Below are 142,238 nucleotides of genomic sequence, written 5' to 3' on the forward strand. Positions count from 1 at the left end.
TAAAACTATGTGTTGGCTCATGTGTTATATAAAATCCCCCTCAAATACAATTCCATTCAGCATCTGTTCAGCTTTCACTGAGGAAACAACAGGTAATTTAATTTGAAAGAAACTGGTCAGCATTTTTGTTGTTGCCAATTATATTACTAAATCAAAAACATCCTGCTTAACTTATTAAACTGTGATTGCAAACTTTGGTAAGACAAGGATAGAATATCTATTGAGCTTCAGCAGAAAATTGGCTTTAAATTCTATGATCGTCTGTCTACAGGAGACTGGAACAACACCATGATCAGAAATCCTGTTCTGTCCAGCATACAGCCACAAGGAACTACTCTGGAGGACATGCGAGTCCAAGATTTAATGTTTTCCATTATGGCAGTAAAAGGAAAAAATGCTGCCATGCGAATAATTTGTTTAAATTAATTGTCTCGTAGTTTGTACATAGCCCGGAGGTCCCCCGCCCTGCTTCCTGCTCTGTGTAGCCAGTCCTGAGCAGTCACTTTAAAACTGTACATGCTGCTGATTAACCTTCTTCTCTCACGTGCTCCGTTAAAAACAACTCACCTCAGACGTGACCTTCAGGAATAATTTTAAAGAGCCAGTGCCCTCTGGGTCAAGCTGATTGACCTCTGACCCTCCCCCTCTGCCCTCTATGTTTACAGATGCCTAAAGATCATTTTCAGGTCATGGTCTTTTCTCAGCGTTTTTCAGAAATCATCTGTGTTTCCCCCCCCCCCGGAAAGCTGGAGACAATCATTTTCAAATTAGCGGACATAAACAAAACAACCACTGAACAGGATTGTAACCTTCAGAGATGACGAGTCACTTTAAACTCAAAAAGCAGCACGTACAGTATTTGAGCCGTTTCCCAACTCACACTATAGTAAGAAAACATATCTTGACAGCATGTGTTGATAAAAACACGGGTGAGGGGATGTTTGCATGAGGACCTGTAAAGAAATGACTCATGGTTTTTAAAGAGCGCAGAAACAATATGGTTGCAAGATGTTTGGGGGCATTGGAGCTGCAAACACGTTGCCTGTATGTTCTCCCCTTGTTTTTCTCACAGTGCAAGAGGCCGGTGTGACATCTGGAAGCGCTCAGGAGGCAGGACTGGAACCCCGCCCCCCCCTTGTTGTTTCTCAGGGCACACACACATCAAAGCGGCTGATAACGTCTTCTCTCTCTCTTCTCTCGTAAAGGTGCCTCAGCATCGAGCCACCAGCCTCAAACCGTTTAGTCTGGTGGGGCTGGCTTGTTGCTTTGGGACACATGTGGGACCAAGTGCGGAAAGAGGCTGTGAAGCACAGGCAATGTGCTGGAGCAACTAGATCAATAACATCATAATAATGATATCCAGATAATTGGGACTGGACTATCATCCTCTGCAGTTGTTAACTGGTTTTTAAGAACTTTTTTTCCTTTTTCCTGATCTGCCTGTAGTTTTATACTCTTGAACTTGCTGAACCTGATTCTGGCAATTTAAGCGCCGACATCTGAAAGCAGCTTCAGTCTCTCTTTTGGCTTCTATCATAGTTGAAGGTGGTGTTGAACAGGACTATGTTTGGTCAGTCTAGAATATTAGAAATAATATAATGTAGGTCAGAACTACATCATCCTCCGCTCTAACCCTAACCCATCGGGCATCTTAAAAGTGGAACCTCGTTGGAGAACATTTAAATTGATTAGGATCGGGGAACCTTTTTCCTTTCAAGCACCATTTGGGTATATATAAGTATCATACTTAGAAATATAACATTTATCACACTAACCTCTTTATATGATGGCTGGAACGGCTTCTCTCTGAGGAGATGTCAGATGGTAGCAGTGATGATGGTAGCATCATCCCTGCTACCAGCCGGTTCTCCAGGTCAGGATAGATTGATAGATGATGTTGTTTATTCATCCCAACCGGTTCCTCTTGGGTGGAGCCGAGTCTTTGCCAGAGGCAGATCTGAAGAGAGATGTTTAAGGTTGGGGATCATCAGCTACCTCAGATAAATCCACATATTAATCTACTTTTGTTTACCTTTCATGCCCTGATTATTTTTGCCAATACCTGAAGGAGCTTTGTATAGACGTCATAGCAGGTTGAACTCCAGCTCATCAACCGGTTCCATCTCCTGAACGAGCGGGACTTCCAGCCCCACTGCTCCAGAGGCGCTGTCCGGCTGTTACGGGTCAATCCCGCCGATCACCGCTGGAGGGCCCCTGCTGTCAGTCCACCGGGATCCGCTGGCGACCGCGTGACTCCCGAGGCCCGCGGGCACGCCCCCTCGGCCGTAGGTACCATCATGGTACTACCATGTGAACTCCAGAAGAGCAGCCCCGCCCCCCCTGCACACCACGTGCTAAAGTTCATCACGTTCTCCAGCAGATTGCGTCCCTGCTAAACAAACACACTCATGTCCACAGGGTTCGTCTCCATGTTGGTGCCAGCGACCTCCTCGATGCAGATGGACGTCACACCGGGGACTGATTGACGTTCTTCTTCCGTGTAGTAGTGGCAGAGTCTCACCAGCTGCATACTCAAAGAGCGCCCTCTACCAGTACAGTCAATGCTATGACTTCATGTTCTCAGTTTAATCATGTCTCTAGGGTTGGTAATACCAATAGAAAGAGGCGTTCAGTTCCTGTGACTCATTCGTTGACCATTGGCTGGCTTAAGGCTGTTTTAACGTCTTAAACCGCAAAGGCCTTGGATTTATACACATGGACATGAGAAGCCTGGTACCAAAAATGGACTCCATAAGAATCTAGGTCCAACAAAAAACATTAGAGCCTTGTTTTTATTTACAAAGCTATGCTTAATAAGCTACTATTAGAAATATGGATCACCAGTTCTCAACAACTCATCACCCTTGACAAACCCTGCATGAATAGGAGCTGGGTAAAACTGCATTCCAGATACCATGCTCCTCATAGTTGGAATAAACTTCAGGACTCAACTAGGCTCGATCGTTTTTTACCGTTGGATCAGTTTAAGTTTCTGTTAAAAATAAGTTTTAGTTGGTGAATGCTCCTGTTTTTCTTGATGTGGCTATCTCATCCCTTTTTTCAAACATTTTCACTCGAGGTATTTTAGCTTCCCTTTTAGAAAGTGGAGCAACCTCGGACGTTTACGGTCCCGACCTGTAAGATCCCCAGTTAAACCTCTCCCCTCGCTTCCTGTCTAATTAACGCATACAATGGAAACGTATATCTTTAAAAGTCAAAGGCTCAGTGCGCTTGAAGTAAAGTGTCGGTTAGCATTAGAGACTTTCTCACAGTCCTGCAGTGGAGTCGGAATGAAAAGGCGAGAGCGCGGAACACCTGCTGCCGCTCTCAGGCCTTTTATTTGGTGGAGAGGTGTGTTTTCTTTTTGTCTGTGAAGCCGCCAGCACCTGATATTTACTCCACACAGCGGAGGCCAACCTTCTCTGTTTCAGCTCGGCAGGTTCTCGCTGCCCCCCTCACCCCCCACGGTGAAATCATCTCAGTCACAGGCTGTTTTCAGTCAAGAGGAGATAATGAACCGAGAGAACAGATTAGACCTTTTAACTGCTCGGTGGTTAGACAGGCTTTTCATCTTTAGGCAACAGAAAGGAGGTCATTAGCTGTGATTTTCTCAAGTCACATTTTGGGGAATTGAAGCATCAGAATCTTATGTAGCATCATGTGGGTTAGGATTCATTTAGTTTAGGATTAAGTCCCGATTAAGTTCATCCTTTCTACCGTAAACGTGTAAATGGTGGTTTATAAGACATAAGACGATAAAACATGACACAACTGTTAAAAACAGAAGAGCTTTAGGTTCATTGTTCTGTGAAATAAAGCCTGACTGGTGCTCCCATGTTCGATAGTTGTTGACATGCATAGGTAAGTGGTTTGATCCCTGTCTCCCCCTGTCACACATGTGCCGAAGTGTCCTTGAGCAAGATGCTGACCCCCAAATTGCCTATATTTCCCCCTCGAACATGGATACACTGAAGGGGTGGATGGCAAAACTGTATTGAAAAGTGCTTTGAGTGATCCTCAACGCCATGGAAGTACAGGCCATCTATAAGTACAGACCATTTCCAAATACAGACCATTTACAACATGCTCTGAAGGCAAGTGTACAGAGAACACACAGCTGCTGCAGGGTTCGTGTCCATGTCATGTAGTTGCATGTGTATCTCTTTCTCACGTTGGGGACTCCGTGCAGTGAATCCTTTAATTTGCAGAAGAATGCGTTTGAAACGTGTCATTTTGGCTGAAGACAAGGAGGCTGCGTGTGGAAAACAACACGCGTGTGTGACTCTCGTGCTTTGAGTTTGACACGTTACAGGTTATTTTTGTTATCAGTTTTGTGGGGGGATCAAAGAGGACCCACCTACAGCCTGCACCCCTTCCCCTCCCCCTGACCTCCCCTCCCCTCTCTCCCACCTCCTGTCTCTGTCCTCTTGTGCGCTGCGCAAAGGAGAATCCGCGCTCCGCAGCCAGCAGTGCGCAAATTCTAACTCTTTTCTCCAATTGCCAAACGCGAGCGAGGGGATAAATAGAGGTTTGCGCGACTTTCCTCACTTTTTTCTTTCCTCCGTCAACTCTCAATGGGACCAGACGACTGAGGCGAGCCAGCTGCATCACTTCGCCATGGACTGTTGCGCACATGGTTCCGTGCGCCTCTCGTTCCCTGGATATTTACGCATCGCGCTGCTGTGGCTCGTGCAATTACAAGCGTTCGCCCAACACGGTAGGTGGACGTTAAACTTTATAGTGGCTTAATTTACGACAGGTTTGCGCGCAAAAAGACAAACCCAACATCCCCCTGTGTCCGCAGAGTTTTGCAAAAATGTCCAAATGGTCCCCAGCTGCTTTGAAGGATAAAAAGAATACCTTTTCATCTCCAATATCCGGGGTGTTAAAGCAATAGCAGATGTCTAATGCAAGCCAGAGCTGCCCGTACAAAGTCTCTAAAGCCTATTCTCGACATATAATGCAGATTTGAGAACATCTTGCCTGATAGAAGCAGCAGACTGTGCAGAGTTGGCCTGAGCCGCTGCATTCCCATCACTCAGCGGCTCCAGAGGTTACACGGACCTTCACCAGACACAAGAGGACAAGACAGACAAGGACAAAGACAGTTACACACACAGGAAGCAACAAGAGGCGAAGATCACACGGGTAGTTCATTTAAATGGAACAAAATTAAGGGTAATTGTCAAGTGAAGACATTCAAATTTGTGTTACATTTCTTTAATTGATAATCAAGAGTTTATTTGTCAATTATCACTTCAACAACAAGCAGGAGAAAAAGTCCTGGATGTGTTTCATTCTCCACTATGCAACTTCATTTCAATAGAAAACAGTTGGCTTGATCTTGATCCAGGAAACTATTGTCCTGTTAACTCATGTCCCATCTTGCCCTCATCTTCCTGCCACTGCCGCGCACACGCGGCCATACATTTAAAAATAGAGGACTGTAAAAGTTGTGCAACACTTTTATGATTAAAGCACGAAAAGCTTTACTCGAGTTTCACAGCCGAAAAGTTTCATCCCTCGGTTTTTATCTCAGCATGAATCCTGTCATTATTCAGCTGCAGTAACAGGCTGTAGCTGGCCTGGTCGATCCAACATGCTGGCGACTATCCCACACACATCTTTGTCTCCAGGGCCCAACAGCAACTGATCAAAGCAGACAATCGTAAACTTTAAGGCCGGCCCTCGTAAAGCTGAGTTCTCCCTGCAGCTTTTCAACAAGAATACCAGGGATTTCTCTGCCACAGCAGAGTCTGACACAGGAGGGGGAAACACTGGGAGAGATATGATGATTAAAAAAAAGCTAAAAGGCACCAACAACAGTTTCATTTATCCACCTTTGCCAGTTTACTTTGTTTTACTGGGTGGTATATAAATTCCTGCAGATGAACATGAGTGCTAACTTGGGCTCGACAGTTGTATCGTGCACGGCCCCTGTTAAATAAACAAATAAACTAAACCTGTCTTCTACATTCTTCCTCCGGTATTAAAATACCTTTGACGCTGCTGAGCTTTCAGCGGGGCAGTAAATAAAGAGTACCACCGTCTACTATGAAGCCAGATATCTCAAGTGTAAAAGTGGTTAAAAACAATTCACAGGATATTTGGATTATCACGTGAAAACATATGATTTACGCCACAGAATTTCTATGTCCCCTCCTGTCGCCTGCATTCTCTACTCTGGCTCCCGCCCTCACCTGAATGTTCCGGACATCTTCTTGTCGTTGACCCTTGAAAGAAAAATTCCAGACAATGTCTCGACCCACTTCTCCAGACATTTTCTACAAATCTTGGCAACAGCTTCAAAGTATTAAGACACATCATTCAAACAATGCTCTTAAAAGCAGATAATTACGCCTGTTTAGTGTGAATCATAATGACTCTTAAATCATGTAAACGCTTTGTGATCCTTAACCCTCTGTGTGCCGGTCGGACGCTGTCGTTTCTGTTTGGCGTTCGGTGAGTGACAGGCCCTCTGGGAAAAAAGACCTGTAACCTCCGTTATGTTAACACCACACGCTCCCAAATTAATCTTCTTTCCTGAGAAACTGGAGAATTCCCTGTGGAGTCCCTGCACATCTGGACCGCTGAGGGGCCTCCCTCCCAGTGGGATCTCCTCCACCCAGGAGCCGCTTCATTAGCTCACCTCCTCCCACCCCCCCCCCCCTTCCCTTCCCTTCCCCTGCGGCTCTGTAAACTCATTAAGCCGCCAATTGGAACAGTTTAGCCGGTAGCCAAAGTCACGCCGATTGTCCTCCTCCTCCGAGAAAGCCCGGTTGTTTGGACAACCTGTGACCTCGGATCTCGTCAGGGGAGCCGCCAGACGAGGTGAACCCGCAGACAGGCGACCGTGTCAACAAAAGCATTTGCTTTCAAGGGGCTGTCAACATGGAGACCGGCCTGTAAGACCGTGTCTAGGCTCGGGATCACCGGCAGTTACTTTGCCCCATGCATTCAAGGCTTTGACGTCCTAAATACCCTGAATGTTTGTTTTTCCTTGCCACAGCAGCCAAACTCAAACAGAGGAAAGGGAACAAGGTTTGTCCTCAGGAAGTGACATGACAATTTGCTCTTTTTGTCATGGGGTAGTTAAGAAAGTTCTCTGTTGACAACGTCCAGCCATTTCGCCTCACAGATGCAGAGCTGTGAGGAAAACGGCACGTTCTGTTCAAGTAACTCCCCCGGTGGTTTCAGCCACCAGCTGCAGGCGGTGTTTTAGAGGCCTCTCAAGCGCCATTGGTGTTAACGTGCCTTCGGGCGCGCTGAGAGGCGAGTGGCTCTCAGGAATGTCTGTTGTTCTTAGCAATTTAGATCCGTGCAAGTCACCTCTTGAACGATGCCTGACACTTTAGAGTCACCTTTTGATGCTATTTCTTCTTTTCCGCTTTAATTTGGAAGCTTGTCAGCGATTCACGACTGGAGGGTCACAGACGTATAAACACCCTCCTGAAGATGCTTGACTTGTTTTTTTATCTTAATCTGTATCCAACTATAGTGTTAACTTATTTAAAGTTTGGTGAAAAAACTGTCAATTCATGAGCTTTAATTCAGAGCTTTCAACCACAGATGGACTTTTCCTGGATGACAGAGGTTATGGTAGTTCCTAAAATGTCGATTCCGACGGCCAAGAACAAAAATTCATACTCAAGTCTTTTACCTGCAGCGTCCAGAGAGAGAAAACTTCTCTTTCCACTAAGACTCGTCTAAACACAGCCAAGAACAGCTCCACTCGATCAGAGATAAAGACATGATACGATCACAGCCTGAGATGGTTTCCTTTCCTCGTTGTTAAACTGTCTTCTTGTGTTTCAGATCAGTAAACGCAAAGGAAACTGATTATTCAGATTAACAGGGTCAAACTAAAAACACAGAATAAGAGCCTCTTCTTCTTCTCCTCGTAAAATTGTAGAAAAGTCAAGTCTTTTTCCACATTTGGACAAATGGAAAATGCTGTTTTTGTCTTCCTCTTCTTTTGGTTTAATGCTCTATCGCTTTCAAATGCACCACAGTTCAGTTTGGAATTCAGTTTATTGATGTCGTCCTTGTCGTCCTCGTATTCAGCTCAAGAGTGTTACCCAGGAGGCCACCGGATTTTGCGTGACGCCTACCGGAGCATTGACTTTGACTCCACAGAGATCCAGAACACTGCCATCCAGGACCTGATCTGTGACCACTCCCTGTCGCAGGGCTGGTACAGATTCAAGATCAACAACAAGCCGGCGGAGATGCCGACCACCTGCGTCGAGGTAGGACTCCAGAAATAGCAGATGAGCTCTGCCAAAATAAAGCGATTTGTCTCACTTGTTTGTTTCACTTTGTCTTGACTTAAATTGAGTAAAAAAAAACTCTCATCTCTGCCAAAACAAGCCTCAGAGGTCCTCTGCAAACAACAGATTGTTATAATAAGCACCTTCAGCACAGCTGGAGTGTATAATAACCCATCACAGCAGATAATGACTATTTCTATCCACCCCACTGCAGATGAACCGCTGCGGTACACAGGCCCCGGTGTGGCTGTCACTGAAGGACACCTCCCTGCCGCGGCCCGGCGAGGTCCGCCAGCTCTCCGCCTGCGCCACCTGGCAGTTCTTCCACGGCAGCACCAAAGACTGCTGCCTCTTCCGCATTCCCATCACGGTGCGGAACTGCGGCGAGTTCCTGGTCTACTACCTCCAGCCCACGCAGGGGTGCATGGGATACTGCGCTAAAGGTACACACAATTTGTTGTTGGGTATTGTAATATCTCTTTTCAAGTGAAGCTGATGGGTTTTCTCAGTCGTTTCTTCCACAGAACTTCTCTTCCGTGGTTTCCAACAAGTTACAACCCCTCATTCTTGATCTTAGATAAAAAGAAGTTTGACATACGACTGATGAGCGATTCGGTCAAATGCTCCAGAAAAAACGAGTAAAGGAAACTTGTTGCGATTGTTTTGTGACTTTCTTGTTTCAGTTTCTCCCAATTTGGGGCCGAGACTCTGCCCGACAGGCGAGGTGGAAGTCAACGGCCAATGCAAAGGTAAGGTTTCAAAAGGTCCACTCTTTTCACTCAAAGTACAACGTTGTCTATCTTTGTATGAACGAAGAGAAACAAACTCTGTTTCCAGCTGCTGTCCCATCCCTCCAATATCGGCCGGTGATCGCCCCGGAGCTGGTCGGCCACAGCGTCCACTTGAGGTGCTCCTTCATCCCGCCGCCGTGGAGCCAACCGCTGGTCTTCCAGGTGGTTTGGGCCAGACACGTCGGCCACAACATGAAGGCTGAGATCCGGCAGGAGACCACTCTGAAGGCCTACTCTCTGGTGGAGATGGATGGGGTTCACTTCAGGCTCGGGGAAACGGTAATTTTGCTGCTGAGAGCTTCACAGTAGCCCGTAGATCACGCTGTCATCCTTTTGCCAGTATGGAAGATGGAGAAGTTAAATCAGTTGCAGGTTGGAAAACCCAACCTCCACATGCTTCTCATTGAAACCTCCCCATTCAACTCGTCACGTTAAATTCAAGTGAAGGTTTTTTACATGGAGGGAAGCACAGATTCACAATGAAGCCATTTCTTGTGACGCTTTGCACCGTTTTATCGACGCACAGCTCTCGCACAGTAGGACCTTCTGCTCCTGCTCAAGGACACTTCTGCACTCGGCTTACAACTGCATCCAGCTGGAGATAAGTCATGCAGAGTACGTGCATGACAGCAGTCAGGTGGGCTTCAGCTGTCTTTTAAAAGAAGACACGAGGTGATACAAAGCATTCAGTCAGAGTTTGTAAGCACGTGATATTTGACACCGGTTTGTTGTTGATGACGCTTCTAACATGAGACAGACGCATAAGACAGAAAACAAATATATCCGGTGACACATACACAGAAGACACCGATGAAGATGTCAAGAGAGTTTGTGGTGATGAAGCTGACGATGGTGTCGGAGTGGAGCTGCAGCAGAGTTTATATAAGTTAGGAAAGTAAAAATCCCTTCTGCAGGAAATGAGGAAGACAACTGAAGAAACCACACAAATCAGATTTTCAATGGGATGCTGTTAGAAAATGAGGTGATGTCACTCTCACGGCTCGCCCCAGAGCAGCTGTGCACCACTGCGCGGCCATATTTGGACACCAGGCTTGTATTAGTTGTGTCTGCAACGTGTTGCGGAGGGCTGGGCTCGCTCACGGGGCCCATCTTTAACACATGTTGATACTGCAGCTGAGTAGGGTCAAAGGTCATCTCCACTTTTCCTCTCTACCCTGTGAGTGAGTTAAACGTTAGTGCTCTTCGAGCCGGGGGATCAGAGGGGCGCTGCACTGTGGGCTGCACGGGGAAATTTTGGGATATATCACAAATACAGTGTCAGACGTACATTGTTCGTCTTTTTTCATGCATAACAATCACACATGCTGGGAATTTGAAGTAATTGTTCACTTGGAAATGTTCTAGAGAGCTTAATAAGGAGAAGACATTAAGGAGCTCAGAGAAAGAACATTGTTCCATTTGAAATATGGCCCCCTAAGTCCCGACAAACCTTTCTGCTTTTATCTCTCCTTGCAGTTCTCCTGCAGCGTGTCGACTTTCAGAGCCAACTCCAGCCGCAGCAGATCTACTCCGAAAGAAAGCGAGAGTTTCTATGCCGGACTGAAGGTAAACATTCTCGTGTTATGTTTAAACTCCAGTCTACGCCCGGATGAAAGGAGGCGTTCCCATTATCCACTGGCAGAACGTGAGAGGAAACCTCAGTGAGCTGGAACACGCGCAGCCAAACTCACCGAACGCTTGTTTTCTCTTCTTCTCGCCCTTCAGTTTTCTCCCGAGTCGCTCCACATAGCAGAGAACGGGAAGGAGCACGAGGTGACCGTCCACAGCACGGTGCCCATCCCCTGCTACAACACCAACCAGGGCCACCAATGTGGAGTCCCTCTGGCTCTGAGCGTCCACGACCCAGGTCAGACCTACAAGAAAACAGAGGATACCGGCTGTGTTAACCATCTTAGCAAGTGGTAGAGAGAGAGAATACTTGTGTGGCAATGAAATGGATCAATCTTTAAACCTTAATATTGATAGTTATATCAAATTCTGACTAAAACAAAAATGAGAGGTTAAATTAATTGAATTCTCATTAATTCATGTATAATAATTTCACAGGACGCTTTAAGATACATTAAACAACTTAAGTATAGAGAAGTTAGGAACTTAAATATGTCAGTAACTCAAACCCCCATTAAACTTTGGCTTCTAATCGACGGCCTGTTTGGTTTTTAAGTATTTTTAACATTTACAGAACCAGAGGCAACTGAGCCCAAATATACATTTTTATTAATGTATTTAGTCAAAACAAAGATGCCCTGAAAAGGAGCCTGTTAGCTTATTAAAGATGATTAGAGGGTCATGTCTCCGTCCTCAACAGTGCTGCTGTTGACACTAAACGTCCTCCCTCCTGCTCTGGCTTTTCCGTCTGTTGTGCTCCAACTTGTCCTGTACATCATCACATCAAAGACGGCCCGGGGGGCTTTTTATTATAGTTCTGCAGGCAGCTGTGTGCCGTCCGTTAACACTAACCTACCGCTGTGTTAACACCCACAGACAGTCTCGGACACGAGGCCTCCGATGTGGCGCTGTCCGCCTGCCAGGTGGAGGTCCAAACTACCGCCTGCAGCAATGGCAGCTGCGGTCGGTCGTTTTTCGTCACCGCTGTCACCGATTTCGCACGAGATGGGAACCGTCCCAGTCTGATAGGTGCTCTGCCGGGACCCAGCGCACCACGACTCTGGAGGAACTACATCCCAGTGTCGTTAAAAGTGAGTTGAGTCCACGCAGAGGTTCCAGGGATTGAAAGACAAAAAACTCCTTAAGAGGAGTCGAGACATCGAGGATCCTTGTTTTCTGACAGGTTCATGAAAAAGTTCATACTCCTCTTGAGGGTTTATAAGGGAACTTTACAAGGGTTTAAGACGAGGAAAGACGAGTGGTCCCATCAAACTCCAGAGAGGCTTCCTGTGCTCCTGGAAGTCTCGGAAATTGGAATTCGTGGCATCAAAGTTGCTTGGGACTTAAGGAGCTTTTTAGGGCTTTATGTCGTTTTTTCCAAAATTGTAACAGAAGATGCTAAAGGGGAAGCTTAGGAAGCCACTGTAGATTTTACAGGCTCTTTGAGGAGATAAAACTACTTTATGTTGTTAGAAAAGTAATTTTCCTGCATGGATTCTAGGGTTTTGTGTTGAAGACGGCCAAGGGGTCTTCAACGGCCCCTGGCTGTTTTGCGATCTCTGTTGAGGAATCCTCTTAAGAGGGCACTAGGGTCCAAAACTGAATGACGAAGCAGCGGACTGATATAATTATTGAAGTGTAACTTTAATTAAAGAGTATAAGAAAGGCTGATCTAATTACAGGTCTCTCTGTCATACTGTGTACATATACACCAAGTTATACCGTGCTTTATTAAGTTTGAGGGGGGGAGTGTGACTGACATGAAGTTTGAGGAGCGCTGCTCTAAGTGGTCGTTAGTTATGTCCACACAAGCCATTACGTTATGTAAGACATGTCAGCCCTGCAGACACTGTGTCTCAGAGGGGTCCTCAGAACAGATGGGAGTCTGTGTGCACGGTGAAACATCAAAAGCTCAAGGTTAGAGGGTCGCAGGGTGCTCCCCCCCGTTAATCTTTGTTCTCCTGACCTCTGCTCCCAGGTCACGGTCCAGGACGTTCCCACTTCCATCTGCTACTCTCTGACTGACCCACATGTCATTACCCTGGACGGCAGGTAAATTTACTCTGTTATCAGTCGTCAAGTTTAATTAAATAAATAGTAGGTCTGCTCCCCAATTTAAACCATGACGTACTCGCATGTCATTCTGTGTGCAGGCGTTATGAAAACCACCAGACCGGCACCTTTGTCCTCTACCGGAGCCTCGCCAGGACGTTCGAGGTCCATTCCCGTCAGTGGGACTGCGGCAGCCGACACTACGCCGTTGCGTGCAACTGTGGCATCGCGGTGCGGGAGGGGAACGAGGTGGCCATCTTTGACATGTGCAACGGGCAGCCGCAGGAGACCAGACCGCAGCTATCCCTGAAGAGCCTCGGCGATGAGGAGGGCACTCGGGTCAGGGTGCTGGAGTCCCACCAGGGGAAGAAGGTCACCGTAGGTACCCGAACATTTGGACACTGGTGCAGATTTTCGTCATAACGCGCAGTTTGCTTCTGTGTCTGAACCACGTCACATTGAATTCATGTTGCTGCATGAGGAGATTCTGTTAATTAGCTGCCGGATGTGACTCTCCTCTTGTAGTTGATCTTTCCCTCCGGGGCCTTTGTTAGGGCCGATGTTGGCGATTGGGGGATGAGCCTGTCCGTCCGGGCGCCCAGCGTCGACTACGGCAACACGAAAGGCCTCTGTGGCACCTTCGACCACAATGTCAACAATGATTTCCACAGCTCTGACGGTGTCTTCTATGGACCTGATGAGCTGCATCGCTTCATACAGGACTGGAGGTCGGTAAAACTACCCGGTTTACTACTTTGAACTAATTTGTCAGAAATTAGCCTCTTCAAAGCTTTTTGTTTCTTCTGTGTGCGGTAGGATAGCCCCAGGTGAGAGTTTATTTGACAAGACACCTCCAGGGATGACACCGGAGGTCAGGAGGCCTTTCTGTCAGTGCCGGAACGAGTACAGCGCTTCTCATCATGCCGGCAGAGGGATGAGGAACCTGTACGGTCCCTCTGCTCATGCCGACTGCATAGCTCACGATAATGTGGATTACACATCAGTCTTCCCCTCCATGGACACGACGGTGGAATACATCAAGAGTCCAGGGAGAGAGGAGAGCATCCTGGATATGACTGACTTTAATAGTCATCCTCTGGAGAGGAGGCACCTTCAGTTTCCCGGTGAAAACGGAGACAGTGATGCTGAACTGGACAGCGAGTTCAGGGAGGATCATCTGCTTTCCGTTGACAGGGAGAGGAGACAGGCATCATTTGAATTCCAGCCTGTGTTTGCGGCTCAAAGCCTCAGTCCGGCTGATCTGGAGAACTTGGCTTATTTTTTCCCTGAGGATCACCTGGCAGAGGCCCGACCGCAGGTCCAACCCCAGTGGCCCACCCCGAGTGGCCTCACCTCGGCCAAGGCTCTGGAGGTGTGTCAGATGGCTTTGTCCAACTCCACTGTCGGCACGGTATGTCGGGGGCTGCTGGGACGCCGACTGGACGAGGCGGTGGATCTCTGCATCCTGGACCTGCAGCTCAAAGACGATTTGGGCTGGGAGGAGGCCCTGCTGCCGCACCTGGAGAACGAGTGCGAGAGGAGGCTGCTGGAGAACCGGACCCAGAGAGCTTTGGCGGAGGCAGGTCCACCGGGAGTGTCTGGGGAAGTGGTCACGGCACTGCGCTGCCCCAACTTTTGCAATGGGAATGGAGAGTGTACGGAATGGGGCTGCCAGTGCTATCCCAGCCACAGCTTCTATGACTGCAGTCTGGCCATCAGTGAGTTCTTTTAAATAGATCTTTAGGTCTGAGGTCATCACCTAAAATAACAAATATTCTCCCATTTTAATGACTTGTTATTTGCTCAGGCCAGCCAGTAGAGTTAACTGATCTGGAGAACAGTGGATTATGTGACATCCGAGCGTTTGACTGTCGCAACGTCCGAGTCTTTGGCCTCGGCTTCATCGACTCTCCTGACCTCAGCTGTCACGCCACTAGACTGAAGGTGAGGAAAGTCCAATACATGGCTGTGAACCTTATAGATAAAATTATATATATTATTTAATTGAATTCCTTCTGAATTTCTGCCTCCGCAGTACATGAATGGAGTTTGGGTCGCAGGAGAAAAACAGAGAACCAAAGCCACCTTCCTCAGCTCCAAAGCTTTGGACTGTGTCGTCCCGTCTTTGAGCAACACCGCCGTCAACACAGAAGATTTCATGATGGATGACAAGCCATACGCACGCTGGGAGATAAAGGTAATGCTGCGGTAGAAATGTATTTTCTCGGGCGGTAGCTCTTTTGTCGGAAGCTGGTCACAAATATATCTCATTTCTGTCAGGTGACCAACGACGGCTCCCAGTACAGCCAGGCCAAGGTGCTGACCATCTACGATGGCGTCTGCCAGGTCTGCGCGGCATCGCGCTCAGGACTCTGTAAGTTAAAGGTAACTTGCATATGAAAAGTGAAATGTTTTTTCTACACTGAAGTTGTTTATCTCCTCCACAGTGAATAACAGTTAACTATATGGAACTTTAAAGGTTTAGCAATTAGGTTTACGATTAACCTGTAACTGCAATTCTGTGAGTGGGGCAACCCGTCTGCACTGACTGCAGCTTTACCCCGTTTTTTTACTTAGGTTTCCAGATTGAAAGAAATGTGCAACAGGTTTAATTGGTGTGTCAGAGGTGCTGCCTTACAGCAACACTTATATAAACCCTGGCATATTAAAAATACAGCACACTCACAATGGATTCTAATGTTCTATAAGAATGTGGCAGCTGCTTGCATCAATTGAAGGTGTTGGAAGCACACAAAAGCTGAAACTGTTACATTAAGCTTATTTTAGTATTTAAACACATTTCATGTACCTCCGAGATTTCTTTAATAAGAACCCCAAGCTCCAACACATTACAGAACTTTCACGTTCACAAAAAACGATATGACACACTGGAGGAAAGAAAAACACTAACACATAGTTACCCTTAAATAATACAAATATGTTTGTATATGAGTTTCCATAGGGGTGTTTTTCTGAGCGGGCAAAGAGACTTTTTCTTGTACATTTAGTCCAATGATGATATTGATACTCGAGGAAGAAAATCCTCTTCATGATTAAGAGAAACAAGAAAAGACACTACAAGCGACTTTTCACCTCCCTGACATCTTTGCTTTCTTCTTGTTAGTTCAGCCATAATTCACGTGAAAACTTAGACTCTCCAGTGTTTGTTTATTTGAATATAAACAGAGCCAGTGGGTGTTTAGTGGAAAAGCGTGGTGAAGTGTTTTATACGCTCTGTGAGGCGTGCACGACTCCAATGACTAAACCAGAGACAGAGTGATTTCCCATCCTCGTAACCTGCAGCAGCTGATTAAGAACTTTACATTCGTCAAACAAATCAACAGGGGGGGTCCTGTTGTTACTGGAACAGCTTTTTACGGGAGAGCAGACAGAAAAACGTGTCATCTCACCAACAACCAGGAACAGTGAACACACACAGCTGCAGCCACACAGTCATTTGCATGTGTTTGCCAAAACCTGGAGCAAATTGAATTCACTTAAGGGGAGATGGAGCAGATGATTTCCTGTTTCTTACCTGGCAGAGAACCCCCCCTCGCAGGGAAAACAAACAGCTCGGAAAAAATGTGTTTTATAATGTTGTTAACATGACAACCCTTCCAAAGCAGCATTGTGAACATGAGTACGCAAACAAACCTCGTCTCTGTCTCGCTCTGTTTCCGTTGGCCAGGAGCGAACGTGTAACATCGATGGGATGTGTTTTGCAGAGGGAGGCTCCAATCCCAGCAGCCCTTGCCTCCTGTGTGACCCGGCCACCTCCAAATTCACCTGGTCTGTGAACCAAGGTACCGGCATGTTAGCATGTTCATCTCATCGCATGAAGAACCTCCAAGTGAAGCATGAAGTGTGTTGACATTCGGATATCAGCACCACTAACTTGTTTGTAGTTATAATGCAGTGTGTTAATAACATGCTGCCAAAATGCATCAGAAGTAGCATTAAATGAATGTTAACATTATTAAGACCTACCTAGAAATATTGAAAACCTAGTATGTAATACTTTTTAAGGTCTAAAAATTTAGGTTATTGATATTTGATTCGATTATTATTATTATATTGATAATTCATAGCATACAAATAGAATGAAGTGACATTTCCTTTCCGGGATCTGCCCCCTGATCCGTAAATGTAATGGATTCTTCCTTGGGTCATGTCCCACCTCTCCACAAAATCTAGTAGGTAATATTTAGTTTGCTTTGCTGTTTCAAGATGTCAAGGCACCTAGGAATAAAAGATAGGTGTGGAAGTAGTGAAGCAGTGAATCTTTGCCCTCACTATTTCTGTGCTGATGTAATATTTTATGTGAGAGAAAGAGATTCCGAGTGTTTTCTCTTCCCCCTGTCGCCGGCTAATGACGACCAACAACAGGGGAGAAGCAGCCTTTCTCTTACTGTGTTGGTGCGGTGTCACTGTGGCAGCCGTCCAACCGCGCTCCTGTTTGTCTCCATTAGCAGATCAAAGCGGCGGAGGTTTAGGTTTCCCAGCATGCCGTGGCCTGTCGCTTAACCACCAGGGGAGAGGGGAGGGGAGACAAGGGGGGGGGATCACTAGGTGGATTTTCACAGCGACACAGGCTGACTATTGTCCTTCCTTACCCCCAAACAAAGCACCAATCAGCTGCAAAATAATGAAACAGTTCACGTCAGGTTCAGCCTTAAAGGAGACATATGATGCTTTTTTTTTCCAGTTTCTTCCTCTGGTGCATTCTGGTGCATTTTTGCAGGATGGAAGAGGAATCTTCAAAAAGCATGATCTGAGAAGTGGGTAGGGGGTGGGGGGGGGCTTCATGATCTTGCTGAAAGGGCCGTTGAGAGCAGCAGCTGGAAAGAAATGCTGGAAAACCCTCCTGCCGGGGAGAGAAGGAGTGTTTACAACGGTTCTTCCAGGAACAGCCTGGACGGATGTTTTTGCCGAGCAGGGACTGTGTTTAAAGAGTTTACTTCAGGACAGGAAGCAGATCCTGACATCTAAACACAAACATGTGTAGGTGGAGGCGTAATAATACAGGCAGCTTCTGTTTTTGAGTGGAGGTTTGCATGGATTGCATAACGAATGGATTTCAGCTGTAGCTTCTTCACCTTTTTCCCGTCTGGCAGTCAATGAGCCGCCGGCCTTCCACCGACCTCAAAGTGACCTGCGGACTTTTGCCGGGGAGAACTTCGTCTTCCAGTTCGCGGCCTCTGACCCCGAGGGCTCGGCGCTCCTCTTCCAACTGGAGGAGGGTCCGGCGGGGGCCGTTCTCTCCCCAGCAGGCCTCCTTATCTGGAGGGTCCCGCTGCTTCCAGGGGAGAGGGGCCATCAGTCCAGGCGCTCGTTCCGCTTCACGCTGTCCGACGAGTGCAACGCCCAGAGCACCTTCACTGTGGAGGTAGAGTTGGAGGAAGAGAAAGGGAAACAGATGGAACTAAGGGGAAGGAAGGAGGGAAGAAGGTTTAATATCTGGTAGAATTATTGTAAATTAGAATGCATGGTTGGAAATTAAGTGAGAAACATTTTAACTTTATGAAATATCAGTTGGACTGATGCAGGAAGCAACAGGAATTATGGGAAATGTGGTCTTAACTTTAAAGGACATTAAAACTCTCAGTTTTGCTGGATATGTGGGAGCCTGTCTCAAGCAGAGGACACAGTTATTGTTGAATATTAAAATGCAGCATTGAAAAAAACCTCTGTCTCCTTTTCTATCCCTCCTCCAGGTTGACGTGGTGCCGTGTGGTTGTCAGAATGACGGCACGTGCGTGACCGACGTCAACTTCCCCGCCGGCAGTGGGAGACACCTGTGCATGTGTCCTGAGGGTAAGCAGGGGGACCTCTGCGACGAGGACAGGGACGAGTGTCTGTCGGCTCCGTGCACGGCCGGAAAGTGTGTCAACACGGCCGGGGGGTACAGATGCGAGTGTCCTGCAGGGTTGAGAGGTAAGATTTAATGAAACTGAAATGGATCTGTGCCCCCGAACTTCATGTTGGCATCCCAGTTACAGTTTCCTGTTTGTTTGGCAGGCATCACGTGTCTGGAAGATATCAATGAGTGTGAGAGAAATCCCTGTTTCCCTCGAGTCCAGTGCCTCAACAGCTTTGGCTCCTACGGCTGCGGTCCCTGCCCTAAAGGCATGCTGGGAAATGGGACAAAATGTGTGGGTAAGTGATGTGGGCATTTTTTGTAAGGTGTGTTGAGCCAAGACAGCTGCTCCATTGAATCTGGAGCTCACACGTTTCACATCAGCAGATACAGTACGTCATTGAGCAAGGCACTAAGAAAACCAAACCGGCTCACTTACCATATGTTTCTGTGGAGAGTCTTTCATTTACGAGTCATTCAGTTGTAGGTTCGCTAAATCTGGAGTCCAGTCGTAAGATCTGGTGGAAAAAGATCATAAAACAAAGTCTGATCGTGTCGTCACGAGAATAGAATGAATAAAGAATAAAACTGTTTCATTGAAAAAGTAAATAAGGGACTTAACTCCAGATACAAGTTCGTATTGAGTGATCAGTGGAGTTTATTAACCTCCGGCGAGGATGTGATATTTTTGTTTTGTTTTTTTCGGTATTGTCAGAAAATCTAAAATCAGTTTTGGTGAACATAAACCTGGATCCCATTAGCAGTCATGACAAGAGCTTATCAGATCCTTGTCTACTTTGTTCTCACATTCTGATCTCACATAAAACAAAACAAAAATCTGTATTCTTTCATTTGAAAACAGCCATAATGTCAGTTCCAAATTTATTTCAGATTATTTACGTGCAACCCTCCCCCGAAAAATGCTGCTTCTGTTGTTGCAAATCAGAGATAGGATCCATTATGGAGACGAGCATCAGCTAAACTCCTGGAATATGATTGCTCGCTGAAGCAGTGCTGCTCTGAGCAACATTCAGCAAGACCCACAGAGGTTATGCAGAATGGGAACCAGATGGCTGATGGCACCTGATACGGCTGCCTCCCTCCATGTGCTCACTTTGCATCACAGCGACTGATAACTGGAGTTAATACGTTAGAAGAATATCTGCCGCTGTTGAAGAAGGAGGTTGTTTTTTCTATTCCCCTTTGCTCCTAGCTAAGCCTTTATGGGAATTCAAAAAGAGTTATCCTGTGATACATAAAGTTTGTAGCTCGAGGTGGTCCACGGCTGTCGGATGTCGCTGGAGCTGCAATGGTGCTAAAAAGTAAAGTAACTATGTGATGGTCAGTCACAAAAAACATCCGAAGAAACCCAGTACTTAAAGCTTGTTATAAATAAGCTTTCTCGAAGTCTGAGATCTTTTGAGTAATCAAACGATTTCAAACCCGGGTATCTAAGCAGGGCAACAATCAAAATGACAGTGTGCATTGCGAGACATGATGTTCCTAATGGAAAAGTTGGCCCTAAGCAGAACACCAAGCACAAATCACTGTCAGCAACATATTGTTTGTCATTTTTATGGACTCGTGAGGACGGATCCTCGGATTTCCTCTTTCCTTTGTTTTATTGCTTACTCCTCAGTCGTCTGATCTACTTGAGCCAAAGGACTTTGGTTCACCTCTTTTTTCAATTCAGTGTAAAAAAAGAGCAGACTTTCCATGTCAGGGGCCATTGGAAGGGTTTTTACCATGAAGATCCTAAATCTTAAATGTCTTTGAGTGTAAGACAAGCTGGGATGAGGGTTTCTGTCACTGTCAGAACCACACGAGTGAAGAGTAAATCAATTCTAAGTTTAGGACCAGACACAGATTCATAGAATTTAGATGATTACACACGACTGAAAACATCCCAAGGATTATTTTATATTCATTTTCTGCCAATAGATCCCTTTAACCTAAATCGTACACACTGAACCTGTCTAGATTCAATTTTTTTTTGTTTTTTTCTGCCATGTCTGCGGTCAGAAATGTGTCCTGCTCGGCTTGTGGCTTGAAAACCTGTTTATAGGCTGTGAGTGGCGATCACGCCTCGTTGCCATCTTTACACAAACACGTTCATAAGTTCCAACTCTTGCTGGGCGTCTCATTAAAAGCAACATGTTGACCTAACAGGGTTTTTTCCCTTTACTGTACCGTGAGCACAGAGTGTAATCCTTCACTTCTTTGCTATTGGATCACGCAAAGTGAGAGATCTTGAAATTGAATAGGATGTTATTCCAGATAAGAGCATCTGATAGATGTATTACATGACAAACAAAAATATGTGTTTCCCTTTATACAGCAGTCGCCAGGCCGGCCTCCATCACTCCCACATCTGCTCCTCGGACGACTGTCTCCAACACGCCAGATGTTCTGCTGCAACTCCCCAAAAAGACAGACACTTTCCGGAAGACGATTCCAGGAATTGATCTTAGTCGATCACAAGCCAAGACCACCTGGAAAGAGACTCCAGGAATTAGCCTGAATCCAAGCCTAGCTAAGGCGGCAGCCAACAAGAGCATCACAGCGACAACATCAAGCGTCTCCCACACAACGACTGAAGCTTTGGAAAGACACCAAGGACTTGACTTCCAGCTTCCCGGGACAAACACAGATACCATAAAGAACATCTCAGGAATTACACCGGACCAAGTCGAGGCGGATCAGCCCAAAATCAGCAACACAATAGTCAAGACAGCCACTGCAGCCCAACCAACAGGAAGTGGTAGATCACCTCCAGGTAAGCACAACATCACACTTGATTTTTCATAAATAAAAACAACTGTAGCTATGGGTGGTGGTCAGAGGTGTTTTAGGAACAAGCAAAGGAGTATTTACCCATCATTTATCCTCCTGTAATAGGAAAACAATAATTTACTGGGAGAATTGGAATAATAAAACCCACAACAATCTGATAAACTATGATAAAGGTTCAACTCATGTAGAGCATTGACCGCTATTTCTTTCCCCCCAGGATCAGCTCCATTGCCGCCCGTCAACGTGTCGGCGACATGTGCCAGCAGGCCCTGCTTTCCCGGGGTCCAGTGCATCAACCGCAGGCCGCCGCATGTCGGCTTCGTCTGTGGCCGCTGCCCCCCCGGCCTTTACGGCAACGGACGCGTCTGCATGAAGAACGCCAGGGCAGGTACGGGAATCACCTCATTTGACAATCTTAAAGCATGCTGAGGATCGAGTGACTTTACCATTGTGTTCACAAAATCCTGTGACATGTGCATCATTTTGTAATTGAAACCTTTTCTTATTCTTCCGGCCTTTGTTTCTAACCCTGAAGACACACACAAAACAAATCAGGCAGTAAATATCTGCATCACATTATTTATAGTTCATGTTTTGGTATTTTCATTTTCACTGTCCTTTGTGTGTGTTTCTTTTGGTTAGAAAGAATGTGTTTTTTTTTATAGCAGCACATAAATCAGCATGAGTGGTTAGAGCCTGCCTGGTTGTAATAACCACCTCGGGTACTTTTTGAATCTGCATCCGGCCGCAAAGCTTCAAAAAGAAGACCGCTCAGGGTTTTCTGTCTCACAAGGGGACTTAAGTAACAGCTCAGAAGAGAAGGAGAAGATGTCACTCTGACTTAAATTCCTTCACTTCGTCTGTCTGGAAAGTCGCAAAGAAGAATAGTGTGTTTGTGCAGATGAGACTCAAGACACAAATCGCATAAATCACTGCATTTCGAAGAGTTCTACTCAAGTACTGAAATCAGTGATTTGTCAAAATGTGCCCGTAACAGAAAAGATTGCGTGAAAAGTGAAGCCCAAGTATCTTTATTGCCCCCTGGTGGCTTACTGCGGTACAAATCCTAAACCCTGTCTCTTCCATGTGAGCATATGGGACATGGTCACAGTCCTTTTGTTCCTACAGTTATGATTTGCTAAGTTATGACTATAGACAAACGCTGCTCTAACGCTGTTTGTCTTTCCTCAGCATCCAATCACCTCCCTCAGCAGCAGACAGACGGCAAGACCAGCCGATCCTCGCATGGAAGCATCAGCAAAGTCTCGCAGCTCCACCTGCCCAACCTGCCGTCCAGACACGGCATCAAACACCTGTCCTCCTTGACCGCCACGAGGCAAAACCAAGATGACACGCCGCGCCAGGTTCCCTTGTCCGGGAGGGGGGGCGGCACTGGGAGGAGAGAGGCAGTCCCTGCTTCCAGAGGTGTGACAAGAACATCAGCGAGCGCCCTCCATGTCACGGCAAACACTCCCAACAGCCGCCAAAGTGCCAACCCCAGGTCAGAGGTCAAGACATACGCGACAACTCGCAACGCTGCCTCGAGAGAGGTTGTGGTTCCTCGTGTGACCGTCTCCCAGGTGAGTCCAACTTGTCTACACCGTCCTTCATAAAAGAAGATGTGCGTGAGGACATCCTATAACCTTCCTGTCTTCTGTCATATCTCTTTGAATCTTCTCTCTGCAGGCTGCAGCAGCACTGACTGCTGTCACACCTTTAAGGGTAACTCCTCCCGCTCCTCACCTCTCCACTCGGGAAGTGACGCAATCAAAACAGGCAACTAAGCCTCAGCTCAACCACGTGGTGTCAACCCATGCCAAACCCTGGACCCGTCCGAGACCGGTGCTCCCACTGACAGCGGCCCTGACCGCTCTGTCCTACTCCCTGTCTGAGACCGAGTTCTCTGCCGACGGGGACGAGGATGAGTCTGGACTTGAGGGCTCAGAGATCACGCAGATGGTCCCGGCATTGACCTTCCCAACGCCGGGCAAGATAGGCTTCCCCATACAGAGAGCGACCTCGGTACAGCCAGGAGTTCGTAGCGAACAAACGACTCACAAACACGTGACGACATGCGCCAGTATGCCGTGCTTTCCTGGCGTCCAGTGTGACCCAGCCGTGGATGGTGGCTTCAGCTGTGGGAGGTGTCCAGTGGGATACACCGGTGATGGACGAGCCTGTCGAGGTACAATGTCCAAATTACACCCCATCGTCTCAATGAGATCAGTATAAGCAGCAATATCAATCTGGAATTTTGTCATTACACTCTAAATATTACGTTAATAGATCTTCTGAAAAGACAAACACAAGCATAACCTCTCCACGGCGCCCCCTGTGTGTGTTTTAAGCTGTCTGCAGGCATACGTGTGGTAGGAACATGGTGTGTGCCGCGCCAAATACCTGCCGCTGCAAACCAGGCTTCACTGGATCTGACTGTCAGACAGGTAAACAGAGAAAAGTCTTGTATTCTATTGTACTTATTATTATTTCAACCATTTGCATGTATCATTCTTTATGCAACGATATTAAATTTGGGGTTTTCTTAGCAATCTGTGATCCAGAGTGTACCAACGGGGGCGTCTGCATTGCTCCGGGTGTTTGTCAATGTCTGAGAGGTTTTCATGGAGAAACTTGCCAGGATGGTGAGTTTTATGTTACTCTGATTTCATGTCACTAAAACTATCCATAAACACATCTACATCTACTATTTACATTATAAATACACTTTGGAAAGCAGTTATTTCCTAACAGTTTTAGCATGGTAGAAACTGCATTAATATAATATATATATATAATCGATAATTATCACTAGGCTTAGAACTGAACTGTTATAAAGGATACAACTAACTGGTCCATCTGTGCAGCTCTGTGCAGGTCACCCTGTGAGAACGGAGGCACCTGTGTGAGTCTGCAGACTTGTTCCTGTCCCTATGGGTTTGTTGGACCTCGATGTGAAACCAGTGAGTTTACAACCTAAAGAAAGATGATGTTTGCAAAGGCTTGTGGGAGTTGTAGATGCTAAATAAGTATTTATTAAGTTTTGTGCTTGAGAAATGAGGACATTTTTATTTTTCTGTTTATTATAGTGGTGTGTAGCCGCCACTGTCACAATGGAGGTCAGTGTAAGTCTCCGGATGAGTGTATGTGTCTGCAAGGCTGGACTGGAACATCCTGTGAAACTGGTGAGTGTGTCTTCTCTTTGTGTGTCTTCTTCTTCTGTGTCTTTTCTTTGTGTGTGTGTGTGTGTGTGTGTACCAACCTCTAGGTGCTAATTCTGTCTCTCTCTCCTCTAGCTCTCTGCTCTCCGGTTTGCCTGAACGGAGGTTTGTGTGTTCAGCCCAGCATCTGCGAGTGTCCTCATGGTTTCTACGGAGCACAGTGTCAGAACGGTGAGTCTGCAACTTCGGTCAGCCAATCAGATTGTTACTTTTAACTTTGTCGAAATTATAGTTCTTTTTTGTGTTTTGGCCCATTTTGTTTTCCTTTTCTTCCTCCAGCCATTTGCAGTCCTCCCTGTAAAAATGGTGGCACGTGCATGAGGAACAGCGTGTGCTCCTGTCTGCAGGGATACACCGGGAGGCGCTGCGAGAAAAGTACGACCTCATCATCCCTCTCCTTTTTTTTTATCCTGCACTACTTCCCACACCTCCTTTGATTCTTCCTCTCTTAATATCTTATACCTATCTCGCTGTGGCACTGCAATGTCCTTTCTCATCCTACTCTTCCCCCTTAAGTTACTTCCATTAGATGAAACCAAAAACTGTTCCTTTGCTCGATATGATCTTCAACTCTTCTGTTTAGGCTCTTGATTCTTTCTCTCTTTCTCCCTCTGCAGGTGTGTGTGAGTCCATGTGTATGAACGGCGGCAGGTGCGTGGGTCCGGACGTTTGCGATTGTCCGTCCGGTTGGCGAGGGAAGAGATGCGATAAACGTAAGCGCAGCGATACAAGAATCGTATAAATATTCTTCACATTAACAACGATATCAAACTCCAGGCCAATCTGCTGAGCGACACAGTGACAACTTCGGGCTTGTCCTCCGTATGCAGACATTCTCACCAATTTGTCAGTGAATAATTGATCACCATGTGGCATTAACATGAATTTGAGATCATATACATCCGGATCATAATCTGGATCAGCACCAAATTTCACCTGTAGATAGATAGATTACTTTATTCATCCCGAAGGGAAATTAAGTCGTCATAGCAGCAGGTATATTTGAATACAATAAAATACAATACAATAGAATAAAATAAAAAATATTGAGGTAGAAAGAATAAAAAAACAGGAACACAAGATAAATAGGTAGATAAGGTGCAGTGGCAAGATGATGGTAATAGTACTGATGATATGATGGTAATGTTATTGTTAGACAGTATATACAAATAGTACAGTATATATAGTATATAATATAACATAATATATATATTTATATATGATAGTAATTCTACCAGTATAATAGCAGTATGTAGTAATAATGGCAGCAACAGTATATATAATAATAGTAAATATAATAATAATAACATGTACACATGTATAAATATTATATACAAAGAATATACAAAGAGTATGATATAATATGATATATAGTAGAGGTATAAATATAAGTATTATACTATGAGTGTAAATATGTAGATAGTGTGCAAAAGACAATATTATTGTATAAAATTATATATAGTATCAATATGGTTTATATTAACACATAGCGGAGTGTTTTACAGGGTACACAGTGCGAGGAGACAGGTACATTTAGTGCAGTTCTGTGATGGTGGCTCTGACAGAGGTAGATGAATTGTACAGTCTTATTGCAGTTGGGAGGAACGATTTCCTGTATCGCCAATCTACTCATGTTAGATTTTTTTTCTCTGCATTGTTTCTTGAGAAATTAACAAAAAGGCAGAAGAAGTCCCTATCTCGCAATGTTAAAGACAAATTTTAATCAATTCCTGGATGCGGCCCCTTACTCGGATCAATTCAGAAAGAGTTTTTTTTGGCCCATACCCCACTTTTTATACCAAGTTGAAAGAATATCGGCTTGGTAGTTTTTGGAAAACATTACCTCCCTGACGGAGGTCAAACAGGTGATAAGCAACAAATCCTGACATTTAAGAATGCACAAATCATCTGTCATTTATTCCAGAAGACTCAACAAATATACACCACATCTGTGAATGGATTCCATTTCAGAAATTGATCAGGGTTCTGGATTTTGAGCATCAAACCTTGTTATCATGTCTCAGTCACACTCACCAAACTGAGGCAGAGGCAGGTGAGGTGAGTGTCTGAACCCTCCGGGCTCGGCTGACAGATGCTTCCACAAAGGGGCTGCACACATGGAAGCAATCAGTTCTCATGTCTGCAGTCTTTTATGGGTCTGACCCCTTGATATTCTACTGAGGCTGGAAAGAGACACATCTAAATATCAGGAGGGGGAAAGAGAGTTGACCACAGATGATCTGTCAAAGCTCAAACCTGCAGCTTTTGTTTTGAAGGAGGTTTGTTGTTAGTCTCCACTTCCTTGTTCCTCGGATCACATCTGTCACTCATTAGGATTGCCTGTTCACGGTCACGAGTGGCCACACCCACTCTGATGCAACATTTGGTTTGACTGACATATTTTTCCTTTTATTTCCTCCAACACAAATAAACAGCATCTCAGGCCCAAACCCGAGCAAGTGGGCTGATGATAACACAGAATTTGAGGATGTTAATTAAGAAAATAGAGGATTATATAAATATATACATTAACAAGTAGCAGGACAATTCGCATTACCTCTGCCAAGGCCTAACAGTCGCCTTCTGAAACCACATTTAAATTCACATTTTCATTTGGCCCCAAACAAAATCCATAAATTTCTCTAAGAGAAATAAACAAAAACATTTAAAGAAATTGCTGATCTGGATCTGCCAGATTGGGCAAGTCCTGGCTTCACGTCCTCAAGCATCCGCGCAGCTCTAAGGTTAATAGCTCTTGTGTCGCCTCCCAGCCAGCTGTCTGCAGAGGTGTTTGAACGGAGGAGAGTGTGTGGGTTCCAACACGTGCCACTGCACCCCCGGTTGGCAAGGCATGCTGTGCCAGATCCGTGAGTATGAGAACACAAGCACAAACATCTGAAATGGGTCATACCAAAAATTAAGAGGACCAGTACGACAAATAGAGGGATTGGAACAAGTTTTGTTGCTCTTGTGTCGTCCAGAGACTGAAAGATGTGCAGGTTCCCTGTGTTCTCATCCTGATTTTTTTTTTTTTTATTTGCGATTTCCCAGCTCAGTGTCAACAGAAGTGTCTGTACGGGAGTCGATGTGTGCGACCAAACGTCTGCGCCTGCCGGAGCGGATCCTCTGGCTCTCTCTGCTCCAGGAGGGTAAGAAGAAGAACCTGAGCTTCCAGTATGTTTTAAACTACACGTACAAAGTCGTTTTTTTTAGAAAGGGGAATATTGTGACTGCGGTATTTTCCCCAGCTGGTCTGAGATTCACACATGTGAGAGTCAGAAGAACGGCACATGAGGGAAAAATGAAAACATGTGAATATGCAACCAATTCCGTCACAGATGATGAGGGCCAGCAGAGAAATCTGGGCGGGAAGAATGCAACCACCATTTCATCTGTGCAAACAAACAGACAAATATCTAAAATGGGTATTCATATAAAGTGTATTTCTGTGTCATGGGGCTTTTCAAACTTACCATTACCACCAGAAATCGGTAGGAAGAGCAGTTTAATGTACAATTTCCTGAGGAGAAAAAGAAACAGAAGTTATGTATAACATCTTCAGGTGGAGTCATTTTTTAGTTCTTTAACTTTAACATTTTGTATGTCTTTCATATTCCGTCCTCCTTTTCTGTGTTTTAACCTCATAAAATCCTGGGTTTTGTTTTTTCAGCTCCAGATTGCCCACGGTTGAGATCAACTTTCAGGCCTCAAAGACCGAACGGCTGGAGTCCCATTAGCACCCAGTAGGTGATCCGGAGCCGTCAGCACAGTGCGTCCTCAAAAGAGAAAACCTCAGAGTGTGTAAATTGTCCTCGCTGGATTACTTTGCAAAGTTCAAACTCCAGGCTATCACCCGAATACTGTTCAACCCAAGCAGAGTCCCACTTCTCTGGCTTAGCTCTTAAACTGGATGCAGGGGAAACAAGGTTTTTACATCTTGCACTAGCACCCAAAATAACACAAATCAAGTCCTAAAACAGGCCAGTGACCAAAATGCATTTGTCATCATCCTGGATTGATCAGCTGATATTTTATTCATCCATAATCGCCTGCAGTGGAGATCCTTATCATCTTGGAAACTTTATTTGTTTACTGTAACTTCCATCAGGTTCACGGTCTACTCTCCAAACCTCTGTATGAGTATTTATTTATTTGGTTGTTTTATACCGTCGCATATTTCTTGTTGTATATATCCTAATATCTGTATAATCGGTGTTATTTCTTATTAAAGCAGTGTTTATTGATTGGTTTGTAAGAAAACAAATAAAGATCCGGATATGGGATCTGTTTCTGGAAATGTCTTATTATAGATATTGAGGGTATAGCTTCCTGCAAAGGGTAATCAGCAGATTCACCAGTTTGTGTTCTCCCTAATCTTAACCGACCCCAACTCGGTCAGGTATGGTCCGATCTGTGCTGTGACGTAAAGCGGCGCCACTGGGAGACACGTGCAACACGGACAGACCAGTATAGATGCTCATCAATCAGGACGCCCAGCTTAGGGGATGAAGGGAAGTGTCAAAGGGATTTTGACATTGTGATGGAGAGTTTTTCCGACTGAGACAACCAAAACACATCGGCTGTGCTTCAGGAGCTAAAGCGGGTCGTCCGCTAACCATTTACAGTCGGCGGTTCGATTCCTCCCTGTGCCAGCGGTGTATGATTGATGTATGATAGACAAGTGCTGCACATGTGTGCAGGTGAATGCTCTAGGTGTTCATCAAGACTATGTAATAAAAGTACTATATAAATTCAGACCATATATACGTAGCAGTGATAGAAGAATGTAGTACCTTACCTTTTGTTTCTACACATGGTTGGAAGAACTGCATCCGCCTCCTTATACCCATAATCCCTTGTTAATGGCGGTTCATAGAGCTAACGACCTCCAGCAGGGTCACATCAGGGACGGCGTGTTAGATCAGCTGAAAAGCATAGATTTCACAAAAGATTACAAGGCAATAGCACAATGTTCAAAAGCGCTGATAACATCTGTCTTTTCTGATATCAGACAGCTGTTTCTAATCTTTTCGCGACACCATAACATGTTTTGAGTTTGCTCGAGCCTCCTTTTGTTTTATTCTGGGACTTGCTGTTTATCGGCAGCTGCTGCAGCGGCGGCGGCGGAGGGGCATTTGACTTTGCTGCAGGAGCCGGACAAGTTCACGGCCAGAGGGTCAAGGCAACAGGGGCTGCGAGGAAATGAGGATTAAGGGATTAACTGAGGCCGCATTAGCTCCGCGCCAATTAGGGTCCCACTCTGCCTCCCACTGGCTCCTGCCGCCGCTCGGCCGAGAACTAAAGAGCCATTTGACTTTTTTTTGTAACAGATTAGGATGAAGCTGGATGCTTTGTTAACGCCGCAGCAGCAACAAGCTCGGTCCTATCTCAACTTTTGTTTGTCACTTGTATCACCTTCTTGTCCTAAATTATATTTTAAAAACTTATCTGTAACATTTCTGCTAAAAAAATCATTTTTGGCCCTTTGATTAAGAATACTCCTGCAGGTAGGTGACCTTTGACCTCATCTTTAGTTTGGGTTGTTGGATGAAGACATGATTCTCCCACAGTTCGATATTTTGCAGGAAAGAAATAACACAAACCTAAGAAATAATCATTATGGTTTTACTGCCCTCTGGTGGCGCTAATTATAATATCAAGTACATACAAATACTGGACTTAAAGTATGAAATGTTGATATAGTACCAAACGTATTTATAAGACAAAGTCAACAAATTTGAATTAAAACCATGTTTCTATCGTGATTTGAATGAAACTGACAACATGACATGAAGGTTGCCGTGAGCAGCTCACACACACACAAGGCATCGTCCCCTCGCAGATATTTATATCCACTCCCAAAGATGGCACTGGGCAAGGTAGAGGAGGGGGTGGGGGACAGGGATTGTATGTGTCCATCCTGATGGGCACAGACAGAGACGGGACGGGACGGGAGGGTCCACCTGGACTGCTCACTCAATGGAAGCTCACAGCGGGCAGCAAAGGCCACGGGGTGACCCTCAGTCTGGAGGTCAACAAGTAAACACCGGTCACCACTGACCCACAGTGTGTCCATCAAGTTCATCAGCAGATAATCAAAGTGGTTTTGAATGAGGAAGATGTCACACTCTTCTAAAACTTGGTCCAGTTTAGATTAGGTCCAGCAAATGGAATTGTGTCCTTGAAGACAAGTAGAAGACAACAAAAGTCTGGTATCCTGATCCTAAAATAATGATGTATGTGCCGTCAATCAGGGCCTTAATAAATAAAACTCTTATTCTTCTCCAGTTGTTTTATTTTCTTTAAAGGAACACTATGCAACTTTCACTGAGCAACAGCGCCCTCTGCAGCCAGTTATGAATAGTTCCGCTGGGCTCCATGACCAAGCTATTAAGGGATTTTCATATCAGTGGATATTACCCATGATCCCCCAGTTTTCTGAACCAGCAGGGCTGCGGCTAAAATAATTCAGCCAAACTGGAATTGTTCATATTTTAAATATTTTTTGTTATCCGAGTTGAATATTGAAGATAAACGCTGGCTTGTAATGGATTCTAAATCTTTTTAACTGATCTCAGTTCAGCATTACCCTTGACCTGAATGGACCTGATTCCTATGACCTATCACAAGTCAGGGACATATCAAATCCATCTTAATCAAACTGCTGTATTTCAATTTGAGTTCAGGAGAACATACTACTTATAGGCCTAAATAATTATTTGTTTTCTTAATAAATGGAATAGTTTTGGCTTTTATTGAATTTTATTCTCTTTTCTGTATTTTATATCTACTTTCTTACAGGCTCTTTGCCACCATCACAAAACGTTACAAGTTTACATCTTTCATTAACAAATATGATTGATTTTGATGTGAAATGATTGATATCGACCCCACGGGGAGCCCCACGTCGGTCGAGCCTAATTCTGTGTCCTCCAGGCAACAACAGGTGCCCCCTCAGGCTCCACCTGTCTTCCCTCTTCTGCAGTGGCCTGGCGACCTAGAAAGCAGCCGTCATTCATTACTGCTGGTATGTCGATCCACCGGGGGCCGGCCGGCTCAAGCCCCCTCGGTCACCGGATCGGCGGCACCTGCTCGGCCCCGGGTGCTATTTTCACCCTCAGGATAAAGTGATGTGCAGCCGCCGCCCGCACGACCCCAGCAGCTCCAGTCCGACCAGAGCAGCGCCAGGATGAAGTCCACCGGCAGCGAGCCCAGCGCGCAGCCCGACGGCTTCACCTCCGACCTGGACGACCTAGACAGCAGCAGTGACAGCTCCGACGGGAAGTCCACCGGCGGCTGCAGCCCGCGCAGGGAACCGGGGGAGGCTGAGGGGAACGCGGGAGCGGCCGGTGGAGGTTCACCGAGGTGGAGGAGGAGGCGGAGGCGTAGCAGTGGAGGTGGAGCAGGCGACGGGGAAACGAGTCTGCCCGGAGCGAGCAAGCAAAGGCAGGCGGCCAACGCGCGGGAGCGGGACAGGACACACAGCGTGAACACGGCCTTCTCCGCGCTGCGCACGCTCATCCCCACCGAGCCATCCGACAGGAAGCTCTCCAAGATCGAGACGCTACGCCTGGCCTCCAGCTACATATCCCACATGGCTAACGTGCTGCTGCTGGGGGAGGACTGTTTGGACGGACAGCCCTGCCTCCGCTACCAGAGCATCCTGCACGGCACCGCGGCGCTCAGTGCGTCCTCCCTGCGCCCTATCTGCACTTTTTGCCTCAGCAACCAGAGGAAACTGGTGAGTGAACATTCAGCACAAACTCTCCTGCGCCACAGAACCACCTCGGGGGTTGATTCCTACGCATTAACAGAATCGAAATGTCGTGCGTAAAAGTTGTTTTACGCATGAACAGAAATGTCGTGCGTAAAAGTTGTTTTACGCATGAACAGAAGTAGAGTAAAACGAGGCGTTCCAAAGTCACACATCCATGAAAAGTGTGCCAATAGTAAACCCAGTTTTGTTACATTGTCTTAATATTGGAAATACGATTTTAAATGTTTGAGAAGATGTGGTTCAAACACGACTTGGATTAATTGGGGTGCCACCTGTTGCTCCAGTGATTGACAACACAAAATGAAAATACGCTGTGGTGCGTTCAGGGGTTTGTGTTTTGCAACCTGGGTCACCGGTTTAACCTAAACTCAATGTTTCTTTTAAGGATATAATTTTTGATCACTCCTCAAAATAAAATATATGGTTAGAAATAGTGATCATTTTTGTTGTTTGTTTTCTATATAGAGTTAAATTATTTAGGATTAAGCTCAAGAGGGGTCCTTAGATCAGTAAAATATAACACTAAATCAATACACATTTATACTTATGAAAGTGTTTGCTAAGTGATGTTATAGAAGTGTAACCATGTAAAAATATTGATAAATATAAGAAAATTAAAAACAATACTGGGTGAAGGATCATTTCATACCCTAAATATGTCCCTTTGCATGTTAAACTGTATTTTCACTGTCACATCAGCAACAATTTGAATTGTTCCTCACACGCTGGACAAATTCGTTCATCTAATGAAGTTTGCAACGTCTAATTTCTTGTAAATATCAATTTGATAATCGGATGAGGTATAATTTCATGTTTTTCTTACACAAGTCAAACAGACATTTGTTAAAAATTAAGTGCTGTAGTTTTTTTAACTGCCTCGTTCTCCAAGGTTCAAATCTTAACTTTAGTGTAACTGTGTTGATTCCTAAAACATTGAAATCTGAAATTGACAAATATTAAATGTAGGCGATATTGTCATTGGGAGGTAGGTTTCATTTCACAATGCTTTAAAGTGTTGTTTCTTTGCTTCCACAGCTCAGAGATGGAGGGAAGCACTCGGCAGCTGTGTGAAGCGAAGCGGCTCCGGACAGACGAGGAGCAGCTCATCGTGATGTTTGTTTACATGTAGTCACGTGGCGTAGAAACGCACCTGTAGGACTCTGTACATATATAAATAATGTTTATTTTTGGATTAGACTAGAAAACCACAGACACGACTAACACTGAAAAAGCACTTTCTGCTCACGTTGGTCTGCTTCTGGAACCTTTATGTTTTGGTTGAGCTGTAACTTGAACCAGTGTGTAAAGCTGCACCTGATGGAGAGTGGGGGAGGGGGGAGGGTACTTTGGCCCCAAAATAGTACCGACCCCCCCCACTCTCCATGTCCGACTCCTAAAAAAAACTACCTTGTCGCCTACAGTCACATGAAGGACAGTAAAAAACCTGCTACTGCAGCGGTCGCTGTCAGTTGAGTTGACGCTGCCTTCAAGTGCTGTCCGAAATATCGCAATTACGCAGAGGGGGTCTTAAAGAAGCACCAACTCATCTATCGCCACTAGTGGTGAAGAGTTGGAACTTCAGGCTATCTCTGCACGATAACATGTAACATATGAACCTCTCAGGAATCAGAAAAGTGCTACCTCTGCAGATGTGTTTACTGCCCGCTCAGGCCGTAACTATGACGCAGAGATTCTTACAACACACCAAAATAAAAAGAGGTGTCTCCATCGGGAGGTTGTTTTCATGTGTAGGAATAAGACGGATCAGTTTTCCCTTTCACCTGCAGAGGGCAAACAAAACTGGAAATAAGACTGAAGGAAAGTCAGTTTAATGATGTGCCAAAAAGTTAAAAAACTTCTTGGATTTTTAGGGGAAAAGTTGAACCTCAGAATCTGTATAAAGTATCAATAGAACTTCATCTAACTCCATCTAAAAATTTTCTTTTGGCCTGAATTCAAGATGAAATATTGAGCTCAATATATTTGCAGTGTCGTAAAATGTTTACTTTTGCATTGTTGCACATTTTCTGTATCACATTGAAAACACAAAACTGGAGGTTTTTGTGCGCACATGAATGTGTGATGTCCTGGCATGCAAAGTACATTTGGGTGCCTTTTGCACTTTTTGGGGAAAATATATCAACACAATCCTTTTTACAATTAACTAGATCCCGACAGTATACAGCAAATGTGGATAAAACCATCCCAGGGAAATGTTGCACGCTACCTCAGACCTTTTTTTGAATATGAAGGCCTACCTCTAAATCTAATGTGTAACACGACTGTATAAAGATGTACTTGAATACCTGACGATTGTGTCCTTTGCACATCACAAATACTGATAAGCTGCTTGAAGAGAAATGTATTTTTGTACAATAAACATGAATAAATAGCGTTCTGCCTCATTCAGTGGAAACAAACGCTTTATAAGTGAGGTGTATGTGCACTAACAAGTGTATTGGGAAAAGATCTAATGCAATCCAGGTCAACAGCCAGAAAACCTATTTTTATGAGCAAGTGTGGCATCAGATTTTAAGCGATTTCTAGTCACTACTTAGAGGCTACAAACACTTCAAATCTAAAATGTACCTAATATCTTATATAGTTGTATAGTATAGTAGTCCCCAATTTTCTATATGAACACAATTTCATAACACAATAAGCATTTCAATAATCTTTATTTCATAAAAAAGTCAAATTGGTTTTATATCAGATTAAAGAAAGTAGAAACCAATAATGATCAGTTATCTGGCGTCTCACAGGGGTTCACGTCATCTGACAGACGGACCAGGATGACCTCGACAAGCGTTACAGGTGAAGTTTCAGACCAAACAGGAGAGCCAAAAACTTGTTTGGGGCAAAATAAAGCGTAAAAATAAAAAGGGGGGAGGATTTTTTGGCTGAGTCACATCAACACCTTCTCTGCCTCGTAGTTGTCGCATGGCAAAAAGGCAAACTTGAATCTTTACCAAATTCTAGTTTAGTACGAGCTGCGGCCAGCGAGATCCCGTGGAATGTTTTGTATCCAAATTACAGAAGGCATTACAACAATAATACCGCGATAATAATAAAGAGGGGAGAATCCTTAGTTTTCCACTTCCACCGTCAGCCACGACACCAGGTTACAAGTAAGGACAGAGCTCTTTATATTTTGTTTAAATAACCTTTAGATGGCATCGAGTGGTGGAAGGGTGCACGAGTGTGTTTGGGGATAAAGAAGTAACAGGAGGTAGAAGAGAGAGAGAAGGGAAAAGACAATCTACTGCTCCTTCTGCTACTTGGGGGGGAAGAAAAGAAGGAGGTCATCTGGTGACGGTCTTAGTCGGCGGCCTCCTCTTCCTCCGATTGAGACTCTGGAGAGAAAACAGGAGAAAAATACAGTTTATCGAAATTTCCAAACATTTAACAAAGTTTTGATTCGATAGAAAATTTGCTGCTGTTTTCATTAACAAATAATTTACCATTTTTCCTCAGACAACGGTGTGAACAGCAATATCCTGACTATTGACCTTTCCCTGTTTGTTACGTGATTTTAGATGCACGACAGTTTAAATGTTTTCTACTTTTCAGCACAAGGTGTCGAGTGCTAAACCGGCTGCCTGTCACCCTTGGCCCAGGCAGCCGATCAAATCAAGCAAAAGCAGGCTTTACCACTTCCTGTTTTGACGCCTGGTAGACCAGACAGTGGCAAATATAGAACAAACAATAAAAACTACATATATAAACAATGTTAGTTGTACTTAATGAGGAACTGTATAATTCAAGGTCACCCCATTATTCAAAAAGCCAGTGGCTAATGCATGCATGGTGTTGCGTGATCAGCCAAATGAATTGCTTCTGAGTGTTGCACAGTTTACTAGGCCGATGAACAGGCAAACATTAGCTAGCTACCGCATCACGTGTCAAATTATAAAACAAGCAAAAAGGTAGTCAGAAAATGCTGTTTACATGATGGTCTCAGATTATTGTCTTGCTCGGGTTAAAACCGGAATACTGGGATCGATGGAAACGTGCCCATGGTCAGAAAAATGTCAATATAACCACGACAGGACCTTTCGCTTAAAGCCACATGTTCAGTTTGCTCTTTTGAGACGAACTGCATAAATAATTTCTCTTGACAGCCACGTCAGATAAATCAGACGGACACAAAATGATCTGGTTTCAGCTCCATGTGACTGCCGGTCAATTATCTTCATCTTAAATCAAAGATTACATGATAATGAATACTACTCATAGTCCTGCAGCGCTACACAGATCTAACACCAAGATTAAGAATGCCATCATCTTGTGTGCACTTGCTCACTGATATTTAAGTCATGAGACAAATAAAAGCTCTACCTGGTTTATTCTTGCTGTGACAAGTCAAAATATGTGTTGGTGTAAAAAAGAAAAGGAGTCTGTTATTTACCTTCCTCTGCGTTCTTCAGCCAGTCGACAAATTTTTTCATCTGCTCGAGGAAAAAGCCCTTCCCCTTGACAAGGTGGGCTTCGGTGTACCATTTCAGAATGGCCTCTTCGTTTAATACGTCGGCTGTGAGGGGAAGAAGTGACATGTGTCAAACTGTGCACACATTAACTGCAGCATAAGCACAATATGAGAGAGATATGCAGTTGCCTGTAGCCAATTCTTCATTTTCAGGTTTAAAGTTTGTATATACAAGTTAGTTTGGACGTCTGAGTTTAATGACGAGTTAACAGAACGACTTTCAAAGTTGTCAGATCGCTGTCCAGGTCACACTATATGACTAACTGGCATCAGGGGTAGATACACTATCCGATGGTTCACTGGGAGAAGCCTCCGACTAGTTCATCTGGTACCTTTACCCTAAACTGCGCTCTGATGGGCTGTAGTGGTTTTATCTAGATGTGAAGCCTGCTAGAAATTTAGTCCGAGGACTCAGAGACGAGGCAAGGATCGCATCAACAAGCCAGACTTTAGGTGTTTTGCTAAACGACAAAGTTTGAAAGATTTAAGAAACTGAAAAAGTCCTCATACTCCTCAGTGTTAAAAATGAACAGACTTCTCATAATCCTAAAAATACTAAATTAGAAAGTAGATAATCATATTAGGTTATTGTGAACATCGCTCTGTGGGTGTGACACAAACCTTTGTAGAGGAGCATCACAATCTTTTCAAAGGCCTTCATGAAGTGGATGTTGTCGTAACAGTACTCCTGAATCTTCAGCAGCAAGGTGACCTCAGACAGACCCTGGGAGGTGAAGGCTTTCAGCAGAGGACTGTATTGCTGTGAGAATGCGAGACATGGATAAGAATTAGGAAAGTAAATCGATTTACGGCAGGATTACGTTCTACAGGTTTGAAACTAATGCAGAGCTTCTTCTTATTCCTTCCTCTGGCAGATTTCAACAATTTGAATATCACAAACAGTACACAGTCTACCAGAGCAGCAAGACAGGTTTGGACAGCTTCCAGATTTTGCTCAGTTTTCTATCAATGACTTGCTTTATTATAGACTCATCCAGTAGTCAGAGACTTGTTGCAATCATTCTTTCTCCTGTCAAATTGTATTAGACAGATATTGAACAGTTCAAATGCAGTAAAAAGAGCAAACAAGAGACCTTTATATCGATATTTCGAAGTATCGCATTTCCATATTTCTACAGAAGCCTAGAACGGACAAACCAAACACTAGCTCCAGAGAGGGCCTTGCATATGGTCACGTTACCTAAAGGTCACCTTAGGTTTTCCTACACGCTTGAAGGGGGCGTGATACTAGGGGTATCAAGTTTGTTGTAATATGCAACTTCAACACTAGATGCCACCAAGTCATCTAGTGTACAAAGTGAACCTTTGTACAATAGATTTTCAGGTTGTATGTTTAAACTCATGTCGTACCTTCAAGTGTTTGATGGCTTGTTCGGTCACCAGCTCTTCCTTCTTGTTCCACTCCACACCGCTCATCACAGCGGTCCAGATCATGCTGATCATCGCCTGCTCAGAGAGGCCAGCCTTCTTCATCTCATCCTTGGTGTAGACGATTATCTAAACCAACAGGGACACAAACGGGTCAGCGCGGCAACAAGACTCTTCTCATACTTATCTGAACAGTTAGCTCCCCCTTCATTTAAAAACATACTTTCTGTGACCTTACACCCACAAGGTCTGAATGAATGCAGGTCTGATTATTGCAGGAAGCCTCAGTTATACACAAAACACAGGATTCGACACGATTTGTTTTATCCATGGTCCCTTACAGCTCGAAGTTGCTCAGTAATAGGGATTTGTTCAGACAGCGACTATTTGGCAGCTGTGTTCTTGTTGCTCAACTTGAACAAAGCACTAAACGTATTACTGTTGAGCCTCTATCAACACTGAAACCGCAAACTTGTTGTCAACTTCATGACTCATTGTGCAAACACTGCCATCGTTCTGTTCACTAGTTAATGCCCGAGCTGCTGGACTGTCAATCAAACACAGAACTATGCTACGTGGCCGAGTCGGAAAAGTCTGTTAATAAAGAGAAACAACTTTCAAACAGCAAAATATCTTTGCTGTCTAAGTAGGAATACAAATAGGACATGATGTATAATTTGAAGACAAAACACAAATCAGGATGTTTAAAACAAACTTCCTATTGTCCACATCAGCACTTTATATTACACCCAACCCGTCTGCCGCCTCACCTCTTTCTGAGGTTCACCGTGTGCCATCAACTCCTCAAGCTCCTTCTGCAGCTCCTTGCGGTAACCAATGGATTGCTGGTTTCGGGCGTAGTCGGATAACTCCTTCAGCCCGGCGTCGGTGAAGTACTTAGAAAAATGCTCACAGCTCCGTTTGTTGGCAGGAAAGAGTTCCTGTGGGCCAGATATATTTTTTAAGTTAAGTTAATTAATACAAATAAAATGAGTCAACCTTGGTTTTCTTCAAAGGAATTGATTCCACACTCTAACATACAGCAGACAATTTTACCAGCCATTTTGGATATGTAACAGTTAACCTACCATCAGTCTGTTGTCCATGCCAACTTTGCGGAGACTGCCAGCAACAGAGTTGATGTCCTTCTCATTGATCCATGCCTTGAACATCTTGACAGCAAAGGCTGCAGATACTCCTAAGAAGAGAGAAAAGGTTGGTTTCCACAATCCTTTTAACTGAATATACACGAGTGCCAGGAAAGAAGAAAAACCCAAAAAATTACGAGACAAACACTCACCCTCCTTGACGAGGTTCTCGTTGAAGAGGCTGTTCAGGATGGAGGATGATACGTTGCCGTTAGCCAGCAGGATACCAGTCAGCATGGCCAGTTTGTTCCGCTCAGACTCAGTAAACCCCTTCAGAAACAGCAGCAACTACAGGCACAGAAAAAGATACACGTTTGATATGTGTGCAAGTTACAGAAGTTGTTAAAGTTCAGATGGTTTATGTCCCTACAGGTGAGGCGATACTTTCCCCATAGAGAAGTATGTCTTGCAGACTCTTCAATATTTATAACAAGTCATTATTATCTCAAAGCACTAGAAGACAAACACCTAAATAGTCGAACATGAAAATTGTCAATTGACATCTGATTGAATGAAAGTAAGAAACTTTAAAAAAGGCAATAACTTTACCGTATTATACAATTTAGAATTAACGGGTTAAACTATAATCAATGGTGACAACAACAAACACCTGGAAAATCTGTCCAGATCTAAAGCCAGGTAAAGAGAATAAATGGAGGGGCCTAGATCTAACTCCAGAAACTGGAGCTAGGGTTTTCAGAATTTTGAAGCGGGCGTCTGAATTCCTCCAGGTAAAAAAACCTTAGTACACATCACCTGAAAGATATGTTCACTGAGCAAAGAACAGGCATGAGTTGTGTTCCTATAACCCACTGCCCCCTCCCATTGGGTATCTTATTAACCTCTGAGGTTTTATTAGGGTAGGCGGCATCCTCTCTTCACGTCGGGACCAGACCCCTAGAGTGACCCCAAATGATAGATCCAAACCATTTGCTCAGAGAAACATTTAAACCTCAGGCTTCAAGAGGCCATAAAAACCAAGTCCCTGAGCAATAATCGTAATTGATCAATCTTAAAACACAAGTCTGTTCATCAAGTCATTATTACACAAATGCAAGATTCCCATTACACAGCTGGACGGACCTCAGTTCACCCGCCTGTTTACTGCGTGGTAAAAGCACCGCATACTGCCTTTGGTGGAGATTGAGATCTCTTATAACTTCTTTCTTCTCCCTCTCTTGTTATTCTCCCTGATACCAGGATCGTGCCCCGTTATTTTTTATTAAATATAATATTTTATGATTAGAGAATTGGCCAATGACTCAATCTGCTCCTTCATGTGCACAAATGCACTGTCAACATGATGAAGGTGCAAACATACACTGAACTACACATTATGAGCTTAGTTTAAAGATGATGTTTCGAAGCAGTCTGAAAACCTCACCTTCTTGACCTCCTCCTCGAAACCCTTCTCCAGGTACTTGTAACGCCTGATCAGCTTGTTAAAAACCTATTTTTGACAAAGAAAATGAACATTAATCAAAAGCTCTTACCCACGCAAGTCATGTCCTGTTATAATCAACGGATTTGTACAAACAGGAGCAAATTTTTACCTGAGCATAAGCTTGCATGGTCGGCAGGTCTTCTTGTGCCGTGAAGAGGCAGAACTCTGTGCGGGTCATGTCATCAGCCAAAGTCCCGCCTGGGGCTGTAGGGACGAAAATAACAATCTCAAGTAAAAAAAAAAGCTAATGCGTGGACTCAAACTCCTGCACACAACACATTTATATGAATGTTTTTATTGTGCTTCCAGGAACTTTTTAATATTCAAATATGTGTCTAATCTAAAGAGGCAAAAAAGTAAAACTTTGATAGTTCCTGACCAATATGGATTTTATTGGGAAAGATATCAAAATTATGGAGTGAAGAATCTCCAAAACACTTATCAGCTGATATACATTTAATTTCTTGCACTTTTTTCTGTAGGCTCAAATGCATAGTCCACCCAGCAGTGATGGTGAACTACTCTATAAACTAACCATCCATCTAACTTAGAAACATAATCGTCTGCTTATTCAAACCATTTACAGACATCAGTTATCGTATGCACACATGAGAGTAACTGGTATATTATGGAAACTCACCCAGCATTCCACCAGCCACCAGGATGTCAAAGAGTGTCTCTGCATAGCGGCGGTAGTCAAGCTTGGCGCCAGAGGCATCAAGGAACTTCGCAACCGCTTCCAAATCAGTGCCAGTTTGATTCAAGCCTTGTACGATACTTTCTTGAAACTGAGTAGGGTCAAATCTCTCCTTTTCATCTGTGGAGAGTGCACATGTTAGAAAAAACAGCCCCCAGGGACAAGGCAAGATGTATACATACAAAAGCAGAGGAACACAAAATGCAGCGACAATGAACACTGACCTCTTTTCCGCGTTTTGAAACGCTGGCCGGTAAGCGTTGGCTTTTGCTGCTTTTGATTATTCATAAAAGACACTCTGAGAAGAAAAGAGAAAGTTAATGTTTACTCAAGCCGTGCATATAATTCATTAAGACACAACTTCAACAGAAGGAGTTGCTCCCTTTAATTATATCTCCTGCGTTTGGGTGTAACGTTGGCACGTCTCAAATCAGTATCGAAGTTTGACAGCCTAAATTATTTGTGCACAGTTTCAGTTTGACGAAGTTGAATGCATGTATCCAATGGTGAAAAACAAAGAAAGAAACCAGACCAACAACTGCCCAAACCTGTGCCGCCTCCATATTTATCGTAAAACAATCACTAGGCAAATGTCTCTTCACAAGAACAAACTTGACCACGTTTTTTTGTTAGATTCAATCTGCAGTAACATTGGATCTTAACATTATTTCCCTTAATAAAAATGTATCGATTCTATAAAACATTTTTGTATTTTTAAATGGCACAAACATTTATGAGAAACCCAAATATATACTGTTTGCAATGAGATAAAATGTAGAAAAACCAGAAAGTAATCTTAATTGGAACAAGAAAAACACACTGGAGGGTTCTGGTCGTGTCTTTTTGTACAATCGATATTGTTAAGTTGATTTTTCACTATGCTAAAATCACATTTCATTCAACTGCATACAAATTGTAAATGTAAGGTCATATGTTGCCTGCAACCACACAAACTTATTCAAATAATGTCCACGTGAACAACAGACAACACGTCTCTGGCAATTCAATGCAAAACTCGCATCAAATCTTAACCTTTAAAACCGCAGAAACCATCACGCTCCAAATTTAAATTAAAAGCCAAAGCCGAGCTGTTGTGATTCCTACTGTGGTTTCATAATGGCAAAAATTAGCTTGAGAGCTGTTTTAATGAATGCTAACACAAAAGTAATGCGAGTCAAAACAAACAAAAGACAATGGCAGGAGGCCCCTTGAGCCGGGCTAACTAGTCCGTAGCTGCAAGTTTCAACTGCGTCGGCACGTGCGACTGTGGAGCACGACATTGTTTTATTATAGGTTTAAAATGTGAGGATACATATTGGCTGCAATGCGATAAGGGGTCTTTCATATACAGTTAGCTAATTGCGGGTTAGCACCGGCTAACTGCGGGCCTCGCCATGCGCCGAACTAGCCCTTGTTAGCATGGGCCCGCTAGCCACATAGCTACTCGGGTTTGGGTAATGCCATCACTGATCACACCACGACAACCACCGTATTGACACATTATGTGGTGAAAACCTGCATGGTGTCGAAATGCCAAGTGACAAAACCGGGATTAACACCGGGAAACCGTGCACGTGAGGGTAAAAGGAGGCTAATGCTAAGCTAGCTGGCCGAACCGGAGGAAAACCCACAGTTCGCCCTCGAGCCGCGTCCGTGACTGCAACAATCCGTGGGGGGTGATACAACCCCTCGTTTTAAACTTCCCCGCGTGGAACGTGATCGTGTGACGGTGACGAACGAGAGAACTCACCGAAATTAATGCAGATATAAAACGGTTGTGAACTAGGAGGGAATCCAAGCAAGTGTCGAGTGTCTCAGCGGCCCAAACAAAAAGAGCTTCCGTCAGGGTCTCTGTAAGCGCCTCCCACTGCGCATGCGCACTTTAAAGGGGCTTTCCAGTTAAAAAAAAAAAAAAAATGTACATGCCCGAGCACGCATACACGCATCCGCACGCACACATACAACCCCTTCTCTCTCTATAACATTTATATCTCCAGAGCTGCAGTTTAACAATTATTATTATTAACAATATTAAATATTACTAATGATTTATTATGCGATCTGTTGCTGCTTTCGTTAATAATCAATATTATCTTCACACAGTTATTAGGGCCCGAACACTGACAGGCACTGACAGACAGTGAGGCCCTATTGAAATTGTAAGGATTATTATTATTTTTCAGGCAAATTAATTGGCTTTTTAACATGCTCAAAGTGGTGAAAATGTTTGTGTCCTGGAGAAATTTTCAATGGGTGTGGCAAAAGTAAAAAGTAAAGTGCATATATATATATAAATATATATATACGATAAGTAGTCACAATTCATCATGATATTATGTGTACAATACCTGCTGACTTTTTCAATTTCTCGGGGATTTAGCACGCTCCAGGGTCAGAGAGGGCAGGTCAAATATATATCTGTCCCTGGAGCATGCTAAATCCCCGAGAACAGATTGGCCATCATCCGGCCACGTCAAAATTCCATGGATAGTTCAAACAATCAATCAATCAATGAGTTGATCACCAGGAAATCTATTGGCCACCATTCCCATGCTCTAGTGCATTCCCATGCGAGGTCTCATGCTTTTCTCTGTTGTATAACATACATGCAATATAATTGGGAGATTAAGCAAAACAAGATGATTAAGATGTGACCTTTACTTCAAGAAAACAGTAAATAATAACAATTAACAAACAAAAGAAGTAATTGGAGCAACTATGCTGCTTTATGGCTATGGGAACTGGAACCATTTTAATTGTCAGCCAAAGGGACGACATGTGACATGAGCGGGGGGATTCAGTGCATAAAGACCTGAGAACCCGGAGCTTGACATTCAACCACATCAGCATGTCTTCACCAAGTGAGCTGATCTTCTTTGTCAATGGAAAAAAGGTGAGAGCATCAACATTCAACTGTTTATTCCAGTATACTATTTAATTGTTTATTTGTACCTTTTGGATTGCTGTTCACTAATCCCTGCGTGCTTCAACTCTTTCTAACAATGTCATTTGTGTATATTTTTGATTTTTATTCACGTGTGATTTTATTGTCTATGTGCGCTCTAGTTTACAGTCTCACTTGTCTCAAATTGTTTGGAGTTTAACTTGGTTTGAGTGCTGTGCAGAAAAAGGACGCTTAAAGCTGAAGTTACAAATACCTCAAAAACCCTCCAATGCTTGTTTGTGTATAGTTCTAAGAATTGTTTCAATATTCTGAGATTCATTTATGATTTGAGGCTGCATGATTAACACGGACTGGCTTACTAGTAAAACTGTGCGACAATGTATTTTTAACAAAAGAAAGGTTATTCGGCCACAAGTCCTTCCGATTATATGTACATGAATGTGTATGCATGAAGTCACCTGATGGAGGGCGGTTGTTTACACAGCTCCTCTGTAATGCTACGGTTATGCTATCTTATTTCAATTATTCTTCTCAGTTTTAGACTTTGCTTTACTCCTCACACTGTGATATGGTAACTTTGATTTACCTCCTTTCTTTCCTTTCCTCCAGGTGGTGGAGAAGAATGCGGATCCAGAGGAGGTGCTGCTCAGTTTTCTGAGGAGAAGAGGTTGATTCTATTCTTCACTCATTTCAAATTAAAGTCCTAAACCACCTCCTCTTAAAACCACACTGTTAAACAAGATTAGGAATGAAATTAAATTAAATTTTATTAAAAACGAGAGTTGTATGGCTCTGTGGGTCAGTGCAGTTTTAGTCTACATACCTATTTCAATCAATCAATCAATCAAATTGTATTTGTTTAGACCATATTCACAAATCACAATTTGTCTCACAGGGCTATGGTGCCCTAATATTAATATTTCCGTGAGTCCAATTGAACGTACTCTCGAGGCATTCCTAGTATATCGTTGAACAGAAGTTCAACCTGGAAACAGCAGTCACTGGAGTGGGGGAATAAAAAAACAAAATTGTAATATCACATGTTAAATGTCATTGTACTTATATCATGCTACTCTATTTGCCACAAATGTAAAGTGAATCTCAAACTGTAATAACTGTTTTTTTTATTTTTTTTATGATTGTCTTTTCCACCAGCTGGTCTGACGGGGACCAAGTATGGCTGTGGGAGCGGTGGGTGTGGAGCCTGCACTGTCATGGTGTCCAGATACAGCCACCACCAGGCAAGAGTCGTGTATCCTTTTTTGGGATCTTTCATAACAACTCAAACCTGCTGATTTCAAACCTCAGATGTTCCCTCCTTTTGAAGTGTCCTCAAAACGGGTTTAGGTCACATGTAAATATGCTTTTACCTATACTTTATTTGAGACCCTTGAAAAGCAGTTTAAAAAAAAAAAAAAGAGTTCTGCATCCGTGACCTTTAAACCATGCAGACACTACACTGTGAACGCCTGCCTGCAGCAGATCGTCACCCTGCACTGTGCTGCTGTGGTGACAGTCGAAGGCATCGGCAGCACCAAGACCAAACTGCACCCGGTCCAGGTAACAGGTCTCTCTAATCCACCACTCTTTTTACTGTATCCTATCAGCCGTGAAGAGTCTCACCGGATATATGTTCCTTTTTCTGACCTGCAGGAGCGAATCGCCAAGGCTCATGGGTCTCAGTGTGGCTTCTGCACTCCGGGGATGGTGATGTCCATGTACACCTTGCTGAGGAACAAACCTCGGCCCTCCATGGAGGACATCAGGGAAGCTCTTGGAGGTAAAAACAATTTATTAAATAAAAATGTATATGACAAGACCGGACCAAGCTTTAATTTGCATTAAATAAAAGATTTTACAGATTGACAGGATTCAGCAGTGGAGATTTGAATAAATACTTTTACTTAAGTACTTAGCAAAGTACAGGATTTAACCTAATGCTACTTTTTACATCTACTCCACAAATTAAGTTATATACGTTTTATAAAGTGAAATTATAGTAAATATATAGTGATTTTTGGCATCTTTTCTTTAAATAAATGTAATTTTTGGCTTTGGGAACATCTCAAGTTCATTTTTAAGATTTTTTTTGCTATAACCCAATTTGTGGTTCCTAAAGAGATTTTATTGACCTTCTGTTTTTTATTTTCCAGGGAACATTTGCCGCTGCACAGGCTACAGGCCAATTATTGATGGATTTAAGACTTTTTGTGATAGTGAGGTAGGTTCATCGCTTATGACCAATTTTCCATGTGGTGCCAGAAACATCGCCGCACTGAAACATGAACTATTTTTCTCCAGACCTCTGCCTGCTGCCAAAGTGGAGGAGGAGGAAAATGCTGTATGGAAAATGGAATGGACGGCAGTAAAAGCATTAACAGCGAGGAGAGTGATGTATGTCCAAACGTTGAAAACACTTTTTGTGAACTGTAAACTTGATTTTTATATGTAATGTGACTGTTATCTTTTCTTGCCTTTGTCAGATTTCTGAAGAACTTTTCCCAATGGACGATCTTTTACCTCTAGATCCTTCTCAGGATCTGATCTTCCCTCCAGAGCTGCTGGTGAGTCTTTTGTATTTGAACACAAAAAAGACAATCACACTGAAATTGTGACCCCATGAACAGAATAAAAGACTTGTCAACTGGTTTTCCTTCTGTTGTAGATAATGGAGAAGAAACTCAGTGGGGAGGCTCTTTATTTCCAAGGACAGAGAGTGAATTTGGTGGCTCCCTCTGAGCTATCCCACCTCCTGGAGTTGAAAGCCGAACATCCCTCAGCTCCACTGGTTGTTGGAAACACAACCATTGGTAAAGATAAACCTCCCACTTCCCTTCACTTGTATGCTTGTATTTCCCCCAAATAACGTTAAATGATACCCATATGATTATAGGGTGGAAGAGATTCAGTGTGGTCTGCTTTGTATTTACTTTGTCAGCTGATTACATACATTACTATCATTATATTGTTTTCTTACCAGGGCCAGAGATGCTTCTGAAAGGAGTCCACCATCCTCTGCTCGTCTACGTCGGAAGAATTCCTGAGCTCAGTGCTGTGACATGGGGGGAAAATGGTGGGTTGACGTTTATTTTATTTTTTTATTCTATTTAATGCAAATATCTACGTCATATATTCCTGATGGAGAATACCAACCACCTTCAAGTTATTAATGACTTCCCCTCATTATATCAGAATATTTTATCATTTTTAGTCGGAGCTATAGCTTCAGAAACAATGCATAGAGAAAACAACAAATACAAAATATATAAAACTATGGCCCTAATACGCAGTTTACGCAAATAACCAGCAGACTTGCTCAAAATCAATATAGATAGATGACTGTTGCCCCCCCCCACACATCTGCGTCTCCCTCACCTGTCTGGTAGGTGTGACAGTTGGAGCCGCCTGCAGCCTCAGCACATTGAAGGAGGAACTGGAGAGGGCCGTGTCTGAGATGGAGGAGTCGAGGACCAGAGGATACCGGGCGCTGCTGCAGACTCTCCAGTGTCTGGCAGCGAAACAGATACGCAACATGGCGGTAGGTCCCTGATAGAATTCGAATTTGTTTACTTGTGAAGGCCAATGACTTCACTTTATCACCAAAATTATCCTTTTAATAATACATCATGCTACTGTAGAGAACTTTCAAATGTGTGAGAAGTATCAAAGCTGATGTATAAGTCAGATATAGCACATTAAAAACAACAGGAGTTCGGCCAATGTTCTTTAACCATAGCAAGGACCGCAGTAGTGTCAAGAGAGAGATGCAATAAAAGATAAACTATATAAGAATGAATTAGATAAGTGATAAACGTAACACAGTCATAAGACAGAGTCAGGCTTTATTATGGATGTTAAATTAGGTTTTAAATAATCAGTAGTAGGGCCAGGACCTTATATGGAACAGGCGGTTATTCCAGAGCTTAAGGCAGCCAAAGAGAAGAGGTCAGCCTCTCATTCACAGGAAACACAAGGAGATTGAAAAGAGTTCTTGTGGGGTGGAAAGGAAAACCTATTGACCCGGGGCCAGAATATTGGATCAGGAGATCAGTAAAGTAGTGACAGGAAAGGCCATTGATAGGTTTGCAGACCAATAGTAAAAGTATTTTAAATTCAATTCTAAATTTAACTGGGAGCCAGTGCAGGTTTGCCAAGACGGGAGGAATTTGTTGCCTTGTGCTGGTAAGAGGTAGAAATAGAAACAGCTGCAGTTTGAACAGCCCATGTACACTGAGTTCCTGTAATCTGACCAAACAGAGAAAAAAACGTGAAAGACTGTTTCGTGGCCTTTTTCAGATCAATATGATTTGAATTTAAATATAATGCTTGGCTGCTAAATAGAAGTTAGGGTCTCCAATATTTTTTACCAGAGAATGTGAGTTGTCGGAAGATGAGTTGAGTGTATTGTTCAAGCTTCTGACAGAGGGAGCAGGTACAAATATAATTTCTTGCCTCTGCAGACAATTGGTGGGAATCTCCTCAGTGCGAATCCCAAATACGACCTGAGCAGTGTTTCGGCTGCTGTGGGGTGCACACTGCATGTCGCCTCCAAAGGTAAAGTGACTTATAAATGTCTTTGCACTTTAGGACCAGAGCCCGTAAATAAAGAAGGACATCTCCCCGAAAGGTGAAGCCAAATCCTTTTATGTGTTTCTATTCAGATGGGACGAGGGACATTCCCTTCAATGAAAAGCTCTTCACTGCCTTTGGGAAAACGGCCCTGAGGCCCAATGAAGTCCTGCTGTCCATCAACATCCCCTGCTCCAAACCTGTGAGACGTGCTGCTTTAACATTCCTTCCTCACATGTTCCCTCTTCTGAGAAAACTTCTGACAATCTGACCTAAAAAGAACCGATTTATTGTGACCTATGACCTTCACAGACAATTGTGACCATCAATTACCCTGGAGCAAACCATAACTTATGGATTGACTTACTACTAGTTGGAAACAAACATTACAATGTGACCGGAGGAGATTATTTATCACGTTCATTCCTGGCTCTAACTAACAGGATAACTTAAAAAGAAGATAACTGATTAGTCACAGGGATGGAGTCTTCCTGAGTTCAATTGAAACCAGTATTTCCTTGGATATATCAAATTGAAAAGTGTAAAACATACAAAAAAAACACATTTCTAGGATTTGTAAAAACTCAATTAGCAGAATCGCATCTGGTGCATTTTAGCAGAAGTTTGCAGCACAAAGAAATGATACATAGATCTACAGCAAGAATCAAACATTCGCCTTGTGACACTGTGACTCTCCTCAGTGGGAGTTTGTGGCAGCTTACCGACAGGCCCAGAGAAGAGAGTTCGCCTTTTCCATCGTGAACGCTGGAATGAAGGTGGTCATTAGGGAGGGAACCGACATCGTGGAGTCCCTCAACATCTACTACGGCGGCGTTGGACCAACTCTAGTCAGACCGGGACGGACGTGCCAGCAGCTCGTTGGACGGTATGTTTGCATTTTTATATTTTGCTGCAAATGCTAATCAGGGTCGTAACTGAACAAACTCTGGTGTCCTCCAGGCCGTGGGGCGAAAATCTGCTCACTGAGGCCTGTCACTTCCTGAAGGAAGACGTGGACGTGTCTCCGTCAATCCACGGAGGGAAGGGGGAGTATCGCAAGAGCCTCGTCTTCAGCTTCTTCTTCAAGTTTTACATGCAAGTTGTCCTGGAGATGGGAGAGAGGGTGAGGAAACTGCAAATTAAAAACCAAATACTCGTATGTCAAAAAAACAAAACGTAATAACTGATCATTTTAATACTTCTTTTTAGGGTGTCTCAGACATTGATCTTCCCCTGGAGTATCTCAGCGCACTCAAGCCCTTCAAGAACGAAGCTCCACAGGGTCAACAGTCCTACCAGGTCGGATTGCAGCGCTCAAACCTTGTGCTGCATGAGAGCGAATGATACTGGGCCTGTGTTGCCAAAAGCTATTGGTTTATCAAATGCCATAATTTCACCAGAGAAAACTGTGAATTGATTTTCCAGTGGGTGTGAATTTTCCAGTTACCAAATAATTCTTCTGTATTTCGTAAGAAAAGTTTGTCAGCAAACCAGAGTGAATTCTTCTGGTGTTTTTTACGGTCACATATTATGCAACATCTTAATATTTCCTCTCCCTCTAGTTTAAAACCTATTTTGCCAAATTTTCTATTAAGTTCATAATTTAGAGGATTGCCCTGCACTTACATTGTGTCCCACTCCTGTCTCCGTGGCATCCGTTTATCAGATCAAACAATTTCCCCGTTCTGTCCCCCCCCTCCTCGTCCACAGCTTGTGTCGGAGGCCCAGCCCTCCGTTGACCCCGTTGGGCGACCCAGCATGCATCAGTCTGCTTTCCAGCAAGCCACGGGTGAAGCCAAGTACTACGACGACCTGCCACCGGTCGAAGGAGAGCTCTTTATCTTCATGGTGACAAGCACGAGAGCGCACGCCAAAATAACGTCAGTATCATTTTCTTGGGAGTCACAGCTTTAGGCTTTAAACCATCAGACAATATGTAAACACTCACAACAATGACTCTCTTCATGAACCAGTAACGTGGACCCGTCGGAGGCCCTGGACATGCCCGGTGTGGTCACTGTGGTCTCAGCCGGAGACGTTCCTGGGGCGAACGTCCGACTCTGGTTCAACAACCCAGAGGAACTGTTCGCCACAGAGGAGGTGCTGAAAACGAATCATCACACACACGTGCAGAGAAAATATATGATTTAAAACATATCCTCGTTGGGGGAGATAAACCAATTTCATTTGACATTTTGGACTGATTATTCTAAGTCATGCCAAAGACAAATAGGAAAAATTAAGAGTAATAGTCATGCATGCCTGTTGTATGTTTGTATTTGTAAAAACAGATTTGTGTATTCAAAAATGCCGGCAGGTGTTTTGTGTGGGTCAGATCGTCTGTGCCGTGGTGGCAGAGAGCAGGGAACAGGCCAGGAGAGCAGCCCAGAAGGTTCAGGTCACCTACCAGGACCTGCTGCCTGTCTTCTTCACCATTGAGGTCGGGCATTTTAATATTTGCTCAATGTTTGGGAAGGCAATAAAAGGGGATTCATTTCTAACTCCCTTTCTCTTGTTTCATCCTCCAGGACGCCATAAAGCACGAGTCTTACTTTGAACCCAAGAGGAAGGTGGAGAGAGGGGATGTGGACGAAGCGTTAAAGACAGCTGAACGTATTCTGGAGGGTAAAACACCTGCACAGGAACATCCTCCCATCTCTAAACACGTCTTCTTGCTGTTTGAAGTTGAATATGTGGTGTTATGTGCAGATGAGATCTATATGGGCGGGCAGGAGCACTTCTACATGGAGACTCAGGGGCTGATCGCTGTTCCCAGGGGAGAGAATGAAGAGATGGATTTGTTTGTGTCCACTCAGCACGGTGCCTTCACTCAGGTCAAAGGAAAAAACAATATCTCCTTTTCCTTTGTAAAAACGACGCTCTTTAACTTACCGAGCTGGTTTTGTGTCTTCGCACCAGGAGCTGGTTGGCATGGCGCTGGGCATCGAGTCCAACAAGATCACCTGCCACGTGAAGAGGCTGGGCGGAGGGTTCGGAGGAAAGGTGATGAAGATCGCGTCCCTCTCGGCCATCACTGCAGTCGCAGCACACAAGTGAGAAAATCAAAACAGCCTGACTGGGCTTATGAATGAGCAGCAGAAACCACCTCAAGGTACAAAGACCTACAGGCCACAGCAGCCAGGAGATTTCTATAACATGTGAAATGGGTTTTTAATCTCTCCAGGACTGGGAAGGCCGTGCGCTGCTGCCTGGACCGAGGGGACGACATGCTGATCACTGGCGGCAGACACCCATTCCTCGGAAAGTACAAGGTAAAAAATCACCATTTTAAAATCTCCACTTATGTCATATGTAGTGTTTGACGGGGTGCTTAAACAATAGCTGTTGACTGTCCTGTTCCATCTCCAGGTTGGGTACAACAGCGACGGCACCATCGTAGCCGCCGACATCATTTACTACAGCAATGGAGGATGCACACTGGATGAGTCCTCATTCGTGAGTGAACAGAAACATGGACAGTGTGCGAACAACTTTAAATACAGAGTCAAAAGACACTGTCTGTCCACAACCATCAATATAACTTTAACTGAACTGAAACTCAAAACTTTGGGGTTCTCCTCCTCTGTTTCAGATTATGGACAAAGCGATCCTCCACATGGACAACGGCTACAAAATCCCCAACCTGCGAGGTCGGGGCGTTGTGTGCAAGACCTTCCTGCCGTCGAACACGGCGTTCCGGGGCTTCGGTGGGCCTCAGGGCCTCATGGTGATCGAGAGCGTCCTGCACGAGGTGGCGGTCCGCTGCGGCCTGCCCCCAGAAAAGGTCAGAGGTCCCCGGGATGTAGCCGTGGAATGTTTCCGTCCTAAAGTAGTTTCCAAAAATTCTAATTTTTGAATAGTAGATCAAAACCTCTATGACAAATGAGTACATGATTTACTGCTCCAGGTCAGAGACGTCAACATGTACAGGGAGGAGCTGAGCTACACCCACTACAAGCAGCCGTTCTGCCCCACCAGCATGGTGCGCTGCTGGGACGAGTGTCTGGACAGGGCCGACTATGAGGATCGGCTCCGAGCCGTCCAGCTCTTCAACTCCTCCAACCGCTGGAAGAAGAGAGGCATCGCTGCCGTGCCGCAGAAGTTTGGCGTCGGCTTCTCCAAAGGTTTCTATAATCAGGTGAGTCTTAAAAAGTGTTGATTTTATGTTGTCGAGTTTTTCACACATTTGCTTTTAAAGCCTGTTGGTGTATGTCGCAGCTTTGAGGGTACGATACTAATCGAAGGATATTCTTTTACTTTTTTAAATTGCTATTGTCTGTGCACATTAACTCAGGCTTTCATCCACTTGTGTTTCCCAGGGTGCATCTCTGGTGAACATCTTCAAAGACGGCTCAGTGCTGGTGACACACGGAGGGACAGAGATGGGTCAGGGCATCCACACCAAGGCCATACAGGTGAGATTTAAGCTTCTTCTAGTCCTCTGTGTTCTCCAAGATGATGGTAAAGCAAAGGAACAATATTAAAATTGTTCCACTGCATTCTTCCCTCGTGTTCCAGATAGCGAGCCGTGTCCTCAAGGTCCCCATGTCTTCCATCTTCATCAAAGAGACGTGTACAGGAAACGTCCCCAACGCGGCACCGTCCGCGGCCTCGTTTGGCACCGACGCTGTGGGCATGGCCGTCAAGGTACCTGCTAATGTTTAAGAAACGGTGTCAGTGAGAGAGCAGTGGACTGTGGACATTTCCTCTGAGATTTATCTTCCAAGTTCTTTTCATTCTCAGTCGTATCGTCTTAGACACATATTCTTAGATTGGTAGGGAGGAAGGTCGGTAAGTCGGAATTGTTGATGACATGTTTATTTTTTTTCAGGATGCTTGTGAGAAGCTAATGAGACGCCTGAAACCACTCATGGAGGCGAATCCCAAAAACACATGGAAGCAATGGGTAACTGATCAAATACCACAACTGCTTTCATAACCGTATTTGAAAATGATAATGTGCGACAAAGAAAGCTGAAATCTAATTTACCTTCTCCCAGGCCAGTGACGCTTTCTTCCAGAAGATCAGTTTATCTGCAACTGGATTTTTTATGTAAGTAAATTATTCATTAAGATCTGATCTGGGCACTGTAATGGAAATTTACTTAAGAACTTCTTAGTTTATGCTTACAACAGACATGTCCATCTAGGATTCAGCTCGACATAAACTTTACGGTGCTCCCACTGTCTATCTATCATGTGAGCCCATCGTCTAGAGGAGTTGATCCTGAGGTCACCTGAATTCTAAAGGGACCTTTGTTGTACTCTGTGGTGGGACTGTTTGTCCTTTGTTCCAACAACTCAGCTGACTGACACAACACCCTCAACACACATGATAATATTTCCTCTTCAACAACATGTAGGATGCAGCCTATGAGTCACACCTCTACAGACACAGAAGAATGCATTCACAACCCCCCCGCCCCCGCCCCCCCCCCCTCCCGCGCGTGTGTGTTTTGGGTCAGGAGGTAACCCACTCAGAAACACTTTTCATCTGATTTGCAAATTCCACCTTGCCTGTGTGGATCCGTTTACAAATAAACTTATAAACTACATATTTCCACCACAGCACATCAAATCCAACTGGTTTATAAAAAGTGAGGGGTACTAGAGTGTGTGTGTGTGTGTGTGTGTGTGTGTTTGTGTAACAGGGGACCAGCCACCAACGTGGACTGGGAGAAAGGTGAAGGTCAAGCGTACTATTACTTCACCTACGGTGCCTGTTGCTCTGAAGTGGAGATCGACTGTCTCACTGGGGATCACAAGGTATTTCCACTTTTTACTATTACTGATAATTACTCTTAACAATACTTCATTCTGAATTTTCTAATTCCTATTTTTCATTTTGAATCATTCATCACACATAGTATAAATGCAATAAATTGTGAATATATTCGTAGTAAAATTTTTTCACTGTTTTGTTTGTTGCAGAACATTCGGACTGACATTGTAATGGATGTTGGGAAAAGCATCAATCCTGCTTTGGACATTGGACAGGTATTCCTCCTCCTTCATCATGCTCCTCCTCTTCCTCAGCCTCCTCCTTTTTCATCAGAATATATTTATTATTAACTGGGAAATTAGCAAAAATGTCCTATCTAACAATTTTAAAGAAAATCGGTCCAAAACGCCAAGAGTTCATTCTTGGCCAATGTCCCATACTTTCACCAAGTTTCCTGGAAATCTGTTCAGTTGCTTTTGCTCATAACAAATATGTATCACTCCAAGGACACATGCCACCACAGAATAGAACTGTATTAATGTGTTTCCTGGACAAATCACATCAGTGTCCGTGACGTTTACCAGGTGGAGGGAGGCTTCGTCCAGGGCGTCGGCTTGTACACCATCGAGGAGCTGCAGTTCTCCCCGGATGGAGTCCTGATGACCAGAGGGCCGTCTCAGTACAAGGTGCCATCGCTCTGCGACGTCCCAGCTGAGTTCAACGTGCATCTGCTCGCCAACTCCGAAAATCCTCACGCCATCTACCTGTCCAAGGTAACACAGGCGACCAGCCTTAAAAAGACTTCAACCAAAAGGAAAAGTCTTTCTGAATACATTGATAAATCTCTCCTGAATGTGATCCAGGGTATTTCTCTGTGAACCTTCAGTGCTCTGTTGTGTGTCTTGTGGTTCCAGGGTATAGGTGAGCCTCCAGTCTTCTTCGCCTCCACTCTTTTCTTTGCCATCAAAGCAGCCATCGCAGAGGCTCACAAAGAGAAAGGACTGGGCGACACGTTCCCCCTGAGCTCCCCGGCTACAGCTGAGAAGATCCGCATGGCCTGTCAGGACCAGTTCACTGAGATGGTACGAGCATGATTTGGACTGGCAGCATATTGTTAAACCGAGTCAGACTTGGGATGTTTGAAAAGGCGAACTGATGCTTAAGCTGAACACTAAATTAACCAGCAGAACCCAAACTGTATTACACCTGTTCAAACATGGCGGTCTTCACAATTCACTGTCACAACTCAAATGTGAAAATTGCTGGGGCACAACCACTGCTTACCTCAGTTCCATTATACAATCAGTCAATTCTGTGTACATATCTAATAAGTTGACCAAATAAATACACTTTACCACAGTCCATTCTGAAAAAGAAATGAATCATAAACTAACCAAATACCACAAATTCTTATATTCATCAGGCCATAGGAGGTTATCACCATGTGAGGCGGGAGGGGGCGCTGTTGCTCAGTAGAAGTTCCAAAGTGTTTAAAAGCTTTACCACCCACCATACGTTTTCACCCAGTGCTTTCTCCTTACTGGTATCTCTGCCAACCCCTGATTAACAACCCTTCCTGTCGCTCTTGCAGGCCTCATCTCAGACGGACGGGACGGCGACTCCGTGGTGCATTCAGGTGTGAGCGTCCTCGGTCCACAAGGAGACAAGTCAGGGTTAGTTTACAGACGATGATGGACTCTCCACTGCGGCACCTCTAAAAGATCTTCTCATCAGTTAGAGCCTGTTTTCTGTGGTTGTGTCCCGGTGCTGAATGACTACAGTTCAAATGATGGTTTTATTTACTATAGTCAAACATGTGTTGAATATATAATTATTTATTCTGTTGCAGATGAGCAAAAACATTCATATGTACTGTAAAATCTACTGCTTATCATGGGTTCATTTCACATTGAGCTTGGTGTGATTTTGATTAGTAGAAAATGTAAAATATCTTATTAAGTATTAAAAATATAACCTTATCAGGTGATTATTATGAGTTACATTCAGTCTTGCTTTACTTTGATTTTCGAAAAGAATCACAGTTCCAGTTTTAGATGTTCAAGGCCCACGGTTTGAAAGATCCGGGTTTGTTGGCTGCAATCTGGAAACAAAATAAAACAACAAACAACTATACGTTAACAGTCATTTTTAAATGCTAAAGTTTTTGTGCGGCACTAAGTTTACTTTTCTTTTTAATGGAATAGAAAGAACTATGAAGTGATTTCATGTATTCGTTTAACTGATTTTCTTTTTTTGAAGTTGACTAGCTTTATCTGAATTAAATTGATTTTGTCTGCCTCTCAACGGTTGTTTCATCTGGATTCCTCTTAGAAATAGAAAACAACATAAACAAGTAATAAAGTAATAAATTCAGGATCAATAGGGATCAAGAAAGTACAATCTAACAGACATAAATGTGCTTATTTGATCCAACTATACTTTCATTTTTAGTGTGTTTACATCTAAGTTTGGTGCTAAATAATATCTGTTAAAACCCACGTCTGGTGTCAGAGTAAATGTCACTGACCAGAGTGATAGTATTTTACTATCACTACCTTCTGAGTGAACGGCGAGGCACAGGCTAGACAGGCCCTCTCTGCTGTCGCTGGGCTGTCCAGGGAAAATGGGCCAGTGAGACCGGACTGGGAGCGAGCGGCGGCGACGGCGTCCTTGATGGCGAAGAACACCGAGCTGCCCAGGAAGAGGACAGGCTCTCCTATACCCTGCAGGGACAGAGCACCGCCGAGGAAAGTTACTACTGAGAATTTGCAAACACAGTATTTAACGTACAGAATTACGGGAAAAGGGTTAACGAAATAAACAGAAGAAACCTTTGAGGAGTAGATGGCATTGGGATTGTGGGAGTCTGACAGCAGGTAGACGTTGAAGCGAAGCGGCAGGTCACACATCGCAGGGATCTTGTACTGGGAAGGGCCGCGAGTGTACAGGAGCCCGGAGGGAGAGAACTTCAGCTCCTCCAGAGTGTAGAGACCCAAACCCTGCATGAAGGCTCCTTCAATCTGAGACAGGGAGGAAAGAAAGGGGGAAATGCAGGAACGTCAATAAGATTCCAATCAATATTTACAATATTAAACTGGTCTCACCTGTCCGATGTCCACAGAGGGGTTCACACTCCTGCCGATGTCGACCACAATGTCTGTCCTCAAAGTCTACAAAATGCAAAAAGTTAAATTCTTTCAACCTCGTCTTCAAACCTACAATTCCCATTACGTTGTTTGAAGGATGAAATCTGTGCGTTCTGACCCTGAAGTCTCCGGTGAGGCAGTCCAGCTCCACCTCACAGCAACACACCCCGAATGTGTAGTAAGAGTAGGGCTGCCCCTCCATCTTGTCCCAGTCCATGTAAAGGTCTGGACCTCTGAGGACAAACAGGAATCCATCATTGACCCTCTTCATACCTGGCATCAACTAGCGTCTCCCCAAGGACGTGCGGTAACGCCAGGTATGAAGAGAGTCACTTTTTATTGGTTCATCCAGTAATTATTTCAGTTATTTCTCACTTGTAGAATCCAGTGGCTGACAAACTGATTTTCTCAACAAAAGCTGCCTGGACCTGAAAGACAAATATTGATAAATTCATGTCTCTGTGGCCGATGTTTGATTAAATGCACCATTTGTCAGTGTGACCCTTCAGGATTAACCTTACCCAACTCTCCCATGATCCTTTGGGGTTCTTCTGCCTGACTGGCTCCAGTCGCCTGTACAGAGTCTGGCAGGCATCCTGAACCAAAGAATAGGAATAAGATTCGTACACATATTTTCTTTTTTCATTGCCAATGTGTGTGATACAGAAGATCTCCCTGCGGGACCTGGACGTTACCTTGACCGCCATGCCGTTGGCGTCCGTGCCAAAGGAAGCAGCGGAGGGGGAGGTGTTGGGAACGGTGTCGGTGCTGGTTTCACTGATGTGAATCTGAGAGAGCGGGATGTGAAGCTCTCGGCTGGCAACCTAACAGCACACAGGAAACAGATTGTGAGCTTATAAGAGAATAAAGTGTTTGGTAATGTGAAATTTAGTGAAATAAAACGAAAACTAATCTCGGTTGTCATTTCTCTTTGGTTCTCAGCAGTGGATTAAAAATGTCTGTACAGTGAACCAGGTGATTTTAAGATACATTTTTCAATCATTACATTAAGCTGCCGCACTGCTTTGAAGGTATGAAGACAGAACACTTGGAAAGTTACAGATGGATATTGTGCCTGTGATACTTTTAACTGCACACTCAAGTACCTGCTGCATTTTAGTGTGGATTCCCTGACCCAGCTCTGCCCCACCATGAGTCACCAGAACAGAGCCGTCTTTATAGATGTGGACCAGAGCCGCTGCCTTTCACACAAACACACAGGAAACATGCTGTATAAGTTGAAATGTTTTTGTAAAGTACAAGTAAACCAGGTTGATGCATCTCAGATAAAAACATTTAAAGCTGAATCCCAGAGACCTGATTTAAGAAGCCCTCAGAAAACGCGATGCCATATTTGATGGGGATAATGGACATGCCCCTCTTCTTCCAGCGGCTCTGTTGGTTAAACTGGTCGACGGCTCGGCGCCGGGCGCTGTAGTCAGACTTGGTCTTACATTCCTCCCAGCAGCGCAGCAAGTTCTCTGGGTTGAACTCAAACTTGTAGTGGGTGAGTGACACCCCCTTGTACATGTTGGTCTCCCGAATCTGGTGGAATAAAAGCCGATCTAAAAGCAAGATTTCAACCTAAGGACTGGATGTAGGGGTGCTCTTGGTCTACAACATCACCTACTGGCTATTGGCTGTAACTGCAAGGCCCAAAAAATTATTGTATTTCTTAAAAATAGCATTTTGAGAGAAGCATTTTCTAATTCAGTGAAGATAAAATTGCATCATGTCTGCAGAATATGACCTGGTCAGCAGGGCGTCCCAGCACCGCAGCCACGTCGTTCACCATGTTCTCCACCACCATGAGGCTCTGGGGCACGCCGAAGCCCCTGAAGGCCGTGTTGGAGGGCAGGTTGGTCCTGCAGGCAGCGCCGCGGCCTCGCAGGTTGGGGATGTTGTATGCGTTGTCCATGTGGAGCAGGATCTTCTCAACTACCTGCAGCAGGAAGAAGAAATCAATGAGAGCATTTTTACATATTTGTGGTTTGAGAACTCCGAGAGACCTGAAAGCAAAGAATGACTTTCACCAACCAGAACAGATTCATCCACAGTGTTCCCAGCATTGGCGTAGTACTGGATGTCTGCCGCCAGGATCCTTCCATCGTTCATGAAACCAACCTGAAAGAAGCAGCAAGCGACTATCAGGGATTCTTTGAATCTTTGCTGACTTTAAACCACAACTGCCCAATAGCCAGAGCAACCTTGACCTTTGACCTCCCACACCGAATTAGTTAATCTAACTGAACATTTGTGGCAAACTTAATCCAAGATAGTTGATTCAAACATTCATTAAATCATCTTGTTAGTCTTTGAATAAATGTTTATCCTCTCAGAACCATCTTTGAATCACTTTCAGGGAATCTGCCTCAAATGGATTCGAACACTAACCTCATGAACCTCCCTGAAATGAAAGAGTGTCGTGGTACCTTGTACTTTCCCAGGACAGGATGACGAGCTCCCGTGATCAGCATGTCCTCACCTCGCTCCAAAACACACCGGACTGCACGATTGGTCCTGGACAAAAGATGTAAAACACCAACCATCACAACTTTCTAGCTTTTTATGATTTCATTTCATTTCAATTCTGTCCACCTACTTCCACGCAGCCACAGAGGTGATACAAGCCAAGATGGAGGTTTTAGTGACCTTTCCTCCGAATGCTCCGCCGACCCTTTTGACGTGACAGGTGACTCGGTTTGACGGGATGCCCAGTGTCTCCGCTATCGCATCCTGCAGTCAGGAAATAAGACACAAAGAAATCCTCTTCAGCTGCGACCTCACTTTTAGTCATACTATTAAGCTTTCAACTTTCATCACACAATCTCTAAAAAGAGGAAATAATTGTTAAATGTTTTAAACTTTGGTGAAATCAATGAATTCCAGTTCAGAACATTCCAATCGATCTCGTGTCTCCAAAACTGGGAAACAATTCTGAGAAAGACAACTCCCAGTGTCCAGGCGTCTCGGTGCACCTGAACTAAAGTCGGCCACTGAGTGGAGACGTAAGCGTTGAACTCCGTCTCCTCGCCCACAGGAACAACCAGCATGCTCTGAGTCTCCATGTAGAAATGCTCCTGGCCGCCCAGTCGAACCTCTCCTGAGGAAAACAGTTACAAAGACAGTCAGTCGTAGAATGTCCTCACGATTTATGTACAGATACAGATAAAAGATATTTACCTTCATAAACATTATCGACACTTTTAAAGGCCTCGGTTACATTTCCAATCTGTATCATCCTCTGTGGCTCGAAGAAAGAGGATTTCTCAATGGCTTCCTGTCGCAGCGGAAGAGGATAAACACCATGAGGATATTAAATCTTAAATACTGAGATCAGAAACATGAAGATTAAAGGGTGAATTTATTCTGAAAAGACAAAAGGCAGACACTTTTGTCATCTTGACCATAAAACCACACTGTGCAGCCAAGCAGTGTTCAAACTGAAAACTTATTTCAAATTCCAAAGTAATGAAAGGCACAAATATATCAGGCTGATACAGAAGGAAATAAATATAAAGATTTGGACGTGATCACAGACCTCTGTGGTGAACACGGGATCCGGCAAGTCCTCGTAGCTGATCTTCACGGCTGCTGCGCCTCGCCTGGCATGCACCCGTGTATCAGCGACCACGGCGCACAACATCTGACCGATGCACGACACCTGAAGACACACATCAGTGGAGGTAAAACCACTGTTGGCAGATATTAAACAAGATAATCACAAGTGTCAGTTTCTTCTCTGAAACTGCTTCTCCCCCCAGGTGTTGAAAAACAAAAACACACAAACATATATGCTCCACCTCTGTCTCGGCGAGGAGCTCCTCGTCATATCCAGACATCGCACGGACTTTCTTCCCAGGAATATCTTTGGCTGTGATGACATCGAAGACACCTGGAAGCAGCAGAGCCTCGCTCACATCCATCCCCCTGGTGGACAAAGGACACAAAATAAGATGAGGAGATTTAAATGAGACGGTGAGTCAAACAACCCGAATCGACACTTACGTGATTTTAGCGTGTGCTCGAGAGCTGGTGACCAGAGCCAGGAAGAGTTCTCCGTCTGTTCTGGGGATGTCGTCGCAATACACGGCTTCACCTGTGGCCTGGCTGATGGCAGAGCGATGCATTATGGGATGGCCCACTGGGTCCTGGTTGTTCTGGTCCTTCGACACATTCTGGAGGAGGAGAAGAGGAAGCTGTCAGCTGTATTTCACAATCTAACTCTTGTTCTTTTAAGATGTAGAGATACATTAACTTTGGACCTGGAACTCCTGCAGGCTGGACTGGATCTCTCTGGGTAAAGGCTGCATCTTCTCAGGAAGCTGATCTGTGATCACATTCTGTAAAAAGAGAAAACTCTTCTCAGTCGCTTGTGTCAGCAGTACTTACAATGTGGCATTGAAGATTTACCATTTCTCTGAGCTTGTGCAGGATCTCCAGGTTAAACTTGAAGAGGAAGCTGAGAGTCAGTGAGCGCCGGAACTCCACTTTCCCTCCTGGAGTCGAGGGAGGAAGGAACAACTCGTCCAGGAGGACGTCATAGGCCTGGCTGAGGACTTCATCGTCCCATGGCCTGAGGGAAAGACAAGGGGAACCCTGAAAGTGTGTTTTTCATTGTTGCTTTTTTAAATGTTTTGCTGTGTTGAAACAAATTTCAAATTTTCATTTTTCATTAATCCACTTCTAAAAATGCAGATTATCCCCCGCTGAGCAATACATGTCCCACTGACCTCGTGATGAGAGCTGCGCAGGTTTTGGCAGCACTCACTGTGGTCGATCCCATTCCTCCAAAATAAATGCTGACGTCCTGGACCACTCGAGATCCCTCCGAGAAAAACACCCTCATTCCTGTTGTCACGGTGGCGAAGGAGCTCTCCTTTCTCGGAGCCTGACGGAAAGCTCGAACAAACTCCCCCTGCAGGACAAACAGGATATTATATCCCACTTTTAATTTCGTTTAAGAGCATCGGAGCAAAGATATGTGAAGACAGAAGAGTTTTTGTACCTTTCTGGAAAAGGGAATGAAAACCGAGAGAACAATGTCTTCAGGTTTCAGGGCGGTTTTCCCAAAGCTAACAAAGAAATCCTGATGCAGAGGGACCTCCTGTCTTCCTCCTGGTGGATTAAGAAACTGCTTGTAAATCAGGATTTAAAAAAAACCTAGAAGCCGTCACAGGTTTTCAAATTTCTCAAGAAGACCTCACCACTGGAAATGATGCTCAGTTTGCAGTTCCCTGCAGCCAAAACTGGGTTCAGGTCGGAATTGGGGTACGCACTCATGATGTTGCCTCCAAGAGTCTTAATAATGAAAAAAGGTATTAATTCAAACCTGTTAAAACCACAGGAGAAGAAGGAAATTAACAAAGATAGGAAAGATGGAGGAAGGAGGGGAGGTTTAACAGGAAAACAGAGAAAAGCACAGGAGCATCTCTGACTGAATATACATCGGCAGTGAAGTAGACCTACAGCGACGTTACGGATCTGCTGGCTTCCCAGGTTCCCCAGCTGCTGGATCAGGGCTGTGAAGAGTTCGGTCTTCTCCTCTGGAAACTGAGGACGCAGCTTCTCTAGAAGAGAGCGGACCTCGGACAGACTGCAACCCGCTCCCAACCAAACACCTGTAGGAAAAAGTCGTGTTCGCTGGTAAACACTAAAAAGACTGAAATCTTTTGCATATAGGCAAAGTTAGAGTCGGTGTACCTTGTGGCGTCTGAGTGACCTCATACAGCTCCATCACGCTGGTCGGGGATATGATCAGCGGATGCACGACGCCCTTGAACTTTATATCGGGACCTTCGACACAAAGCAGAGAAAACACAGTTTAATTAAATGGGTCAAACTTTTCTGATCGTTATCACTGGTCCAACATACGGGGGAAAAATAACCACTCACGCTCACATTCACCAATTAACCATCTTTAATCATTTTGGTAAGGGGTTAGGCCAGGTAATGTCTCAGGAGCTAAAGTAAGGAAAGAGGAGCCAAAAATCCATAATGCTTGGGCTCTAGAAAAAGGAATTATCCTTTTTTAAATGTTTCAGCTCAGTTTTATAGTATAAAATGTTTAGAAAAAAGCAATAAATATCATCAATCAATCAATTGATTAGAGAGTATATCTTCAAACTAGGCCCATATTCACAGTGTTCAGCCTGTGGTGGATCAGAATAGGCTCTATCGGGTGTATGAGTATATCTCATCTCTGACAAAAAGACACTAAAAAAATCTCGTAAATTGATGCAACAGACAGAGGGCCAACATCAAATTGAAAAAGATGAAGTGTTTTTTTTCCAATGTTCACCTATGTTGGTGTTTCCCATGAGCAGCGGAGCTTTGGGGTTGCTGCTCTTCAGCTGCACCAGCTCCTCCAGAGAGGCGGGGAACACGCAGGTCATCCTCTCCCCGTGAAAGGTGAGTGTCCGAGGGTTCGTTGACTCCGCCATCAGCTTTCGAGAGAGAGGGACGTTCTTATACAGCGATTATTACATTCAGTGTAAAGTGTGATTTTGCAATAATTTACTTAAAACTGAAAGCAATGAAAATAAGTCTAAATAAGAGCTTTGGTTGAGACTAAAATGAATATTATTTTCAAAGGTTTTGATATAAATTAGCCTCTTGTCTAAAAGTGCTGACAACACAGAGCTTGTGTGTGAAACTATTTCTGGAAAACTTACGATGAGTTCAGGAGGGAAAATCAGCTCCTGTGTCTGGTCCAGTGGCACAAACTCATCCTTGTCAAACAGCCGGGGCTTCTCCTGGAAATAAGGAGGCAGAATTAAATAAATGTTGAAGTGAAAAAAAGTGACAGAAAGACAAAAAAGGCAAAGAAGAGAAAGAGTTGGGTTGAATCTCATGTTTTTCTTTATATCTTAAATATAAAGAAAAACATGACCTCACCTGCTCTGGTTCATCAGTATCTTTCTCTGAACAGTCTCCGGCTCCATTGGCTTGACAGCAGTTGGTTTCCTGTTCATACATTCATTCATTCAATTAAACTTTATTAAAATAAGACAAAAGCATAACAAATACAATATCATTTTAAAAGCATTACAAATTATGATAAAAAGATAGATGGAAAAAACGTCAATAAAAGGGGATAAAGACATAAATATATATAAATAAGTGAATCAAATGGACCTAAAAGACCTTAAATGACATTAGGACACAAACAGGTCATACCAACAGAGTAAGATAAGAATCTGTGATATGATTATTATGATTATTATGATTATTATGCGTCTGATGTGGCGCTGCACTTTGTACCTGACAGAAGGTCCTGCAGCCATCAACAATGGGGCGATATCCAGTGCACCGGCACAAATTACCTGAATAGCACAGACACACAGTGATGAGGTGTTTAAGATGTATGTGTTTGTTTACCTTGTTTTGGCATAGACAACAATTAGATAGCTGTGTTTTTCTCATTTCTATGGCGCCATCTAGTGTTCATCAAATGTTACGGTTTGATTAATGGGACAAAAAGCAAACGAACCAGCCAGAGCCTGGGTGATGTCGTCCATGCAGGGCTGAGGCTGGTTCCTCAGCAGAGTGTACATGGACATCACCATCCCCGGAGTGCAGAAGCCACACTGGGACCCATGAGCCTTCGCTATTCGCTCCTGTAAACACAACAACAGCCATTTTTCAAACCTATTAAAAGAGTTATTCACATTACGCGGCAAACAAACAGCGAATGATCGTGATCCAGCTCTGACCTGCACGGGGTGGATCCTGGTCTTGGTGCTGCCAACGCCCTCCACCGTGGTGACTGCGGCTCCATGGAGCTGACACAGCGGCAGGAGGCAGGCGTTCGCCGAGTAGTGTCTGACGGTAACGTGAGGGAGAACTGTGCTGATCTGACATGTGATGCATGTGCCTTAAATTCTAGTGGAGGGCTGAGTATTCAGATTTAACTATGGGCTCAGTTTTCTTGAGCTTTATTCAATGAGGAGTTTTAAACCATATTATTTTACTTACAAATGTGGCTTGGATTCCAGTGGGGTCCCCATTTTTTTCATAGCTGTTTATTTTATTTGTAGTATAATTAGTGTATATGTATTTGTACGACATAGTATAGAGAACAAAGTGGTAATTTTACGAGAATAAAGTTGTCAAGCTGTAAAAATGGGTGGTTAGCTCTGTAAACAAGAAGTTACCAGTTCAGATGGGGTCTTTTCTGTGTGTGGTTTGCATATTCTCCCTGTGTTTACAGCAAATAACAGATAAACAGATAACAAAATATGTAAGAGTAGAATATGATATTTGAAATTTAGGTGAAATAATGTTATCTGTCCACTGCAAATGGAGATTTAAGGCCCAAAAAGGAGTACTTGGCCTGAGTTCATGAGACTTGAGAGTTTGCATGGTCTCCCTCTGTCTATGTGGGGTTTTCACCAGGTCCATGTGGTTTGGGATAAAGGATACATGATGGTTTTGGTGGCAGGTTGATAGCGAGACACCATGACAGTGCAGGCGCCGCAGCCTCCGCCCCCGCAGCCATACTTGGTTCCAGTCAACCTCACTGGAGTCGCAGTCAAGGGAATGATCGACAGGTGGTGTAAACAGCAACAGGTCATGTGATTGTTAGGGATTTATGAAACGGAATCATGCAGCTCATGTATAGGACTTTATTTATGGTGGTGGATTGAAAAGAGTTAAAGTTGGGAAGGATACATTTCTCTCTGAGGAAGGACAAAAGCATCGTCTCTGGGTCGGCATGGTTCTCCGTTACCTGTTTGGATAGAAAGCACAAAGGCACAGGAGATTTTATATTCTACAGAGAGACGACAAGAAAAGCTAACACCGGAGAAATACTGTAATACTTCTAAATTTAATTATATTGAACAGGTGGAAAGAAGTTATCATGTAGACTTGTTTAAATTGGGGTTTTAAGGGGTTAAAGGTCACATCCTGCTCAAAACTACCACCATGGTTCCTTACAGTAGAACTGGAGGCAGATGTGGTGCAGCCCAGAGTAACTTTATGATCCAATTACCTCATAAGAGGGCAAAACTGTTTATTTTCATACAACATAATACTCATTTAATAGTGAGTTTTGGCATGTACAGTATTACATAAAGTATTAAAGATTGGCAACTGTAGTATTTGAACTAATCAATTTCTATCCTCTTATTACTACTTGCTAATTAATTGGTTGAACCTGGAAATACTCAGAATGCTTTACTTCAGAAAAATAAAAATAATAAAAAAAAGTACTGCATTTCAATGTGATCTGGGTAAAATCCGCCCCTATATTATTTTTAGAGGATTTTTTTATATATATTATATCAGTTAGAAATATAATTTTACCCCCAAAACATTATCCAGCATTATTCTAAATTAAAAGCAGAATATCAGTGGAAATAAAGACATTTAACAACTTCAGCTTTTGTTCTTTCAGACCTATTTAAACAATTGAATATTAAATTCAGTGGATGTCACATCATATATAACTGAGCTACACCTTGTTAATTAAACAATGCTGTCTAACAAGTTGTTTTTTTTGGGGTGGGGGTGGGGGGGGGCTGCTACTATTCCTTCAGCCCGTTCCCGTTACTCAGTCTGACGAAGTCACACAAACAGACACGTTCACCAGATAAACAAGCAACGCACCTTTTTCCCGTTGATGAAGAAGCACAACGCGTCACCTCGGTTCACTGAAGACATGTTTGATGTCACCTGCGGTTCACCTGAGTTCAACACCCGTGCAGAGGATGGGGGGAGACCAGCCGCCACACCTCCGTCTGCACGCACTTTCAAAATAAAAGACTCACACGTGGTTACAATTTAATTTCTTTTTTTTTAATAAATTGAATGTTATTATATAGCTTTTCGCTCTTTGCTCTTGTTCCTCCCTTTCTTTCCATCTCCTTCTTATCTTCTCCTGGAACTCAGGTTGCCTCTTATGATGCTTTCTCATCCCCTCTATTTTTCCACTTAGTATATTTGTTTAAGGTAAATCCTTATATATGGAAAACTGAGTTGGCAATAAATTTGGTTCAGATTTTATTTTATTAACATACAATGTCTCTTTATTTCCTGTCCCACACTTTTCCTCTAACTTTGACTTGATGTCTTACCTCCAACCTTTTGTGTCCTGTGCAACATCAGCAAAACCAACATTTCAAATGGAATCAGTGGCAAAAAAGTAATATCTAAAGAGTCTCAGTCTCTAGTTCTATTGGTGGAAGCAGCTTCTTACATTAACTGTAGTTCTAGTTCAGCACCTGTGTCCACATATGTGTTTTTCTCATAGTCTCCTTCTTGTCAAACTATTTGTTCTCTGTCTTTTTCTCTCTGGTGTTGATCTTTCCGAAGTAAACATGTCTACATCTGCCCCACTTTTCCTTTTCCACTTTTACCTTTGCAGCAGTTTTATAATGTTTTAATAATTAACCTGACCTCTGAGTAAAAGTGTATCATGGTTAAAGATAAATCATTCACTGGCTTACTGATTTATTTTTTCCCTCGAAGGCCGGATCAGTCATTTGATGATATAATTCGCTCATTTGCCAGGAAATAGCTGATAAAAAAAGAACCTGTACAGTCAGAGAGTGCAGGGGTGGAGTTGTGCCATAAGATGGCGCTAGAGGCAAAGACAATTTAGGAAATGTCAGTTCAGGAAGAAATAAATCTGAGTAAAGTAGGAAGAAATAAGAAAATGGGTTAAAAATTTGTTCCACCTTTCTGTCGATTTAGTTCATTTGTTTGCATCATAAATTATTATTTCATTTTTACATTAAGTTTTATGTTTTCCATAGTTGTCCATTTATTTTTTGAACTGTTGCTTTGTGATCTGCTGAGGTGTTTTTCTTATTTGTCATTGTTTTTTCTTATTTGTTGTTTTATGATTTGACATTGTGATTTGCACATCGGGGCCCCCGTACAGTGCTGATATTAAACCTGATAGCACAGCCCATACAACAGAGTGTGGGAAACAGCGTTGCAGGCCCTCAGTCATCCCTGTCCCTGTTTGATCTGCCCTGACTTTATTTACTCAGCCTCTAACGCAGGTTAAACATAAAACATCGCCCCCTTTTCACAGAGGATTGAGTTTCTTTCACTTATTGCACCAGGTTTCATTCCTGAGGATAAAGAAATCCCCTCGAAGACAAAGAAAGCATATCTTATTTTACAGTCCGGCTTCTGCTTTCACCTTTCAGCTTCCCATTAAATCACTTTTGGGGCAGTGTTGGGTGTTTTCTAACACGCATGGTAACAGGCGAGCACATTCCTGCTCTGTGCACGGACAGATTTGGTTTATTTACACAATTCACAGCATGTTTGGTTTAGATTTACAGCTTAAGATGTCGGTCGAAAGAGCCACAGCCCCACAACACACACAAACACACACCTCAGGCTACTGAAGCTCACAGTTTCCAGATTGCAGGGTTGTGCAGGGAAAACGAGCAAAGTGCTGTTTTGGCCCTAATATATTATGTTAAGTTAAATTCTCAAGTTTTTTCCCCCAGTTAAGTTTGATATTTACAGTTCAAAGTGTTTTATTTGTCATACATATAGTCCTGTACAATTAAATTAGAACTTTGCTTTCTTCTACAAATACCGTGCTTTAAGAGTTCTTTTAACGGTCTGATGGCGGCTGGATAAAAGCAGTTCCTCAGGCTGGACTTTGATGTAAGTGCAATGTTCTCTGGGTCAAAAACAGAGTGCTCACGTGCACTGCTGTGTATCCGAACAGGCCCCGACCTGCTGTGCAGAACATGTGGGACTTTGTTTTTTCCATCATCCTGACGTGAAGTTATTCTGGGCCGAGTGTCGTCAACTATCTCCTGTCATCTAGTGAAAACAAATAAATCTTAAATGTAGATGCTTCTCCCTCCTCCTCCTCCTTGTTTATGATGTGATTCCTCTTGTTGATCAGTGGTCTGTCTCCTGGTTAATCTCTTGCTGAGGAAATGGGGCTTTAAACCCATGGAACCTTTTCTCTTTGGATTTTGGCCATGATTGGGATTTAGAAGTATTAAACACTAAATGTCTAAACATAAAGTTAATCTTTAGGTGGCACTTTTCTTGGGAAACTCTGTAACCCAGAGGAGCACGTAGAGCTGAGCAGCTCTGCCAGCTTTCAGCCACAGTGGACGGGCAGTGGGAGATACTTTCCCTCCATAAGTACAGCGTACGTGAGCCAAGTGAGGGAACTATCACTTTTATTGACTTATTTGGAAATTAAACGTTCGGAGCACGAGGGGGATGTGAGGAGAAAATGTCCTGAGTGATTGGAAAAAGTTTGTGGCTTTGACCCCAGTTGATGATCTAAGTTTGAGGAATTATGTCAACAGTCCAGTGAAGTCTTCTCTCTTCTCCTCTTAAAGCAACAATTTAAAAGTTTTCACCCCAAATCAGCAACTTGATTAAAATCAGTTTAATGGAGAAAGAGAATGTTTCCTCTTTCATTTCCACTCCTCCCCTTGAAAACTGTGTGACTTTGGTGAGTGGGTCTGATTGATAGTCACATCTTTAACTGTCGGAATCAGGTCCAGCAAGTTCAACAGTAATGCTGAACTATAGATCAGTTAAAAACACTAAGATCTCCAATATTCACTGAGGAAACCTTTAAAATGTGAAGAATTCTAAACACAGTTTGGTGGATTTGTTAAAGCGGCAGCTATTCTGGTCCAGGAAGCAAGGAATCATGGGTAATCTTAGACTTCACTTCAATAAACGACAAACAAAAAATGTTAATTGAAAATAATGTGAAAACCCTGGCAGGGATACGAGGGTTCCAGCGTGTTCCAGTCTAATTTGGTTCTCCCAGGATCCTCTGGGAGGTTGTTGGGAGAGAGGGAGACCCACCCTCTGGATTACAGAGGTGAGCTGTGTAATTTAACATGTTAATGACACGCTCCACCAAACAGCTGCCATTAAAGTTTTAAATCTGTCCCCACGTCGCTCTGTATTTAAATCTACTCCTCACATTTCCTGGGTCATACAAACCGTTGGCTTCAGATGCCCCCTTAAGTTAATTTATAATTATTTTGTTTATTTAATTTGATGCTTTAGCTACTGAATTGTTTAAAAATCTAGATTTAAATTTGTGCCTCAAAATCTTAAAATCTTTCCTTTGTCCCTAGAATTAAGTTTTATTTTGCTCTGTCCGAGACCTCGATGCATCTTTACTGTTTTTCCTGTTCTTGCTCTGAAGGATTTGACTTCAGCCCTGAGTTTAAATTCCGTATTCCACGTTTAAACCCTCAATTTGACACAAAATAACTTGTTGATGACTCTCATTTAGTTCCTCTTTCCCAGACGCCCGGCCTGTAATTAAAATGATAATGAGCCACGTTTCAAAGAGGCCTTGGCTATGACGTCAGCCGTGACTCTGGTTTCACCCCGACACACTTCTGGCAGGAGCAAACGCAGCCGGATTAGCCCCGGTCTGAACTGGCTCACAGTGGGAGGGATGATTCAGAAGCAACTGGAACAGCAGCACGTCGGTGGAATTTGCATTTTAATGGGACGAGTTCATTTCCAAAGAGTTATTGATCCATTGCAAACCACAGAATAGGAATGATGGTGTACTTGGAGAGGATTTAAAAAGTCAGAGAGCTGAACGAGGGACATTCTCTCAACCAACACTGTTTGATTTCTACAGTGATGCTTATCTCAGGTCTCACGCTGGGATGATAGTACAGAGTTTAGCTGTAAAAAATTATAGTTAAGATGGAACAAGATTGAGACCAGAGTGTAGAGATAAAAATCCACGTATCTGACTTTCTTATATATTATATATATGAGAAAATAAACTGGATCTTTCATTCCTGAAAACTGATCTCTGTGGCTCAAATTTACATCTTTCCATTATCTACACCGCTGATCATTTAAGGGGCTTAGAGAGAGCTGGAGCCAATACCAGCTGACATTGGGCGAGAGGCCATCACAGGAGAACACACTTAAGCTGCTTTAAGACATGCAGTGAACTCCAGAGAACATCTGGAAATCCAAATGAGGATTCAAACCAAGCACCTTCCAGCTTAAAGGCAACAGTGCAAACATTAGAGACTCAAAGAACAAGAACCTAGTAAAACTGGGGACATTTAAATAAAAGCAGAAAAATCTGAACCATCCGTTTGTGCCGTCGACTAAAAGCTGGATCTGATATTGTGCTGGAAAATGTTCAAAAAGAGATGTTTGGCTCCTGCAGTGCCCCTTCAAACGCCACCGGATGTTTTGAGCGCGTTAACGTTGGCATTCAAAGCTTCTGTACGCTCAGCAGAAATGCAACACTCATCCTGGACGGCGAGGGCGGACATGTGAGGGATTATCACGCAGGAGAAACAGATCAAACGGAAGATCCCATTCGCAGCCACCCACAGAAACATAGAAGTGGAAGGAGGAAGGAGAGGAAACAAAGGAAACAGCTGAAACATCTCCGCTCTGTCAGTGGTTTGAAAAGGAGAAGCCTGAGCGACTGAGTACGGATATATTTATCTTTACATATATGGATGTACAGTGCATGAATGAAAGGAAAAAACAAGGCTCTGGGTTAGAATAAAGATTTAAAAATGCATTAAAACTATAATAGCAACAATTCTTCCTTAAAAAATGTCAAATGGACCAGAGCTACTTTATATTTTTGTGTTCTTTTATATGCATTACATTTTAACATGTTTTTATTTCCATCTACATTGTATGTAAAGCACTTTAAGTTGCATTTTCTGTATGAAATGTGCTATACAAATAATGTTTATCATCATTATTATTATAATGACTGCTATGGTCCTCGTGGGTCTCGTTATTCAACCGTGTGTCAGATCCAATCAAAACTTAAAATATTTATTTCCGGGTACAATGTCGTGCAAGACTTGAACTAGTGACCTTTCTGTCTGTAAACCAACTCCCTGCTCGGGCTTGGTTTGATAATCCACATAAATCAAGACGCAAGCACATTCTTCTTCTTCCAGACCTTGAAATCCCAGAGGAGAGATACATTTTTTTCAGGAGCACATTGTTTGTAGAGTGCAATTACACTAAACTGTCCCAGTGGAACAAGTAAATAATCAGTGGTTACACTTTGACACGACATCGACTCCCCTCTCGTGATTCTATGTTGTTATACAAACCATAATAATACGGCTGTTTGGCTGTAAACAGGGATGGCACGAAGGTAAATTTGGCACAAGGAAAAAAAGAGTAAACAACCAGGAAGAAAACATGTAATTTGGACTGTGGAGACAATAGCCTCGATAAAACACTTGTGTGATTCTTTAAATATATTCATGAGAGATAATGGAGAAAGAAAATCCAATAAGTTAAATTAATTTGTATTTGTCGACAATAACAATTTGGGAGGGTTTTAACCTTCTTTTTTATGTTGATATGCTTTCACGACAGCGACACCCACTGGTCGGAGGGCGTTATGTTTTTAGGTTGTCCGTAAGGCCCATCCCATTTTTGTGAACACGATATTTCAAGAGCCCCTTGGTGGAATTTCCTAAAATTTTGTACCAATGTTCACTTGGGCGCTAAGATGAATTGAGTAGAATGTAGTGGTCGAAGGTCAAATGTCAAGGTCAGGGTGGCTTGACAAACCTTTTTTTTTAATCCCGTGAACATGATATCTCAAGTCTGCCTTAAGGGAATTTCTTCATATAATGGCAAGTCTTCACTTGGACTTAAAGATAAACTGATTTGATCTCGGTGGTCAAAGGTTAATAAAAATGTAAACATATTTCTTAAATTAGCAAATAAGCGAAGATAGATGGTTTATACTGGAATAATTTCCCGACCTGAATAAATCTTTGGAAAAAGAACACAAAACAGACAACGAACAAGCTCAATTACAAAGAGTTTAATCCCAAAAATACTTTTTTTTCCTCCCCCTTTTGGCATGTAACACATTGTTTGGTCTTGCTGTATCTTGGCTGTAACACTACACTGTATAATTTACATTGTCTGAAATTGTGGCTGTCATGCAATGTCGGATCACAGCTCGACAGGAGGATTTGCCACGTCCACGTCGCATTTGTGCCGCAAACATTACATAGTGACTGCAAAGAAAACCCATTCATGACTGCCCCCTGGTGGCAGGTATAGGTACGATGTCGGAAGTTCAGCAATACACAAATCATCTGAGTGAAAATCGAGCAACATGCTGCAGTGTGTGGCTTAGAATTATTTGTTGTATTATTTATGGACATGAAGCTGCAGCATTTGTCTTGTTTTATGTTTTGTTTGAGACATTCAACAATCCTTAAGACTACAGACACCAACTGCTGTTGTCAGTGACTTCATACAAACTTTTCTGCAAGCAGTCACTTACGCCTTAAACACTTCCTTAAATCAGTTACGGCTGGATGCTAACACTGTTGTGGTCAGGGGATAAATTTGAACCTCACGTACATACACTAGGTTTCGGTTCATCATTTAACTGGAGGACAAGTTGAGGATAAGGTTTTGTCCATAAGAGAAACGGTCATTGTCTAGAAGCAGCTGAACAGGTTCCAGCCTGTTGGTTGGTTTCACTACATCTTCATTACTGGAAGACACTTTTCCCCCCTTGTCGCCGTCATGTCACCGCCAGCAGGTCGACACAGTGCGGGGGTGCACGCACAACACGTTCTCGACAACTCTGACAAACAGCTGACTCACAATTTAAATTCTGACCTTTTCATTTTATCTAAATTTATATTTGAAATAATTTCCTTTTTGAGATGGCGGATGATATAAACAGTGAAATCAGACACGTGGGGGAAAAGGGAGAAGAAACTAGGACTGAAACAATCAGTCGATTAATCGTTAATCTTAATGATCAACTGGTCAGAAGAGCGTAGGGACTTCCCCTTAAATTTAAATAAAGAGTATTACAGCCTCAACTTGAAACATTCACGCTACATTTAGATTTACTCTTTAAACTAAAGAACCTGTTCTATAAAACAAGACAAGCTATTGTTCACATGTTATCTTTGTTCTGGCCATGAAAGTGGTTTATGTGCAAGTATTTGACATCAAATTGGTGCCGTCGGAGATTATTTGTAGGACTTTCTGTAGCAAATATACCCCACTGGAAACTAACAAATGGCAACTGCTTATTTTTCATGGAAGAAAAGCAGCATCACCACACGAACAGCCGGACAATCTCGCTGTAAATCAGGAGGAGAACCATGAGAAAGTGCAAAGAATCAGAGGAAGCAGGGATAAAATGGTCAAGATAGTCCGAGGCAGACATCTGCTGTGTTGTGTAAAGACAGAATCAGCTGTTCACAGAGCTGAAGAGCTCAAGGAGGGGGGGGGGGGGGGGGGGGGGGATCAAAGAGGGCCTCTCTGGGATAAGACACACAGCCTGAAAAGTCACGAGGTAAGATTCAAAACCCTGCCATTTTGCTAATCACTTTCAAGAAGATTTACGGCTACAGTCTTATTCGTTCACATCTTGATTTATATTTTCACCTCAAAGTGGCAGGGAGGGGCAGTAAACTACCAAACCCTGGAGGACGGAGGAGACAGAGCAGTTTGTGTGTCTTCCCAGGGGAGTCGTCTTCGGCGTAACACCATCCCACGGCTCTGAACACCAGCCTGTGCACCAGTGCGTCCCTAATCCCATTAACAACACATCTGTGCACGGCTCACACCAGCACCAGCAGCAGCAACAGGGAGCCCTGCCAGTAGGTCTGCACTCTGTGTACCACATCTCTGCTCTAATGCAGGCCCCCCCCTAATGAAGCAATCATATTACTATCCCCCATGTCAGGGACTTACCACAGTTCATAGAGACACCACCTCCCTCTACAGGAGCTCCAAACAGTCGTCAATCAAGGCAAACATCACTATCTTCCCATGGATTTGTTCTGATAATTTTGAGAGTTTACATCATAAGATCATCTGCTTGCTTACTGCAAATAAAGTCAAAGATGTCAGGCGTTTTATCTGAGCTGTGTCCCTCTCTAACGTTCCTACAGGAGCATATGGATGTGGATGAGTTTATACTGCGTGTGGCATCACTGTATATATATATATTGCCATCATTCATGGAGACTTGCAATGTTTCTGCAAGTCATAACAATGATATTTATGCTTCATGTTTTTTTTTATTATCTGCTACGTATTCTATCACTTTAAAAATATCATTAGAATCCATCCTAGAATATTTCTATAGTAAAGATTAATCTGGTATTTTTTTGCCACCCAATCAATCATCCGTTATCACTGCCTCTTCTTCTTCTGCTTCAGTGACTTCCTCCTCTTCACTATCATCTCATACAGTTTGTCCATGCCCTCGTCCAGACCCTCTCCTATGATGGCGCAGGCCGGCTGGACGTGGTACGGGGTGGAGGGACTCAGCTCGCCCAGGGCCAGCTGCCTCTCGATCTCCCCGACATCCAGCGCCCGGGGCAGGTCCTGCTTGTTGGCGATGACCAGCAGCGGGGTCCCCTGGTTCTCCGAGAACCTGGTGATCTTGTGCAGCTCAGTCCGGGCCTCCTCAAGCCTCTCGGCGTCCACAGAGTCCACCACGTACACGATGCCGTCCGTGCAGCGGCTATAGGGCTTCCACAGGGGCCGCAGCTTCTCCTGGCCCCCGACGTCCCAGAAGTGGCAGCTGATGCCCCTGGAGGCCCCCGCGCCACCCAGCCGGATCCTCTCCGTGTTGAAGCCGATGGTGGGCACCGTGTTGACGAACTCGTTGAATTTCAGCCGGTACAGCACAGTGGTTTTACCTGCGGAGTCCAGCCCGAGCATGACTATGTGCAGGGACTGGAATGCAGCCAAATTGGAGAAACTATTCCCCATCTTGCAGGCTGGGAGAGAGGAAGACCACGCACTCCCACCAGCAGCGAGCGATACCACCGCAGGAGACGCTCAGACGTCCCCTGAGTGATGCATAGCGGGAGATTCCCCTGTTGATGAGTCAAATCATGTTCGCAGCAAAAACGATCCGCGCCTCCGCCGTTCAGCAGCTCCGGAGGGCGCAGCCCCACGTTGCGCGGCGGCACTCCGGCAGCCAGACGAGCCGCAGCATCCCTGGACTCTCACCCCAGCAGCATCAGGCGTCCCCCAAACAGCCAGATCACCGCGGTGCAACGGCGGGTGTACAGTGCGCACTGCTCTCCAAATGCGTAAATTACGCGCGGCTGGGTGTCACATCGTGTCTCTGGATGTGTTTGTGTCTCTGGATGTGTCAGCGTCCAAGTGCGTAGCCGCTCATGCAGTAAAATACACACACACACTCAGGTGATGGTGTATGTGACCAGTGTGTGACGCGGGGACCAGCCTCTCAACGTTGTCATGTAAAGATGCATCAAGTTACGCATGGAAGTGCCAAATTTGGCTTCCGGTAAAAACACGTTCCCCCAAAAAATAAAAGCCTCGTCCGTTTCAAATGAGACACTTTGTTGCAACAAGCCAATCTATTGGTGCAGGCTCTTATTTTGAAAAGTATCCTTTCGTGATGCCTGCAGTGTTTCCTCTGCGCACTGAGCAGCCTGAGCTGGAGAAAGCCTGACATCTACTGGTCAAACATGATAATAACTTGTCCCACTAAGGAAATTACAACCTGATTAAAATAACAACACTGTATGTACTGCATATTTTGTATTATTCTCGAAATAAGATTACAAAAATAATAAAGTTAAGTCTTTTTGTGAACTTTACATTGTGCAAAGCTGTATTTATATATATTGTTTGCAACTTTGGACAAAATAGTTATATTTTTCATTTATTTACTTATTAGTTCTGTTATTGTCCTGTTGTTCCATCTCTTAAAGATGTGAAGGCACTTAAAGTAACTTGACCATAATTATACTTGTGATAATATTTTTTAACGTTTTCCAGTTCAACGTAGCTTCAGTTTAGAGTTTGTCGATTTTTCTTGAGAATATTTGCAAATAGGAAATTTTATTTAAATATTTAAGTTCAGTAAATTTTTAAGATTTAAATACTTACTACCAAAAATGTCTGTTGTCTGCTGGTTTGTTGTGTTCCACTTCAGTCCCCCCCCCATCAGCACGATAAAGGTTTCGCTCTGAAACAAAGCATCCCTGAGTTTATAATAGGAAATCATCAAGATCATTTGCATACGCTTTAATCAAAAGAACGATCTATAAGAAAGAATCATAGTTCCACAGGAAATACAATCTGAACAATGACTACAGAGCAACTCTAATAAAACATAACTTTCTATTCTGAAGGTTATTTTCACACTATAATAAATCAAATGTTAAACATGAGACATCTTAACTAATAAAAAACTGGAATCTGTTGGAAAAATGCTTGGCACTTGTATAAATCAATAATTATATGTAGTACAGGAACAATATGCATTAACACAGACGTGCAGTAATGCAACATTTATACCACTAGAAGGTAGCAGTGTGTTATTATTTGAAAGGTAACAGTAAGTTGAACAATAAAGCTGCAGTTTCAAAACAGCAGCATTCCCTTAACACGTTTGCTCCGATGTTTTATTTATGACTAATTTTCACTTGATCCCAGTCACAGGTCTCAGGTTGCTGAGGTTGAGGCTGTAGGAAGCAGCTGTTTGGGAGGGAAACTCACATCGGGATCAGAGTCTGTGCTGAGTTAATGTTTGAATGTTTTCCTGGAGCTCTGCTCTCTGGGGCTGTGCTGAAGGATCAATGTCAGCAGTGTCAGGTTCAGGGCGGGAAAAGGAAAACATTGGAGAAAAACTACAAACAAACAGTAATATCTTGTCTTTATATAAAAACAATTTAATCATGTTTTCCTGTAAACTCAAAACTTATCTGCAATTTCTAGAAGTTTGATAGATAGAATTTCTGTGTTTCAATTCTACACACACACACACACATTTATTCATAGCTTGAAATAGAAACATGCACTGGTGGCTTTATCTGGAAGTATACAAAACATGACAAGTAAAGTTTTATTTGTATAAAATCTTTCTTAATAGAGCTACAAATTGCTTAACAAAAGGAGAACATGTCACTTTTTGGGTCCGTCAGGTGACACTGGACCCAGCTCGCTAATCATCATGGTCCACGCCATCATGTGACCACACAGTGACAAATTAATACATAACATGTCTTGTAAATGATGATTCAGAAACAAATAACCTCCCACCTTTCATAAAAGTTACAAAAAAATGTATCCCCAATTTGAATTTCCTGAAAATATTTGGGGAAGAATCTTATCTAAAAGCTACCACTTCGTGCCAAAAAAGCACAACAGGTCTTATAATTAGACAAATTAGACATTCAATAAAGTGGGACGTCACCGTTAAAATAAACATTTGGTTGAAAAAAGTGAGACTAAATAAGCAGAAAAATAAGATAAATACAAATGCTTTGAGAAAGGCCACTTTCATAAGATGAACTTCCTGAATATAAAGGCTTTGGAATAATATATTTTCATAAATAGAGGAATTTCATACATTGACATTCTTTTAAATTTAGAGCAACTGTCACGGAGATCATTCTCCTATGTGAGAATTTTGGTGAGGATTGGACAGATGTCAAGCCAAATTTAATTTTCAATCCAAAATGGCAGATTTCCTGTTGGATGTGGCATAAAGTGACAATACTTGTTGGTGCATCTGGGCATGATACACATTGGTGGGAACTTACTTATTTTCTTCTTCTACTCTAGGCGAAAGTAAACGGGTAGGAAGACCCTCATTGAAAATTCGAGGGGCCATATCGAGCCATTTTTGGATGCATGTTCCTAAGGACATTAAAATATGAAACTTTCCAACTGACTATATTTATATATGCATTATTAAAATATTTGTTCAAAGTGCTTTAAATACAAAACCACAATTTTGGAATATTTACATATGAACATGGCATAAGACTACGCAAATTCACTCAAAAGCTATTTAGAAGTGTTGATCTTCAGATCTGAGTCGAAGGACAGAGCAGCAGCAGAGCAGATACACTGATGATGCTCTGTCTCATCCACAGGAATACACAGGGAGGATGGTGGACTCCCTGGCTGATGTCAGAGCCGCTCACCTCCTCCGGACCTCTGTCTCCCGCTCTACACACAAGCTGCTGTTGTTCCAGTCTCTGTGGATCATCAGGACACAGCTCAGCCTCCGTCCACACACACTGTCCTCTTCACATTCACCTCTACAAAGATCGCGGCCGCCATCTGTTGAGAGAAGAAGACACCAGTGTTTACAGGGACTCTCTTTAACATGTGTGAGTCAGAGGTGGAGCAGCTTCCCTTTCTGCTTCATGTGCCTGTGTTGTAATGAACACGCTAACATCTGCACACTCTTTTACCATCAAATGTGTCTGCTCTGCAGGTGAAACTGTAGAGTGTAAATACTGCTGTTAAAGGTGAAGCCATGTTTCACTGGTTATTAATGAACATTATCTTATCCTACCCTTTAAGGAACAGTGTAGAGTTGCTTTGGTCAGTGGGCGGATCTTCTAAACGGGTTGATCTACAACTTAACCTGCTCTGGAACAGGTTAGTGGTTCGTTACCAGTTACCGTGCTGATTTACCCCGATAAGAAGGATAATGTTCTTCGTAGGACTGAAAAACTAAACCTGAAGTTAACCTGTTAACCACACATCCTGCTTCGTAGTACAGACCCTGGATCTTTACTGTGATACTGATAGTGTTTAGTAAAATACGGATGAATGCAGCGTGGACTGACTCCAACCATCTACTGACATCAGAGTCCGCAGGCGACAGTCTGAACTCTGCTCCAGATCAAGCAGCTTCTTCACTCCCGAGTCCTGCAGGTCATTGAAGCTCAGATCCAGTTCTCCAAGATGAGAGGGGTTTGACCTCAGAGCTGAAGCCAGAGAAGAACAGCTGACCTCTGACAGTCTGCAGCTATTCAACCTGAATAAAGAATAAAACTTAGCTGTAAATTAAACTGAGTTCATGTGTGAAAATAATAAACATATTCATGTCAGCACAGACATATAAGATTACATGGAAGATAAATATGAAATCAGACATGTTGGAATAAAAACAGTCCTGATTCAGAAAAAAATATATTATTTGGACCTGGTCTCTATTCTGCAGATCAGTTTAAGAAATCAAAAACTAAACACAACTAAACACTGAATATCTAAAATGTCACAAATTAATTAATGAATGGATAAAATGTATGTATGAAGAGGAATTATGTTAAATTAGTATTAAAAATAGATAGATAGATTGGGTACAAAGGCTGTATTATAGATATGAGATCTAGAAAAGTCAGTAAGTGAACTGACTTCAGAGTCTCCAGTCGACAGGTTGGACTTTGTAGAGAACCACACAGCTCCTTCACTCCTGAGTCCTCCAGGTCGTTGCCACTCAGATCCAGCTCTGTCAGATGAGAGGGGTTTGACCTCAGAGCTGAAGCCAGAGAAGAACAGCTGATCTCTGACAGACTGCAGTGACTCAACCTGGATAAAGAAATGTGAATATTAGAATAGAATGTGTCCTCCTGTTATGGTGGATCGTCATCATGTCAACAAAGACACAAAATGCTGCTGAACGCAGTCGTCTGTGACCTGAAGATAAATATCAAAACAGACATGTTGGACTACTATTTAATTTATCACCTTCTTCTCTCTCTATTGGGTTTGTTTAAAGTAATCCAATTAGATGTAAATTATCAGGAGCAGGTGTATGCAGGTGAATGGAGTTGGGCGGGTGAGGGTGGAAGTGACTTGACAGGCTGGGTGAGTGACAGATAACTGAGGGACAGTGAGCAGAGCAGTGACAATCTAATTAAATATAATTAATAATGACAAAATAAGAAAGAAAGTAGGAACAGAGAACATTCAAGGATTTAAGGACCTGACCTTAGAGTCTCCAGTCGACAGTTTGGACTCTCCAGTCCAGAACACAGCAGCTTCACTCCTGAATCCTGCAGGTCGTTTCGACTCAGATCCAGTTCCCTCAGATGTGAGGGGTTTGTCTTCAGAGCTGAGGCCACGACTTCACAATGAGTCTCTGAGAGTCGACAACCAGCTAGTCTGTAATTAATCGAAAATATTGAAACTGTTAGAATTAAATCCGAATCATTCATCATCATAAAATCTGAGTGTATATATATATAAATATATATATATATATACACACTATACACAATAATCTCCCTTGCACCCCACATGGTGGTATGTCTGAACCTTCAAACTCCCACACAGTGATCACATTGGATGTCACTCTCCACATCTGATCTAGTAGTTGTCAAATGTACATGAAAACAATTAGAATAAATGTATGTATACATTTACATAAACACAGACACACAAACTAGCCGGTAGCCACTTATCCTTAGGAGAACATCTTCCTCACAGAAAAGCTGTACTAACATTGTCTACCCCTGCAACAGTATGCTGCCCAAAAAGAATGACATTAATTAAACGTGTTAATGTGTATTTGAAAAACGACTCATCTACACTGATTGAATGTGTTATTGATCATGTCTGGACTCACAGAGCCTTCCTGTAGTTCCTCACAGCTGGGATAAGTCTCTGTCGACCCTGGTCTGATGTGTAGAACTTCTTCAGGTCCAACTCATACAGAACATCCTCTGTAATCTGCAGCATGTAGGCCAGAGCTGAGCAGTGGATCTCAGAGAGCTTCTCATTTGATTTGTTCTCTGACGTCAGGAACCTTTGCATCTGCTGATGAACTGAGTGGTCGTTCATCTCAGTCAGACAGTGGAAGATGTTGATGCTTCTGTCAGGAGATGTTTTATCATTCTTCATCTCCTTCAGGTTGTCGATGACTATCTGGATGATGTTTGGATTGTTCTCTGTCGGACCCAGCAGGCCTCCTAAGACTCTCTGGTTGGACTCCAGACTGAGGCCGTGAAGGAAGCGGACAAACAGGTCCAGATGACCATTTTCACTGGTGAGGGATTTCTCCATGGTTCTCTTCAGGAGGATAACCAGAGGGTCAGAGAAATCAGTTGGTTGGAGAAACTTTAAAAAGAAACAGCGAAGACGGTTCAGCCTTGACTCCCGGGATTGTAAGTCCTCTCCAAGGAAGTTGTCAATGACTTTTGTGTTCATCTGGGTGTAACAGTGGAACATGTAGACTGCAGCCAGAAACTCCTGAACACTCAAATGAACAAAGCAGTAGACTGATTTATGGAAGATCACAAACTCTCTTCTGAAGATCTGAGTACAAACTCCTGAGTACACAGAGGCATCTGTAACATTAAGGCCACACCGCTCCAGGTCTTCTTGATAGAACATAATTTTTCCTTCCTCAAGATGTTCAAATGCCAGCCTCCCCAACTTCAGGAGAACATCCCTGTCAGCCTCCGTCAGCTGCTGTGGAGTCGTCTCATGTCCCTCACCGTACTTGTTGTTCTTCCTCTTTATCTGAAACAGCAGGAAGTACGAGTACAGGTCAGTCAGGGTCTTGGGCAGCTCTCCTCTCTGGTCTGTGGTCAACATGTGCTCCAGAACTGTAGCACTGATCCAGCAGAAGACTGGGATTTGACACATGATGTGGAGGCTCCTGGACGCCTTGAGGTGTGAGATGATTCTGCTGCACAGCTCTATATCACTGTATCTCCTCTTGAAGTACTCTTCCTTCTGGGCGTCAGTGAAGCCTCGTACTTCTGTGACTCTGTCTACACAGGTAGGAGGGATCAGATTGGCCGCCGCAGGTCGGGAGGTTATCCAGACCAGAGCCGATGGAAGCAGATTCCCCTTGATGAGGCTTGTAAGCAGCTCGTTAACTGATGAGCGCTTTCTGACATCAGACACAACCTTCCTGTTGTTGAAGTCCAGAGAAAGTCTGCTTTCATCCAGGCCGTCAAAGATGAACAAAGGTTTACAGTCAGCGAGTATCCCTGCCGTGACCTTCTGTAATGTAGGATGGAAAACACGGAGCAGCTTGAGAAGACTGTACTGCTGGTCTTTCACCAGGTTCAGCTCCCTGAACGAAAGCACAATCAGCAGACGGACATCTTGGTTTTCTAAACCCTCTGCCCAGTCCAGAGTGAACTTCTGCACCAAGAAGGTTTTTCCAACGCCAGCGACGCCGTTGGTCAGGACGACTCTGATGCGTCTCTGCTGGTCAGTTAAGACTTTAAAGATTTCGTGGCACTTGATGCGAGTGTCTTGGAGGCTCTTCATCTTGGACGCCGTCTCAAGCTGCCTCACCTCATGTTGAGTATTAACTTCTTCGCTCTGTCCCTCTGTGATGTAGAGTTCAGTGTAGATCCTGTTGAGGAGGGTTGTACTTCCTCCTTCATCAGTTCCTTCAGTCACATGTTCACATCTCCTCCTCAGACTGAGCTTATGTTCATCTAAATCCTCCTGTAGATCACGATCTGCTGTAAGACAAGAAACAATGTCAGACTAAAGACAGAGAATCTGACAATATGCTGATTGTTTTCATTAGATACAGAAAAACTACAAAAAATAAAAGGTTGTAACTTTGTGGGTTTATAACGATGTTAAATGTTGATGCTGTTTGAAGGAACAGAATAAAACGACATGTGCTTTTGTCAGAAGTGAAAACATCAGCAGACATTTACAGTGCTGCTCTGACCGGCTGTCTGACCTCCAGCTCCTGTTCTGGATCCCTGTCCACACTGGGGACAGGAGGAGTCTCCTGAAGAACCACACTGGTCCCAGTATGAGGTGATGCACTGTCTGCAGAACCAGTGTCCACAGCTGGTGGAGACTGGATCCTTCAGGACGTCCTGACACAAAGCACAGCAGGACGACTGCTCCTCCTCAGAAACATGAATCCTCGTCCTCTCTCTGTGAAGACATTTCCTGAATGTCACAATAACTATAATGTCACAGTCACAGGTTGTCATTACTTTTGTCAAGGAGGTTTTGTTTTCACCACTGTATGTTTTTTTTGTGTGTTGGGTGGTTTGTTTGTTTGCTAGTGGGATTATAAAGATTACCAATAAACTTGGTGGGACTATGTGGTCTGTGAACCACTATGTGAATCTTGGTGCAGATCCAACTAGTGGAAACTAAATCCTCTTCAGATCAGGTCACAGTAGAAACAGTCTCTTACTTTGTGTGTGAGGGTCCAGGTTCATTACTGAAGTCTGGAGGACGACGTTTGGACATGTCACTCTTGAAAGACACACAGCTGAGCACTAGAGACTCTGCTCTGTCCTCCGCTTCCTCCTCATGACCACTCATCTTCAGTCTGAAAGGAAAAACACAGACACTGACTGTGAGCTCAAACACACACAATGAAGCAAGGTACCTAAATACATGTTTTCATCAAATGTAACAACCCTCCTACACTGTTTCCCTGTTGTAATGGTAACCTGAGACGGTTGTAGGTTTAATGTGTTGGACTCAGCCGATAACAGCGTTTGAGTCAAATTGTTGTTTTACTGACAGAAGTTCATCTTGAATCTTCGAGTAGAAAACTGACTCGAGAGTCTTTGGGAGTAAAACTATATCAATGAATAATATTAATGTTGCTCGAACACTCACCAGCCTCAACACTCCCTCTGCAGCTTGCAGATAAAACAGAGTCTGAACACTTTCACTTTCAATGTCTCCGCCTCCTTTCTGCAGTTACTGGAAATCACATGACTGTGTCTGTTTGTGTGTGTGTGTGTGTGTGTGTGTGTGTGTGTGTGTGTGTGTGTGTGTGTGTGTGTGTGTGTGTTAAAAGTAAAACTGCTGTTTGTAACTTAGATAATGTAACTTTTTACAGACAATAATAATAAAAAATATATAAAAATAAAGTTTATCTTCATTATTATAGATACAAGAACCAGCTGATCCACTGGAACTGGAACTAACAGGTGACCATGTTTTACTAAACATCCAGTCTGTACTTATTGATTTATTTTCTTCTAATCAATTCATGATTATTCATTTTTATTCAATTTCCATTCTTTGATCTCTAAAATCGAATCATTTAATCTCTAAATTCAAGTGAAAACCGGTTAGATCTTAAGAAATTGATGGCAGCTTATTGGAGTTCAACAGAAAAACTGACTGGCCATTGACCAGGAGGGACCAGGAGGGATTATTTCCCCATCAAGCCTGGTGAGAGCCACTGAGAGAAAGTGGACAGTTTGGTGGTTCACAGGTTTGTAGTAAGTCTCTTACTTTGTGTGTGAGGGTCCAGGTTCATTACTGAAGTCTGGAGGACGACGTTTGGACATGTCACTCTTCAGAGACACACAGCTGAACACTGTAGACTCTGCTCTGTCCTCCACTTCCTCCTCATGACCACTCATCTTCAGTCTGAGAAGATAAAAACACAGACCTCATCGGAATGAGGACAAACAAGTCACACACACACGACACGTATGATTCTGAAAACACTGTTTTGTTATCAAACACTTGATTAACAGATGTGACGAAGATAAAAAGTGGACTTGTGAGTTAACTCTGTTGAAGGCACTTTGTTCCCATCCTGCTGTTTACATCTGTTTCTGGTGATCCGATGGAAACTACGTCTGTCACCAGACGTGAACTGCCAAACTTAAAGCCTTGTGATCAGCAGACGGATGGTAACACCAGGCGTGAGAGTGTGTAAGTAAAACTTTCATAAAAGGTGTGTTAACACTCACCTGCTCACTTCTCTTCCATCTGCTTATCCAAGTTAAAATTTAGTCCAACACTTCCCTGTACTCATGCTCCTTCTCCGTGTTGATCCAGTTCAACCTTGAAAACAATAAATTCAAAGTCCAGTTCATACACATAAAAATGCAATATTTATTGTTCAAAGTAATCCATTTTTTATTGGGAGGGTTATGATGTAGATGATAAACTTAAGATAATGTGTTTAGTTAATAATTGACCTGTATAAGCACATACAGAAACTCCCTTAACAACCATTGGTCTGTTGTATGATTCTCTAACACGGAAATATTCTGCAACATTGCATCATAAATATAATACTGATATTTCACATGATATGGTTCCTGCAATGTAACAAAATGTCACTAGATTAATACATGTACACAATAAAGATGTGAAATGGCCATTTAGGGGTTCAGTGTCTCGCCCAAGGGCACTTCGGCATGCAGATGGCGAGGACTGAGCATCAAACCGCCGACCTTCTGGTTGGAGGACGACCGCTCGACCACCTCAGACACAGCAGCCCAATAAACAGAGTCAATACATCAAGGTGGCATGCTTCAGGCTAACACTAACAGGAACAAGCTAACTCACCACTTCACAGAGTTTTCATCCCAGAGGAAAATCACTTTGACCGGGGAGGAGCGTGTGCGTCAGGTCTGAACCAGAGTCACTTGGTTTCACGTGTGAGACGTGTTCAAACGAAGGAAGGTGTGTGTTGTTTACACGGTGTTCGTGTGGTGTCATGTAGCAGCTCCTCCCCCCGAGCTCCTCCATTCACCTGAGGGAGAAGCTTCACCTGCTAGGTGTTTCTTATTGTTTAATGACGGTGAAGGTCATCAGCGCCACCTAGTGTGCTGGAGTTTTTGGTCCGTGGGAATACATGAACACAAGTAAAAAACCCTTCAACTTAAATCCTCTTTATTGACCCAGTTTCTTTTAAAAACTTTATCTTTACCACCCTCAATACTGAACACAGATTCTGTAGGTTTAACACTTCCATAGTTTCTTCCCCTGAGCCACAGAAATTAAGTTTGAACAAAGTAAACTAAAGTTACAACGATAACATTTTTTACTCAAATCTCACTGATTTTGAAGTTGAGGAGGAAACTATAAACCTTTCCAAGTAAAACATTATTTAAATTATCACTCTGAATATGAACAGAATAAAATAAAGGCAGAGTTGAAAGCTTTTTGTTAAAAAAAACTACATTTTAAATAGGGATTGAAAAGCAGGAGCAGATGTATGAAGTCTGGGGGACTAAAGACCAGAAGACGACTATAGCAGCAGTTAGAAGAGCTTTTTAGGGTTCATACTAACACTGTTTTGATAATTCACCTGTACCCAATTCCAGCATCTTTGTAGCTCCAAGCATCGATTACTGAGTTTGTGACTCCTGCAACCTCCCGGCGAACTTGCACCGAGCTCTAATTGGCCACAAATTGTAAAACAGCCCCCGTGTGGCTAAACAGGGCTTTTAAGGGAAAGTTGCAGAATTATAATTAGTTGTAAATAAATGAGGAAACGGGGAAAAAATGCACACAAGCGACAACAAAACCTGAGTCATCAAGACCTCACTAATTGCTCTCTCCGTCCTCCTCCCACATTGATTCCCCTTCTAATGAGTGTGTGTGTGTGTGTTTGAGATCAATGGAACAAATTATAAACATGCACACACACACACACTGACTTAACAAGACCACAACTCACTCGAACTGCCCTTCTCTCTCTCTCTCTCTCTCTCTCTCTCTCTCTCTCTCTCTCTCTCTCTCTCTCTCTCTCAAACTGGGCTGAATGTCTCTCGCCCGCTGCCCACACAGTCTGGCCTTGCGTCTAATTTATTCCGCTGTCTCCTCGCCGTCTGTCAGGTAACAGCCTAGGAGTGGATGCTCAGAAAGGTTACCAGGACACAAAGTGGGCCTCCTAACAAGCGGCTGAAACAGGGGAACAGTTGGCAGGTGAGAGGAAGGTGGACGACGTGAAAATAAATCTTCGATTCTGCAGCCCGGTAGAGAGAAGGGACCAAGAAAGTTGCAATTAAACTTGATGTGATTCAGTTTCTCCTCTTCTACCAGAGAGTAAGTTTGAGGTCGAGCTTTGTTCTCTTTGTGATTTTCAAACTCCTCTTTTTCTCACATTACATACGTTAATAATATGAGTCGGCATCAGTGCAGGATTTTCAGGATCGTTAACTTGTAAGCTTATATGTCTAAATGTGAAGTTAAGTCATGCACAACCTAGTTTGGGTGCAACTTATCTTGGTTTCTTATCTCTGCTTCCACTCTTCCCACCCCAGGTTGGCCAAGAGGTGAGCACATCTGCTTTACAGCTGACCAGGCCTATTGGTGTGTTGTCTGTAACCGGGGTGGGGATGGGTCAAGGCTGGGAAAGACAAAGGCCTCTTGGTGGATTAGGTTACAGCTGGTCTGATACTGGGGGTTTATGAGCAGCGTTCCCTGTCAGCTGGGTGCCTCCTGACTGTCTGAGCAGCAGACCTTGCCAATCATTTCCTTAGTAACACTCTGTTGTTGACACTGAAGACAGAAAAGGAATTAGTGCTGGTTGTGCACACTGACTTCATTAAGTACTTCCACTGCAATTTCAAAGGTCGAGTGTGAAACAGATGTCAGTATTCGAGCAGTGAAATTCCTGTGAACTTAAATGTTTTCTGGGAAATGAATGGTTAGGGGCTAACTTCACCTTTGTCTTTAAAGGAAATTGATAAATCTGGTTAAAAGAGCCAAACAAATTCCATTTTACATCCTCATGCATCTATGTTCAATCCAGGTTCTTCATTGTACAAGATGTTCTCAGGTATAGGTAGATGATCTCAATTGTACAAAGATCCCCATTCCCTTGTTCTAGAATCTAAGGATTAAGCTGGAGTTGTGAACTCATTTTCTATTTCCTCAAAGGCTCCTTTCAAAAAGCGAGTGTGCAATGAAATAATAAGAACATTTTGGGAGAGTAAGGAAGCGATGCAATGTATGAGATATGATATGATATGATATATTGTATGATATGATATGAAATGAAATGAAATGATAAGATATGATATAATATGATGATATTGTCATATTATGAAGATATTATACGATATGACATCATATGATATATGATGTGATGTCAGTGTGGCACACAGCTGATGAAGTGTGTCAGAGCAGCTTCACCATCCAGTGTTGACTGTGTTTTGTATTTCCTTGTAGTTGTTGAAATATTTCACGTGACAGTATTAAATAAAAAAACACATTAACGAAATATTAAGGTTCTTAAAAGCAAAAAAAAAAAAGAAGGGATAAAGACCTGTAAACGATTTTTTTTATATATGGTTCAGAATCAGAATTTCGCCACAAATATTGAATCCAATTTATTTGCCTCATTTATAGTCATTTAATATTAGGAGGATTAATTATATTTATTTATTCATATGTGTGAAGTTAGTATAATCAATATGCTGCCTTGTCAATATGACCCAGCTCGTTAAATATATAGTTTGATAATCAATAAAAAATTACAAGATGATCATATTTCTATGAAAACATAATTATATTGATTGTATGATTATATAATCTTAATCTACAACGCAATACAGTTCAACTCCCAGCAGGGGTACCTGTCATTCTCTCTACGTAATAAAAACAAACATTTCATACATTTTTTTTTCAAACATTTTAATACTCAAGAAGATGGGAAAGAGAGAGAAAGACAGAAAGACAGAAAAGAGAGAAACTAGGAGGCAGTAAACAACCTATAGTTGCTTGTGGCCCCCGAATGCACGGGCTCCTCCATCTGAAAGCCTCCACCTGAAAAATGTACCACATTCCCATGCACCCTCTGGGGGGGGGGGGGGGGGGGGGGTGATACAGTCTTAACAGCTGAGAAGGCAGAGGGAAGAGTCAGGGAAGGTTTAGGTACGGTCCCAAACCTGTGGTGGTCGTATCCATCCCAACTGATGTACTATAGCAAACACCCTTTGCATCTGATGGCTTGTTCGGCACCAATCAGACTTCACAGATCCAGTAAAGCGGGTTGATATCCCAAAACCCTGTTGATGAAGAGGGGGGGGGGGGGGGGGGGGGGGGGGGGGAGGCGGTGGTGGTGGTGTGGAGGCGGAGGAAGGGGCAGGGGATTGTGTTGAGGTCTGCTGGGGAGAGATGGCTGGAAGGTCTGGCATCTCATCAATCTAAAGTCAGAAACAAGCATGAGTATCGCTGGGCTGAGACAACGTATTCTATACATTAACAAAATCGAAAAAAACTGATGCAGCTTGAATCAAGTTTGATCTGCAGAGATTTGGAATATTCATCCATGCGTGTGTAAACTCACATTCACACCGGGAATGACAGCAGTGATGTTGGAGGAAGGGGAGGCGCTGGGAGCAGAAAGAGGGGAGAACCTGAAGGTGGGTAAGGTGGAGGCACTGATGGGACATTGAGGGCTTGACATGCCCTACAATGACAGCAGGAATGCATATGGCTGTGGCACTCGTCATGCAGCAGGGCTGAGCTCCAAAGGGCTTGGCCTTGATCTGCCTCCTCACTGGGGCCTACGGATCAGATGAACCAAATTAGTCTCCAGTTTAATTAATAACATCCAGTCGCTGTCATGTCAGAAATTCATTGCTAACCTGCTCAGATATGACCTACGTATGACATTGAATGTGCACAAAGAATGACTATAATTAACTAATGTTTACTATAAAGTAACTTGACTTGGTTTTAATGTGTATGGTTCTCACTAGCGCACCTGGTATGGTGTTCCACGATACGTGTTGTGGCTCCTGAATGATGCTGCCCCACCATACGTGGTCTTCCCATGGTAGAAGGGTGAATATCCAAGTTGGCTGGAATTCAGTTCTCTGCTGTTTAATTTGGACTGCAAGAGAAAGGTTTACATTAGTTAGGGTTTGAGCAAAATTCGTTCACTGTGTTATTAATTAATGGCATCCTCAAACATAAACCCATTATTATATTATACATGAAATAAAAAAGTACATTTAAACTCCAAAATTTGTTCAATATTTCCCGTAGATTCTGTCGCTTGTGTTTGGTCAATAAATAAACTCCTGAGCTGTGGGGATGGATAGTCTTAACAGCTGAGAAGGCAGAAGGGAGAGTAACCCAAGCAGCTCGCTACCATGTGCACCTCCAATGATAATCAGTACACAGAGGGGAGCCTGCCTGCTGAGGTGAGTATAAACCTTACAGTCCAGTGGACCACTGATATGACGGGATTTCTCCCCGAGCTCCAAATCTTTGTTTCATTATAAAACTGTAGTGGGCTGATTGCTTCTACTAATATGTATTGCCATCCCATAATATTTCATGGGATGGTAATATTTGTATTATACACTGACAGACTCCCAGTGAGGATGAATAGACACCCAGATACTCACATTGGAAGACGTTCCAGTGGACCAAAGGTGGGGACGTGATGCTGTTTTTGAAGTGGGGACATCTGAAAAGCAAAAGGAAATTCATCTCAGACCAGTTCGAATTCAGTCAAAATTCTAACTTAATCTCCATTCATAGGAGAAATTAAGTCGCAAACACCAACTAAACACAAGCCTCTACCTACTGCAGCACAAATAATTGGTGACATTTATCAATTATTACTCAAAGCAAATATCATTAATTTCTTCTGGTTCTGAGGTTGAATTTGCTTTCTTAATGCTGCTTTTCAATCTCAGCCAGTGCAAATAAATCCTGTTCAAACCAGTTCATCACACCAGACGTGTTTGAGGTTGACTGGTTGAGGGCTCTGTGCATGATAGGAAAATTACAGTTGAGTATGCTGGTACTGAGGACAATGGAAAATTAAATTCTCATGCAAGGGCTTTACTATTCCAGATAATCTGGGATGACCCAAGAGACTGAATGATCCCTCACCTAAGGAATGAGTGATAGGCTCTGGGGAGTCACCTCCCTCAAGACGAGGAGGTCCCTCTTCGCTGCTATTGGGAGGAGGTGGAGGCGGCGACTGGAAGCTAGTTGAGTATGCTGGTACTGAGGACAATGGAAAATTAAATTCTCATGCAAGGGCTTTACTATTCCAGATAATCTGGGATGACCCAAGAGACTGAATGATCCCTCACCTAAGGAATGAGTGATAGGCTCTGGGGAGTCACCTCCCTCAAGACAAGGAGGTCCCTCTTCGCTGCTATTGGGAGGAGGTGGAGGCGGCGACTGGAAGCTCTGGTCTGTCCCTGTTACAGCAACCCCTTCTTCAGTGGCATCTTCATTCTTGAAGCAGCTCTGCAGCCAGGAAGGAATGAAGCTCTTGACTGTTTCTGTCACCCGACGGATGATGCCTGACTGCTGCTGATGAAACACAAGGAAAAAGGGAGAGGCGGCAATTAACAAGGAATGAAGTGAGTAAGATACAGAGATGAAGACAGACAGACAGACAAAACCAAGAACTATAAACTTTACACATATATTTCATTTAACCCCACCACCCTGCCAAACAAGGTATTGATGATCAACACATCAAATGTGTGTAAAACTAAACCATCTCAGTAAAAATGTAAATACTTGAAAAGTATTTCTAAATACCAACTATAGAGAGAATAGATCAGTATGGTAACAAATAGGGATCACAGGAACTACAAATGAAAAACAACATTGGCCATTGTGTACAAAAATCTGTCCAAAATCAGGAATGTGTGGTCCGATCTAAACACATACCAAGCAATTTGAACACACACTAAACTTATTTGTGACATTCAATGTGTATCTGTACACATACACATTGAATGTCACTGTGTACTTTTACACCTAATAAGATTTTGAAAGTTTGGTTGTTTCTTTTATGCCATGTCAACACGATAAAGACTTCCACTGTTAAGACTAAGTCATCACAGGAACAATGTTGTGGACAGAAACGCAGCATTATGGGCCTGGCAGTTTCTCTCGGGTCCTGTCTACATTTCGTCTTACTCCTCCAGGACATTTTTGTTGGACATAACTGATCAAATGAATTCAGGTGGTTGGCCATCATCATCACATTTCATTTGAGAATATTAATTACCTGCTTTCATGGGGTGTTAATGTTCACAATACATGGAAGTATATTAAAAGCACTTACTGGTGACGGGGGGGATGAGGCTGCTTCTGGGATTATCTTGTTATCCTACAGATGAGGAAAAAACAAAATGAAATAATTTAAGAAAACATTGTTATCAAGGAAAATACTAAAATTTATGAAGCTAAGTTGACATTAACAAATTAGAAAGCCACTGATGCAGCTTAAATCAAGTTTGATCTGCAGAAATTTGGAATGTTCATCCATGTGTGTGTAAACTCACAGCCACACCAGGAGTGACATCAGTGATGTCAGAGGCAGTGGAGGTGGTGGGAGCAGAGATGGAGAAGCTGTTTCTGGGTACATTGAAGCAGCTGGCGGGAAGTTGAGAGGCCGGAAGATCTGTTTTCTCAACCATCTAAAGTCAGAAACAAGCATGAGGATGATTTATCAGGCTGATTATGGAAAGAGATAAAATCATATATGATTATCTCATCTGTATTTATGACTTTTGACTTGATCTGAAAATAAGCCCTGGTATACAGTATACAAGTACATTGTAAAATTGTGTATAAAACTGATAAACGCTGGAAAACTAATTGAGAGTTAAGATATAGATAATAAATAATGCATTAGAAATTAATAACTAATCTTGGAAACAGAGTCATGGTTTCTTTACCTCATCCTCCTCGGGGCATTGTGTGGAGGCTTCTTTCGTGGTCCTCTCTCTCTTGATATTTGGCTGTGGGAATAAAACAAGAACATAATAAGCATCAGAGAATGTGTAGGACACAAACTAGTTATATTTAGTCTGTAGGAAATATGTTGTGGACAGAAACGCAGCATTATGGGGCTGACCGTTTTTATTGGGATCGCGTCCACTTCTTGTCGTACTCTTCCAGGAGTAAAAGTAGGCCTGTAGTAGGACACAGAGTGGTTTCGTGACACTGAGGCTGCAGTAGGAACCATCAACTTCTTCGCCGGTGGGAGGTTAGAAACCATCTGAATTCAAGAGGGGGAGATTAAAATCTTAACGACCAAAGGTGATTCCTTTTCTTAGTAGTCAACACCATAGCATTAGTATTGGAATGTAGCTTCAACATAACAAACAGCCAGAGTGGTTTATTCCTCAACTCAAAAATTAAACCGCTTCCCAGGGCATTAACAGAAATCTCTACACAGACAATACATATTGTGAATCATATCTGTCTGCAGAGATAAATTATTCTTCCAGCAGTTTATTGATGATAATAAGGAAGAAACTATACCAGCATTACCCCTTAATATTGCTCTAAAGCTCTTAAGATTTATTGGTGTAATTGCAGGGACAGTCGGGTCCAAAATGTAAATCCTTGGTTGTGCCCTACTGTAAAACCCAAGCATCTGTTTTAAAATCATTTACAGTTTGACTCATTTTTTTTGGACATGCAAGGGTCAATACGCCATTGTTGGCCTTTACAAAGCAGCTGTCGCAGAAGGGGATGTCTGACAGTTATTACAGAGGATAAGTCCAGTCCAGAGCTGGTACAATAGATCAATGGACCACACTTAACACACAACACATTCACCAACATCAACGAGCCAAACACAATGTGCAGTCCAGAATACTTTTGCTCACAAGCACAAACACTCACACACACAGTGGAGAAACGCTGTCTCCCAGCTGAGGAGAATCCTGTTAACTACTGTAACTGAGGCCAACAGGCAGTGGGACAGGAAATGACAGAAAGACAAACCACAACAAGTGCTGCTGAGTTTGTACAATGACACCCCTGTTTCATTCACATCACTGAGCCTCATGGCCCTTGTCTAAGGACTCCAATAAAAATGATGAAGGCTATTTGCTGAAGTGCATACACAAGCTTAAAGTCATAACAGGCGTAAAGTTACAATGAAATCAGAAGCTTCTCACACTTAATTGGGATTTGGAATAATGAATATTTGTATTTACCGGTTTCAATTTTGACTGGAAATGTGAATCATCTAGGTTTGTGCCATCCATGGACTAAAAAGAAAAAAAGTCAACAGGACATTTTTGTTGGACATAACTGATCAAATGAATTCAGGTGGTTGGCCATCATCATCACATTTCATTTGAGAATATTAGATACCTGCTTTCATGGGGTGTTAATGTTCAAAATACATGGAAGTATATTAAAAGCACTTACTGGTGACGTGGGGGATGAGGCTGCTTCTGGGATTATCTTGTTATCCTACAGATGAGGAAAAACCAAAAATGAAATATTTTAAAGAAAACATAGTTATCAAGGAAAATACAAAAATATTATGAAGCTAAGTTGACATTAACAAAATAGAAAACTACTGTTGCAGCTTAAATCAAGTTTGATCTGCAGAGACTTGGAATGTTCATCATGCGTGTGTAAACTCACAGCCAAACTAGGAGTGACATCAGTGATGTCAGAGGCAGTGGAGGTGGTGGGAGCAGAAATGGAGAAGCTGAAGGTGGGTACATTGAAGTGGCTGGCGGGAAGTTGAGAGGCCGGAAGGTCTGGCTTCTCAACCATCTAAAGTCAGAAACAAGCATGAGTATCGCTGGGCTGAGACAACGTATTCTATATTGAGAAATTGCACACCCAGAAGTGATGTATTAGAAATTAATAACTAATCTTTGAAACAGAGTCATGGTTTCTTTACCTCAAGCTCCTCGGGGCGTTTTCTTAAGGTCCGTTTAGCGGTAATCACTCTCCTCATCTTGTACCTTCCAGAGTCACTGCTGCTGTCTGCAGGCGTGTCTGACAGAGGACAGGCGGGGCCACTGGAGTCAAGTGTGCTGAGAGATGGGTAACAAGGGTACAGTAAGTATGACAGAACTTCATAAACTTCACAAAAAGCAGTCTGATATCTGCAACACGTTTGAAAATTGTTGTGATTGTCTTGCTCTTCTTTGTCATTTCATTATCATTGGAACTTATTACTACAAAAATGTTGGGGAAATTATCGTGTTTCCATTGGAAACGATAGCAATAGACAAGATTTTGAACAACAAATAATTATTAAAGGTGCAGAGATGACTTGTTTACATTTAATCTACATTGAAAAAAGTTGACAGAAATGCCAGCAATCTTTGCAATAATTGTTATTATATGTATTGTTTTTATGGTATCATAACTAATGAATTTCAGTGTATTGATACCAAATCAAACAGAGCATCTGTGATAGTGTTGCATCAGTACCTTGGAGATACAGCTATGGTTTCCCTAGGTAGTTGAGGTGAATCTGTTGAGACCTGTGGGAATAAAACAAGAACATGATTAGCATCAGAGAATGTGTTAGACACAAACTAGTTATATTTAATCTGTAGGAACAATGTTGTGGACAGAAACGCAGCATTATGGGCCTGGCAGTTTCTCTCAGGGTCCTGTCCACATTTCGTCTTACTCCTCCAGGACATTTTTGTTGGACATAACTGATCAAATGAATTCAGGTGGTTGGCCATCATCATCACATTTCATTTGAGAATATTAGATACCTGCTTTCATGGGGTGTTAATGTTCAAAATACATGGAAGTATATTAAAAGCACTTACTGGTGACGTGGGGGATGAGGCTGCTTCTGGGATTATCTTGTTATCCTACAGATGAGGAAAAACCAAAAATGAAATATTTTAAAGAAAACATAGTTATCAAGGAAAATACAAAAATATTATGAAGCTAAGTTGACATTAACAAAATAGAAAACTACTGATGCAGCTTAAATCAAGTTTGATCTGCAGAGACTTGGAATGTTCATCATGCGTGTGTAAACTCACAGCCAAACTAGGAGTGACATCAGTGATGTCAGAGGCAGTGGAGGTGGTGGGAGCAGAAATGGAGAAGCTGAAGGAGGGTACATTGAAGAAGCTGGCGGGAAGTTGAGAGGCCGGAAGGTCTGGCTTCTCAACCATCTAAAGTCAGAAACAAGCATGAGTATCGCTGGGCTGAGACAACGTATTCTATATTGAGAAATTGCACACCCAGAATTGATGTAATAGAAATTAATAACTAATCTTGGAAACAGAGTCATGGTTTCTTTACCTCACGCTCCCTGTGGCGTTTTCTGTAGGCTTGTTTAGCGTTCCTCACTCTCCTCATCTTGTACCTTCCAGAGCCACTGCTGCTGGCTACAGGCATGCTGAAGAGAGGACAGGCGGGGCCACTGGAGTCAAGTGTGCTGAGAGATGGGTAACAAGGGCACAATAAGTATGACAGAACTTCATAAACTTCACAAAAAGCAGTCAGACGTCTGCAACACGTTTGTAAATTGTTGTGATTGTCTTGCTTTTCATTGTCATTTCATTATCATTGGAACTTATTACTACAAAAATGTTGGGGAAATTATCGTGTTTCCATTGGAAACGATAGCAATAGACAAGATTTTGAAACAACAAAATAATTATTAAAGGTGCAGAGATGACTTGTTTACATTTAATCTACATTGAAAAAAGTTGACAGAAATGCCAGCAATCTTTGCAATAATTGTTATTATATGTATTGTTTTTATGGTATCATAACTAATGAATTTCGGTGTATTGATACCAAATCAAACAGAGCATCTGTGATAGTGTTGCATCAGTACCTTGGAGATACAGCTATGGTTTCCCTAGGTAGTTGAGGTGAATCTGTTGAGACCTGTGGGAATAAAACAAGAACATGATTAGCATCAGAGAATGTGTTAGACACAAACTAGTTATATTTAATCTGTAGGAACAATGTTGTGGACAGAAACGCAGCATTATGGGCCTGGCAGTTTCTCTCAGGGTCCTGTCCACATTTCGTCTTACTCCTCCAGGACATTTTTGTTGGACATAACTGATCAAATTAATTCAGGTGGTTGGCCATCATCATCACATTTCATTTGAGAATATTAGATACCTGCTTTCATGGGGTGTTAATGTTCAAAATACATGGAAGTATATTAAAAGCACTTACTTGTGACGTGGGGGATGAGGCTGCTTCTGGGATTATCTTGTTATCCTACAGATGAGGAAAAACAAAATGAAATATTTTAAAGAAAACATAGTTATCAAGGAAAATATAAAAATATTATGAAGCTAAGTTGACATTAACAAAATAGAAAACTACTGATGCAGCTTAAATCAAGTTTGATCTGCAGAGACTTGGAATGTTCATCATGCGTGTGTAAACTCACAGCCACACCAGGAGTGACATCAGTGATGTCAGAGGCAGTGGAGGTGGTGGGAGCAGAAATGGAGAAGCTGAAGGAGGGTACATTGAAGTGGCTGGCGGGAAGTTGAGAGGCCGGAAGGTCTGGCTTCTCAACCATCTAAAGTCAGAAACAAGCATGAGTATCGCTGGGCTGAGACAACGTATTCTATATTGAGAAATTGCACACCCAGAAGTGATGTATTAGAAATTAATAACTAATCTTTGAAACAGAGTCATGGTTTCTTTACCTCACGCTCCTCGGGGCGTTTTCCTAACTTCCGTTTAGCGATAATCACTCTCCTCATCTTGTACCTTCCAGAGTCACTGCTGCTGTCTGCAGGCGTGTCTGACAGAGGACAGGCGGGGCCACTGGAGTCAAGTGTGCTGAGAGATGGGTAACAAGGGTACAGTAAGTATGACTGAACTTCATAAACTTCACAAAAAGCAGTCTGATATCTGCAACACGTTTGAAAATTTTTGTGATTGTCTTGCTTTTCATTGTCATTTCATTATCATTGGAACTTATTACTACAAAAATGTTGGGGAAATGATCTTGTTTCCATTGGAAACGATAGCAATAGACAAGATTTTGAAACAACAAATAATTATTAAAGGTGCAGAGATGACTTGTTTACATTTAATCTACATTGAAAAAAGTTGACAGAAATGCCAGCAATCTTTGCAATAATTGTTATTATATGTATTGTTTTTATGGTATCATAACTAATGAATTTCGGTGTATTGATACCAAATCAAACAGAGCATCTGTGATAGTGTTGCATCAGTACCTTGGAGATACAGCTATGGTTTCCCTAGGTAGTTGAGGTGAATCTGTTGAGACCTGTGGGAATAAAACAAGAACATGATTAGCATCAGAGAATGTGTTAGACACAAACTAGTTACATTTAATCTGTAGGAACAATGTTGTGGACAGAAACGCAGCATTATGGGCCTGGCAGTTTCTCTCAGGGTCCTGTCCACATTTCGTCTTACTCCTCCAGGACATTTTTGTTGGACATAACTGATCAAATGAATTCAGGTGGTTGGCCATCATCATCACATTTCATTTGAGAATATTAGTTACCTGCTTTCATGGGGTGTTAATGTTCAAAATACATGGAAGTATATTAAAAGCACTTACTGGTGACGTGGGGGATGAGGCTGCTTCTGGGATTATTTTGTTATCCTACAGATGAGGAAAAACAAAATGAAATATTTTAAAGAAAACATAGTTATCAAGGAAAATACAAAAATATTATGAAGCTAAGTTGACATTAACAAAATAGAAAACTACTGATGCAGCTTAAATCAAGTTTGATCTGCAGAGACTTGGAATGTTCATCATGCGTGTGTAAACTCACAACCAAACAAGGAGTGACATCAGTGATGTCAGAGGCAGTGGAGGTGGTGGGAGCAGAAATGGAGAAGCTGAAGGTGGGTATATTGAAGTGGCTGGCGGGAAGTTGAGAGGCCGGAAGGTCTGGCTTCTCAACCATCTAAAGTCAGAAACAAGCATGAGTATCGCTGGGCTGAGACAACGTATTCTATATTGAGAAATTGCACACCCAGAAGTGATGTATTAGAAATTAATAACTAATCTTTGAAACAGAGTCATGGTTTCTTTACCTCACGCTCCTCGGGGCGTTTTCTTAAGGTCCGTTTAGCGGTAATCACTCTCCTCATCTTGTACCTTCCAGAGTCACTGCTGCTGTCTGCAGGCGTGTCTGACAGAGGACAGGCGGGGCCACTGGAGTCAAGTGTGCTGAGAGATGGGTAACAAGGGTACAGTAAGTATGACTGAACTTCATAAACTTCACAAAAAGCAGTCAGACATCTGCAACACGTTTGAAAATTGTTGTGATTGTCTTGCTTTTCTTTGTCATTTCATTATCATTGGAACTTATTACTACAAAAATGTTGGGGAAATGATCTTGTTTCCATTGGAAACGATAGCAATAGACAAGATTTTGAAACAACAAATAATTATTAAAGGTGCAGAGATGACTTGTTTACATTTAATCTACATTGAAAAAAGTTGACAGAAATGCCAGCAATCTTTGCAATAATCGTTATTATATGTATTGTTTTTATGGTATCATAACTAATGATATTCGGTGTATTGATACCAAATCAAACAGAGCATCTGTGATAGTGTTGCATCAGTACCTTGGAGATACAGCTATGGTTTCCCTAGGTAGTTGAGGTGAATCTGTTGAGACCTGTGGGAATAAAACAAGAACATGATTAGCATCAGAGAATGTGTTAGACACAAACTAGTTATATTTAGTCTGTAGGAACAATGTTGTGGACAGAAACGCAGCATTATGGGCCTGGCAGTTTCTCTCAGGGTCCTGTCCACATTTCGTGTTACTCCTCCAGGACATTTTTGTTGGACATAACTGATCAAATGAATTCAGGTGGTTGGCCATCATCATCACATTTCATTTGAGAATATTAGATACCTGCTTTTATGGGGTGTTAATGTTCAAAATACATGGAAGTATATTAAAAGCACTTACTGGTGACGTGGGGGATGAGGCTGCTTCTGGGATCATCTTGTTATCCTACAGATGAGGAAAAACCAAAAATGAAATATTTTAAAGAAAACATAGTTATCAAGGAAAATACAAAAATATTATGAAGCTAAGTTGACATTATCAAAATAGAAAACCACTGATGCAGCTTAAATCAAGTTTGATCTGCAGAGATTTGGAATGTTCGTCATGCGTGTGTAAACTCACAGCCACACCAGGAGTGACATCAGTGATGTCAGAGGCAGTGGAGGTGGTGGGAGCAGAAATGGAGAAGCTGAAGGAGGGTACATTGAAGAAGCTGGCGGGAAGTTGAGAGGCCGGAAGGTCTGGCTTCTCAACCATCTAAAGTCAGAAACAAGCATGAGTATCGCTGGGCTGAGACAACGTATTCTATATTGAGAAATTGCACACCCAGAATTGATGTAATAGAAATTAATAACTAATCTTGGAAACAGAGTCATGGTTTCTTTACCTCACGCTCCCTGGGGCGTTTTCTGTAGGCTTGTTTAGCGTTCCTCACTCTCCTCATCTTGTACCTTCCAGAGCCACTGCTGCTGGCTACAGGCATGCTGAAGAGAGGACAGGCGGGGCCACTGGAGTCAAGTGTGCTGAGAGATGGGTAACAAGGGTACAGTAAGTATGACCGAACTTCATAAACTTCACAAAAAGCAGTCTGATATCTGCAACACGTTTGAAAATTGTTGTGATTGTCTTGCTCTTCTTTGTCATTTCATTATCATTGGAACTTATTACTACAAAAATGTTGGGGAAATTATCGTGTTTCCATTGGAAACGATAGCAATAGACAAGATTTTGAAACAACAAAATAATTATTAAAGGTGCAGAGATGACTTGTTTACATTTAATCTACATTGAAAAAAGTTGACAGAAATGCCAGCAATCTTTGCAATAATTGTTATTATATATATTGTTTTTATGGTATCATAACTAATGAATTTCGGTGTATTGATACCAAATCAAACAGAGCATCTGTGATAGTGTTGCATCAGTACCTTGGAGATACAGCTATGGTTTCCCTAGGTAGTTGAGGTGAATCTGTTGAGACCTGTGGGAATAAAACAAGAACATGATTAGCATCAGAGAATGTGTTAGACACAAACTAGTTATATTTAATCTGTAGGAACAATGTTGTGGACAGAAACGCAGCATTATGGGCCTGGCAGTTTCTCTCAGGGTCCTGTCCACATTTCGTCTTACTCCTCCAGGACATTTTTGTTGGACATAACTGATCAAATTAATTCAGGTGGTTGGCCATCATCATCACATTTCATTTGAGAATATTAGATACCTGCTTTCATGGGGTGTTAATGTTCAAAATACATGGAAGTATATTAAAAGCACTTACTTGTGACGTGGGGGATGAGGCTGCTTCTGGGATTATCTTGGCATCCTACAGATGAGGAAAAACAAAATGAAATATTTTAAAGAAAACATAGTTATCAAGGAAAATATAAAAATATTATGAAGCTAAGTTGACATTAACAAAATAGAAAACTACTGATGCAGCTTAAATCAAGTTTGATCTGCAGAGACTTGGAATGTTCATCATGCGTGTGTAAACTCACAGCCACACCAGGAGTGACATCAGTGATGTCAGAGGCAGTGGAGGTGGTGGGAGCAGAAATGGAGAAGCTGAAGGTGGGTACATTGAAGAAGCTGGCGGGAAGTTGAGAGGCCGGAAGGTCTGGCTTCTCAACCATCTAAAGTCAGAAACAAGCATGAGTATCGCTGGGCTGAGACAACGTATTCTATATTGAGAATTTGCACACCCAGAAGTGTGGTATTAGAAATTAATAACTAATCTTTGAAACAGAGTCATGGTTTCTTTACCTCACGCTCCTCGGGGCGTTTTCCTAACTTCCGTTTAGCGATAATCACTCTCCTCATCTTGTACCTTCCAGAGTCACTGCTGCTGTCTGCAGGCGTGTCTGACAGAGGACAGGCGGGGCCACTGGAGTCAAGTGTGCTGAGAGATGGGTAACAAGGGTACAGTAAGTATGACAGAACTTCATAAACTTCACAAAAAGCAGTCTGATATCTGCAACACGTTTGAAAATTGTTGTGATTGTCTTGCTCTTCTTTGTCATTTCATTATCATTGGAACTTATTACTACAAAAATGTTGGGGAAATTATCGTGTTTCCATTGGAAACGATAGCAATAGACAAGATTTTGAAACAACAAATAATTATTAAAGGTGCAGAGATGACTTGTTTACATTTAATCTACATTGAAAAAAGTTGACAGAAATGCCAGCAATCTTTGCAATAATTGTTATTATATGTATTGTTTTTATGGTATCATCACTAATGAATTTCAGTGTATTGATACCAAATCAAACAGAGCATCTGTGATAGTGTTGCATCAGTACCTTGGAGATACAGCTATGGTTTCCCTAGGTAGTTGAGGTGAATCTGTTGAGACCTGTGGGAATAAAACAAGAACATGATTAGCATCAGAGAATGTGTTAGACACAAACTAGTTACATTTAATCTGTAGGAACAATGTTGTGGACAGAAACGCAGCATTATGGGCCTGGCAGTTTCTCTCAGGGTCCTGTCCACATTTCGTCTTACTCCTCCAGGACATTTTTGTTGGACATAACTGATCAAATGAATTCAGGTGGTTGGCCATCATCATCACATTTCATTTGATAATATTAGTTACCTGCTTTCCTGGGGTGTTAATGCTCACTATACAAAGTATTCTATGTTGAGAAATTGCACACCCAGAAGTGATGTATTATAAATTAATAACTAATCTTGGAAACAGAGTCATGGTTTTCTTTACCTCGTGCTCCCTGGGGCGTTTTCTGGAGGCCTGTTTAGGGGTAATCGGTCTACTCATCTTATCCATTCCAGAGTCACTGCTACTGGCTGCAAGCGTGCTGGAGAGAGGAGAGGCGGGGCCACTCGAGCCAAGTGTGCTGATAGATGGGTAACAAGGGTACAGTAAGTATGACTGAACTTCATAAAGTTCACAAAAGGCAGTCAGACATCTGCAACACGTTTGAAAATTGTTGTGATTGTCTTGCTTTTCTTTGTCATTTCATTATCATTGGAACTTATTACTACAAAAATGTTGGGGAAATGATCTTGTTTCCATTGGAAACGATAGCAATAGACAAGATTTTGAAACAACAAATAATTATTAAAGGTGCAGAGATGACTTGTTTACATTTAATCTACATTGAAAAAAGTTGACAGAAATGCCAGCAATCTTTGCAATAATTGTTATTATATGTATTGTTTTTATGGTATCATAACTAATGAATTTCGGTGTATTGATACCAAATCAAACAGAGCATCTGTGATAGTGTTGCATCAGTACCTTGGAGATACAGCTATGGTTTCCCTAGGTAGTTGAGGTGAATCTGTTGAGACCTGTGGGAATAAAACAAGAACATAATTAGCATCAGAGAATGTGTTAGACACAAACTAGTTATATTTAGTCTGTAGGAACAATGTTGTGGACAGAAACGCAGCATTATGGGCCTGGCAGTTTCTCTCAGGGTCCTGTCCACATTTCGTCTTACTCCTCCAGGACATTTTTGTTGGACATAACTGATCAAATGAATTCAGGTGGTTGGCCATCATCATCACATTTCATTTGAGAATATTAGATACCTGCTTTCATGGGGTGTTAATGTTCAAAATACATGGAAGTATATTAAAAGCACTTACTGGTGACGTGGGGGATGAGGCTGCTTCTGGGATTATCTTGTTATCCTACAGATGAGGAAAAACCAAAAATGAAATATTTTAAAGAAAACATAGTTATCAAGGAAAATACAAAAATATTATGAAGCTAAGTTGACATTAACAAAATAGAAAACTACTGATGCAGCTTAAATCAAGTTTGATCTGCAGAGACTTGGAATGTTCATCATGCGTGTGTAAACTCACAGCCACACCAGGAGTGACATCAGTGATGTCAGAGGCAGTGGAGGTGGTGGGAGCAGAAATGGAGAAGCTGAAGGTAGGTACATTGAAGTGGCTGGCGGGAAGTTGAGAGGCCGGAAGGTCTGGCTTCTCAACCATCTAAAGTCAGAAACAAGCATGAGTATCGCTGGGCTGAGACAACGTATTCTATATTGAGAAATTGCACACCCAGAAGTGATGTATTAGAAATGAATAACTAATCTTTGAAACAGAGTCATGGTTTCTTTACCTCACGCTCCTCGGGGCGTTTTCCTAACTTCCGTTTAGCGATAATCACTCTCCTCATCTTGTACCTTCCAGAGTCACTGCTGCTGTCTGCAGGCGTGTCTGACAGAGGACAGGCGGGGCCACTGGAGTCAAGTGTGCTGATAGATGGGTAACAAGGGTACAGTAAGTATGACCGAACTTCATAAACTTCACAAAAAGCAGTCTGATATCTGCAACACGTTTGAAAATTGTTGTGATTGTCTTGCTCTTCTTTGTCATTTCATTATCATTGGAACTTATTACTACAAAAATGTTGGGGAAATTATCGTGTTTCCATTGGAAACGATAGCAATAGACAAGATTTTGAACAACAAATAATTATTAAAGGTGCAGAGATGACTTGTTTACATTTAATCTACATTGAAAAAAGTTGACAGAAATGCCAGCAATCTTTGCAATAATTGTTATTATATGTATTGTTTTTATGGTATCATAACTAATGAATTTCGGTGTATTGATACCAAATCAAACAGAGCATCTGTGATAGTGTTGCATCAGTACCTTGGAGATACAGCTATGGTTTCCCTAGGTAGTTGAGGTGAATCTGTTGAGACCTGTGGGAATAAAACAAGAACATGATTAGCATCAGAGAATGTGTTAGACACAAACTAGTTATATTTAATCTGTAGGAACAATGTTGTGGACAGAAACGCAGCATTATGGGCCTGGCAGTTTCTCTCAGGGTCCTGTCCACATTTCGTCTTACTCCTCCAGGACATTTTTGTTGGACATAACTGATCAAATTAATTCAGGTGGTTGGCCATCATCATCACATTTCATTTGAGAATATTAGATACCTGCTTTTATGGGGTGTTAATGTTCAAAATACATGGAAGTATATTAAAAGCACTTACTGGTGACGTGGGGGATGAGGCTGCTTCTGGGATTATCTTGTTATCCTACAGATGAGGAAAAACCAAAAATGAAATATTTTAAAGAAAACATAGTTATCAAGGAAAATACAAAAATATTATGAAGCTAAGTTGACATTAACAAAATAGAAAACCACTGATGCAGCTTAAATCAAGTTTGATCTGCAGAGATTTGGAATGTTCGTCATGCGTGTGTAAACTCACAGCCAAACTAGGAGTGACATCAGTGATGTCAGAGGCAGTGGAGGTGGTGGGAGCAGAAATGGAGAAGCTGAAGGAGGGTACATTGAAGAAGGTGGCGGGAAGTTGAGAGGCCGGAAGGTCTGGCTTCTCAACCATCTAAAGTCAGAAACAAGCATGAGTATCGCTGGGCTGAGACAACGTATTCTGTATTGCGAAATTGCACACCCAGAATTGATGTAATAGAAATTAATAACTAATCTTGGAAACAGAGTCATGGTTTCTTTACCTCACGCTCCCTGTGGCGTTTTCTGTAGGCTTGTTTAGCGTTCCTCACTCTCCTCATCTTGTACCTTCCAGAGCCACTGCTGCTGGCTACAGGCATGCTGAAGAGAGGACAGGCGGGGCCACTGGAGTCAAGTGTGCTGAGAGATGGGTAACAAGGGTACAGTAAGTATGACAGAACTTCATAAACTTCACAAAAAGCAGTCTGATATCTGCAACACGTTTGAAAATTGTTGTGATTGTCTTGCTCTTCTTTGTCATTTCATTATCATTGGAACTTATTACTACAAAAATGTTGGGGAAATTATCGTGTTTCCATTGGAAACGATAGCAATAGACAAGATTTTGAAACAACAAAATAATTATTAAAGGTGCAGAGATGACTTGTTTACATTTAATCTACATTGAAAAAAGTTGACAGAAATGCCAGCAATCTTTGCAATAATTGTTATTATATATATTGTTTTTATGGTATCATAACTAATGAATTTCGGTGTATTGATACCAAATCAAACAGAGCATCTGTGATAGTGTTGCATCAGTACCTTGGAGATACAGCTATGGTTTCCCTAGGTAGTTGAGGTGAATCTGTTGAGACCTGTGGGAATAAAACAAGAACATGATTAGCATCAGAGAATGTGTTAGACACAAACTAGTTATATTTAATCTGTAGGAACAATGTTGTGGACAGAAACGCAGCATTATGGGCCTGGCAGTTTCTCTCAGGGTCCTGTCCACATTTCGTCTTACTCCTCCAGGACATTTTTGTTGGACATAACTGATCAAATTAATTCAGGTGGTTGGCCATCATCATCACATTCATTTGAGAATATTAGATACCTGCTTTCATGGGGTGTTAATGTTCAAAATACATGGAAGTATATTAAAAGCACTTACTTGTGACGTGGGGGATGAGGCTGCTTCTGGGATTATCTTGGCATCCTACAGATGAGGAAAAACAAAATGAAATATTTTAAAGAAAACATAGTGATCAAGGAAAATACAAAAATATTATGAAGCTAAGTTGACATTAACAAAATAGAAAACTACTGATGCAGCTTAAATCAAGTTTGATCTGCAGAGATTTGGAATGTTCATCATGCGTGTGTAAACTCACAGCCACACCAGGAGTGACATCAGTGATGTCAGAGGCAGTGGAGGTGGTGGGAGCAGAAATGGAGAAGCTGAAGGAGGGTACATTGAAGAAGCTGGCGGGAAGTTGAGAGGCCGGAAGGTCTGGCTTCTCAACCATCTAAAGTCAGAAACAAGCATGAGTATCGCTGGGCTGAGACAACGTATTCTATATTGAGAAATTGCACACCCAGAAGTGATGTATTAGAAATTAATAACTAATCTTTGAAACAGAGTCATGGTTTCTTTACCTCACGCTCCTCGGGGCGTTTTCCTAACTTCCGTTTAGCGATAATCACTCTCCTCATCTTGTACCTTCCAGAGTCACTGCTGCTGTCTGCAGGCGTGTCTGACAGAGGACAGGCGGGGCCACTGGAGTCAAGTGTGCTGAGAGATGGGTAACAAGGGTACAGTAAGTATGACCGAACTTCATAAACTTCACAAAAAGCAGTCTGATATCTGCAACACGTTTGAAAATTGTTGTGATTGTCTTGCTCTTCTTTGTCATTTCATTATCATTGGAACTTATTACTACAAAAATGTTGGGGAAATTATCGTGTTTCCATTGGAAACGATAGCAATAGACAAGATTTTGAACAACAAATAATTATTAAAGGTGCAGAGATGACTTGTTTACATTTAATCTACATTGAAAAAAGTTGACAGAAATGCCAGCAATCTTTGCAATAATTGTTATTATATGTATTGTTTTTATGGTATCATAACTAATGAATTTCAGTGTATTGATACCAAATCAAACAGAGCATCTGTGATAGTGTTGCATCAGTACCTTGGAGATACAGCTATGGTTTCCCTAGGTAGTTGAGGTGAATGTGTTGAGACCTGTGGGAATAAAACAAGAACCTGATTAGCATCAGAGAATGTGTTAGACACAAACTAGTTACATTTAATCTGTAGGAACAATGTTGTGGACAGAAACGCAGCATTATGGGCCTGGCAGTTTCTCTCAGGGTCCTGTCCACATTTCGTCTTACTCCTCCAGGACATTTTTGTTGGACATAACTGATCAAATGAATTCAGGTGGTTGGCCATCATCATCACATTTCATTTGATAATATTAGTTACCTGCTTTCCTGGGGTGTTAATGCTCACTATACAAAGTATTCTATATTGAGAAATTGCACACCCAGAAGTGATGTATTATAAATTAATAACTAATCTTGGAAACAGAGTCATGGTTTTCTTTACCTCGTGCTCCCTGGGGCGTTTTCTGGAGGCCTGTTTAGGGGTAATCGGTCTACTCATCTTATCCATTCCAGAGTCACTGCTACTGGCTGCAAGCGTGCTGGAGAGAGGAGAGGCGGGGCCACTCGAGCCAAGTGTGCTGATAGATGGGTAACAAGGGTACAGTAATTATGACTGAACTTCATAAAGTTCACAAAAGGCAGTCAGACATCTGCAACACGTTTGAAAATTGTTGTGATTGTTCCTTTTCTTTGTCATTTCATTATCATCGGAACTTATTACTACAAAAATGTTGGGGAAATGATCTTGTTTCCATTGGAAACGATAGCAATAGACAAGATTTTGAAACAACAAATAATTATTAAAGGTGCAGAGATGACTTGTTTACATTTAATCTACATTGAAAAAAGTTGACAGAAATGCCAGCAATTTTTGCAATAATTGTTATTATATGTATTGTTTTTATGGTATCATAACTAATGAATTTCGGTGTATTGATACCAAATCAAACAGAGCATCTGTGATAGTGTTGCATCAGTACCTTGGAGATACAGCTATGGTTTCCCTAGGTAGTTGAGGTGAATCTGTTGAGACCTGTGGGAATAAAACAAGAACATAATTAGCATCAGAGAATGTGTTAGACACAAACTAGTTATATTTAGTCTGTAGGAACAATGTTGTGGACAGAAACGCAGCATTATGGGCCTGGCAGTTTCTCTCAGGGTCCTGTCCACATTTCGTCTTACTCCTCCAGGACATTTTTGTTGGACATAACTGATCAAATGAATTCAGGTGGTTGGCCATCATCATCACATTTCATTTGAGAATATTAGATACCTGCTTTCATGGGGTGTTAATGTTCAAAATACATGGAAGTATATTAAAAGCACTTACTGGTGACGTGGGGGATGAGGCTGCTTCTGGGATTATCTTGTTATCCTACAGATGAGGAAAAACCAAAAATGAAATATTTTAAAGAAAACATAGTTATCAAGGAAAATACAAAAATATTATGAAGCTAAGTTGACATTAACAAAATAGAAAACTACTGATGCAGCTTAAATCAAGTTTGATCTGCAGAGATTTGGAATGTTCATCATGCGTGTGTAAACTCACAGCCACACCAGTAGTGACATCAGTGATGTCAGAGGCAGTGGAGGTGGTGGGAGCAGAAATGGAGAAGCTGAAGGTGGGTACATTGAAGAAGCTGGCGGGAAGTTGAGAGGCCGGAAGGTCTGGCTTCTCAACCATCTAAAGTCAGAAACAAGCATGAGTATCGCTGGGCTGAGACAACGTATTCTATATTGAGAAATTGCACACCCAGAAGTGATGTATTAGAAATTAATAACTAATCTTTGAAACAGAGTCATGGTTTCTTTACCTCACGCTCCTCGGGGCGTTTTCCTAACTTCCGTTTAGCGATAATCACTCTCCTCATCTTGTACCTTCCAGAGTCACTGCTGCTGTCTGCAGGCGTGTCTGACAGAGGACAGGCGGGGCCACTGGAGTCAAGTGTGCTGAGAGATGGGTAACAAGGGTACAGTAAGTATGACCGAACTTCATAAACTTCACAAAAAGCAGTCTGATATCTGCAACACGTTTGAAAATTGTTGTGATTGTCTTGCTCTTCTTTGTCATTTCATTATCATTGGAACTTATTACTACAAAAATGTTGGGGAAATTATCGTGTTTCCATTGGAAACGATAGCAATAGACAAGATTTTGAACAACAAATAATTATTAAAGGTGAAGAGATGACTTGTTTACATTTAATCTACATTGAAAAAAGTTGACAGAAATGCCAGCAATCTTTGCAATAATTGTTATTATATGTATTGTTTTTATGGTATCATCACTAATGAATTTCAGTGTATTGATACCAAATCAAACAGAGCATCTGTGATAGTGTTGCATCAGTACCTTGGAGATACAGCTATGGTTTCCCTAGGTAGTTGAGGTGAATGTGTTGAGACCTGTGGGAATAAAACAAGAACATGATTAGCATCAGAGAATGTGTTAGACACAAACTAGTTACATTTAATCTGTAGGAACAATGTTGTGGACAGAAACGCAGCATTATGGGCCTGGCAGTTTCTCTCAGGGTCCTGTCCACATTTCGTCTTACTCCTCCAGGACATTTTTGTTGGACATAACTGATCAAATGAATTCAGGTGGTTGGCCATCATCATCACATTTCATTTGAGAATATTAGATACCTGCTTTCATGGGGTGTTAATGTTCAAAATACATGGAAGTATATTAAAAGCACTTACTGGTGACGTGGGGGATGAGGCTGCTTCTGGGATTATCTTGTTATCCTACAGATGAGGAAAAACCAAAAATGAAATATTTTAAAGAAAACATAGTTATCAAGGAAAATACAAAAATATTATGAAGCTAAGTTGACATTAACAAAATAGAAAACTACTGATGCAGCTTAAATCAAGTTTGATCTGCAGAGATTTGGAATGTTCATCATGCGTGTGTAAACTCACAGCCACACCAGGAGTGACATCAGTGATGTCAGAGGCAGTGGAGGTGGTGGGAGCAGAAATGGAGAAGCTGAAGGAGGGTACATTGAAGAAGCTGGCGGGAAGTTGAGAGGCCGGAAGGTCTGGCTTCTCAACCATCTAAAGTCAGAAACAAGCATGAGTATCGCTGGGCTGAGACAACGTATTCTATATTGAGAAATTGCACACCCAGAATTGATGTAATAGAAATTAATAACTAATCTTGGAAACAGAGTCATGGTTTCTTTACCTCACGCTCCCTGGGGCGTTTTCTGTAGGCTTGTTTAGCGTTCCTCACTCTCCTCATCTTGTACCTTCCAGAGCCACTGCTGCTGGCTACAGGCATGCTGAAGAGAGGACAGGCGGGGCCACTGGAGTCAAGTGTGCTGATAGATGGGTAACAAGGGCACAGTAAGTATGACAGAACTTCATAAACTTCACAAAAAGCAGTCAGACGTCTGCAACACGTTTGTAAATTGTTGTGATTGTCTTGCTTTTCATTGTCATTTCATTATCATTGGAACTTATTACTACAAAAATGTTGGGGAAATTATTGTGTTTCCATTGGAAACGACAGCAATAGACAAGATTTTGAAACAACAAAATAATTATTAAAGGTGCAGAGATGACTTGTTTACATTTAATCTACATTGAAAAAAGTTGACAGAAATGCCAGCAATCTTTGCAATAATTGTTATTATATATATTGTTTTTATGGTATCATAACTAATGAATTTCGGTGTATTGATACCAAATCAAACAGAGCATCTGTGATAGTGTTGCATCAGTACCTTGGAGATACAGCTATGGTTTCCCTAGGTAGTTGAGGTGAATCTGTTGAGACCTGTGGGAATAAAACAAGAACATGATTAGCATCAGAGAATGTGTTAGACACAAACTAGTTATATTTAATCTGTAGGAACAATGTTGTGGACAGAAACGCAGCATTATGGGCCTGGCAGTTTCTCTCAGGGTCCTGTCCACATTTCGTCTTACTCCTCCAGGACATTTTTGTTGGACATAACTGATCAAATTAATTCAGGTGGTTGGCCATCATCATCACATTTCATTTGAGAATATTAGATACCTGATTTCATGGGGTTTTAATGTTCAAAATACATGGAAGTATATTAAAAGCACTTACTTGTGACGTGGGGGATGAGGCTGCTTCTGGGATTATCTTGTTATCCTACAGATGAGGAACAACAAAATGAAATATTTTAAAGAAAACATAGTTATCAAGGAAAATATAAAAATATTATGAAGCTAAGTTGACATTAACAAAATAGAAAACTACTGATGCAGCTTAAATCAAGTTTGATCTGCAGAGACTTGGAATGTTCATCATGCGTGTGTAAACTCACAGCCACACCAGGAGTGACATCAGTGATGTCAGAGGCAGTGGAGGTGGTGGGAGCAGAAATGGAGAAGCTGAAGGTGGGTACATTGAAGTGGCTGGCGGGAAGTTGAGAGGCCGGAAGGTCTGGCTTCTCAACCATCTAAAGTCAGAAACAAGCATGAGTATCGCTGGGCTGAGACAACGTATTCTATATTGAGAAATTGCACACCCAGAAGTGATGTATTAGAAATTAATAACTAATCTTTGAAACAGAGTCATGGTTTCTTTACCTCACGCTCCTCGGGGCGTTTTCCTAACTTCCGTTTAGCGATAATCACTCTCCTCATCTTGTACCTTCCAGAGTCACTGCTGCTGTCTGCAGGCGTGTCTGACAGAGGACAGGCGGGGCCACTGGAGTCAAGTGTGCTGAGAGATGGGTAACAAGGGTACAGTAAGTATGACCGAACTTCATAAACTTCACAAAAAGCAGTCTGATATCTGCATCACGTTTGAAAATTGTTGTGATTGTCTCGCTTTTCTTTGTCATTTCATTATCATTGGAACTTATTACTACAAAAATGTTGGGGAAATGATCTTGTTTCCATTGGAAACGATAGCAATAGACAAGATTTTGAAACAACAAAAAATTATTAAAGGTGCAGAGATGACTTGTTTACATTTAATCTACATTGAAAAAAGTTGACAGAAATGCCAGCAATCTTTGCAATAATTGTTATTATATGTATTGTTTTTATGGTATCATAACTAATGAATTTCGGTGTATTGATACCAAATCAAACAGAGCATCTGTGATAGTGTTGCATCAGTACCTTGGAGATACAGCTATGGTTTCCCTAGGTAGTTGAAGTGAATCTGTTGAGACCTGTGGGAATAAAACAAGAACATGATTAGCATCAGAGAATGTGTTAGACACAAACTAGTTATATTTAGTCTGTAGGAACAATGTTGTGGACAGAAACGCAGCATTATGGGCCTGGCAGTTTCTCTCAGGGTCCTGTCCACATTTCGTCTTACTCCTCCAGGACATTTTTGTTGGACATAACTGATCAAATGAATTCAGGTGGTTTGCCATCATCATCACATTTCATTTGAGAATATTAGATACCTGCTTTCATGGGGTGTTAATGTTCAAAATACATGGAAGTATATTAAAAGCACTTACTGGTGACGTGGGGGATGAGGCTGCTTCTGGGATTATTTTGTTATCCTACAGATGAGGAAAAACAAAATGAAATATTTTAAAGAAAACATAGTTATCAAGGAAAATACAAAAATATTATGAAGCTAAGTTGACATTAACAAAATAGAAAACTACTGATGCAGCTTAAATCAAGTTTGATCTGCAGAGACTTGGAATGTTCATCATGCGTGTGTAAACTCACAGCCAAACTAGGAGTGACATCAGTGATGTCAGAGGCAGTGGAGGTGGTGGGAGCAGAAATGGAGAAGCTGAAGGTGGGTACATTGAAGAAGCTGGTGGGAAGTTGAAATGCCGGAAAATTTCATTATCATTTCATCATCATTGGAACTTATTACTACAAAAATGTTGGGGAAATGATCTTGTTTCCATTGGAAACGATAGCAATAGACAAGATTTTGAACATGAAAATAATTATTAAAGGTGCAGATAAGTTTTCTTTGATATAAAGCATTGGAGGAGCTAAATAGTAAGTCACAAACAAGTGTTATTCTTTTAGCCCTTTATCCCTTTGTTACACAACTTGTGTCAAAAGAGACCCAGCTCCGTTTTTATTTTCTATATCTTTGCAGTGAATGAATTTCATCATTCAGTATTCAGTTAATCCCAATTAAATAGTTTTTGATCATTATAGATCCTTATTTAAATTGTTCCTTTGTTACTTTTTGAATAAAAGTAATTTTTGTATCACTACCCTTCTAATGCACAACCTGGTTTGTTAAGAATCAGTAGGTATGATTCTTCTGCTTGGGATTAAATGATTTTAAAGTATGTACATATACATTGTAACCGTACTCCCCACAGATATTACCAAAATGCATTATCATTGCAAACATTAAAGTTGTATCATGATACTTGCCTCATTTTTGCAGTAGGTAGTTTTCCTTATCAGTAAAAACAGACTAATAGATCTATTCAGGTTAAAAACACTTGTTTTTCTTCTGATCGTATTAAATCTTCCTACTTCTGAGACAGTAAAGGGATACTGACACTGTGTCATTAAGCAAACTGATAACCTAGAAGTCTTGGCTTAATGAATCCTTTGACGTTTTCTTTGATATAAAGCATTGGAGGAGCTAAATAGTAAGTCACAAACAAGTGTTATTCTTTTATCCCTTTATCCCTTTGTTACACAACTAGTGTCAAAGAGACCCAGCTCCGTTTTTATTTTCTATATCTTTGCAGTGAATGAATTTCATCATTCAGTATTTCCGGTTCTTCCCAATTAAATAGTTTTTGATCATTATAGATCCTTATTTAAATTGTTCCTTTGTTACTTTTTGAATAAAAGTCATTTTTGTATCACTTCCCTTCTAATGCACAACCTGGTTTGTTAAGAATCAGTAGGTATGATTCTTCTGCTTGGGATTAAATGATTTTAAAGTATGTACATATACATTGTAACCGTACTCCCAACAGATATTACCAAAATGCATTATCATTGCAAACATTAAAGTTGTATCATGATACTTGCCTCATTTTTGCAGTAGGTAGTTTTCCTTATCAGTAAAAACAGACTAATAGATCTATTCAGGTTAAAAACACTTGTTTTTCTTCCGATCGTATTAAATCTTCCTACTTCTGAGACAGTAAAGGAATACTGACACTGTGTCATTAAGCAAACTGATAACCTAGAAGTCTTGGCTTACTAAATCCTTTGACGTTTTCTTTGATATAAAGCATTATAGGAGCTAAATAGTAAGTCACAAACAAGTGTTATTCTTTTATCCCTTTATCCCTTTGTTACACAACTTGTGTCAAAGAGACCCAGCTCCGTTTTTATTTTCTATATCTTTGCAGTGAATGAATTTCATCACTCAGTATTTCCGGTTCTTCCCAATTAAATAGTTTTTGATCATTATAGATCCTTATTTAAATTGTTCCTTTGTTACTTTTTGAATAAAAGTCATTTTTGTATCACTTCCCTTCTAATGCACAACCTGGTTTGTTAAGAATCAGTAGGTATGATTCTTCTGCTTTGGGATTAAATGATTTTAAAGTATGTACATATACATTGTAACCGTACTCCCCACAGATATTACCAAAATGCATTATCATTGCAAACATTAAAGTTGTATCATGATACTTGCCTCATTTTTGCAGTAGGTAGTTTTCCTTATCAGTAAAAACAGACGATTAGATCTATTCAGGTTAAAAACACTTGTTTTTCTTCTGATCGTATTAAATCTTCCTACTTCTGAGACAGTAAAGGGATACTGACACTGTGTCATTAAGCAAACTGATAACCTAGAAGTCTTGGCTTAATAAATCCTTTGACGTTTTCTTTGATATAAAGCATTATAGGAGCTAAATAGTAAGTCACAAACAAGTGTTATTCTTTTATCCCTTTATCCCTTTGTTACACAACTTGTGTCAAAGAGACCCAGCTCCGTTTTTATTTTCTATATCTTTGCAGTGAATGAATTTCATCACTCAGTATTTCCGGTTCTTCCCAATTAAATAGTTTTTGATCATTACAGATCCTTATTTAAATTGTTCCTTTGTTACTTTTTGAATAAAAGTCATTTTTGTATCACTTCCCTTCTAATGCACAACCTGGTTTGTTAAGAATCAGTAGGTATGATTCTTCTGCTTTGGGATTAAATGATTTTAAAGTATGTACATATACATTGTAACCGTACTCCCCACAGATATTACCAAAATGCATTATCATTGCAAACATTAAAGTTGTATCATGATACTTGCCTCATTTTTGCAGTAGGTAGATTTCCTTATCAGTAAAAACAGACGAATAGATCTATTCAGGTTAAAAACACTTGTTTTTCTTCTGATCGTATTAAATCTTCCTACTTCTGAGACAGTAAAGGGATACTGACACTGTGTCATTAAGCAAACTGATAACCTAGAAGTCTTGGCTTAATGAATCCTTTGACGTTTTCTTTGATATAAAGCATTATAGGAGCTAAATAGTAAGTCACAAACAAGTGTTATTCTTTTATCCCTTTATCCCTTTGTTACACAACTTGTGTCAAAGAGACCCAGCTCCGTTTTTATTTTCTATATCTTTGCAGTGAATGAATTTCATCATTCAGTATTTTCGGGTTCTTCCCAATTAAATAGTTTTTGATCATCACAGATCCTTATTTAAATTTTTCCTTTGTTACTTTTTGAATAAAAGTCATTTTTGTATCACTACCCTTGTAATGCACAACCTGGGTCAAAAATGACCTGTATTTATTTATTGTGTTATTTCATGCATGAGTGTTTCTTTGCTATATGTTTGAAATAAATATATTTTATCATTTAGTATACTAAGTTTTCATATATTGCAAAAGTTAGAGAACAGATTTTCACAATACCTTTTTCTGCAGCTCCAATGCAAAACACAATGCAGCATTACATTTATTCTAATGGGACTTTCTGTATTTCTTGTACTGTCAGAAGTTGACACAATGCAACATTTATAAGAGATATATCTTGTGTGGTTCACGATCATTGATGCTTCTATGGTAACAGTCTGAAGCTTGGGCCGTTGCCCCGAGAGCAGAGACGGACGGCAAGAGAGAAGCTCATTTCACAGAGCAAGCACACAGACAGAAATAGACACGAATCAAATGACTCCAAAACAAGACTATTATGCTTGTGAGTCAAGTTTATTCACACACACATTCACGCTACTTTGCATATAAAATAAAATAAAATATAATTTGCCACAAAGTACAGATGTATTGAGCTTTCTTCACCACAGCGCCGTCTGGTGGGGCAGATGACCTGCCCCTAATGTAGAAACGCCACTGCCTCTTTGTTATCAAATGTTGCTCCGGTGATTTATTTCACCTCACATACAGGAAGAAACTTTACATAGAAAAGGAAGCTATTTATTCTTCATCGCTTTTGTTAAAATCTCACAACATAGACTTTACAGGATAGTTTTTTTTTAAAGACATAAATACTCTCATCAAGGTTGAAATTAAAGATATTAAAAGTTAAGATTTGGCCTGATAAAGGATTATAAAGGGAGTAACTCTTTTACCATGAATTTCCAATATTAACCACATAACTCAAGGCTCAAGAGTCAAACTGCACCAAATTCCACAGACTCATCAATCCGATTTTCTTAAAGGTCCATGCAATATTTATATATAATCTGCTGAGTAGTTTTTGCGTTATCTTGCTGAAAAACACCCACACAAGGTAAAACTGTAACCTCCTTGGGGGAAGTGATAAAAAAGAAGCTTATAAAGTGTTTATCAGATGGCGCTAAAAGTTGACATGAATCTAAATGATGCAGTAAACAGAGGCTAAACGAGTCTCATCAATATTTTATCCACCAGCTGCTAAAAACTCACAGGCTTTTTATTACCCTGACATACAATTGGGAGCAGGATTTATGTAGTCGTCACTGATTTGTCTGCAGCATCACAGGAATAACTTTCTGAGAAATGCAATTTGGAAAACACAACATAGTTTAATTGAAGTTTTTGTTATTAGTGTATCGTCAAGTTCGGAGAAACATTCCACGAGGGATTAAAACAGTTGACAGAGAATGGAGTCTTGGCCATGGCAGCCCCAGAAGCCCCCAAAATAGTGTCTGCTGCCCCCAGAGGATGAGTCATTGTCACACGACCAAAGTTTGGGAGACACTTCGGCCTGAAATAGAAAATCAAGTGTTCAGCACATTAAGGATTCACGTGATCAATCCGCTGAAGTTCTTTCAACATAACTGGAGGTGTTCGCCCAAAACAAAACGTCGGTGTCACTGACGGAGGGAGACATGAGGAAAAAGCGGATGGAGTTTTATCTTTATCTTCTAAGAGCCCTTTACATTCTGCAGACCCACGAGGTGAAAACAGCAACACACACACGCACACACACGCACACACACACACACACACACACACACACACACACACACACACACACACACACACACACACAGCTTGTCATCTCCACCTGGTTTGCCTTTTTTTAGCTGCTGTTATTTTTCTTCCTGAAGGAAAGAGGATTTTATGGAAAGAAACATAGACTCCGATATGGGGAAATAAAATCTGGGATAAATCTGTTAAAAAAAAATATTTTCATGCAGAAAAGATCAAACTCCTCCTCGAGTCGTGTCAAGTGATAAGAACTCTGCTTTGCCTTCACGCCCCCAAAGAAAACACCAGCTTCAATAGCTTTGAGAATATGGAGATTAAATTGTGTTTATTTATCCGCCTCTAAATATTTCAATCTCTGCAAAGGGAATGTGCATATTTATAAGTTATTTATACCCATTTAGAAAAGTATTTTATTGGGTAAGATGGAAGATGGGAAGTAATAATAAAATAAAAATATGAAAACAAAACAGTGGTACCAGGAGGAAAACATCAGTGAATTTGAGTGTGAGTCATCAAGAGGCAAAGGGTGAGTCTGTCAAGGTGGCCTGTCCTCCGAGAGGGGACGCATAATATGCTTTAATTAACTGTAATAAACAGTGTGTGTGTGTGTGTGTGTGTTTGAGTGTTAGTGTGCATGTGTGTGTGAGTGCAGATGATTTGTGTTTTTCTAGAAACAAGACCACATATGGATGGAGTTGTGCATTCATGTGTGGCGTTTGTGCATGACTAGGTGTATGAGATCATTTGTGCGTGATATTGGGACATGTTTTCTGTGTGTAGTGTGTCTGTGTGTGCGTGAAATTCATGCCGATGTCACTCAACACAGCACTGTCACTTAATAAATGCTCTTTTGTAGAAAATCCGAGGGACATGATTCACATGTCCTGAAGGTAGAGAACCACTATGCTGCATCTATACAGATTTTATACATGTATAAATGCACACACAATGTACTGTATATACACACATAAGTATATTATACACAAATATAAGGTAAATGGACTCTATCAATCTAATCTTATTCACCTTTTATCATGAGTAAGTTCTTGTATTCAAAGAAAACACTTTGCGCACAGTGATTTGAATTTTTCCTTTTAATTGATTTCTTCTGACCAGGAACACTGAACAGATTTCTGATCGGCGACAAACCGTCACAGTCGATACAACATGTGAAGAATGTGTCAATACTCAGTCGGCATTCAGTACAAATATATAAACTCTGTGCACGTTGTCTGTACAGATCAGGTTCAGGAAACAAACAGATACAGTACCACAGCAGCAGCCACAAAACAAACTGGAAAGAAAGATTGAAACGAATCAGACAAACAAAAGAAATGCTAAAACATTGACCGCGTCTAAGCTGACTATTCATGCAGAGGCGATAAAATCAAAAGGCTTCGTAAAATACAAATTCAACGAAAACTGGATCATTTCTGTGTGGTTTTCACCAGAGACCAGGCAAATGAAGAAGTGGACTCAGAATTATTTACCGCACAATAGAGACGGGAGGTGAGCTGAGATGACACAGGCGGGATGGATTGAGGGTCGAGGGATGGAGGAAGGGTCATGGGGGGGATGGATGACGTGGGGTAGGATGGTGGTGGGGAGACGGCATGGAACGGATGTAAAGAGCCCGGAAGAGGATTCCTGTAGGCGTGACCTTTTCCTCCTAAATTAGAGAACTGAATAAAGATGAAGTCGCAGCTCCACTTTCCTCCAAACACAAAGCCAACCGGTGGTCGTGGAGTCAAGTCACAGTGTCAAGGTCCCGCAGATGCACGCTCGACCAATTGAGAGTCCATCTCAGCTGTCAATCAAGATGTTTCACTCCATTTTTACATCCCCAAACAACTAATTAAAACCAAACTTATCAGAAAACAGGAAACATCTTTGAGACAAATATATTTGAGGTATATTTTTATTGGTCCCATCCACTAACATGGAGGGAGCAGGGTTTACATCGTGCACTGAAGCCACAATAATTTGATCTGATTTACTCTGTAGATGTCGGAGAGATAAATAAGTACAAAAATAAATTTAAGATAATAATGATCTAGTTGTCATGGTTATGTACATTTTCTTACATTAACCTGTTCAAATATTTATTAATCCGAAATATCAGGAGTATTTTGGATTAATCAATTAAAAATGTTTTTATGGGGGACATCAAATAGATGTTTCACTCACCGGAAGCAAAATCAAATAGAGAACATGTTATTGTTGTGTTGCTGTTTTCATTTCTTTGTGTCGTTCTGCTAGTATAAAAAATAGAAGTTTATCTTAGATCTTTACCTTTACAGCAAAATTGTGAAGTTGGAATTGGGCTAACTTTTTTTTGGGCAAGAAAATCAGTGTCGAAAGTTCTCAGCGTGTGAATGTTTGAAAAGATTTTTTAAAACATCTGCTTGGCCAGCAGATGGCAGCCTAACAAAAACTGATGAATGGGACTGGAGGGGAAATTAGTTTATGTTTAAAGTTCGACAGGGCAGGCAATCCAATCAACTTTCAAAGATGAGGAAAAGGTCAGAGGTCACGGTCTGTCTGGTTATGTATTGCAGTGGTTGAGGTCTCTGATGTCCTGAGGTCCGAAGACAGAAAATCAAACAAGCTTTTAATTCGATGGAGAGATAGAGACAAGAGAAGAAGAGATACATGGATAAAGAAAAGGGGTGAGGTAGAAGGAGATGAAGTTGAAAAATGTAGTAAGAGGCAGAAAAAGAGATCCAATATTTTCACATCGTCGAGCCAGAAATCGTCCATTGGCGATTCAATACTGTGTTGCATCAGTACTGATCCAAAAGACTAGGATGTGCCTATAAATGGTTTAAATCTCTGATGTCCGTCCCAATTGTGTGTCCTCAGTAAAGTGTCCACGATGGAGTAACTTCCCACATGAGTCAGTAAAAGCAACACTGAGCTTAGGATAAGATTCCCCACATGGAAGATAATCCTCACACAGCAAAGTCTCCGTACCCGGTCGGGCAGAAGGCGGCACTGCGGAGTGTGTCGAGGCAGTTGACGAGGATGAGGGCGCCGGTGAGGTGCTTCCACCTCTTGGTGATGGGGTTCCTCATCTTGTCCAGGCCGACGTGGAGCTCCTGGATCACGTCGCGGTAGCTGTCGCCGACGTGGGCCGCCCACGTCAGGAGGAAGTCATAGGCGGGCTTCCACATGGACTGAAGGAGTCGAGTGGAAGTCAGAGAGAAACGGAAAGAAGAAGATTGATTTAGTAAGTAGAAGGATGTGGTGCAGGTCAGGGAAGAAACCATTACATTTTGGGGCAGATCCAGTTCAGAAAGGGGGTCCAGGAATGTTTTTTCATAAACCATTGTGTAATACCGTCTCACCTCGTTGTCCAGAAGTCCGTTCTTGTCGCGGTGTGGCGCCTCGTACGCCTCCATCTGCTGCCTCGACACTCGGGCCAGTTTCTCAGCCAGTTCCCTCCACCGCGCCGCCACCTCCACCGCCGTGGTCAACAGAACGAAATCCATGACCAACCGGGCAACCAGACCCTGGCAGTCCATCTTCAGCAGCGCCTGGCAGGTGGAGGAGAGAACAGGCAGCAGAGGAGTGAGGTTTGGATTACAGAAAGATTTTATTCATGATATGGCAGAACAATATGTATGTAGACTAGGTGAAGAGGTGTGATTCTGAGTTTTCACTTTAAACTGGGTTAGAAAACTAAATATATCTCCATCCGCACAAGCACTTTTAGTCCCCTTTCATAATAAAACACCTTTTCTCCAAAACATTTGCATTAGTATGGACAGGGCGTAAAACAAAGAAGTATAGATAAAGCCTAAGATCCCCACGAAAGAGAGAGCTTCCGTTTCCTTGCGGCTCTCTGTGTCTGGCAGCAAAGAAATCCCCCCCCCCCCTGCAGTGAAGCTGAGAGGTATCACCACAGGACGATGCAGCTCTTTGAAGCATGTGTACGTATATGTGTGTGTTCCAAGATGTGAGAATCTGCAGTAGATGACAGATACACACACACACAATCACTAGTCATTCTCCAGCGAAATGAAACACCTCAGCGGCCGTCGTGCGCCTCTTGCCTACATCGTATTTTCCACTCAGCTGCTTTTGTTAATGCTCTGTATTTTTTAACCCTGATTTATTCAGGTTAGATGAGTAAGAGCGTATTCACAGCGGCAGCCTGGGGGACACAGCGGCTCACAGGAGAGGGTTAAGGATTAGATTCACCCACTGTTTGTCAGAGGAAGCCGTTTCTTCTCTGTAACAAGAGCACCTGAGGTATTTATGTTTGCCTTTCTGCCTTTGGGACAAGCTGAAAGATAAACAAATAATCTCAGAGAGGCTGTCACGATTTTGAACAAAATAAATTAATGATAATTAGCCGGAAAGGTGAGAATTGAAATTATAATCCTTCCTATGCAGACTTTATTTTGAAAAGAGGCTTCCTGCTCTTCTAAATATGGTTACTTCTGGTTTCAAAACTCCAAGATGGCGCCGGACACAATGCCGAGCTCGAGGCTTCGCAACGGCAGCTTTAAAGCCCCAGGGTGACGTCACGTTGGGTATTAACTCCCTCTAACTGCTCCTCTCTCTTCTTCTTCCTCGTCTCTGACCACAAGAGTCCCCCCCCCCACACACACACACACACAGCGCACACTCGGCTTATTAATGGCTTCATCAGGTCGGATGTATGTTGAGTTCAGTGTTGCGTGAAACTCCTGATCTTCAGATGCGATTTGTCTTAGCGGCCTTCAGACAGAGAATACAAATAAAAACGATGAATCCTGAACGCAACACAATGTGATTCATCCCGTCGGACCACTGATAACTCAAATCCACACTAACATCCATAAATCATAAATTCATTACATTCATAAATCAGGCAAATTCATAATACTAGTCCAAGAATTCATCTAAGGCTGACCGGCACATGATAATAGATCTTATTCAGTTTGAATGGAGCTGCTCTCATCTTTAATATCATTTCCTATCATTTTCTGCTTTGGGAATATTATTATTAAAGAAAATGCTGATCTCTGGGTTCCATCTCCACCGACATCAATGAGGACAATGTTTTTTAAAAGGCATCTCCTATCACATCTGCTTTTGATTAATTTCAAGTTCTTTGCTTTCATGAATAATTTCAGCGATAGCGGGGGTTTAGAAGCACTCTTCAGCGCCAGGCCCCTAGAAATATGTAAAGTGTAAATCCAATAGATTCTGCTCTTCCTTCGCCAGTGGAGCCTCAACTTAATTTAATTGAGCTCGAGTGGTTTCAACAGCTTCAGCCTCCCTGTCTTTCAGCTGCCGCTTCAAAGCAGAGTGCGCACACAGACAACCCCACACAAAGACACACACACACATACACACACACACACACACACACACACACACAAAGACACGAACATGCAGTCTCCTGTGACCCAAACCACTCTAATCTGAATCAAAAAGAACCACCTTTTTTGCTGATTTCTCTCCATCTATCAAGTTCAAATTCATGGGGAGCGACAATATGTGAACACAGTCACAGATTGCAATGAACTCTAATGACATACTAGGAAAAACAAACATAAGGAATACAATGACTAGAGAACCTCATTAGTACCAATTTAATTTCCTTTCTAATTTATTGATGAAAACAACGTCGGATTACCAAATGTGCAAAGTGGGCATGTGCCCCGGGCTCTAGAACCAGTGGAGTTCCTTGGCCCTAAGATTTACTATAACATAAAATTTGCTTTAAGAATGATTACGGCAATTTCTGTCATTTATGTAAAATCCTACATATTTACATACTTTTTGCTCTACATGGCATGTTGAAAATACTTTAAATGGCAGTAAATAGTGAAAGATACCTGGATATTTAGCCGCGTACATTAGTGTGCGAAGTGTCATCACAATATTCAAACCTTGACTCTCCATTTTTGTAAACTGCAGGTCCCAATAACGTAATGCTCGAGCCATATAATATAATTTATCATTTCAGTTTGTTATTTTTAAAGCAGCAGTCTTGGTATATCATCTATATTCACCTCTCTCCCTCCCTCCTGCTCTATCTCTCTCCACCACCTGGCTGTCGAGCACTTTGGCCTTCTACCGTGATACTATGACGTCTGCTGATTCAGGCTTCAAACACAGGTTTCAGGCTGAATATAGAGCCGGGCCACGCTACACACACACATACACACACACACACACACACTTGAGCCGCCCTGCTGTCTGGAGATGAGCATGATGTGTTCAAATGCAAATCAGGAGATGTGCCCTTTAAGCCGGAAGGGATTAAAGGCAGGTGACACAATAAGAAACAGGAAGGAGTTTTTGCTTCAAAATAAAGGTCAGGGGGTCAAGACACGCACGTGGACCAGTCATTTAAAAAAAAAAAAAAAGATGGTTAAGAGATATTCTGTTGATATTCTGTTGTTTATAATGGGCGAAACAGAAATAGACTCCTGTGGTACCTAAATACTGGTGTTTAGAGGTTCTGATGATCTTGAAACCAATAATAATAACTTAGATTGTGTTGTTTTCCCCATAAAAAAGCTTGAATGCCAACAATTTGAGTTACAGCTGCACCGGCATGATGTCGTCCCTTGTTTGCTGCCTGGTTTTGGTCGATGTTTCCACATTGTTAACCATCAAGATGATTCTGGTCTATTAATAGAAAACCAGCTGCTCCGTAAGAGACGAAAGTTACTGAAAAATAGGAGATAGCGGCGACACGCAGGACGCCTCAGAGCAGACGGACAGACAGAGCTGACAGCTGACCGGGACGCTGTCAGCTAAATGAGCCTCGCTTCCAAAATACTCAATAGGGAGGAGGGAGGGGGGGTATAATAATGATAGTGACAGGTAAAAAACAAAAAGAGCGGAAAAGGAGGAAAATATGGGGCAGGAGGAGAAGCAACAAGTCATCAAAACGTCCTTTCAGACTTAATGTGTTAAAATGCAGTTGTATGTGATCACTGTATTCATGAACTATGTATTTTGATGCATTTACATATTACATCAAATTTACATATGGACAGCAACACCCCATAAATGTGCAATTATTGCTGGATGAGCTCTTGTTCCTGCTGAGGTTGAGAGTGTCTTATGTGAGCAGCTCTGTGCTAATGTGGGAGTTAAACCAATGTCAAGTGTTGAGTGTCTGAGAATTGACCTCAGAAAACCCGATGCTTCTTCTGGAAAAGCCAATAACAAAAAATAGCCCAGAGGAAGAAATATCTGAAGGGTAAAGAATTGTCAGGCGGCAGGGAAATCAACTCTTCAAACAAACACCTTGAAACTCCCACAACTTGTAGAAATAATTCAGTGTCTGTAAGAAAGAAAAAAGCTCTGGCGGGCTTTAGCCAACATTAGGATTCAGGGTGGGAATTAAAAGTGATGTTCTTCATGTTTCAACAAACGGCCTAATTAACAGTCTAGAGACGAGTGTGCATAATAAAGGGGCGAGAACAGACAGGAGACAAATTAAATTCAAAAAAACAAAACTCACTAAATGAAGAAGAGAAGAAAAGCAACCACATTCATCATCGTCCATTTCGCTGACACACCACTGCTCTGTCTTTAAACTATAAACTTTAAATGCTCGACCTGCTGCTCTTGTGGTCGGACTCTGGATCAGTCGTGGAGCCGATTTGCTGAAGAAAAGTCAGATTTCTTATAAAAAGTCCTTTGTGCAGTTTGAACTTGGCTGTTTTATGATTTTAATAATCTCAGCTCTAACTCTCCTTGCTTTGTCAGATCTTTTGTTTCATGGTCCAGTAAACCTGCAGCATCCAGGTGGGAATAATCAGCCTGGCTGTTAAATATTCATCACAAAATTAACATGCAGTTTTATTGGCTGTAACAGAGGATTGAGGGAGCTGTATACATTTATGAAGAAGTCAAATTTTCTGAGCTGCTGTGGGTTAAAGTTAAAGGCCTTGGTTGTGGATAGGAGTCTACGAGCGGGGGATTGATTACGGCCTAGGCCGGAGTGATTCACCTAGCCTCTCTGCGTGGATCTATTATTAAACGACACTCTCCTGGCCTTTCAGCCACAGACAAGCACAGGGGATGTCTTTCTCATTTTGTCCTCTGCCTCAGTAACTGGAGCCGCCACGTTAAAAGATCTGCCGGGGCGGTGTCGGATGCCCCGCCTGGCCTCCAGCTCGGTCCTGATCAATGGCTGCTCGCATTTCACATGGGAACACCTGTCTGCTGTAGTGTGGCTGAGAGGGGGGGGGACGTAATGAGCTGCTCTGACGCTGAACAGGACTTGTTCTGCTACAACGCTGTTTACAGGGAGATGCATCATTGAATCTCAAGTGCAGCATCTCTCTCTTTGGGCAGAACTTAAATTTAAATTCTACGCCGTGCAAAAGCTTTTACCTTTATACCTGATCACTCACAACAAGTTAAGCTTGTTGCTTACATCTTCAATTGTGTTTGACGTTATTATTTGTACTGAATACAAATACAAATCCTAGCGTTTTTTCCACCATTGGGGTATGTGGAGACATTCTGGTCCGGCCGCAGTATTAAAGTCTCACCTGAAAATTCACCCCATTTTAATATTACTATTGTTTAATTACCAATTAAAAAACAAACTTCAGAATCAATCAATACTACAGCCAGCCGGTAGGGGGCGATCAAGAGGCTTTGGCTTCACTTCTAGGGGCTGACATTTTGTACATATTGATAAACAGTCCACTCCTTCCTCATGTCCTAGTTCAGGACGCGAAGGCTTCACGTCCAAAGACACAGAATTGTCTGTATTGTTGTTGTTATCTGAAAAGATCAGCTAACAACCCGGGGCTGAACAAATTAATTAAATCAGCGTAATGAGGTGAGGAAGATCCCTTTGTTCGATTTGTCCACTTTAGAGGAGAATGGTCCATCCCATCTTTAACTAACACCTCTCCCTAACTTACTAATGCAATGTTGTTTGGCTCTTTGATTTCAATGTTTGTCCTCTGTTCTTGAATTAGACACTTATTTTTAACATTTTGCAGATTTTGGATTCAGGTCGAGCAGATGAAAACCACATTATTAAGAGGAAACAATGAATGCCTTGTTTGCTAATCGTGGATTAAAGCCTGAGGTTCTCACATATAAATATTTTACTGAGTAGGAATTATATAAAATGGGCTGTTTGTTCTGGAGGAAAACTTTTTGCCGTGATTCAGTATGACTCACTGAAACTTGCTGTATAGCAACTTGATTGCAATTTTGTGATCTCTGGGGAAAATGTTGCAGGACTCACAGATATACACAAAAACACTTTCACAAAATGGTTTGGAATAGGTGAAATACAACAACTAGCCGAGCAGTGACTTTTTCACAGCAAGAGAAAATGGATTTTAGATTTGTCTGGAAATCCAGGAGAGAAAATCAGTTCAAAACAAAGCATAAAAACATCACTATCACATAAATACATACAAATTACAAATGTATCACGGGAGTCAATTCTGAAGACAAATGTCCCAATAATTCAAGGTGAAACGCGACGCCAGTCTGTAGCTGCATTCAACCAGGAAAGATTATACAAGTAGAAACACAAGTTTGGGTCCAACGTTTGCTGAATGTCCTCTAAAATAGTACCTCTGTGTGGACAAATTCTTCCATCAAGGTCAACAACACAACTTTCTACATTGTTCCCGGCTTCAATAAAGAACATCTGAAGCCACTTTTACAGCCCGTTCAAGGTGGAAATGGTTCTCTGCATCGTGTGGGTGGCGGATTTAATCAGTGAGGCTTCATCCATATCATAAAAATTGAGCATTTTAAAACTTAAACCATCTCAGTCCACCCAAGTGTTTTATCTGTGTATCAGCAATAATCCCTGTCCAAACGAGAACACTATAAAACGGGACCATTCACGAACACCAAGAACGACAAATTAGAAACAATGGTGAAAAGTATAAGCATTGATGTCTTCTCTTGGACCAATGGCATTCTTAATGGTGTTCGGGGGAATCTCTGTATCTATACAAGTGTGTCCTTGTTTCACTTTCTTGCAAATATCAGCAAAGTGGAACTTGGCTGAGTCAAGGATAAAACCTGTTAGGAGACAGTAAAGAACACTGCAGGATAAAGAGCCTCTGCAGGAGGAGTACGTAGTCGCAAGAATAAAAGCTTTTTTATGAAACATAAAAGCTTCCCTCTTTAGCTTTAGACTCAGTGAGATTAAGGGGGAGGTCACATGACTTAGAAACAGGGGGAGGCAGCCGCCTGTGGATTGTTACGAGTAACAGTGTGAACAGCAAATAAGTGCCACTCTCATTTATCTTCACAGCTACTGTTTAGAAAGGCACTTTACCCCCAGCTGCTGCTGTCGCTGCCAGCTCGAACCTGTGGCCACAATGAGCATGTCAATGCACGCTTCATCAACGCTGCCTGGATAAACAGCAGAAGTCAAATATATTTTGCCAAAGTACTTTTTGAATAATGGCGTCTAACGAGGGGAATGTCTCAGGACTGTTTTTTCTTCCCCTCAGGGTGCCAGCGCTGTCGGAGAAGAAAAACACACCGAGGACTGTGTGTGTCCGTTTGACAAAGTTGTTTTCGCTCCAACTCCAGATGTTAAATTTTATTCATGTGCTTTTCCCTTTATAGGCCTTTCTCCCGCAGCCCTCCTGCCCCTCATTATTCATATGATGGCTGTTCCCGCTATGAGCCGCCTCGGGCCGAACACCAGTTGTTTAGCATTCCGGTACGAGAACGTAAAGATTCAAATCCGGACTCAGATTGTGTCACATTGGATGCTGGAACTATTTCAGGGATCCAGTGAGACAAGTTTCATTATTCAATACATGTTAACAAGAACTCCCAGAGACATTGTTCTGAGAGCCATCATGGTAACAGTGGACTAATAAATCAGGCACAGGGCGACTCTGTTTGGAAAATAGGATTTTTGTTCTTTGCAGCTTCAACAAGGCTCAACTAATGACGCAGCGACCAGCTGAGAGACACTGACAGTAGTTTTATCTTGCTCGCTTCATAACATACATCATTTAAGCTGCTGTGGCAGGGTCATGCTATAATATTTATCTGGCAAGTAAATGATTTGAAAAATTGTATTTCAGCAACAGCATGTTACAGTTGGGAGGATACAGGAGAATGGCATCAATTTTCTCTCAGGACAATTGCAGCTAAATGCAAAATATTCTCTTTAACCAGCTTTGTGAATGTAATTTACATTTGAATCTATCATTTCCACGTTTAGCACAGGCAAGTAATGATGATAAGATAAGATGATAGACTTAATTTGGTCCTAGGAGCCCACATAAAAACAAGTCAGCACCCCATGCTCTGTCAATGGTATGAGGACAGTCCCTCAGCCACAATGTCAACATTTTAAAGCTCATGTTAATCGTTTCAACCTTTAGATAAAAACTTTGTGCTGTCTAAATAGCATTGGAGATTAAGAGGAAGAACATAAGGGAAATAGGAAGCGAATATTATTGCCTTGCTTAACAACATTCTTAACACAGTTGTAAAACGGTTGCCCTTTCTGTTTCTCCTCCAGCATTTCTAAGCCAAAAGACAAAGATTAGACAATTACAACTGGCTTGTTTTAGGTGCAACACAATATGGGAGGAAATTTCAGTCAAGTCAAAGAATCAAAATTAAAGGCTTATGCCGAGTCTGTGGAATCCCTTTGTGCTAATTGATTGTTACCAATGCAAGAAAATATTTGTATTGCTCAGGTTTTGAACATTGTGACTAAAACTAAAATATTACTTAACAAAACACTTTCTTCTTACCATCATGAGTTCCCTCTGGAATGACTTCCTCTCCTTGTTCTCCATGTTGATACACTCCTCTTTGAGTTTCTCCAGAACTGACGCCACACGCTCTGGCTCATTGTCCAGCTCTGTCCGGCAAAAATAATTCAACGGCAAATTCCCGTACCCCAGGGCGTCTGCAAACGCTCTCCAGTTTCCCACATTCTCCATTAAAACCGTCCTCACAGTTGCATAAATGTATGTAAGAAATTTGCAAGGCTTCAGGATCTGCTCCAGTAGAATGGTGGTCGTCAGGTCTGGCCCACACCAATAAATTGGCTTGACCTTACCCAGAACCAAAACGTTTTTGGCATGGACAAGACCCATCTTCCCCTGATAGTAACCAATGTACCACTCTTTGGTCCGCAGCTGCCCTCGCAGTTTGATTTTCTCCTCACTGAGCAAAGCAATAACATCCCCTTTCTTGTACTCCAACAAATAGGTGCTCTTGTGCTGCCTGATCACCGTTTTGATCAACTTCCCAAATTTCAGGCTGGTAATGCACCGGTCCTGAAACTTTGGGTATTTGGAGGTGGCAGCCAGTGGTGAGAGGACAATCTTATCCACCTCTTTCTTTTTCAAGAACCTTCTCTGACTGGATGTCCTCGCTCCAGTCTTTGGCGGTGGCTGTGGTGTTTGGACACAGAACTGGGTGATAATACAGTCCAGGGCGTCCTTGACTTGAACCCTGAGAGTGAAGTCTGCGATGCTGTCGGGGTTGTGCGATGTTATCATGTATTGGAGCCTGCTGACCTTCCCCAGTTTGACCTGAAATCCCCGAATCAAGCCAGCGCCTTCGCTCGCCTTCACCTGGTAGTTGGACATGTTGGAATACAATCCCACCTGGAGGTCCTGAGGGTATCCCAACACATACTGGTGCTTCCCCCACAGCTGAAGGGCCACTGGTGGAGTTGAACTTGCCTGCCGGCCCACCCCGCTAACCAACAAGGTCTTGGGGGCACAGTCGTGTCCAAACATGGCCACGACTGTCTTGAAAGACGGGTGGATGTGCTTGGGTCCATAAACACCCAAAGTGACTTTCCTTTGCACATAGTCCCAAACAGTCATATTGTGGCTGAGATACTGGGACTGAGCCACAACAGCAATATACATGCAGGGTTCTAAGCTGTCCAACTGCACCTGGACTGTTTCCTTGTAAATGTAAGCGTTAGGAATCGGTGTGTAAGGCCCCTCTTTGCAATCGCTCCGAACACAAAGCACCTCAGCAGTGTGACAAGTGTCTTTCTTCACAGTTACTGCTACCGTCATCTCCAGCGTGATGAAGGACTTGGTCTCCATGTTGCTGAGCTTTATCTCCACTACAGGGCTCAAAGTGGAGCAGTGGTCGGTGTTAAGCTCCAGTGGAGGGTCCAGTAAGGCTTTCATTGAGATCTGCTGGTGTTCTCCATTGCTGACGTGGCCCTCAGGGATGTGCATGCTGATATGGGTGTCTGGAAGCTGAACAACTCCCCCATTACTGTCCAACATGCAAACTATGTTGGTTTCCACTGGCTGTGTCTGACCCCAGCCGGGACTTTGGCCCAAAGACTGGAGGTCGTGACAAGACCTGGCGAGCTTTCTGTGGTTCAACCAAGCAGTCCTGAAATCCTCCCTGCTCTGAAACTGCTCTGGTGAAGGAGCCTTAAGGCCTGTGAAGAATCCCGAAGACGGTGAGGTTGGATCAGACTGTGCTTGCAGAACAGACAGTTCTGAGAGACTATGAGAACGTTTACTCCTGAAAAACGGATTATCCCTGTGGAGGTTAGGTACAACTTCCTGGTTTGGGCTGGTGGGGGTGTTGGTGTTAACATGGCAGCTGCTGAACCCATTCATTGAGCTAGTGTTGAAGTTGGAGCAAGATGATGGTGAGGCCAAAGCGTCGAACAGAATAAGGTCTGCTGAGTTCCTTTGACCCACATCTTTGCAATTTTGATCTAAAGAACAAATAAGTGGGTTCACAGAGAAGGGGCTGTTTTTGTATATCGGGGAGGGTCTAAGGGTCATGCCTGTCCACTCCCCCAAACCGCCAAACTCCTTTGACCCATCCTCATATCCTTCCCCAAGACTGTCGATCATCCCGCTATCGCTAAGCGAAGAGTTCCTGAAGTTGACCGCTTGGACGTAGGCGGCTGGGATGTAGCCCATCTCCGTGTTGTTGTGGGCGTACCACCACTCTCCCCCTGATGTGTCCAGCACATAGAGGCGATCGCCTTTGGAGAATTTCAGTGTGGTGAAGCTGTTGGGGCAATAATCCTTTATGGCAACCACTTCCTGTGCAGCTCCAAAGGAGGAGGAAGTGTCCAGCCTTAAGGCACTGGGAGAAGGCACTGGAAAAGAAAAAAGACATCAGACCAAATCTCATAAAACTATTAATCATGGTCTCCTATTTGTCTTGATTGCAGAGTGTTTGTAGCTTGTTTGGACCTATTTTAGACAAGTGCACTTAATCTGTCACTGGCTGATTATCATCAACTTCATCATCTGAAAGCAGCTACAACATTTACAGATCACTGGTTAAATGTATGAGCAGATGAGCGGCACAATTTCCTATTTTTAGCCCGCCTCACTGGCGTATATAGAGCATGTAAACAAAGCGCTAATTCAATCGCTGAAGTGAAAGAGCCAAGAACAAAAACAGGATTATGATTAATTTATGAGCAAATAGTTGATTTGCAAAAGATGATAAGCAAATCATTCAAACTGATTCTTTCAATTCTAGAAATATTAAGCGATTAACAAATTGAAACAATACTTAGATAATAAAGCCTTTTTACATAAATTGATATATGAATATGTGGCAAGATGAGATAGAAACACTGACCTTTGACATCGTTGAGACTGGCCCCAGTGACCCCTTCACTGAGGTCGATGAGTGTCCCCTCCGACTTGCAGCGAGGGAGGACGTGGTTGTTGTTCGTTACTCTGATGATTCGATGGGCAGCCATGGCTGATACTTATCGTAGCGTTCTCTCATTGGCAGCCTTTCATCTGGAAAGGAAAACAAACACAAAGGATTTCACGGTGGAAGCAGCCAGCAAATATTAAACACATCTGCATTCAGCCGTCTGGCTGATGCTCCATTATGGAGCAAACTCCAGAAGCAATACTGCAACGTGAAGCGTCATTTTCTAGATCAGTAACATAATAAACAGCAGCAAAGGTCAGAGCGCAGCTGCAGAAAATAAGGTTGACAAAGGTCACTTCTTTCTTTGAGTTCTGAAGGTTGTGCTGAAGAGAGAAATGAGCTCCCGGCTGAACGTGGAGACTTTCTATCCAAATCGATGCAAAGAATGCAGAGAGAGAGAGAGAGAGAGAGAGAGAGAGAGAGAGAGAGAGAGAGAGATGATTCAGAGGAGGAGTAATCGAAAAGCAACATAGAAACAGAATCAGAGGAGAGAATGTTGTGAGCAAACTTTTCTATTATGACATTAAAGTTATTAATATGCAGCAGTAATCAAATCTCTTAGTTAACATTATCCTTTAATTTGTATGAAAACACAAAGTCGGCAGACGACTGTAATCTGATTAAAGGGTTTTGCTCCAAAAATGTTGTTCCATTCAGTCGCAGGAGACTTTATTACTCCAACAGGATGTGGCAGAGCGGCGACAGCGGGAACGTTTGCATTTGCACGCTAATTATGCCATTTTAATCTTATTAGAGGCGACACAGATTGTGGAAGCGGCCATGTAAATTTCCATCACTGATCATCTTAATTAGAGCTTCATCGTTTGGAGCCAAATTTTCCCCAATAAAATATTTTTTTATTCGTACGCAGTCTGTTTTCAACAAATCACCGTGCATCCTGTTTTCAGTCAAACCTGAGAAAGACACCCAGCTAATAATGAGCTATTATTAGTAAGGTTGGATATAAATTATTCAGAGTCTTTCAGTGTTGAATGCAGAGATTTGAGTCCCCGAACATCTGGTCAGAACTTCCCTCAAATAAACTGTCTTCACAAATCCATTCTTCACACTAATTCAAGATTTCAAGGGTTGGAGATCAATTTTCATCCCATTTAAAAAAATTCCACGTTGATTCCCCCGAGGACAACTTTTATCAGATGAGATGGAGGAAAAAAGTTCCACTCCTTTTCCTTTCCTCAGCAAAATGGTCAAGTACACTGAGCGTCACTAATCGCAAAAAATTAAGTACAAAGTATATTTGCATCTGAATATGAAGATGTCACAGGAGGAGGCTCTTCATATGTGAAACGAAAACATGGAAACACGATAAAATAGTTCCCAGTTTGGCATTTTTTTTAAATGCACTGGGCTGATCTATTAATACTTTAGTGGAATCAATATTGAAATCTGTTTCTGATCCCTTCCTCCTGCTGTAGCCGAGCTGAGTTGTCCTTGTTTAATGGCTGCATCGGTTCACCTGGGAGCTCGTGCTGAGGTGACATTTCATTCTCATCCTGCACCGTCTTCCCTCGTCAAGGGAGCGTGTCACCCGTCGATTAAAAAAAAAAAAACTCCTCCCGCCTGAAAGTGAGCACTTAGCAGGCAGCCGGAGCGAGCCCGCAATCAATAGCAAGCCGACAGACAAAGACACCGTCCCCCGCTATGATATAATGCAGAGGTGATCCCTGGTAAATGCAGCAGGAGGTGAGGATGGATCTGACAGATGCAGGGGGGGGGGATGAGAGGAGCTGGGAGCTGCTGTTCTCTGCGACAGGAAACGCAGCAGGAGGCTGAGAGCAGACTGGATTCCTCCAAACGACCTCTGCAGATCCACAATCAGCCTCCTGGAAGCTGAATCCTCCTGTTATCAGAGAAAACATCTTGGCTTGGTGGGGGGACCGGATTCTTCAGCTAACACAAAGTATATATAGCGTTCTGAGGAATGAACTCCATATAACTTTTTATTTACCTCATATAAGCAGGACATTTCAATAACAGCGAAGGGAAATGCTTCAAAATTGGGGCTTTCAGGGGATGTGCAGCAAAAAGCTGGAGGGCTTGTGGGTTAGCCGTTCTCAAAATAGGTAACAGGGATATTTCTTTACCCCGCTGCTGCACTCAGTGCAATTATTAACTTGTTTCAGTCAGGCTGACATGATAGAGGAGTGGGGAGCACGGCGGGGAGTCGAAAGTTTAATTAGCTGAGAGTCAGCCCGACCTAATCCCTGGATGAATGTTGCTATAATAACAATTTCCAGCAGCCATATGCACACAGAGTTTATCGCTTCCCCATCGCAGCTGTTTAAAATGAGCAGATTGCAGGATGGAGAATGAGACACGCGGTGCTGCTAACGTGTGGCTGTAAAACTAAATCTATCATGTCAAAGATTAAACTAAATCCCTAGTATGTGATATCTAAATTTGATCTAGCGCTGAATTCTGTCCGTCAGCGTTCAACAGGCCGTAATCCTGGATCAAGGAGGGAGGCTGAAGAACTGAAAACTATTAAATCACAAATCAAACAAACCAAAGTTAGCTCAGCCTGAGTGACAATTCTGCACTGTTGGTTTAAGGAGATTGTTCCCAAAATCTACAAATGTTAAAACCAAATAGACAGGTTTTTAATATAATACATACAAATACACAGGTTTTCTCACTCAATATGTTGTGTTTGTTCTTTTATGATTAGATACCGTCTGTCAGCTCTGAGTAGAACTTTAAGGTTTCCAGTAAAGTAGTTTTAAGGGGCCTGGAAACAAAGATGGACGACACATCTCCACTTCCTCTATTCAGAAATTAAGCCAAAATATCCCTGATATAAGCGTTGCCATCTTGTGCCAATGACATAATGTCATTAATTGTCTCTCATGGACAAACTACTTTTTAACTTCCCTCTTCCCAATGTGAGAAATCATGGCGGCAAATCTCCTCTGCAAGTGTCTGCATCTAAATATCAATGAGAATATGCATTTTGCTCTGTCATTCCTCAGATTGTGATGGTGTCCCTCATCTTTGCAGCTTTCCTCAAGGAAAAACCCTTATTGCTGATGTGCCTTTGATTCAGGAGACGTCTAATAAATCAAAGATAAAGCTGTTACTAATTTAGAAAGAGTGATTAAAAATGAAGGGGAACTTTTTCCCTTGAAGCTGACACTTCTTCCTACTCTGTAATATAGAATATGATGTTATAAACCTGCCTTTATTAAAGGTTCCAAGTGATGGTTGGTGTGAGGTATAGAAAAACATTCTATTCCTGCAGCTTTATTACATTTCAGGTTTTTTGTTTTTACCCTGCAGACCTGCTGATACCTGACCTGCAGAAACAATGAATGAATAATAAATAAAACCTTCCACTTGGCATGTGGTCAAGTACATTAGTCTGCGGCGCTGCTCTGCCCCAGCTGCATCGGTTCATCATCACAGAAATTCATCCGAAAAGTTATTACAAACTGCCCTCGCTGGCCCTCGAGGTAGATTTACAGGTAAATGAGCCTGATAAGTACAGAGTTTTAGTGCCGCTTGCACCTCGGCACTGAGAAATTCTTCATAAGAGAGAGGTTAGGGCTCAGGAAGAAGAAGCAGCACTTAGGAGCACGTCCGAGGGTCAACTTCAGGCCAGCAGGTAGTTCAATTTGCAACAGTAAGCTTCCGACTGCTGTAATTTAACTTGCACGCCTCTTTTCGAAGGAAAAAACAGCCGGGAAAACGAATCACAAGGAACGATGTGATAAAACGTCTTTCTGTAAATGGACTGAGCCTGTTAAGAGTCTGTTAATGTCATGAATTCATAAGGTAAAAGCAACTAACTTTCACAATGACCAGCATTTATAATCCCATGAAAAGGGCTTAGCAATTAAGTGTGATTTTAACTCGTCATGGTTGAGCAGTGATGTGAAGCGATTATGTTTCACTTTTAGAACTTGTTTTCTTTCAGCTCCACTTAAATTTATATATTTCACTTAAAGCGTGAGGCAAATTAAACTGCCGGTTATTCAGGGACATCATCTTCTTTTAAAATACCGTTAGATTTATATTTGCATGTTTAAGTTTTCTACCTTCGAGGCAGCCGTTAGTGGCGATGCAGCTGACAACATGATGGTTTTCATTCAATCACAGTGAGGTCGAAGGGAAAAATAGAAGTTATCTGGTGAATAGCATGAATTTGATGAAAATTCAAGCCAGAGAGGACCTTGTCCCAGAGTCCTTGAAAGCACCAGTGGAGGCAGTAATAAAAACAGTCCCTGCTCACTCTGGAAACACAGTCCTCACACTTTCAACAGGATAAACTCGTACAAATACTGCATGACTATTGTAGATAGGTTTGGTATTAGTTATTTGATTTTAAAAGATAGGTTGACAGCTGATATTGAGTCGTGATTGGGGGTTTGCGAATATAGGTGGGACCTCGATTCTGTGGCTCCATCCCCCCGAGCACTACTGCGCAAACACTGGGTTATTTTCTGAATAGTAGGAGGAAGTGAAGACACATCTTTTTTACAGACATAAATTAGACCTGCAACAAGTAGCCACGTTAAAGAAAATGAATCAAAAGCATGTGAAAACGGTCAGCTATTAAAATTAATATTTGAACATATTGTTCACACGCACCTCAGACTGAAGCTCATCGGATGCTGCGCAGGCTTCAAAATCCCAGTGGGAGCTTCGAATAATGACTGTAATCAGTTCATTATACTTGTTGATGAGATTATTATATGGTCTATTATACCAGATCTGTATAAATATATGTAGATCAACAGAGCGTTCAGAAATTAAGATGTCGGTAATGGATCGAGAAAAAGAGTAGTTTTCGAGCTACAGCGTAAAGGACTGTGTGCTGATCCAAATCTGTGTGTGTGTGTGTGTGTGTCTGTGTGTGTGTGAGTTGTGCTGAGTGGCCTTTCATTACAAAATGGAGTGCACCTTCACGTGGAGCTGGAAAACGATGACATGCTAGTTTTCAGGCTTAGCCCTCAGGGGTGGAGACAACAGGCTGTGTGTGTATGTGTGTGTGTAGGTCGGGGTATTTAGCGACACTTTAATATCAGTTTGAGGTCATATATGTGTAAGATAGAGGAGGGAGGAAGATATGATGAAGAGGAGAAGTGAAGAAAAGTATAATATTTGTTCAAAGTGGAAGAAATAAGAGGAAATAGTAGTTTTATGAAGGTAAGAAAAGATGGAAAATTAAAGAAAGCGGAGGTAGTCTGGAAGAAAGGGATGAGAAAGACAAGGAAGAAACTGAGGCAAGAGGAGGATGAGGGCAGGAGAAAAGGATGATGATGAGAAAGGAGAGGTAGATAAGGAGGAAGGTGGAAGCAGACATGTTGAAGGGAGGAAAAAAAGAGAAGAGGAAGGCGGTAGAGGAAACAACAGTAAAGGAGGAAAGATGAAGTAAAAGAGGAAGAGGAAGGAGGAGACAGGACATGAAAAAACAGAAAGACTTGTGGATGAAGGCAAAAGAGTTGCTAACTAGTCAAACACAAGTTCCTCACATACAGAGAGAGTGTGTGTGTGTGTGTGTGTGTGTGTGTGTGGGTGGGTGTCTGCCTTAAGACAGAGAGAGAGGATTTACAGCTTATCAGATGACCTTATTGCCACGTGTGTATGCGCACCTCCTCGTGTGCACATGTGACAGGGGCCGCTAATTGTAAACTTATCATCTACAGTCGTTTTCACCTCCATCTGTTGCAGAGCTCCCGACAGTAGCTGCCTGTGTGTCTATGCTAATTTAAGAATAGCCATAAATATTTAACACTCTACAGTTAACATAAAGAAATGAGAAAGAGGGAGGGAATTAAAAAAAAGACGGGACGGCATTCAGTTTACACCTATAATAAATACTGGGGAGAGAAAGTAGAAATATTATAGTAGCATAACTGAAAAAAAGCAGAATAAAACCCTAAAAATAATGGCAGGGTTAATTGTAAAAGTGCGACTTCTACCCAAAGTTCAGGCTGAAGAGTTTTTGCTTAGAGATTCAAGAACACCCTTAGAACGCAGTGCTGGGAGGCGGGGCTAAGACACGCCTACCAACACACAGACATCGTAAACACACGCATACAAGTTTAGCTCGGAATTTCCGACCCCTGAGTCAGAAGTTGCAACTGGAACGCCACCTCAAGTCGGAATTTCAACTCGGAAGGTCGGAGGAACCTCAACAACCCCAGCTTCAAAATCCAAGCTGGATTGCGTGATTATTAGTATGCTTGAAATATACCGTCTAATGCGTTATCATGAAAAGTTTTTGCTAACAACGGATAGCTGTAAACATTGCTATCAACTGGTGTTATGTGGATGTGACGTCACAGTTTTTAATTAGTTAATGAGGGAGTTATTTCTCTCCTAATCGCGGAGACTGTTTGGTTTCTTTATAACTTTTTAACATCTCGACCATAATATGTAAGGTGCCTTGAGATTATGTATATAAGGATTTGGCGCTTTACAAATAAAATTGAATTAGCATGGACAACGTCTACTTTCTCCTACTTCACACACAATACCCACAAGGCCACCTTCTTAAAGGGCCAGGCTCATAACACATTCATGAGTGGTCACTGGCCGACACACACTCACACACACACTCACACACACACACACACACTTGACTTTATGTAAGAAAGGTCCTAGATGGTGGCCTTTCAACCCGTGAGAGTAGATTTTTGGAGGAATTTGGTCATGAATTATATCAAAACCATATTTCATAATAAAGCAGACATATGATTTGGTTTACAACTCAAGACAGTATCACATAATAACATTTATCATTTCCCAATCCCCATTAGAACACATGCAGCAGAAAGCTTCAAACAGACATAACTTGGACGGTGTCTAACTTCAGAAACGACACACAAGCTAATAAGGAGGAATCATCAAGTAACGAATAACATATTATATATTCATTAAGTAAGGAATAACATATTATACAGCAGAGACGTGAGTGGAGCCGAATTTCCCTCCACACACTGTTCTGTGAAACCAACGGTGAAGCTGAGAGGAATATTACGTTTAAAATAGAATTAGGATGAATAAAGTATAAATGTGAATGTGAATGTGAACTGACCTCTTGCTGGCTGGGAGCCTCGGACACGCTGATGGAGACCCCGCGGTCACTTCTCCTTCCTCCTCCTCCTCCTCTCGGGTTCTCCTCGCGTCATTCGTCTCCAAGGTGGAGAAACACGAACAGTGGAAAGAAAGAGGTGAAATGAAAAGAGAAGAAGCGATAGTTTCCAGTTCACCAGAAGTTTCTCAGCGGTGACAGACGAAGAAGAGACGAACAGGAGGCGATGCTTCTCCGCTCCGGTCAGCCGGAGGACTGGAGGAGGAGGAAGAGGAGGAGGAGGAGGAAGAGGAGGGCTGGCGTGTGGGGTGAAGAGTGGTGACGTCACAGAGAGGGCGGGGCCACACACACACACCACACACACGCACACACAAACACAAACAAACACACACAGAGTTGCATTGACTTTACTCATCACTTCCTAATCTCGTGATTGATTTACTGGAGAACCCCACTCAGCAATCAAGTAATCTATTACTCATTACTCTAGTAGTTGTTTTATAGATTGTGTGTGTGTGTGTGTGTGTGTGTGTGTGTGTGTGTGTGTGTGTGTGTGTGTTTTAAATGAAGGCTCTTCCTTGTACTTTTGCATCATGGTCTGATGAAAACTTTTCCAAATTGCTCAATTTGAGGGATTACACTTAAAGGGATAATTCAACCAAAAAATATCTTTACCTCCTCACCAGTAGTATTCTGTGAGGGAAGGTGCAAGAAAACACAACATTTTAAACCAACACATCAAAACACGGTTGATATCTTGCCTCATTTTGATCGCACACAAGCTAAAATGATGCAGACACCATTGGTTCATCACGTGTCACATTGTAGTGGCTGTAAAAGAAAAACCAATGAGTCGTGTGACATCTCTCCTGCAGCATTAATTTAAGGCCACCTTATCGCCTTACTTGACACACAGAGACTAATGTGGTGTAAGCCGATTCCTCCTCCACTCCCCTGCTGCTCCTCTCCCTCGCTTCTTCATCAACTTGTCAGGACACTGTCACTATCAATTAGGGTGGTCCCGCGCTAATTGAATCCTTCACTTCGGATCTTCTCAAAATCTACTTTATTTGGGAGAAACAGGATTCGACGCTACAAACTGCAATGGAAATGAGGTTTTACCACTTTGGATGAGTTTATATTTCAATTATCCGGTTTTAAAATAAACACCATAAACCTGCCTTTGGAGTAAATAATGACCAACAGGCTTGTTATGAATTGTTCTGCGTGCCGAACAGCCTCCATAAATAAAGTTGAGTGGAGATGAAATGGCTCGTGCAGCGGGACGCTCCTCAGATTAATGAGGCTCAGTTCATTGGGAGTTTGGTGATTAAACGCCACCGGCGAGCAGGAAATCCCTCCTCGGCTGCCGGGGTCTGATATTACAAATAACATGGAGCGGTGGAAGGATGTTCTTCTGTCACGTGCATTAATTAAAATAGTATAATTTTAAAAGGCTTTTTGAGAGTTGATATAATTGGTTTCTTCCATGTAGAAATACAGCTTTCATCTGTCTCATAGGCCCCCCCTGCCCTGCTCTCATCTCACTGACAATGAGATGTCCTCTCTGTAGCTGCTCTCAAAGCTGAGGGGGGAGGCTCCCTCGTCACCCCCTCCACCCTCTCA

The 142,238-nt window shown here is 42.3% G+C and overlaps 8 protein-coding genes across 18 annotated transcripts; 3 read left to right on the forward strand and 5 right to left on the reverse strand.

The window, feature by feature from the left end:
- The first annotated feature begins 4,617 nt into the window (after positions 1–4,617).
- On the forward strand, positions 4,618–28,301 carry si:ch211-246m6.5 (von Willebrand factor D and EGF domain-containing protein). The gene is made up of 33 exons (XM_053416820.1): positions 4,618–4,717; positions 8,065–8,249; positions 8,485–8,713; positions 8,954–9,019; positions 9,108–9,340; positions 10,538–10,627; positions 10,787–10,928; positions 11,567–11,781; positions 12,669–12,742; positions 12,844–13,120; positions 13,268–13,470; positions 13,559–14,460; positions 14,550–14,686; positions 14,778–14,939; positions 15,023–15,127; positions 16,431–16,545; positions 17,857–18,128; positions 18,457–18,676; positions 18,761–18,898; positions 20,938–21,375; positions 21,610–21,780; positions 22,584–22,972; positions 23,079–23,577; positions 23,741–23,836; positions 23,939–24,034; positions 24,257–24,352; positions 24,479–24,574; positions 24,686–24,781; positions 24,890–24,985; positions 25,228–25,323; positions 27,382–27,477; positions 27,662–27,759; positions 28,281–28,301. The coding sequence occupies exons 1-33, from the start codon at positions 4,618–4,620 to the stop codon at positions 28,299–28,301; spliced, it is 6,249 nt and encodes a 2,082-aa protein (XP_053272795.1).
- A 3,498-nt stretch (positions 28,302–31,799) lies between these two features.
- On the forward strand, positions 31,800–33,458 carry si:ch211-246m6.4 (transcription factor 15). Its single transcript, XM_053417239.1, has 2 exons — positions 31,800–32,351; positions 33,423–33,458. The coding sequence occupies exons 1-2, from the start codon at positions 31,800–31,802 to the stop codon at positions 33,456–33,458; spliced, it is 588 nt and encodes a 195-aa protein (XP_053273214.1).
- Positions 33,459–35,048: 1,590 nt separating this feature from the next.
- Positions 35,049–43,461, reverse strand: bzw1a (basic leucine zipper and W2 domains 1a). Of its 2 annotated transcripts, XM_053417252.1 has the most exons (12): positions 43,302–43,461; positions 41,776–41,849; positions 41,495–41,671; positions 40,964–41,058; positions 40,795–40,860; positions 39,563–39,698; positions 39,351–39,460; positions 39,033–39,203; positions 38,245–38,391; positions 37,495–37,633; positions 36,796–36,918; positions 35,049–35,740 (listed from the first exon to the last, which is right to left on the reverse strand). In XM_053417252.1, exons 2-12 carry the CDS (start codon positions 41,837–41,839, stop codon positions 35,706–35,708), a joined length of 1,263 nt encoding a protein of 420 aa, XP_053273227.1. In that variant the 5' UTR covers positions 41,840–41,849; positions 43,302–43,461; the 3' UTR covers positions 35,049–35,705. The 2 variants fall into 2 exon arrangements, with proteins under 2 accessions (XP_053273227.1, XP_053273228.1); XM_053417253.1 differs by lacking the exons at positions 41,776–41,849; positions 43,302–43,461 and having other exon boundaries at positions 41,053–41,058; positions 41,495–41,572.
- A 938-nt stretch (positions 43,462–44,399) lies between these two features.
- Positions 44,400–57,051, forward strand: aox5 (aldehyde oxidase 5). The gene is given in 35 exon segments (XM_053416821.1): positions 44,400–44,444; positions 45,066–45,123; positions 45,612–45,720; positions 45,818–46,016; positions 46,110–46,236; positions 46,610–46,677; positions 46,758–46,878; positions 46,881–47,020; positions 47,122–47,266; positions 47,437–47,529; positions 47,843–47,994; positions 48,917–49,010; positions 49,118–49,227; positions 49,727–49,911; positions 49,986–50,148; positions 50,235–50,324; positions 50,736–50,905; positions 50,999–51,125; positions 51,343–51,465; positions 51,554–51,650; positions 51,735–51,859; positions 51,945–52,078; positions 52,210–52,297; positions 52,395–52,481; positions 52,618–52,809; positions 52,933–53,163; positions 53,345–53,440; positions 53,544–53,672; positions 53,857–53,931; positions 54,026–54,078; positions 54,677–54,791; positions 54,957–55,022; positions 55,332–55,520; positions 55,662–55,829; positions 56,339–57,051. Coding segments are annotated over 35 exon segments (4,215 nt in total). The 3' UTR covers positions 56,390–57,051.
- Positions 56,529–77,868, reverse strand: aox6 (aldehyde oxidase 6). 2 transcript variants are annotated; one of them, XM_053417240.1, is made up of 36 exons: positions 77,790–77,868; positions 67,506–67,645; positions 66,567–66,624; positions 66,318–66,414; positions 65,609–65,717; positions 65,386–65,512; positions 65,157–65,218; positions 64,791–64,859; positions 64,568–64,648; positions 64,195–64,339; positions 63,597–63,689; positions 63,363–63,514; positions 63,101–63,194; positions 62,902–63,011; positions 62,627–62,811; positions 62,307–62,469; positions 62,159–62,236; positions 61,902–62,071; positions 61,697–61,823; positions 61,435–61,557; positions 61,077–61,173; positions 60,872–60,996; positions 60,496–60,629; positions 60,326–60,413; positions 59,931–60,017; positions 59,644–59,835; positions 59,211–59,438; positions 59,000–59,095; positions 58,589–58,717; positions 58,415–58,489; positions 58,269–58,321; positions 58,012–58,126; positions 57,852–57,917; positions 57,579–57,767; positions 57,303–57,470; positions 56,529–56,848 (listed from the first exon to the last, which is right to left on the reverse strand). In XM_053417240.1, exons 1-36 carry the CDS (start codon positions 77,845–77,847, stop codon positions 56,798–56,800), a joined length of 4,134 nt encoding a protein of 1,377 aa, XP_053273215.1. In that variant the 5' UTR covers positions 77,848–77,868; the 3' UTR covers positions 56,529–56,797. The 2 variants fall into 2 exon arrangements, with proteins under 2 accessions (XP_053273215.1, XP_053273216.1); XM_053417241.1 differs by lacking the exons at positions 56,529–56,848; positions 57,303–57,470; positions 57,579–57,767; positions 57,852–57,917 and having other exon boundaries at positions 58,227–58,321.
- Positions 73,687–77,864, reverse strand: arl4ca (ADP-ribosylation factor-like 4Ca). Its single transcript, XM_053417254.1, has one exon. The coding sequence runs from the start codon at positions 76,635–76,637 to the stop codon at positions 76,053–76,055; it is 585 nt and encodes a 194-aa protein (XP_053273229.1). The 5' UTR covers positions 76,638–77,864; the 3' UTR covers positions 73,687–76,052.
- A 683-nt stretch (positions 77,869–78,551) lies between the features above and the next one.
- On the reverse strand, positions 78,552–87,185 carry LOC128431042 (NLR family CARD domain-containing protein 3). 9 transcript variants are annotated; one of them, XM_053417245.1, is made up of 10 exons: positions 86,964–87,185; positions 86,360–86,453; positions 85,893–86,030; positions 84,832–84,969; positions 84,349–84,563; positions 82,273–84,127; positions 81,636–81,809; positions 81,060–81,233; positions 80,495–80,679; positions 78,552–79,973 (listed from the first exon to the last, which is right to left on the reverse strand). In XM_053417245.1, exons 3-10 carry the CDS (start codon positions 86,021–86,023, stop codon positions 79,831–79,833), a joined length of 3,015 nt encoding a protein of 1,004 aa, XP_053273220.1. In that variant the 5' UTR covers positions 86,024–86,030; positions 86,360–86,453; positions 86,964–87,185; the 3' UTR covers positions 78,552–79,830. The 9 variants fall into 9 exon arrangements, with proteins under 9 accessions (XP_053273220.1, XP_053273217.1, XP_053273219.1 ...); XM_053417242.1 differs by having other exon boundaries at positions 82,273–84,130; XM_053417244.1 differs by having other exon boundaries at positions 82,273–84,130; positions 85,893–86,052.
- Positions 87,186–121,851: 34,666 nt separating this feature from the next.
- On the reverse strand, positions 121,852–140,856 carry sh3bp4a (SH3-domain binding protein 4a). The gene is made up of 5 exons (XM_053417293.1): positions 140,616–140,856; positions 133,472–133,638; positions 130,630–132,977; positions 122,248–122,436; positions 121,852–122,076 (listed from the first exon to the last, which is right to left on the reverse strand). Exons 2-5 carry the CDS (start codon positions 133,593–133,595, stop codon positions 121,852–121,854), a joined length of 2,886 nt encoding a protein of 961 aa, XP_053273268.1. The 5' UTR covers positions 133,596–133,638; positions 140,616–140,856.
- Between the last annotated feature and the right edge of the window lie 1,382 nt (positions 140,857–142,238).

Source organism: Pleuronectes platessa, chromosome 24 (assembly GCF_947347685.1).
Source record: "Pleuronectes platessa chromosome 24, fPlePla1.1, whole genome shotgun sequence".
In the NCBI taxonomy this organism is placed as follows: Eukaryota; Metazoa; Chordata; class Actinopteri; order Pleuronectiformes; family Pleuronectidae; genus Pleuronectes; species Pleuronectes platessa.

Coding starts and splice junctions, on each gene's coding strand:
- si:ch211-246m6.4 (XM_053417239.1), top strand. CDS start 31,800: ATGAAGTCCACCGGCAGCGAGCCCAGCGCGCAGCCCGACGGCTTCACC. Junction 32,352..33,422: donor TCAGCAACCAGAGGAAACTG/GTGAGTGAACAT, acceptor TTGCTTCCACAG/CTCAGAGATGGAGGGAAGCA.
- si:ch211-246m6.5 (XM_053416820.1), top strand. CDS start 4,618: ATGGACTGTTGCGCACATGGTTCCGTGCGCCTCTCGTTCCCTGGATAT. Junction 11,782..12,668: donor ACATCCCAGTGTCGTTAAAA/GTGAGTTGAGTC, acceptor CTCTGCTCCCAG/GTCACGGTCCAGGACGTTCC. Junction 27,478..27,661: donor AGGCATGCTGTGCCAGATCC/GTGAGTATGAGA, acceptor GCGATTTCCCAG/CTCAGTGTCAACAGAAGTGT.
- sh3bp4a (XM_053417293.1), bottom strand. CDS start 133,595: ATGGCTGCCCATCGAATCATCAGAGTAACGAACAACAACCACGTCCTC. Junction 122,437..130,629: donor TCCAGAGGGAACTCATGATG/GTAAGAAGAAAG, acceptor TCCACCTGCCAG/GCGCTGCTGAAGATGGACTG. Junction 122,077..122,247: donor ACGGACTTCTGGACAACGAG/GTGAGACGGTAT, acceptor CGACTCCTTCAG/TCCATGTGGAAGCCCGCCTA.
- bzw1a (XM_053417252.1), bottom strand. CDS start 41,839: ATGAATAATCAAAAGCAGCAAAAGCCAACGCTTACCGGCCAGCGTTTC. Junction 41,672..41,775: donor TTTCAAAACGCGGAAAAGAG/GTCAGTGTTCAT, acceptor CACTCTCCACAG/ATGAAAAGGAGAGATTTGAC. Junction 39,699..40,794: donor TCGAGGAGGAGGTCAAGAAG/GTGAGGTTTTCA, acceptor CTGTGCCTGTAG/TTGCTGCTGTTTCTGAAGGG.
- aox6 (XM_053417240.1), bottom strand. CDS start 77,847: ATGGGGGGGGGACTGAAGTGGAACACAACAAACCAGCAGACAACAGAC. Junction 62,072..62,158: donor CCAGCCTGCAGGAGTTCCAG/GTCCAAAGTTAA, acceptor CTCCTCCTCCAG/AATGTGTCGAAGGACCAGAA. Junction 58,322..58,414: donor AAGGATCATGGGAGAGTTGG/GTAAGGTTAATC, acceptor TTTGTCTTTCAG/GTCCAGGCAGCTTTTGTTGA.
- arl4ca (XM_053417254.1), bottom strand. CDS start 76,637: ATGGGGAATAGTTTCTCCAATTTGGCTGCATTCCAGTCCCTGCACATA.
- LOC128431042 (XM_053417242.1), bottom strand. CDS start 86,023: ATGAGTGGTCATGAGGAGGAAGTGGAGGACAGAGCAGAGTCTACAGTG. Junction 84,970..85,892: donor CCTGGACCCTCACACACAAA/GTAAGAGACTTA, acceptor TTTTCCTTTCAG/ACTGAAGATGAGTGGTCATG. Junction 84,564..84,831: donor CCTGGACCCTCACACACAAA/GTAAGAGACTGT, acceptor ATGTCTTCACAG/AGAGAGGACGAGGATTCATG.